General features: G+C 41.6%; 6 protein-coding genes and 1 long non-coding RNA gene across 12 annotated transcripts in view; 3 read left to right on the top strand and 4 right to left on the bottom strand.

Moving 5' to 3' along the window:
- Positions 1 to 33,066: 33,066 nt before the first annotated feature.
- On the bottom strand, positions 33,067 to 37,813 carry lsm3 (LSM3 homolog, U6 small nuclear RNA and mRNA degradation associated). The gene is made up of 4 exons (XM_080728655.1): positions 37,783 to 37,813; positions 36,723 to 36,833; positions 35,484 to 35,579; positions 33,067 to 33,766 (listed from the first exon to the last, which is right to left on the bottom strand). The coding sequence occupies exons 1-4, from the start codon at positions 37,801 to 37,803 to the stop codon at positions 33,686 to 33,688; spliced, it is 309 nt and encodes a 102-aa protein (XP_080584781.1). The 5' UTR covers positions 37,804 to 37,813; the 3' UTR covers positions 33,067 to 33,685.
- Positions 37,814 to 42,571: 4,758 nt separating this feature from the next.
- On the bottom strand, positions 42,572 to 46,093 carry LOC308286781 (uncharacterized protein). Its single transcript, XM_080727908.1, has 2 exons — positions 45,786 to 46,093; positions 42,572 to 44,078 (listed from the first exon to the last, which is right to left on the bottom strand). The coding sequence occupies exons 1-2, from the start codon at positions 46,000 to 46,002 to the stop codon at positions 43,357 to 43,359; spliced, it is 939 nt and encodes a 312-aa protein (XP_080584034.1). The 5' UTR covers positions 46,003 to 46,093; the 3' UTR covers positions 42,572 to 43,356.
- A 5,349-nt stretch (positions 46,094 to 51,442) lies between these two features.
- On the top strand, positions 51,443 to 66,956 carry LOC308287415 (uncharacterized protein). Its single transcript, XM_080728574.1, has 16 exons — positions 51,443 to 51,472; positions 54,954 to 54,996; positions 55,275 to 55,340; positions 56,115 to 56,189; positions 56,295 to 56,405; positions 57,752 to 57,898; positions 58,342 to 58,488; positions 59,284 to 59,430; positions 59,619 to 59,765; positions 60,412 to 60,558; positions 60,735 to 60,881; positions 61,335 to 61,539; positions 62,205 to 62,341; positions 62,817 to 64,148; positions 64,715 to 64,932; positions 65,424 to 66,956. Exons 2-16 carry the CDS (start codon positions 54,964 to 54,966, stop codon positions 65,491 to 65,493), a joined length of 3,129 nt encoding a protein of 1,042 aa, XP_080584700.1. The 5' UTR covers positions 51,443 to 51,472; positions 54,954 to 54,963; the 3' UTR covers positions 65,494 to 66,956.
- Positions 66,957 to 69,660: 2,704 nt separating this feature from the next.
- Positions 69,661 to 91,315, top strand: LOC308286786 (uncharacterized protein). The gene is made up of 4 exons (XM_080727912.1): positions 69,661 to 69,679; positions 70,930 to 73,118; positions 73,213 to 73,421; positions 91,049 to 91,315. The coding sequence occupies exons 2-4, from the start codon at positions 70,932 to 70,934 to the stop codon at positions 91,116 to 91,118; spliced, it is 2,466 nt and encodes an 821-aa protein (XP_080584038.1). The 5' UTR covers positions 69,661 to 69,679; positions 70,930 to 70,931; the 3' UTR covers positions 91,119 to 91,315.
- Positions 88,147 to 90,158, top strand: LOC308286787. The gene is made up of 3 exons (XR_013962120.1): positions 88,147 to 88,263; positions 88,941 to 89,145; positions 89,930 to 90,158. It is a non-coding gene; the product is annotated as an uncharacterized lncRNA (long non-coding RNA).
- Positions 91,316 to 97,092: 5,777 nt separating the features above from the next.
- Positions 97,093 to 128,380, bottom strand: ikbke (inhibitor of nuclear factor kappa B kinase subunit epsilon). 3 transcript variants are annotated; one of them, XM_080727857.1, is made up of 22 exons: positions 128,241 to 128,380; positions 124,289 to 124,339; positions 123,748 to 123,915; positions 121,594 to 121,731; positions 121,236 to 121,365; positions 120,350 to 120,531; positions 115,877 to 116,037; positions 115,428 to 115,538; positions 114,827 to 115,006; positions 111,879 to 112,078; positions 110,977 to 111,035; positions 109,012 to 109,103; positions 108,228 to 108,329; positions 107,688 to 107,745; positions 106,630 to 106,742; positions 105,986 to 106,062; positions 105,716 to 105,755; positions 105,046 to 105,147; positions 102,337 to 102,433; positions 101,779 to 101,879; positions 100,916 to 100,987; positions 97,093 to 100,549 (listed from the first exon to the last, which is right to left on the bottom strand). In XM_080727857.1, the coding sequence occupies exons 3-22, from the start codon at positions 123,838 to 123,840 to the stop codon at positions 100,483 to 100,485; spliced, it is 2,175 nt and encodes a 724-aa protein (XP_080583983.1). In that variant the 5' UTR covers positions 123,841 to 123,915; positions 124,289 to 124,339; positions 128,241 to 128,380; the 3' UTR covers positions 97,093 to 100,482. The 3 variants fall into 3 exon arrangements, with proteins under 3 accessions (XP_080583983.1, XP_080583984.1, XP_080583985.1); XM_080727858.1 differs by having other exon boundaries at positions 123,748 to 124,339; XM_080727859.1 differs by lacking the exon at positions 100,916 to 100,987.
- Positions 128,381 to 134,012: 5,632 nt separating this feature from the next.
- Positions 134,013 to 144,179, bottom strand: part of srgap2 (SLIT-ROBO Rho GTPase activating protein 2) — a gene marked incomplete at both ends in the record, with an annotated part of 145,310 nt that continues 135,143 nt past the window's right edge. For 2 of the 4 annotated variants that reach the window (XM_080727255.1, XM_080727256.1), the window contains 6 exons: positions 134,013 to 134,612; positions 135,599 to 135,709; positions 135,996 to 136,209; positions 138,271 to 138,399; positions 138,585 to 138,783; positions 139,619 to 139,698. In XM_080727255.1, the coding sequence (XP_080583381.1) occupies positions 134,013 to 134,612; positions 135,599 to 135,709; positions 135,996 to 136,209; positions 138,271 to 138,399; positions 138,585 to 138,783; positions 139,619 to 139,698 (1,333 nt within the window). Of the gene's footprint in view, positions 134,613 to 135,598; positions 135,710 to 135,995; positions 136,228 to 138,270; positions 138,400 to 138,584; positions 138,784 to 139,618; positions 139,699 to 144,179 lie in introns of all 4 variants that reach the window. The other 2 variants (XM_080727258.1, XM_080727257.1) reach the window with 2 other exon arrangements.

Raw genomic sequence — 144,179 nt, 5'->3', positions numbered from 1 at the left:
ACGTGCAAATCCACCGCCTCCATGGCTATCTGAAACCCTCAGATCTGAGCGAACACCTCTCAGGGCGGCAGAGAGGAAGTGGCACAAGACGAAGCAACCAGAGGACCTATCTCATTTTCACACACTCCTGTCAGGTTTCTCACTCTCACTTTCCACTGCAAAATCATCATTCTACCACACAAAGATTCAATCATGTACCTCAAACCCTAGGAAACTGTTTAGCACGTTCTCAACCCTCCTCAAACCCCCTCCTCCCCCCCCTCCGTCATCCCTCTCAGCGGATGATTTTGTCGCCTACTTTGAAAAGAAGGTTGATGATATCAGTAGTTCATTCTCCCATCTCCCCCAGAATACAGTGTCTAATACACGGAATTGCATCCCCAACTTAACATGTCTGTCCTCCTTCTCCCCTCTCTCTACAGATGACGTCATAAAACTAGTGACTTCCTCTAGACCTACCACCTGTGCCCTGGATCCAATCCCTTCTCCACTCTTCCAGACGATCGCACCTGACCTACTCCCCTACATAACCGCCATCATCAACAGTTCTGTAACCTCAGGCTGTGTCCCAGCTGCCTTCAAGGCAGCCAGAGTATCACCACTCCTCAAAAAACCAACTCTTGACCCCTCGGACGTCAAGAACTACAGACCGGTATCCCTCCTCTCATTTCTTTCAAAAACCCTTGAACGTGTGGTCTCTAACCAGCTTTCTCTCCATCTCTCACAGAACAACCTGCTGGATCCCAACCAGTCAGGTTTTAAACCGGCCCATTCTACAGAAACGGCACTCCTAGCAGTCACAGAAGCACTCCATGTTGCCCAGGCTGCATCCCACTCTGCAGTCCTGATTCTTCTGGATCTATCAGCGGCATTCGACACAGTGAATCACCAGCTACTCCTGGACACCCTTGCTGACCTAGGCATCACCGGGACGGCACTAAAGTGGTTCTCCTCCTACCTGTCGGACCGGACCTATCAGGTCTCATGGAAAGGTTTGCTTTCATCCCCCCGAACCCTCCAAACGGGAGTCCCCCAGGGATCCGTACTTGGCCCTCTGCTTTTCTCCCTGTACACCAAATCCCTTGGTGCTGTAATCTCTGCTCACAATCTATCCTATCACTGCTATGCTGATGACACTCAACTGTTTTTGTCCTTCCCCCCTTCTGCCACCCAGGTGGAAGAACGCATTGCTGCATGTCTGGCCGACATCTCACAGTGGATGTCAGCCCACCACCTTAAGCTGAACCCGGACAAGACGGAGCTACTCTTCTTCCCAGCTAAGTCTTGCCCCATGCAAGATCTCACTATTTCCATAGATAATGCATTTGTGACTTCAGTTCCTACTGCTAGAAACCTTGGTGTGGTCCTGGACAGCCAGCTATCATTCAAGGCACACATTGCATCAGTCACCCGGTCATGTAGGTTCACACTCTATAACATCCGTAAAATCAGACCCTTCCTCACCCAGGAGGCAGCCCAGCTCCTCATTCAGACATCTGTCATATCAAAGCTTGACTATTGTAACTCTCTCCTCACTGGTCTCCCGGCATGTGCACTTAAACCTCTCCAACTGATCCAAAATGCCGCGGCACGACTGTTCTTCAACCAGCCTAAGTTCTCACATGTCTCTCCCCTTCTCCGCAGCCTCCACTGGCTCCCGGTTGCGGCCCGCACTGAATACAAAACACTGATGCTGACCTTCAAAACAGCCAAAGGTATGGCTCCTCCATACCTCCAGAAGCTGATCAACCCCTACACCCCCACCCGGTCACTTAGATCAGCCAACACAGGGATGCTGACAGAACCCTCGCTAAAAACTCCAGGGCAAAAATCCACTCGTCCGAGACAGTTTGCCCTCCTGGCCCCCAAGTTGTGGAATAAACTCCCTGTCGGACATTGGAACAACGGACTCACTCGCTAGCTTTCGCCGTGGACTGAAGACTCACCTTTTCAGACTCCACCTAAACCCTTAGCACTACAGAAAAATCAATGAATACATGAAGCTAGTTAGCATTTGTTTTGTTTTTTATGTTTTTTTAGAACTTTGATTATATGGTGTTTTTCTAGATAGATATCCTTTTGCATTTGTTATATTGTTGATGATGTACTGACATATTATCTTGTTTATTATTGTGATGTTATCTGCTGATTGTAAGTCGCTTTGGATTAAAAGCGTCTGCTAAATGCCTAAACTGTAAACTGTAAACTGTCGTAAGCGGATGCCATGTCGTTTACATATATACTGCTCAAAGAAATGAAGGGAACAAAATGTTGAGTATAGTATTCTGTAGTACTGCTCAAAGAAAGCTCAAAGAATTAAGGGAACATTTTGTTCCCTTCATTGTGTATTAGGAACAACAGAGGCCCCAGTATGCTACCTTGAGGAACACCACAGCTTACCGGGAGGGGGAGGGACAGGGTACCGTTCACCTCCACCACCTGTTCCCTCCCCACCAGGTAAGATTGCATCCAGCTCACTGCTGCACTGTCAAGACCGATAGCTTTTAATTTCTCAATCAGAATAGAGTGATTTACGGTGTCAAATGCCTTCTGGAGGTCCAGCATGACCATGCAGCTATATTTGCTCGAATCCACCTTGCGTTCAATTTGGTCAGTCAAATAGCAAAGGCATGTGTCCGTGGAATGGGATTCTCTGAAGCCAGATTGGAACTCATAAATTAGTCTTTTCTCTTCAAGATATCTTGCAACCTGTTAGTAGACTATTTTTTCCATGACTTTGGAGATGGAACTAAGAATTGAAATGGGGTGGTAGTTGCCAGGGTCTAGTTTGCTATCTTTTTTTGTGCAGGGGCGTTACTTTTGCTAGTCCTGGGGGACATGACCCTGTTTTGCCCCTTTTCGACTGCAGTTTTAGCACCACACCACACCACACCACACTACACCACACCACACCACACCGCACCACATCAAAATATCTACATTTTCCATTACAAAAAAGCACCCCTCTCGGTAAGAAACAAATTGACCCTTTTAACTGTGATTATAATACAATATAAATTTGTATTACAACTATCCTAATTATAATGCACTGTAATGGATTATAACTGTGATTATAATACATTATAAAGTATTAATGTATTACTATGATAATTAAAATACACTATAATAGATTATAATAGTGGTTATAACACAATAGAATCTATTATCATGTATTACAACTATATCATGGTGGTCTAAATGAAAAGTCAGTGAGTGATCAGTCATTATGAAGTGTTTGGCCCTGTTTGGCCTAGCTCAGACCTACTCTAGAGTGGATACCTTTTAGTACCCTGTTTAGTACCACTTTCACACCACTCTACCCAGGTCCTTGTAGTGGAAAACCTGGCACAAGTGGGCGGTGTGGTGTGGAGTGGTGTGGATTTGGGCCAGTGGAAAATGGGCTTTTGATAGATAGGTTAATTGTGTGGGTAATGATTGGAGCAATGGAGACGGCTGAGTCTCCAAGGCCAATGGCCTTGTGTTGAGGTAGGGCGCTCAATTTTTTAAACACTTCGTAAGTTGTCACCGTGGCGAGTTTAAAATCTTTGCTAACCCCTAGATTTCTGTAGTATTTATTGACATACTTTTCATCATACTGCCCGGATAGGGTGAATAGTTTTTTAACCAGTGATGTGGCTATGGTGGTAAAGTGGGTGTTAAGATAGATTGCCACTTCAAGTTTGTCAGAAATGAAAGCGATGGCCGTGTTGATGTTTATGTTGTGGCATATAGTTTTCAGTTTAGAACTGCAGCATAGTTGATTGATTGTTAAGTAACTTCCGCAGCTCACGTGGTTTGTTTTTGTTTTCGTCAATTTTGTCATCGATCTAGGTTTTTTGGGCAGATCGGTTGTCTGGTTTCTATGTTTTTTTCCTGAGCAGTAAGATACTTGAGGTGAGTTTTGAGGTCTGCGTTGAAGCGTTTGTTGAGCTTAGCCCTGCACTTACATTTTCAGCATTCATAGTGTTGTTACCTAACATTTATAGGCCTACAGTCATTAGTGGAGGTATAATTGCATCAGCCAACAGATAGAGGGTTGGTCATGTTTGTGTAGCTTTGATGCCTTTGATTTAAATGTGCATGTGACAGCCCCAGAACATAATGTAAACACTGTACCTTAAATGTACTGTACACACTGTATCTTACCTGGGTGGAGGGCGGGGTTTCTGAACAGCTAGTTCCGTGCAAAGACCAGGACTATCTTAATTAACCAATTAAGAGTTGAGGTTGGCCCGGACCGCTTGCCTTGGTCCCCGTCTCTCTCTCCCCATGTCTTATCTACAATCCTTTATCATGCAGGATCATGCAGGGTTAATTTTGGCAGTTGATTCAGTTTTTTAGTCATAATCTTTTGAATACATTTTAATGTAGTTTTAGTCATATTTTAGTTATCTGAAATATTTTAGTTTTAGCCTAGTCCACCATAATATTTTAGTTGACAATCTGGAGCTGATTTTCTCAACAACAAAAATATTTCTGCAGGCCTTTTTGGTGTTGTAAACTCGTAATGGCTGATTTTACAAGTGATTGCATGCCGAAAATAGCCAATCTACAAGTTCAGAGTGCAACAGTCGAGTGCAACCAAACATAAAATGACTTGTATTTTAGTTCTACTGGATCTCTTCTCCACTAGTTTAGCAGTTTAGTTGCGTCCATAGGTCGCAGTTTAGTATGTGAACGGTCACGGCTTGTCCGTATGTATCTCTGTCTATAACGCCTGACACTGTGGTTCTATGGGTTTGTCGCTCTGACATCATGCTCTGACATCACTGTGATGTCAGGGGAACCACTCTTAACAGAATGGGTTTGCCGCTCTGACATCACACTTTGGCTTCACTGTGATGTCACACTAACAGAATCCCTTTTATGCCCATATATGGAGATCCCTAATGTCATCAATATTAAGCCCATATCTAACAGGACTTTATATGGGAATGCCCATATATGTGTGGCTGGTTCAGACAGGGATCTCCATGTATGGGCATAAAAGGGATTGTATGTATGATGTGATAGATGGGATAGATTTTCACATAACGAATAACTGAGTAAGCAAGTTTGGGGTCTTACAGCATATCTCCATATACAGTACATGGATCTCCCTATACTGTATGGGTACCATGGGTCTCCATATATGGGTAACTGGTCTGATATACATCACTGGCCAGACAGCCAAGACATGGCACAACCTTGCTTGTCGCCCTGAGGCATCTCACTAGTTTTAGTCATCATACAGTAGCTTAGTTTTATGTAGTTTTTTCGTCAGTGAAAAAAGGTTCTGTAGAGTACATTTTTTGTCATAGCTTTAGTCGACTAAATCAGTGGTTCTCAACCTGTGCGTCGGGACCCCCAGAGGGGTCCCCAAATTATTTTGGGGGGTCCCCAAATGTTTAGCTAAATGTTAACATTGTTTTCTCACTCAACAGTAAACAGACCAACATACAGACAGTACAGGGTATCTGCACATTTCTAAAGTGACAATTTAAGGACTTTCAAGACTTTTTTACTACCTCTGGTCAAACATTGGTCAAATTGTCAAATATTAAAAGCAGAAATTGTGAAAATAGCAGCTCTACAGCTCTCACAACGCCTCACAACGCTATTTTCACAATGGAATAGATCGAGTCAAACTAAATGAAATGCCAACTCCGACAATTCCAAATGCTTGTGCAGGGTGGGGGGGTCCCCAGTTCAAATATGATTATTTTGGGGGTTGCAGCCTGAAAAGGTTGAGGACCACTGGACTATATCAACACTGATCAGATGTACTCAAAGGTTATTAAACTGTCTTGTTTGTTGCAACGCAGCCTCTCCAGATGTACAGAATATCACTGATATCACTGTTACAAACTCATTAAGCCATCTAGTAATCTAGTAATCTATAGTTTTTTGAATAATTAGGCTCAGAAAGGTGAGTTCATTTGTCTCTGGACGTACACATCATCATCCAGGGGAGGGTGTGGTTGTAGGGGAGGGTGTATCGCCTTTGCAGTTACTTTGTGTTTGCATTGGTCCAATGCACCATTTACTATTTACCATTCACCAGTTTGATTGTTGAGTTCACCCTCCCCTACAACCACACCCTCCCCTGGATGATGATGCGTACGTCCAGAGGCAAATGAACTCACTTTTCTGAGCCTAGTAATTCCAAAAACTACAGATTACAAGAAAACCACTGAATGTTGAAAGTTATTTTTTTTTCCTTTTTTTTTTTGGTGTACTTGAGGTCAGGAAACATAAAAATGTAAATTAAAAAATTAAATTTGATGTGATTAGACCTTTCAGGCTTCCCCAAAAAAACAAATGCGTTTGGACATACGAGGGCTGCATGCGGATGGTGTTCTGTCCAACAATGTGTCATAGATTAGCTTGGACGGTGTCTGGACGCAAAAAACAAGTGTGTCACGTGTGAGGTTTTCCTGTTTACACTGCAATTATAAACTCATATCTATGATGTAGAGGTGGAGACAGAAGGACTGTGGTTTTACAGCATCTGGACAAGACGCAGACCGCACCGACACTCACACCCTGTCTCTCGCACGCACGCACGCACGCACGCACGCAGTGACGGCCCCAGCTCAACGTGATGTCCTATAGGCCCGTTTGCAAATATTTGAGATAATGAGAGGAAGTCTATGATGAAGTGAAGAAAATGTGTACTTGAATTAATGATCACATCACCACCCCACCCTTTTCGGCACAAACATGGCGCAAACTTCACCAATCGGTGAAGCCGACGGGTCGGATTGGATCAATCAGGAAAGCCGTTGGGACTCTAGAATTGCAGAGACATACGGTATATCTAAAAGCTCACAACGCATCGCAAGCTTTTAGATTTGCCATTCAACCTATTGAATGGCACACACGCACGCACGCACACACGCACGCACGCACGCACACACACACACACACACACACACACACACACACACAGTGTGTGGGACAGAAGTTATCTTTTTCCATGTCGGATGGGGTCTTTTCTGTCTTTTGCTCTGCTGTTTTGTCTCTACGTGTCGTGTCTCCATGTGCCTATGTATTACTTTATATTTTAGAGAATGGTTGTTGTATTTCCTCCAGTGAGAGAGAGAGGGGACAGTGTGGAACAGTGAGAATGCAAGGAGTAGAGGTGGTGAGAAAGGTGAAGGAGTTTAGTCAACTATCCAAATTAATGGGGAGTGAGGAGGAGAGGCGAAGAAGAAATTCCAGGCAGGGTGGAACAAATGGAGGAATAGAAAGTGTCAGAGGTATCTGTGACAGCTGGGTTACCAGAAAGAGTGAGAGGGAATATAAAATGGTAAATGGTGAATTTATATAGCACATTTATCCAAGGCACTTTACATAGTTTATGCACATTCACCCATTGCTCTGCATTGAGTCTGCATTGAGTCTTGCTCAAGGACTCTTTGACGTTAACTCAGGGGGAGCCCGGATTCGAACTGGGAACCCTTCGTGCGCTAATGACGGTTTCTCTACCCCTGAGCTATGCCGCCCTCCCAGGGAATATTTATAACAAGCACGCACAGTTTAACCATTTACAGTATTTATGTCCACACACCGGGACACATATTTTAGGTGCAGTAAATGCATTCACAAACTCATGGATATGTCCTCATGATACAACATGCATGTCACTCAGCACTCCATGGGCTCAAGTAGCAGCGGCTCTGCCCTGCCATACATGATGGCAGCAGAGACGTCACAATACTTTGCCAGCCTTTCTGCCCCGTCTTTTGGCATCCCAAGTTGTGAAGTTGTCCCAGACCAACGCACAGACCGTTGTGCCAATAGGGCTGAGCCCGATTGGCAGGGCTGTTGTGGGCTGGTTCATGGCTGTACTAACTGTGGGGGCTACACAAGCTACATTCTGTAGTCTACAGAAGTTGCAAATGCATCCGCTGCGAATCTACTACATTGACGATGGTAGTTACAACGCACGCACGCACGCACGCACGCACGCACGCACGCACGCACGCACGCACGCACGCACGCACGCACACACACACACACACACACACAGTGAAAGGGAAGATGTTGGTGTAGTATGGCGTTGAAATGGTGGCACTGACAAAAAGACAGGAGACAGAGCTGGAGCTGGAGCTGAAGGTGGCACAATTGAGGATACAAGAGTCTTTACGAATCTCCCGATTCTCGTACGCACGCACGCACCCACACACAGAGCGAGAGAGAGCAGCAGACCCAAGCTGAGATGAACGGCCAGTTGACTGCTTTCAGCTTGCTGCACTAATTGTTTAGTGGCTGGATGAGTTGTGCAACGAGCTCTCCCACACAGACAGCAGCCCATACCGACCACAACTTCTGTCTTGCTGAAGCTAATAAGTACAGGAATGTCAGCCCACCACCCCACACGGAGCGACACCCACCAGAAATACACACACAAACCCAACGCCGGCATAACAGCCGGCACTAATTGTCTGCGGCTCAAACCGTTTTGTGAAAACGTCCACCAAACCGCCGTTACCAAACCAAACATCATGTTGAGATTCCTCGCTTTGTCCCACACATAGAGACACAAAGTAAAAACTCAGTTCTTTCAATCGGTTCTAACCAAAATGGCTATTATCTCAATATTTTCCTCGCAACATAATCGCTAAAATATGCCATGAATATAAGGTGCTGGGAATGACAATTATGAATATAATTCAGGAGTGGTCGGATGAAAAAAATATATTTATAGGTGTGCCCAGAGCCAAAAAGGTTTGGGAACCCCTGGCATAGAGACACAACAGCAGACCCCAGAGACACAAAAGACCCCAACCGACATGAAAAAGCAAACTGCTGTCCCACGTGTGTGTGTCTGCACGCGTGTCTGCCCCACACAGTGTGTTAATTATGAGTGGTGTGTGGTGGTGTCCACTCCACACAGACCCAAATCGAGCAGTCACGACAAGTGATGTAAGAAGCACCCAGAACTCGTACTTAAAGGGGCACTCCACCACTTTTCAACCTATGTTCATATAATTGGTCCTCACTCAAAAATAGCTTTTCTTTTTTTTTTTTTCCTCAGAGGAGGGCTGTGGGCTGGTCAGAAACCCATAGTCTTGTGACATCATCGATTACCAATCCAGCTTATAGAAACTGCAGGCTTTCTATTCCTGAAAAGTTGCAATTTTAAAGTGGAAGCCATTGTTCTCGCGATATTAAAAATCTAAATATTTTTTTCAAAAATATTGATTACATTTTTTTTTGTAAAATGATGATGTCACAAGACGATGGATTCTGAACTTCCCACAGCTCTCCTAGGAGACTTGGACTGAGTAGAAAAAAATTGTGATATTTTATCATGAACATTAGTGAGGACCTATTATATGAAGACAGGTTGAAAAGTGGTGAACTACTCCTTTAAGTAAAAAAAAAACGCTCCTCTGAGCTCATGTCTCCTCCAGTCCGGGTTGACATATCCAGGTCCCGCTAACTTTGTTTGGGAAGGCATAGCCAATTGGAATGCAATCTGAAAAAAAAAGGTGTAACATGTATCTCTTGACCCCAGAGATAATGTGTACCGTTTGGTGTACCGAAGAAAAAGCTAAATGGCGGAATGTTTCTTCTAGCACCACCATGAGATCCATCTCAAACATGCTTCCGGCTTACAAGGGAGTATGTGTGCAAAGTTTCATGCCGATCGGTCCAGGTGCAGAAGATATTTTTGTTCACTGTCAGGCGGACACACACACACACACCGACACACACAACACACACACACACACACAGACGGTTGAACATGGGCGAAAAAACATAGTCTCCGGCCTTTGGGAGACTGTTGTAGGGGAGTATAAACGATTGAAAAATGTAAATACTTAAATGTACCTGTATGAATACTGAAAAAAGACCCATCACAGGAGAACCCCCAAACACACACACAAGCACACACACAGTCACAAACACATTCAGCAGTAATTGCTAATTGTCTATGATGTGATGGCTTCTCCTCAACAAACAAAGACACTTTTTCAGAATGCACCAGGACCCAATAAACGCTCCAGGCTCTTGCCAACAGAAAACACCCTGACAGCCGAGCGTCTGTGACAACGTCCAGAACCATTAAACCAGTTGGTTTCAACAGGGCCTCCATAATTGTGTCTGATGTGATTGGATGTGATTTGAATTTGATCAGGTCTCCCCAAAGTCAAATTGTTGGACCCAGAAAGGCCATGTCATTTCGACTTTTGCCTTCCTCAGAGTCAAAAGAAACTTTTAATTTAGATATCTTTTGGAGCTTTTTGTTGATAGTGTGCAGTATTCAAACAGAAAAGGGGGAGAGAGAGACAGGGAGTGACATGCAGCAGAGGTCGTCAGGATCGGGACTCGAACCCACGACCCGCTGTCAGGCTACACTGAGCCTAGGTGCCGCTACGCCGGCGGTCCAGGCACAAAAAAAAGAAGCCTTTTGACCTTCTGCTGGCTGAAACGTGCAGACTTCTCTTTACCGTCATTATCATGATGTGATAAATGACGTGGTATCGGAATGGAACAGACTGGCATATTCGCCGATACCGATACCAGCATTTTATGGTCATGGTCAGCTTTTCCGACACTGGTATCTGTATCAGAACAACAGCTGACTTGCCACTTGTGCTTTTTGGCTGTGAAAAGCTCCATTTGACTGCGATCATCTTCCTCTTTCTCTCAGATCTGTTACCTCTCTTGGCCACTTCAGGACCTCCCTGTATTCACAACTTAAAAAAAAACAAAAAAACAACAACTACCTGTTCATGCTTGTATTTACGTTTATTTCTGACTTTGATACAGGTCATAGTACTGTATTCTCCATTTCTTTGTTTAAAATGAGTTAACTGTATCTGTATGTGTGTGTATTGTGTATTTGTATTGTATTGTATTGTATTGTATTGTATTGTACTTATGTGTATAGGACCCCCTCTAAAATGAGTTGCTGCATCTCAAGGGAATATTCTCTCAATAGATTCTTACCGAAATCTCCTGATCCTCATCCGTCTCATCATTCTAACAGCTTTGAGCACGTCACTGCAGTGTCTCCTCATTATGGTTAAATTCACAAAATGATGCTACTACTGTATACAGATTCGGTGCATTTTCTATCTACGCCGTAGATAGAAAATCCATCCATCTGACATTTTTTCCACTCCGTAGATTCTACGGAGTGGAAAAAATGTCAGTCGGCACAATGTAAAGAAATCAACTTGAAGAAACTGTATCGCGGAGTGTGGTTTTTTAAAATCTGTCCCACCCAAACTACACCATCAGCTGGTGCTAATTGTGCTTGGTCGGATCAACTTTGCACGACACACACACACACACACACACACACACACACACACACAGGCGCACACACACACGCACGCACACACACACGCGCACACACACACACACACCGTTCTCTTTTCATTTCCCGTAAACGAGGGCCAGTGTGCGACCTCAGACCCTCATTACGGAGACCATTTTGTTACATAATCCACATTCCTTGGCGCCGCGCAGCGCCGCTGACCAGCAGCATGCCATGTGCTACTTTTCTAGAATACCTTAGCATACACTTTGTGTCCCTGGCGGACACACAACCTCGTATCTCCATGTCTCAGTGCTACCCACAATGCTTCCAAGCCAGTGGTTCTCAAACTTTGAAATTTGAAGGTCTCCCCCATTGGATCCTATCCTAAATGGACCCTATCGGGTCCATTTGGTTCCATTTGTACACTGTCAAAGTTACAGACTTGTATAGGTCAATTTAGACCCCCATAAAGGAACCTAGAGAGTCCCTGAAATCCACTTTGATAACCACTGTTCTAAGCAGTGTTCTTTTTGACAGTACATTTTTATTACGTTTTAGTCATAGTCTTTTGAATATATTTAGTTTATTATTTAGTCATATTTTAGTCATCCAAAATGTTTTAGTTTTAGTCTAGTTTTAGTCGACTAAATAATACATTTTTGAGTAGCGATACCTGCCGGCGCTCCGTTGTCGAAATGATGTGCGTTCTAAAAAGCGAGATTTCCCCCAATTGCTTGTGCAAGTGCTTGCCAGGGTGGTGGGGTCCCCACTTCATATAGGATTATTTGGAGGGGTGAAAAGGTTATTATCACTATTATTTCTACTATTTCTTCTTTTTTTTTACCCATTACCTTATTGATTATACATTGCCCTTCAAATCCAAACAGTTTTATGAAAAATGTATAGCTATATAATATAGCTAAAATTACACAGATGCCTTCCATGCATGTGCGATTGTGCGTGCATGTGTGCATGCGTGTGTGTTTACATAATGACACAATGGAAAATGACTATTGGAGCACAGATTTTTGTGTTTAGTCTTAGTCTTTTAGTCCTAGTCTTAGACACTGCTGGACATACAGGGTTTCCACACAGCAGCACTGGGCTTGTTATTGTGTCATTTCCCTGCTCCTGAATACATCAGTAAACATGTTTGTAGCCCAGCAGTCAGTTTCATAACATTACTGTCGTCTGCAGGACTGGAACAAAACACGGGGGGAAATTCCTTTGGGGGAAAAAGGGAACTGCAGTGATTTCAAGCATGTAATCCAATGTAGAGGAAGTCTAATTCTATGCAGTGGTAATAGAAGGACTCACTTACTGTATCATCTTCTTCTTTTTTACATTACGCATTGGAATGAAGCAATATAAAATCTCATGACTGAAATATTTTGCCAGGCCCAAGACCTAATTATCTGTGATTGGTAAAAAAAAAAAAAGTGTGCAGATCAGCTATGTTCAAATAGGGCTAGTAAAGGGCTTAAATATATATATTTTTAAATAATAATCAGAATCGTCAAAGTAACTGAAACTGTGAAATAATGAAAATAAATTGTATCAATGAGTACAATACAGTATAGTGTCTCTGAGATGTAGTGGAGTAGAGATGGTGTATAAGTATTGGCAAATGAAAATATGTAGCCTACAGTAAAGGTACTCTCACAATTGTATGTACCCGAGTACATGTACCTATAGTTACTTTACACATCTGTTTAATTATATACATTTAATGCACTGATAAACACCTGGATGAGCATCGCTGATGTCAGCCAGAAACCTCGTACCTCCATATTTCAACTTTGTATCTTTTTTTCTTTTTTCATAAATGATTGCCTCCTTCATCATACAAGATTGTCACACAAATGCATCGCCATGAGTCACGTTGTGAGCTTGTAGATCGGCTATTTTCACTACTTTCTTTTTTCTTTCTAAAAAAACAACAGTTTTGGACATACAAGGTTTCCGCCTGACAATGACATGCGGTTACACATGCATACACCATGCATAATGCTACAGGATTTATAGTGTTTATATGCGTGCACTGAGAGCGCACGCACACACGTATAGCATAAATGTTATGACACACACACGTGACGTGACCCCCCTCTCCCCCAGGGAATGATGTCATAACGCAATTTGATGACGTCTGTCCTAACGGCTCAGGACACACACACGCGCGCACGCACGCACACACACGCACAAACACAGTACAGTATTTTCTGGACTATAAGGCGCACCTGACTATAAGGCGCACTGTCAATGAATGGTCTATTTTCAAACTGTTTTCATATATAAGGCGCACCTGACTATAAGGCGCACATACTGTAATAGACGCTACCGTTGCGTTATGCATCCAACAGATGGAGCTGTGCTAAAGGGAATGTCAATGTCAATGAATGATCCATATATAAGGCGCACTGGACTATAAGGCGCACTGTAGTTTTTTGAGAAAATTAAAGGCTTTTAAGTGCGCCTTAAAGTCCGGAAAATACGGTAAATGTCACATGGAGGTGTCAGACACACAAAAAGACGCCTCCAGGTCTTTTGACCAGTGGTCACACCGTCTCCATAGCGTGGCCGTGTGTGTATCCGTCCGTGTGTGTCTGTATTTAGCCTGCAATACCGTTGAGTGACCAGAGAGCTGTTGAGCAGCCTTGAAATGTACATGGATGGACACACACACACACACACACACACACACACACACACACACACACACACACACACACACACACACACACACACACACACACCCCAATGCCCAGTACTGTGCAAGTTGGGGGGTTGGAATCCATCGCGGTGCATCCTCCAATACACAGACACAATTGGCTCATGTTGGGTAGAGGGAAGCCAGGTGGGGAGGGTGATATTTGTCACCGTACGTACGGGCTGGGGGCGGAGCCTGTCAGCAGGGAGTGTTGTGCGGGAGGAGTAGGACGAAGGCTCTACTACGTCCTCCTGGTGGGGGCTCCTCACTGGCAGGTGAGTCAGTAGGATACAACAGCGGTCCTGGGTTCGATTCCCGCTGGGGACGCAGTGGGCACTGGGGGCGTGTTCCCTCCTCCGCGTCATCAGTGCCCATACCCTAGGTGGGGTTGTCGAAAGGGCCTTTCTGTGTGGAGTTTGCATGTTCCCCGGGCCCTCCATGTCTACTAGGGTAGGTACCCTCACAAAATGGAGGGGAAAGGAACTGGTTGGAATAACGTGTTCCTTCCACTTGCTAGTTGCTACGTCCAACCGGGGAAACTCCCCTGTCAGGTGAAAAGAAGCACCTGACTCCTCATGCATAGAAGGAAGCATGAGGTCAGTCCATTGCTCTCCCCTGGTTGGCAGAGGGAGTGTAGCACCCAGGATTACATTAGATAATTGACATCGGGTGAGAAATGGGTTACAACATCGTGGGATAAAAGAAATGTAGAGAAAAAGAGGGATACAACAGCAGTGGCAACACACAGACATGTGTGGGGAGGAATTAATTGGCAATGACTAAATTGAGGACATGCTCACATACAGTACACCATATTGCAGGTATAAGTAGAAAACTACAAAAACACTGTAACCAAAATGTACCAAAAAGTAGGCCTACAACTCTTTTTATTTATCTTTTCATCTTGAAGATTTCAGAGTTTGTCGAAATGTTACTAAAATAGCAGATCTGCAACCTCACAACGTGTCACATCATAAAGGTTCAGACAGTAGGACAGCTAAGAGGGAGACAGTGTAGGAGAGACAAGACAAGACAAGCAAGACAGCAGAGAGGGAGACAGTGAGAGAGCTGAGAGGGAGACAGTGTTGGAGAGACAGACAGTAGGACAGCCAAAAGAGAGACAGTAGGAGAGACAGAGAGGGAGACGGGTGAAGGATTAAGTACTGTTTCTGTTTACAACATCAGTGAAGGACAGAGATTCAAATGGAGATGCAAATCAAATCAGCTGATGACAAGAGCAGATTGGATGTGGTTGGATGTGGTTGGATGGTTCCATGTCGCATACAAATCAGACCTGTGCAAATAGCACATTTACTCCAAGTTATTACTGTACTCAAGTACAACTTACGTACTTTTACTTTACTTGAGTATTTAAATTTGTCAATCCTTTATACTTCTACTACATCTCAGGGGCAAATATTTTACTCCTCTATTTGAAAACTTAACTAGTATAATTTATGGATATTTATTATTAATACAAACCCCACATTCTATTACTTAAGCTGATGTGTGTGACACGTTGTGAGAGTGTTGAAGGCTTCATCTGCTATTTTTGAAAAGTATTTGAGACATTTTGAATTATCTTCTACGTATTTCTACATTAGTATTGCTACTTTTACTGAAGTAGACAAATCTGAGTACTTCTTCCGCCACTGGTGTGACTGTCACGTGATCGAACTATGGGACCTCTCACTTTGTTTACATGTAAATGAATGAATGTTGTTTTGTCTGAAGTCGAATGCACAAAAAATACCCTTTAATTTTCCTTCCCCCGTTCTGTCTGTCTGCCTCTCTGTCTGTCTCAGACTCTAATACTCTATGTAGCATTCAGGAGGTGTAGTTCCAGATTCTATATAGCATTCAGGAGGTGTAGTTCCAGACTCTATGTAGCATTCAGGAGGTGTAGTTCCAGACTCTATTTAGCATTCAGGAGGTGTAGTTCCAGACTCTATATTCAAAGATTTGCACACATTTGCACGACTTTTCAAAATAGCAGATCTACAAGCTCGCAGCGCGGCACTTGGTGCCGCGCTGTGAGCTTGTATATCTGCTATTTTTCAATAGCTAAAGTATAAAATAATTAAGGCCCCTCCACCACCTTGGGCCCTAGTAACTGAGTCCCACTTTCCTACCCTTTGTGACGCCCCTGGTTGTAGTTGTGTAATAATCCAGTAAAAGTCATGTTCCAGTTAAGCAGTGCCACAAGTCGCGTGTCTCCCAACAACCCAGACTCACATATTTGCGGCATTGTTGCCAGATGTTGCGAGAGATATAAGCAACCAGGTCTATGAAAACAAGCCCAGAAGAAGCTGCTATTAGGCCACATGAACACTTTGATCTACAAGCTCACACAGCTTGTAGATCTGCTAGAAAAATCTTGAAAAGTAAATGTTTTTGAAACAGTTGAAGTACACAAATCTTGTATGTGAGGTGCCTGGCACAAAATATTTTCAGATCTCTGGCCAAGTACATGTTAAATTGGGGGGGGGGGGGGGGGGGTCCTTGACATAAAAAAAGTTTGCGAACTGATTTAAAGTTGTACCATGTAACTTTTTTTATAAAACAAATCTTAAAATTGTCCTAACTGTTAAATCACTAAAGTTTTAGAACACCCACTCCGTGAATTTCAGCCTGTAAAGCCTTCTCTATATATGTAAACTGCGATCCTTGCCGGGGACCGGATCTCGCGCCAAAATTGCGTCATCACACTACCGGCCAATCACAGCGAGGGTTACACAACTGCCGGCCAATCACAGCGCATCTTGAAGTGGGGTCGTTATGGCAGCCATATTTGTTGTCGCCCGTTTGTACCATCCCTTCTCTAGGTAATTTCGCCTACCAGGCAGGGTGAAGGAGTCCGTATCTCTGGAATTACTGAACGCACAGGAACAAGGGACCCCTCAAAAGATAGATCTCAGCGAGGTGGAGGCAGACGCGGGGGTCTGAAGGTACGAAAAACGGCCGAAAGACGCGGACGCGACCGCGGTTTGCTATAGGGCTAATGACCACTAGTTGGGCATCTTACACAGTATAGCTTTAAATGACATTTAGGAAAGAAACAACAAAATAAACGCAACCCGCAAAAAACAATATATGTACAAGACATTTAGTCTGAGAAAAAACAAGCCCAAAGTTGCTTATAATAAACAAACTTGGCAACACTGATTTGAGAAGGAAAGCCAATTATCCTGCTGTTTTATTTTGAAAACATGTTACACATAATTAACAGTGGTGGAAGAACTATTCAAATGTATTATTTATTTAAATAAAAGTAGCAATACCCCATACTGTGTTGTAAGTAAATGTTTCAAAAGTTCGAAATTGTACTTGTTCAAAAGTACAAAAGTATTGGCATTAACATATACTTACAGTGCCAAAGTAAAAGTACTCCTTACAACGCATTAGGCACATTTAACTTTTTTTCTCTTTCCAATATAATGTCAAAAAGTATCAAACCTTTTAAAAAATTGCAGATCTACAACCTGTGATTTTGTAGATCAGCTATTTTTGTATAGGGAAAGTATGGTTTGATTGGATAATGTATGTTTTGAATGAATAATCTAAATCTACAAAGTGATGTGAAGTGGAGTAAATTTAATTCTGAGATGTTTAAATTCTTTTTTAGAAATGTAAATAAGTAAAAATAGGACGGACTACGACAACATTGTACTTAAGTAAGGTACAGTACCTGAGTAAAAGTACATTTTTTCCTCACCACTGCAGATAATTAAGGTGTCAAGTCAATGATCCAGTTAACATTTCTGTCTGTGTCTGTGAATGATTATTGCTGAACTGTGTGTCTGCTTCTCTTTGTCTTAATTGGTCTAATTAGCTCTAATTATGGTTCATTAGGGACGCAGAACACAAAAGGCTTCAACACTCGTGAGAGCAGAGAGCCAGTTGACCAAACAAGTCTAAAAATAGAATCACGTGATGTGAAGGAATGGATTTGTGGATTTGCTGAATTTGTCGAGGACTGCAATAGAAATAAATCCTTGCCAAAACAGGGTAAAATCTCTAATATCACCTGAGAAAGAGTCGAGCATTGTGAAAATAGCTGATCTACACGCTCACAACGCCTTGTGTTCATAATGTTTATCTGTGGAACACTGGAACATACATATTGTCATTATAATATTTGTCTCTGAGATCCTAGTGGAGAGGTTCAATTAGCCTAGAAAATTGGAGATACTCCAGTAAAGTAAAACTATCTAAAAAAAAGTACAGTACTTGCATAAATGTAGGTCTACTTAGTTACTTTCCACCACTGGCTTTAAAATTAATTCTGGGTTGGAGTAGGCCTATATGACATGTGAAACGTGAACAGCATTGGCAGCAGCAGGTGTCACGTTGAACTGTCCGGTTTCCAAAACATGTTTTCTGCCAACATAACGGTCATCCACCCAGCCGACATAATGAGTCTGTACATACTGTACTGACTGCATTGTCCACGTCCAAGACCCCCGAACGCACAACACAATGCTACTGGTGGGGGGCTAGCCTAGCGGCGTCTATCTAACACATACACACACTAATGCACACGTGCGCACATGCACAAACATGCACGCACGCAGGAACACAAGCGGCAGCGCATAGAGTACAGTTGGTACAAAACACAACATAACACGTGGTGGAAAGTGACAAACGTCCATTTACTCAAGTACTGCATGTACTACTCAAGACAATTTTGAGGTACTTTTACTTTACCGGAGGTTGATTATTTAAAATATGTTTTGAATACGTCATAGGCTACTTTTACTCAACTACCAGTTACTTTACATGAAAGGTGTGGATGTAGTCATTATACCAATAAATTGTGTGATCGATCAAAATTCAATTAGCAAATTATGAAATTAGTCTCATGATATTGAGACATTCACCATCCTATATGACACTGAATGGAGAGAGAAAACAAAACAGATTTCCCCATCTTCACTCAACAAAACACAACAGCAAATGATGCTACTGTAGCTCAACAATCCAATATTCTGCCAAAGTTCAACAATACCTTCTAAGTGTTGCCATGAGAGAAAAGGACAATAAAATGGTGTATAGTATGGTATTGTTACTCCTCTACTTGGAGGCTGGGGGCATGCACACACGCAGACACACCCGCTTATATGAGACAATTTTAAGATTATCCATAGAGATAAACTTCCGCGAGCCAGGGGATGAACGAGTGACGTCAGGACTTCGGTACTCCATAAAAACAAGCTTGTACTTTTTTATCTTCTTCCATCACCGCCCTCACGTTGATGGAAAACACGACCTTTTCGCCTGGAATATGAATTATATGCATGATTATAACCTTTTCCCCGGGCGCACTCATAAACACACACACACACACACACACACACACACACACACACACACACACACACACACACACACACACACACAAACACACACACAAACACACACACACACACACACACACACACACACACACACACACACACACACACACACACACACACACACACATACATACATTGAGGGCATATATTCAGGTCTAGTTTAGAACATGGAACATTGAGTCAGTGCTGCCCTTCAGCTGGGGGGGTGCTTGTGCCTGCTGATTACATCACACACACACACACACACACACACACACACACACACACACACACACACACACACACACACACACAGACACGGACACACAAAACAGGGAGTCAAGTAATCCTAATACACAACATTACTTTTTATCTAAGGTTCACAGTTGCTCAAACATCTTTACTCTCAGTGTCACAAGTGAACATACAAATAATAATTGCGAGCGAAGGTCGCATATACCCTGAAAAACCGTGTCGCTTGAGTGACCTTCCTTCCATAACCTTCCTTCTGTAACCTTCCTTCTGTACGGGAGTGATGTCAGTGTGATGTCAGCGAGTTGTGACATCACTTCCTGTACGGGGAGAAATGGAGCGAACCTGTTTGGCCTAAACATGGAGATGTGGTACAGAATGACTCATATATGGGCATAAAAAGTATGTCATGTGACATCACTTCCTGTACAGACAGTCAGACAGACAGCCATTGACTCCGGCCTAACAATGGCTACTGTCTATGACGGTAGTCCCATATGACATGATGGACTGGACTATCTCCATATATAGTGTTCTCCACATCTCCATGTTTAGGCCCTATCGCTCACACCCTAGGTGGGGTTGGCGATAGGGCCTTTCTGTGTGGAGTTTGCATGTTCTCCCCGTGTCTCCTAGGGTTGATACCCTCACAGAAACATGAACAAACTCCCCCCAGAATGACAACTAGAATCGTCAGAGAAACGCTGTGGTTGGCCAGATAGTCAAGAATTGTCGCGACCTCGCCCTTTAGGGCGAGGTCGCATGTCACCCTGAGGTCGCATTCCACCCTCAGGTGTCTTACTAGTATTACACAGTATAAAAAGTGTCTTATTGTCGGTATCAGCCAAGACCCTAGGAACAAGACACAAGGAAAAGGCGCAAAGTGACCACAGCGATGCGCCATGACACTTTCGGTGGCAAAACTCGCACCTGAAGTTCGATGAATACATGGCTGTGAATGGAGCCAGCTGGATCAGCTCATGAACAAACACTATTTATGAACGACTGAGACCTTTGTCATATAATTGGTTCAGGAATATAAAAGAATACATATCACACAGGTATTTTTACAATCACTTGCTTTTCGATGTGCACACTCAGTCTAGGAGGAATCGCGAGATTTCCAGACAGGACATGGTGGACAGTCTTGCGATAGTTCAGAAACGTACTTTGTGCTCTTTAGATACCTCTATAAAAGTATACATTGTACACACGAAAAGCAACACAGCAGAAAACAATGTGTGACATGTTTTCTTTTATTTTCCAAGGCCGAGTATTTTATTGAGGTCTCTATCGTTCAGAATCAGAAATAGTGTTTATTCATAAGCTGTCCAGCCGGCTCTCATAGACTCCAATGTTATTCACCGAACTTCTGGTGTTAGTTTGCCACCGAGTTTGACGAGAATCTGCAGACTGGAATTGCAGGGTAGAGAAAATTACGTTTGTGACTTTTCCTTCTGAGACGTTCATTGCCAAGACCAAGAGTGTCCATCCCCTTTACAATTCTCCATGTCTAGAGACCCATCTCAGATGGAGAGCAACACCTACCATCAGCTACCAGTACCAGTACTTACCCTATTATTTTGTTAGCTGTGCTACTCATACGCTGAGTTGGCGGTGCCTGGGATCTAACCAATGGCCTTGTGTAAGTGGTGTAAGTTATTCTTTTGGAAAGTAAGTGTTAAAGAGCTCTATATGGGAACTCCTACAGTAGGCTATAGAGCTCCACCACCACTGTGGAGTCTAGAAGTTCGAATCCACGGTGGTGCATCCTTTCTTCTTTCTTTGTCTAGAGTCTGAATGAGCACAATTAGCCCGGGCTGGGGGTGGAGCCTGTAAGCAGGGAGTCTTGGGAGGGAGGAGTATAGGGCGAAAACTCTACATCCTCCCGGTGGGGGCTCCTCACTGGCAGGTGAGCCAGTAGGATATAACACCAGTGACACACACAGGAATGTTTGTGGGGAGGAATTATATGGCATAACAACTAGATTGGGGAGAAAAAAAGGGGTAAACAGAAAAATAATTGCAATACTGTAGATTGTTTTTCAATAACAGGAGTCTCCCTGTCTCTCCAGCTCTTTAATAATCCGAAAATACGTTTTCAGGTCGGGATGCCATTTTCATCCAATGCCTTTTTGGAGTGAGAATTCCTGCTCTGTGTGAACAGCAACGACAAAAGGGGTCACCTTCACCCAGTCAGGATAAATGTCAGAACATTCTTAAGATCAAAACTTCACAGTTTGATTGAAATCTTAATCCTCTGTACCGTAGACCCAGACAGCTGTCCTTGTTTTTACCAGACTGCATGTCCGGAGTGGGACCCAATTACATTATCTGTACTAAAAACGGTCAAAGCTAAGAGCCAACCTACGTACGCACGTATCACACGCGCACGCACGCACGCACGCACGCACGCACGCACGCACGCACGCACACACACACACACACACACACGCGCACACCATGTAGTTGGCATGTCTTTAGTAGATTAATAAAACGATTGCGACATCTTGGAATGTTGTTAGTAGAACAGAACCATGCAGGGATTCATCAGTTGACGCGGTAGTCTTTGGTAAATGGTGCATTTACATAACTGTACTTCACACAGTATAGCACCTTTGATTTGATTCGATTTTGGTAAAATAAATATGTTTCATCACAATATAACTTAACTCAGTATAATACACATAAAAGTGTAAAGAGACACTCATTTCCAATGTGGTCTTGAAAAACCTGCTCTCCCCAGGTTGGCAGAGGGAGAGTAGTGTCCAGGATTACAGCTTAGGCAATTGGCATTTGATGAAAAAGGGGTTACAAAAGAAACACATGTTGAGGACCACTGGACTAGTGGAATGAACTAAGGTGTGTTATTGTTTGTACCAGTCCACGAAAGTGTGGCTTAATTTCAGCTGGGTATTAGCCTCTTACTAGTGCCTCATGATAATTGTCTTCCGATCTATTGCAACAGTAATATTCTCTTCACATTTTGTGAGAAGGTGTTGGTTTGAGCAATGAGTATGAATGATGCATGTGGACAATTGGACGTATAACTGCATATGGGCAGTTGTTGGTGGAAATGAGATAGCATTTGTTGTTAGATGTCATGGTTTATTGAAGTCCAATGAAGGTGAAGAGAAGCTCATCACCTCTGTCTGTGTTGTGGTATTCTTGTGAGCAGGCACGTGCAGACATAGACATCAAAGGGTGCTTGAGCACCTGCCCTTTTGGCCGTCAGAGAAAAAGTGCTGCACATTGACAACTGTCATGAACAATAAAATATGGATAAATTAATATGAGTCAGAGATGTAAACAGAGGTAACAGTGCCTCCTGTTGGTGAACCATTTCATTACATCATGTTTCTCACTGTTTGGCCTTCTTGCATGCAGCCATGAGCCATCTGTCAGGTCAGGGTGAAAGCATGCTGCATGCATGCGCACACTTCCCAGCACACTTCCCATGCTATATCATTCACTAAAGTTAGGCCACCCAACTTTTCTTAATTGATTGGCTGGAGTAATTGCAGAGTATTGCTGAATCATAACTAAGATGATACATTACTTGTTGACACGTCACATTGGAGTTGGACATGTTGACTGGGAAGATTGTTAGTGCCCCCTAGAGGTCACAACCTGCATGTTTTAGATAGACTCACCAGACAGACAGACAGACAGACAATCCAAGCTAATAGATGACTATGTATGAATAATGTTACGTGTTTAATATTGTCTATTTATGGATCTGTGCAAAATGATGATTATGACCACGACAACGACGACGATGTGAAGCCTTCCTCTTCCTGGAAAGTTAAAATGCTGAAAGAGAAGCCATTTTTCTGGCATCAATCAAATAAAAATAAAAACAAAGTTACAAATCTTGTTTGAAATGACCAAACCTGCCTACCGTTGTTGTCACTGCTGGGTAGGTTTCTGAACTGTCCACAGCCCTCCTCTGAGATGATTGAGTATAAACATTTTAAGCACCCCGGTAACTCTGAGAATGTTAAACGTTTGAACCACTGGTATAATGGAGATCCGGTTATCCAGGACGCCCATCCAACCGATATGGCCATACTATATGCGTATACCCTTATACAGTATGGGACCAATAGAGTTCAAACTGCGCCTCGCCATGTGGTCGGATCGATGGACCTCCAGAAGATATCGATACATTAGCTGATTAGCATATCCCCATATAATGTATTATGACACAGATTGACCTGGACTCCAGATTTCATTTCAATTCATTATTTACATTTTTACAATTTAGGCATTTACTGTAGCATGGCTGACAGTGCTGACACAGTACTCCATATATGGGCATACAAGGGACACAGACAGACAGACAAAAGGGTGCAACAGTTTGGCTACTCTGACGTGTACAGCGGTTATTTCATAACCAGTAGGGGTGTGCATCTCTCTGAAAAACATGGTCAAAAAAACATATTTATGTGTAATGGGTATTGTGAACATTGTACCAGTCAACTGAAAAACAGTTACACTTTATCACTTTAATGGTTAGAACATCAGGTCTCTGGTTGCATTCCCATAACAACCATGGGCTCTCTGCACAAACCCCTAAATAAAGAGTGTGGTCTATTCTTCTGCTCACACAAACATGCACACAAACTGTACTGTACAAACATGTACAAAAGAAAACATACACACGTGCAAGAAACACACACACACACACACACACACACACACACACACACACACACAGAGAGAGAGAGAGAGAGACAGAGCCAGAGAGATATTAAGATCTGACATTGAGGTCACATGTTTTGTGTTCTGCTATACAGATGTGATTTGATGTTATGTAATATACACACTGTACACATACACACACGCATGTATGTGTGTATGTGTACGTGTGTATGTGCACGCACATACAGAATGTATGGTTTAAATACTACGTACAGTCGTACACGAGAGAGAGACAGACAGACAGACAGACAGACAGAGAGCCAGAAACAGAAAGAGGCAGAAGGCTATTATCTTATATAATTAGTAATGCAAACATGTGTGTGTGTGTAATTCATCCATACTGTTGCACTAATCCCTAAAGTGTTAGTTAGTATGCATGGACCCTATAGGACCCACACTTCATAGGCCTACTGTAGCTATAAACTGCTATAATAGGACTACTGTAGCTTAAACAGCTGCTAGCTAGCTAAGCTTGATAGTTGAGCTAAATATTTGTTGTTTGGGATATGCACTGTAATTAACAGTTAAGCATTGCTTATTGTATTATTTCGTCGTTACACCAATTATTTACTCCCACACATGTACTGTAGGCCTATGTGTGTTGTCAACGTGTCACTGCTGTTGTATCCTACTGCCGCACTTGCCAGTGAGGAGCCCCCACCGGGAGGATGTAGAGCCTCCGTCCTACTCCTCCCGTTCAACAAAAGATATTATGACAACATGTTAGCCAATCAGGAGAGAGAAACCAATTATCAGCTTACATTTTATAGTGTTCGCAAATGCTCCCGTCATACACTCTGAGTTTGTGGAATAGTTGTCTGGCTACGCAAGACTAACGTGTGTCTGCTCATTTCTTTGCGACGTCACTTCCGATTTAACTTTTGCATTTTCTGTTTAATAAAGAGCATGGAGAGACATGGAGACTCCCGTTACAGAACTAACACTATAGCAGCAATGTGAGTACTATCAGAATATAGAGCTATTTAACACTCGGTTACTTTCCTGGCAGTGGTATTATGTAAGTGTAATTGTTTGATACTTGTCCTTGGCTCTATATTTAGTCCACTCCACAGGCTTCAACCACGTGACCATATCTGCACACATTAACATGTTTGATACAACCGTCTTCTGTGTGTGTGTGTGTGTGTGTGTGTGTGTGTGTGTGTGTGTGTGTGTGTGTTACATGCCTCTACTGTCTGTAGCTATTCTTGTCACTCGTGTGTGACAAACCTAAAGGTTTATTTTTAGTTGTCTTTGTTGTCTCCTGATGGACAGAAAGTGCATTGGTGTGTGTGTGTGTGTGTGTGTGTGTGTGTGTGTGTGTGTGTGTGAGTGCGTAAGAGTGTGTGTGTGTGTGTGTGTGTGTGTGTGTGTGTGTGTGAGAGAGAGAGAGAGAGAGATTTAAATGTTATAACTATCCAAATGAAAGTGACCCAGACATGCTCCATAACAAGGCCCTCACCTACAGTGAAACCCTTGCGAGATGTCCATGTCCCCTCGGCCAGATGGTTCTGGGACTAACGCAACAATCCAGACAGAAAATCTACACCAAATTATAGGAAAACAAAAAAATAACTATCTGACACACTGGGGATAAAATCTACACAAACCCAGTATTTTTCTTTATGCTATTTGACCTTAAACAGAGAATACACATTGATTGATTGATTGATTGATTGAAGAATTTATTAGAAGTTTGCAATAGAAAAAAGTACAGTTTCATGACAGTACAAATCACTGGTACAAGGTCAACTAAAAGGAGATCCTAGAAAGCCGAGGCTTATTTCCACAGGAACCACACTTAAAGTATCTCATATAACATTGAAAGACAGACGAATAGAACATAGTACTGAGGGGCAGAATACCTGAGCACTTTGACTAAGGAAAATGTTGACCATCGGTATGTACAGTAAACACAGTGAACACAGTCTTGTGATGGAGAAAGGCAGCCACAGGCCGACCTGGCTCCCAAGAGAAGACAGAAATGCGCTACACTTCCTAACCACTTGCCCATTGTAGCAAGACATCACAGACATACTTACTACAGATTACCAGTAAGACTCCCTAATAGGGAGATAAGCGACCGTCAGGTCAAAATGTTTAGGAGCAGTGTCCAAAAATGTGTTTGAAGAAATTGGCCTGTTGGTGGCGCTATATGGGACAGATCCATATTGATGAGATGAGTGTAGACATACTGTGTACCGAGTTGCGTGATTTTAGGGCAAAATCTGTAGGAGCAGTGCCCAAAAATGTGTTTTAAAAATTCGGCCTGAAGGTGGCGCTATATGGGACAGATCCATATTGATGGCATGAGTGTAGACATACTGTGTACCGATTTGCGTGATTTTAGGGCAAAATGTGTAGGAGCAATGTCCAAAAATGTGTTTGAAAAAATCGGCCTGATGGTGGCGCTATATGAGACAGATCCATGTTGATGAAATGAGTGTAGACATACTGTGTACCGATTTGCGTGATTTTTGGGCAAAATCTGTAGGAGCAGTGTCCAAAAATGTGTTTTAAAAAATCGGCCTGAAGGTGGCGCTATATGGGACAGATCCATGTTGATGACATGAGTGTAGACATACTGTGTACCGATTTGCGTGATTTTAGGGCAACAATAGGAACCTGGATGGCTTGATTCTAGGCTTAAAATGTATATAAATATCTATGAAAAATTAATGTCTGTTTTTTTATTAGCACTGTAAACCACACCCACTGCTGTGCCCTGGCCTATAGTCTATAGCAGTGTTTCTCAAATGGGGGTACGTGTACCCCTGGGGGTACGTGGAGGTACTGCAGGGGGTACTCAAAAATGCCCCCAAAAAATTGAAATAGAAGTTTAAATCATGCTAATATAGTTCATAGTTAAGGAATTAACTCAAATTGAATTAGGAGGGGGAAAACCTGTACTGTTATGTTTAATGATGACACATGGAGAAACTTGAGTTGCCCAAATTACATGGTACCAAGAAACTGGATGAAGTTATTGACATGAAAACTTCTTATTTATATATTTTATATTCTTGAAATGGGGGTTATCACAGCATCATATACCATCATTTATGTATATTTCAATTGCAGTTTTATAAGCAAAATGTTGTTGTCGGGTAAAGGGGGTACTTGGATTCAGAAATCAGGGAAAGGGGGTACTCAAGCCAAAAAAGATTGAGAAACACTGGTCTATAGCAATGATTACTGATCACAATATAGAGCTATTTAACACTGTTACTGAACAATAACTCTATAGCAATGATTACTATCACAATATAGAGCTATTCAACACTGTTACTGAACAAACACTCTATATACTATAGACGAGTATGCTACATTTACCTGGTGTCCTATAGTTTATAGGACACAGATAATTATTACAGATTATTTTGATATTTTATTGTTTTATAGCAAAGATTACTATCACAATAGCGCTATTTAACACTTTTACTAATCAACACTCAATAGCATGGTTATTATCACAATATAGATATATTTATGATATTTCTTTAGATACTAAACATATTTTAGTCCAGTCATTATATGAAAAAACCTAAAACAAATTGCAATAGTAGCGAACTCAACTGATTCTGTATCCTCATTAGGTCCTTAGTGAGGGAAAAAAAGTCCCAAGGAATCCCATCGGGGCAAAGTTTTGAAAACGACCTACCTACCTTCACTTACTACACACTACACTATAAAGGAAAAATAACTCCCAAAAAAAATCTGCTTTAAGTGGGATGTGAGGGGTCAAACTAGGGGTTTTTAATTATTCCGAATCCATTGCAAGCATTTGTTTTGCATGAAAAACATTCCTTGGGCTAACAACGGACCCCAAAAGACTGTGAAAATTGATGACTCATCACTAAACCATCATTTTGAGGGGCCATTTCTTGCCCAAGGAATGTTTTTCATGCAAAACAAATGCTTGCAATGGATTCAGAATAATTAAAAACCCCTAGTTTGACCCATCACATCCCACTTAAAGCAGATTTTTTTGGGAGTCATTTTTCCTTTATAGTGTAGTGTATAGTAAGTGAAGGTAGGTAGGTCGTTTTCAAAACTTTGCCCCGATGGGATTCCTTGGGACTTTTTTCCCTCACTAAGGACATAATGAGGATACAGAATCAGTTGAGTTTGCTACTATTGCAATTTGTTTTAGGTTTAGCCTAATTTTGGCCTAAAATTACTGGACTATTTGGTTTTGTTAGATTTCGGGGGGTTTTGTGCTGCAAGTACATTATATAAAGTGCTGCTGTTTGTTCCAAAAGCTTTAGGCTATCATCCTTGCCTGAATGTATACACGTCAACAGTACTTCTAACAGCAATGCATGCTGTGGTTTTGTAAGCTGGCTTTTCAAAGTTGCAATGTGACCCAAATCTGTTTACAATTACCATATTCTCTTTTAATAGTATTCTGTATACAATTGAGTTTTGACAGCATTTACTTCACATTTGCCTTGGCAATTCAATGTTTTCTCATGCCAACTTGACAAAAGCTCCTTTGAATTGAGAGAGAGAGGATCTGCTGACTGATCACTTCATCAAATACCACGAGTCTGTTCAGTTAATGTCTGTAAATTGTATTTGCTTTAAGTTTTACCCTCTCACACAGTATGTTTTTTGTATGTATTATCTTATCTTTGAAAACATGCTTATTTTTACTTCCTGAGCTGTTCTCTGACAGAGAGGTTATAGTAAGAGGAAAACTGCATTTAAAAGAACATCATGTTCTATTCATGCTGCTATGAAGAGAATGTGTATTTCAATTTGTGGGGGGAATGAATCAGTTCTAAATGAGGACAGAGACAGTCAGTGACGTGGGAGCCTGTACCATGACTACATATCTTTAAGCTAGGTCTTTTCCATCATTGATAAGAACAGCTGAATGGACCTCCAAAGCTCACAATGAGGTTGGAGGGAGGTCAAAAGGGTGTGGAGCCTGAAGTTTAGCAGACAGTTTCGGTGGTCCAATATTGTTCTAACACACACACACACACACACACACACACACACACACACGCGCGTTCAACACGCCTAACCAGCGACGATAAATAGGGTAGATGTTTAACCATTCCTAATCTGTTCCATGATTGCTTACAGTATGTGTACATAGGGTTCATATTTAACCACATGAACCCTACCATCCCTAATTGGTACCATAATTACAAAAGTGTAAATAGGATACATAATAGTACACCCTAGCATCCCTAATCCGAGGAAAAACATTCAGCAAAAACAGCAAATCTGTTTGTAAAAATAAATAAATATATATATATATATATATATATATATATATATATACATAGCAACATTGCACATTAAGATTGCCTATAGTAACCGCCCCATCTCTATAAGACATGACCATATACAGTATATATAATTCACTATGACTCAGACAATAACCATTATAGACTATAGAGTTCCTACCTCAGCTACACTCAAATACGGCATGTGTCATGCTGACTGTGACAACTTGATATCAGACTCTAACAACCCATACAAACCGCCTGGGATGAACTAACGGGAGCAGAGACTTCCTTTGATGTGGAAAGCAGCATTTCAGGTCAGGACAGTTACCTTCCAATACTTCTGACTATACCGAAGCAGGTTCTAATCAGGTCCTCATGTGATGAGGGCTGAAATCACTGACCTGTGATCCGTGTGTAAAACATTAGCACAGGTTGTTTTCATGTAATGAGGGTTAAATCACTGACCTGGGATCTGTGTGTAAAACAATTTGTAAAGAAAGGTCGTGTGCAGGGCCGGACTTACCATTGGGCTAGGGTGGGCACGAGCCCAGGGGCCTCAGGGGAGGGGGGCCTCAAAAAAAAAAAAAAAAAATCAAAAAAGATTTTTTGGACCCCAAAAAATTTAGTAGGCATGATCGCAATCACGAAATTCCATGTTTAACCCCCATACCAACAAACATGGCAGCCATGTTTGTTTACATTTCAAGAAAACATAATGGCTGCTAGCTCATGAATGCCTGAACGGATTTCCATTCGGATTTTTTTGTTTGAAAGCTGTGAACAGTGTGGACACACGTGGTGCATGATCTAGGCATGGGCGTGCATGATCCGTGCACTATGAATTACATGGAAGTCTATGGAGAGGGAGGCGTTGTGGAACTTGGAAGCCATTTTGAAAAGACCCTGAATGAGTAAATTTAATGATGACATTTTAAAGTATTGCAATCCAAATAAAGTGATATTTGTGTTTAGTTACAGTACATTTTGTTTTATTATTGAGAGCTTCTGCTCTGCTGGCCGCACTGCATGTAGCTGCTCTGAAAGCTTAGTGCAGTCTAAAGCCCGCCCACTCTATGTATCCGGTACTTTCCACACACATAGGCTACACACATGCACGCAAACTCCAATTCTGTATCCGCTTTAGACCCTTCCAACGAGCCAATGAGGATACACAGTCATGGGCCGGTCCGAAGGTGAGGTCACGGTGTGGTCAGGTGGACCGGAGGTGGAATATTTGCGCGCGCACGAGGGCCTCTTTATTTCCCCTTGCCCAGGGGCCTCATGTCATATAAATCCGGGCCTGGTCGTGTGAACCTGTCATTCTATTCAGAAGTAATTCTTTGTCTGCAGGGAGTTAGAGAATGGGATGGCAGCCCAAAAACATAGTATACATACTGTACATTATGGTGTGTGTGTGTGTGTGTGTGTGTGTGTGTGTGTGTGTGTGTGTGTGTGTGTGTGTACTCATGCATTATCAAGAAACATGCTGAAGCGATCAAAGAAAGCACGACAGAGACAGGCAGGCAGCACTGTGACACATTGTGAACTTGTAGAGCTATTTTTGTTTTTGAAACTTTTGTAGAACATATTTGACTTTTTTCTTTAACAATATTATATGGGATCAGATCCATCCAAAAAGTCATAACTGTAAATGATGAGGGGTGTGTGTGTTTGTCTAATCATCCAGAGATGATGGGATTGGGTCAAAGACATGCGCCCCACACACACACACACACACACACACACACACACACACACACACACACACACACACACACACACACACACACACACACACACACACACACACACACACACACACACACACACACACACACACACACACACACACACACACACACACACACACACACACACACACACACACACACACACACACACACACACACACACACACACACACGGCAGCAGTACCACCTTGTGGTCAAAAGTGATTGGTGCATCTATCAACTAGAGTTCTAAATTAATCATCTTTGCTTGTAGGTGTGGAGTGTGTGACAGGCAGCCGGTGGAGGAGGACTGGAGTGGGTACTTTTTCGACTTTTTCTGCTTTTTCGAGCAGACGGGTAGCTGAGTCACCTTGGGTTTTGGAGGTGACGCCATGGAGCATTGGTTCCCAAACCTTTTAGCTCGACTCGACGCCAAAGAGAAATTAGACCCTTCCCTTACCAAAACTAGTGAAAATAGCAGATCTAAAAGCTCACAATGTGTTGCCGCACTGTGAGCTTTTAGATCTGGTATTTTCACAACTTAAGTGATTAGATTTTATTTATGAAAAAAAAAATGTTAATTGATGAAAAGTAGTGATATTCTTTCTACTTTAACTTTAAATCTTAAAAAAAAAATATGTCTGAAACATTACGTTAAGTGAAACACATTTACTGAGATTAGGATTTGTCCTGATAAAATCTGTGATTTGTGAAACCGTGTGAAAAGTACAATTGTAACTCAAGTCCAGTTCTCTAACACAGTGTTTCTGTGTGCTTGTAAATTAGCTATTTTCACAATATTTATCTGTGGAACAGAGTAAAACTAAATGTAATGCCTCAACTCCTACAATTCCAAGTTGGGGGTCCCCAGTTCAAATATTAATTTTGGGGGTCACGGCCTGAAAAGGTTGAGAACCACTGCTCTAACCAGGGTTCCCACACATTTTTACCAATTAATTTCCAAAACTTTTCCAGAATATTTAACCCAATTTCCAGGGCTATATAACAATAATTCAGCTCAATGACAAGTCGCTTACTCCTATGCGCAATGCTCAAAGACAGGTAGTGTATGCCAGTGGTTCTCAACCTTTTCAGGCTGTGACCCCCGAAATAATCATATTTTAACTGGGGACCCGGCACCCTGACGAGCACTAAGAGTTGAAGAATTTTGTATAACACGTTTCTATTGTGAAAATAGCAGATCTACATGCTCAGTTGTGAGCATGTAGATCGGCTATTTTCACAATTTCTGCCTCTAATATTTGACAATTTGGCCAATGTTTAATTTGTCATTTCAGAGGTATTAACAAAATCAATAACCAAAGACAATGCATAGCTATTTTCCAGGACCTTTCAGGACCCTTGATCAATTCCAAAACTTTTCCAGTACTGGAAAAATATTTTTCTAATTTCAAAATATTTCCAGGAATTTCATGACCGTGGGAACCCTGTCTAACACACCGTTTCCCAAACAGTGGATCAGGACCCATTTGTGGGTTTGCGATTGAATATCCCTTTATGTTTGGTTTCCTAAATTTTGACAATATGCTCTAAAGGAAAAAAAGAGAAAATCACAAACATTCAAGAGCAAATTCAAACATTTTTCAAAAATAATTTCAGGAATGAAATAAAAAAAATAAAAAATAAACAATCTAAGAAATTCCCTAAATTAGAAAACCTGTTTGGGTCCCAGGCAAACATCTTCTCTTTTGGGTCTTGAGCTAAAATGTTTGGGAACCACTACTCTAACACTACAGGGTTTACCGGTAAGTGGTTAAATATCGTTTAACATCAACTAACACTCAAGACTCACTCATTACAAAATTATCTTGTTTTTATTTCAAGTGCATCATAACTGAATAAACACAAATATTCAGAACAGAGTGGCCAAAATGAAATAAAAGATTCTCAAATGTTACTCCCCTTGCATTATGGGTAGCTCCGGTAACTGACAAACCAAGGGAAATATTATCAATATCCACATCACGCATTAGACAAATTATATTTGACAAATTATTGAAGCCCAAACTATTCCAGACATCGATTTAAAAAACTGAAGCATTGAAACACAGCTCGGCAACATTGTAGCCAGTGTTTTAGAGGCAAAAACAACTCTTGATTAAATTCACATCGATTCCGATTGAATTCAACTAAAACAACGGGTGTAAACAAACCCGCGATCTATCTTTAAAAAAAAAAGAAAAAAAAAGTACAAAATACAAACAATATAAACTGACAAACCAAACGCTGCTCTCAACTGTCAACAAAACAGACGACATCCAATCACAAAATAATCAGTGCCTGATTTACGCTTGGGTCACTCGACGCATGGCACACCGCACATAGCCAATCTACAAGCTGAATACGGCTATAGATGGTGCGCCACACAAGTGCGAAACTGACTATAAAAGGTTGTGGGAGGTTGTCGATTTCAAACCAGGAAGTGGGTGTGGCTAGCCCACCCGGAGGGGCGGAGCTACAAGGACGACGCCGTCCCCTCGGACAAACAGCATGGGAATGTTCCTCTTAGTGGACTAGAGAGAGATAGGCAGAGAGAGAGAGAGAGAGAGAGAGAGAGAGATAAAAGGGAGGAAGAGAATAAATGTCTGTACATCTTCTATTTAACAATTTACAAATGTAGGCATTTAGCAGACGCTCTTCATCCAGGGTGAGTTACAATAAGCAAGGTAAACACAAACAGAGAATAAAGAGAGAGTGTGTAGTGCCTCTGTATACTAGGATACTACGTAAACAAAGAACCTAGCGTTAGTCTAAACAATATACTGTCAAAATAATCTGTACACTGAAACTGTATGATATGGGGTGCCCGCTGGCCTACTGGTCCGGCCACATACCACTTAGGCATTGCCACATAGGCATGGATGCCTAGTGGCGTCCCCGGTTCGATTCCCGATCCGGACGACCTTTGCCGCATGTTGCTGTGTCCAAACAGTCGATGTTAGTCAGTGCTACACAAGTATCTCACCGCCATGTCAAACACATGCAATAATACTCAATACTACCAACAACCCAATAGTGCAGAGCCAAACCAAAAGTGTCCATTGGTCAGTGCTAACGCCACATGAACCCTCCATGGAAAGGTCCTAGTGGTCAGGCAGTATAGTCTAGTAAATCTAAGAAAAAGAAATACACTCAGGATGGACAAAATTGTATTATTTCGTTTTTCAACTGATTCTGACAGGAAATTAGGTCTACTAGCCAGGATAAAAAAATCTTTAAGTAGGATGTGAGGGGTCTAACTAGGGGTTTGTCATGATGCTGAATCCATTGCAAGCATTTGCTTTGCACAAAAAACATTCCTTGGGCTAAAAATTGCCCCAGAAAACGATGGTTTAGGGATGAAAAGTGATGAGTCATCACCTTTTAGGGGGGTTTTCTGGGGCCAATGAATGTATTTTGTGCAAAACAAATGCTTGCAATGGATTCAGCCATCATGACAAACCCCTAGTTAGACCCCTCACATCCTACTTAAAGCAGATTTCTTTCCTGGGTATTTTCCTCCTGTATAGAAAGTCGATGGGAGCCCAACTTGATTTGGCCGCTGTGGGTATTTGCCATGAGCAGATCAGGGTAGATTTTTTATCCTGGCTAGGAGACCTAATTTCCTGACAGAATCAGTTGAAAACCTAAATAATACAATTTTGTCCAACCTCTGCCTTATATTTATCAGACTAGTACAACTATTGTTCCAACCCCCATTGTACCAACCCCAACAGTCCAACACTACATGTTTTATAAAATTGTGTTGCAGATTAACTCAGTCGGTGCCGTATGTAAAGTGGGACCTCTTATATTGCCGTTTCGCCAACAAAGGGTTAAAAAAATAGTGTGCACGCTGGTGCACACATTCGTGCACAGATCATGCACTATGCATGTGGATGCTTTTCACAGCTTTCAAACAAAAAAATTCGCTTGGAAATCCGTTGCAGCCCTTATGTTTTCTTCAAATGTAAACAAACATGGCTGCCATGTTTGAAAGATGGGGTTGGTATGGGGGTTAAAATAAACATGCAATTTCGCGATCGCGATCATGACACTAGTACATTGTTAGAGGTCCAATTTTTTTTTATTATTATTTTTTTTTAAAAGACGTCCAGAAGACGTCTGGCAGGGAAGGCCATAGTGAAAAAGACGTTTTTATTATAGAAAACGTTTTTTTTGGCAGGGTATGAGTTAAAACTTCATAGACATGTTTGTAGTGATTAGGGTTAATAATGGTGGACATTGTACCTTGTAGAGTTCTTCATAAGTCTCCTCATCGATCTCTACGGTGGTCACTGTCTCTTCCACATCTCCTAGGATCATGTTGAGATGCTGATCATATGCCTGTGGGGGAGGGGCAACACTTTAGACAATTATCAGACGCTCTTGTCCAGAGTGACTTACAGAAGGCAAGGTAAACGCATAGCGCCTCAGTACACAAGGATCACAGTTAACCAAGAATCTAGCAGCAGTCTAAACAAAATAATATCAAAAAGAATAATCTGTACATACAACTACTGTACATAGTATTATCTGTACCGACACATGTAGCATTGATTAAATCTGAAAAGATTGTGGAAGCATTGATCACAATGCGTTGTGATCTTGTAGATCGGCTATACCCACAATGCATTTCGGTGGAACAGAGTCAAAATGAACCAACTCCTACAATTCCAAAGTGCTTGTGTGGGTGTGTGTGTCTATCAACTATGATGTTTTAGAGGGTATCCATTGGTGTAGCCTACTGGCAACATTGCAATACAAAATATGGTCCCTGATCGCTACAGTACAGTTTGTGAGATTCTCTCACAAATGCACACAACATACTTGTCATATACTGTACATGTATGTGTTGTTTATCATGTGTAACACCTCCATCCACAATTATTGTTGTGAAATAATTTGTACTGTATATGATCTTATAATGCTGTTCCTTCATGTACATTTATAGCCTACAACCTAAAACTCAGTGCAAAAAAGGAACCAAATTGACCAATTTGTACACTCTCAGAGTTAAAGCCCTTTGCACACAGGACAGTTGCGTTTTTTTCGTTTGCGGCATGAATAAAACGCATTGGATTTGGTGTGCAAGGCTGTGCGGAATCGGCGCTGCGGATCCAAAAAGGAGTCATAAAAGGAGTGATGAGTTTTTTACCGCATGCGACAAGACGCACGAATCGAACTGGGTTCGATCGAGAAAAAAACGCACAGCGGCAGCCACTCGTCGCACGGCTAATTCGGAGCCGGTGTGCATGAGGTCATAGAGAATCATTGTTTTCTTTTCAAAAAATGATATTGTCCGTTTTATCCGTGCGGTTAAACGCGCCTGTGTGCAAAGGGCTTAAATGGTGGTCCCATGGTAATTGCATGGCAGACGTAAAGCCCACATACCAGCTCTGACAGTGTTCCTCCTGAACACTATTCAGGAGGAGAGAGACAGACAGTCTTACATGCATGCAGACAGACAGACAGACAGACAGGTCTTACATGCAGTCTACCCCTCAGTTCTCGGTCGTTCCTCATCTTGACGTAGATCCTCTCGTCTAGACTGAGTCTGATGAGATCCAACGGCTCCTCCACCGTGTTGGTGGTCTGTTGCTGCGCGCGCACACACACACACACACACACACACACACACACACACACACACACACACACACACACACACACACACACACACACACAGGATGGGTTTTAAACTAAGTATTGACAGAGACAGAGTATAACCCAAGCTGTCCATACAGGTGTAATATCAGTGAATGTATACCTCCTTACATGAAATTACTGACTCCATTCTTGAAAATAAAAGGTTTCACTTTGAGAACCACTGTCCTAGTGGACTTCTAATGTGCCATACATATTCTGAAGAAAACCTGGAGACTGTCTGACATCTAGAATCTAGAAAGTTAAAACAGGAACACCATAGGCCTACTGTGTAAAAAGCTCAATCTAAAATAAAATTGCCACGGACAAGGACAAGTCTTTACCACGGAAACATGTGTCTGTATATGGACATAAATAACTGTATTGATGAAATTCATTCATTCATTCATCCATAAGGGGTCCACCCTATGTTCTCCAGGTTCTATCATGTTCCCCTCTCTATGTTTCCCACCTCACAGCAGCATTAGTTTTAGTGAGGTTAGGGTTAGGGGTAGGTTTAGGTGGTAAGAAAGTGGGGAACATAGAAACTGGGGAACATAGGTACGGTCCCATCCATAACACAACGAGCGCCCAGCGTTTTTAGCCACGAAGCTAACGCTAGGCTGAAGACGCGCACACTGAAAACAAAACAGCCGATCTACAAGCTCACCACGCGTTGCATCCGCCACGAGTGGTGAGCTTGCAGATCTGCCGTTTTCTCCTTCCAGCGTGCATTAAGCTAGCGCCGGACAGGGTCATTATAAACATTGTAAAAACACGTCCCAAACAAACACACATAAACCGTGACGCAGACTTATACCATATGCAATATGCATGTGAGGTTGTGCATTAAAACGTTACTACTAGTTTATGTTTACATAAAGTTGAGTAGTTTTTAACCAACCTGCTCCACTTCATCCGCCATCTTGGGTGTCCTTTTTTATGTTCGGAACGTGTGGCGCATGCGCTGATGACGTTATGAGTGGAAGAGTGGGGTTGCCAGCTCTGTCCGTCTGTTGGAAATAAAATATTAGTCTATAAAATAATTATTAAAAATGATTCATAATTGAAAGAACTGTAAAGCCTATTTTTTTTCTTACAAAAAACCTTATCTTTTATTTGTGTGTGAAATGGGACATTGTGTTGTCTTGCTGTGTCTATTTGCCATGCTATTTTCTAAATAATAATAATAGTGATACATTTCATTCATACCTTGTGAAACAGGACGTTCTGCATAAGCCATAGACATAGAGTATTTCCACATTGCACTATTGATACTTTTACTCTTGAATACTATCCACCACTACTGCTGATAGTAATAAACAAGTGAGTGTGCTAGAATGCTGGTTTCCAGCATCCAACCTGGCAACCAGAGTGTGTATATTTGTACAGTGAACATACAGTCAGTCTCTTTCCAGAACCTTCCAGACCAGCTGGACGTGCTATTGCTGCACCGAACGAGCATGTGAGTTATGATCAAATTACTAACTATTATTTATACTTTTATTCAATTTTTTTATGCACAAATAATATACAACGTATAGCTTGTAGTAGAAATATGCATTTGTTTTAGGAATATAGTAGCCTAACGTTTAGATAACGTTTAAATATGATGTAGGCCCTAGGCCTATGCAGGCTAGGTTATGTATGACACGTTTGTCGATAATAATGTAGGCCTATATTCTATATGATATCGTTATGGATAGGCCTATAGCCTAAAGCCTATGTCATTTTGGATTATAAAGTCAGTCAAATAGCAGCTACTAGTAGGCTACCTACCACTTAAAACTATTATTATTGTATTTGTGAAATGGACCATACTGTTGGAGGACCGCTTTTGTTTTTTTCTGTCTAGTGTCTAGACTGTCTACACCGAATCTCTTAACCAAAAAAATAAAATAGCAGATCCACAAGATCTTTTCAATTGGCTATTTATTTCTATTTTATTCTAAATGTTTTATTATTATTTTGATTTGATTTTTCGCGAATGTTTCCCCCAGAATTGTGACATGTGAGCTTGTGCTGTGGTAGGTGAACCTTGAACCCCCAGGTCCCAGTGCAGCCAGTAACACAGTACTGTGTGTCAGTGGATCAAGGAGGCAGATCACAGATCAGTGGCTAAACTCATTCCACCCTAAGCTTTGTCCGTAGCTCTGAGGTGGAAGAGAACCCTGATACAAATAATAATTATAATTATATAGTAGCCTACTAGGATATATTATCAGGACACAAATAACAGCAATTAACAATTTAATTGTGTTTTTGGTGTGTGTTGGGCATAGGAACATATGGATACAAAAATCTGTTTGCCTTTTAGGCTTCGTAAACAAAAATGGCAAATTGGCAGATATGACACATAACTGAAATATATAAAGAAATGACTGACATGTTTAATAGCTTCTCACTTTCCAAATGTATATATATTTTTACAGACAGCTACAAGTTCACTGTGATCTCGTACTTCGGCAATCTTTTGCTACTTTTATGTAACACTGTAGTAAGTAGTAGGGCATTAATTTACAAAACATTGTATCTGTGCGAAGTGCGCATGGTATCAAACATGACACACATGCATATATATCTCCTTGTATGGGCCGTTCTGTACGTGACATTAGTTATCTCCATATATGGAGTTCCGTGCTCATATGGACACTCATAAGGACAATCAAAGACAGACGTGGGAGCGGTTAGCACCACTCAAAAAATATAAGAAGATGAGATATGGACATTAGATGTAATCATTTATCATATGTAATATTTATTTCTTTGCTTCTCTTTCAGGGCTGTGCAGACATCAACCGCCAGCAAGGACAAAAGTCATCCTCTTCATCATCATGACTGTATTACTATCACTTTGATAAAAATGTAATTAGGGGGATATTCCTACTCAGGCAGGTGTTTTGTGAACACCCTGGACAGTTTTTAATTTGCTTTATTCAATATTTAGATATTTGATATCCATTTTATCAGTCTCCAGGGCCCATTCCTAAACAAACCCATTTTAACCATGATAGATTCATCAAAAACACCCGTCTTTTTTCTAGTGACTCATACTACCCTCCTAATATGTGAGCTGGCCATGTTTTTTTTTTCTATACTTTTTTCATTTATTTCTAAGATTTTTTTATTGAATAAATTCTTTCCCTTTTCCCAAAAGAATAAAAAATAAATGAAAACAGTTATCGAAAAAATATGTCCATCTCGCGTATTAGGAGGGTAGTATGAGTCACCAGAAAAAAAGACGGGTGTTGAAAGTGGAATATCCCTTTAATTAATATCATATCGCTGCTGTCGGACAAGAAACCTTGTATCCCCATATTTCTATTTTTATGTTTTCTTTTCCTTCATATTGTTGTTGGGTGGAAAGCGTGTATGTCCAAAACCTTCCCTTTTTTGTTATTTAAAAAAAGAGTGCGAGGCATTGTGTGCTTGTAGATCAGCTATATTCACTGGTTTTGTGCGACAGTCTTGTATGATTAAGCAGTTCTTTACTTTACGAAACTTGAAGATACAAGGTTTCTGCCGACAGTGAGGATATTGACCTAATTCATCATACAATAGCCACGGTTCACATGCCGGTCGACCGAAAGAGGAAAACTGTATATTTATCATGTAATTCTCACAGTATCAATATTGTTTCTTGTATAATAAACCTTTATACTGAACCACTTGAACCCCGGGTTCCCCAGGGTTCTGTAATTGTTCCCCTGATTTTCCGACCACCTCTACACTAGATCTCTTGGGTGAAAAAGGCAGATCTACAAGTTATCTAATAGCTAAGATCAACACAACAAAGTGACACATTGTTAGATTTCTTTAAATTTTAACAGCACATTTTTGTCATATTTTAGTCTTATTTTATTTGTATTTGTATAGCACTTTTCAAGGTGCTTTACAACAGGGAAAACAGCAAGAAACATACAAATTATAAGAAATAAAACAGCAAAAACAAAGTACAATGCATCTTTTGTGATGGTAAGAAAAGGGGAAAAAAATACTTCATTTCATCTTGGACTTTGTCAATCACAACTCAAATCATTCATTGTTTATATATTGATTAATTATTAGTTCCTCTCTCATACCATTGTTGTTTCATTGCATATCCATTTGATTTTATTCTCATTCTTCACGTTATTGCATGGTCATGTGTAGAACTAATAATTGTTTAATAAACAAGTTCTTGACAGTCTGTCGTTGTTCCTGTGTATTGATATTCATGGTGTAGTCATGACAACATGGCCACAGCTCATTGGTCATGTATAACTACGTTGGATCCGTTGGAACAAAGGTTATTTTATTTTTACATTTCGTGAAAAGGCATCTCTGCTGAAGACCTGCATTAGACCAGTTAATAGCAGTATCCTACTAGGGAGGCTTACTACCAACTGCAAAGTGGTCACACTGATGGATACAGAAGCACACATAAGAGTTGTCTAAAATTATAACTTATTCAGAAATCCTTAGTTACTCTGTGCTATTTAGAATAGATACCTCATTAAAATGATACGCTGTGCACAATAATCAGAAAAACAATACATGTTACGATGAAAAGCTCCACTGGCTGTTATGATGAAAAGCTCCACCGGATGTATGTCCGTCCGTCCGTCTCACTACGATTGCCTTCTAAAGTTTGTGTATGTGACGTGACCGTCGCTTATCTCCCGATTATGGAGTCTTACTGGTTTAATTTTTCCTGGTCACTATCGTTCAAAGATAATGTTTATACAGTATATAAACTAAAGCCAGCTCCCATTCCACTTCAGTGCATTCTATCAAACTAGACCACGGTTTCCCAAAGTGGGTGCTGTGGCACCCCTAGGGTTCCGTGATGCCAGTCATGGGGTGCCTCAGAATAATTTGATAATATTTTGAATTCAACAATATCACTTCAGTAAGTTTAACCACTTGAACCCTCAATGCTTAGTAAAACAGACCTGATCTGCACTGTACTTGAGGAGTTCTTTTTCCATCTACCCCAAATCTCTTCACCGGCTATGTTTGGTGAACCTCCTTCCAGAATAGGGATGCTGGGGTTCATACAAATGAGGAACCGTGGATAGATATAGAAAATCACTAGTTACAACCATATAGTTTACTCTTAGCTCTTTTCCCCAAGATCACATCACATTTTGTAAGTTAACTGGGAGACATGGATTCATAGTGTGATTCAGAATAAAGAATTTTGCTTACTTTCCTTTCAGGAATTAAAAGACTAATATGAACTAAAAAACAGGAACATTTTTTTAAGTACTTGTAGTTGAAAAATTGTGTAATAGAAAATTTGGATCTCAGGGAAAAAATACAAACTAAATGATATTTAGTTGGTAAGTGATATGATAAAAAAAAGATAAAAAAAAGAGACCTCTTATATAGGCGCCGTATACAATATCCTTAGCAACGCTGAGGACAATGAAGAGCTGCTTCAAATTATATAGCCTATAATAAATGTAATAATGATCTCTGTACAGATGATGCTAAACACAAATGGATGGTTTACAACGCACATATAAAATTACCACTATTGAAAATCTAAGACTACACCAGTATAATGACACAGTCTCTACTATACTAGAGACAAGATTAACACATTTGATCCCACATCATCTGACAGATGTTTAAAATGTTGAACACAAAAGGACTGACTCATGCATGCCTTCTGGCATTGTGAGAAAGTAAGAAAGACTTGAGAGAATGTTGAGACAATTTTACTTATAAATTGTAAATGTACAGTGGTCTTTACACCTATGATTTGTCTCTTTCAAAATATTAAGGAAATTAGACATCCAACTGGCAGGCAAATTCCTTTCTCGTCTTGTAAAAAACTGTTACTGCAAAACTGGAAAAGCAATAAGAAGCACCTCCCTTCAATATTGGTCCGTAGCTTTGTCCGTAGCTCTGAGGTGGAAGAGAACCACTAATGAAATATTATCCAGAGTATTGAGAGAACTATGGCAAAGGACAGTAATAAAGTAGAACAATTTAATGAGCTGTCGAGTCAAAAGTATGAGGAACTGTAGGTGAAGTGGAACCTCCGAGTCACCCGGCACTTGAAACCCCAAGGAACCGAGTGTGTGTGTGAGTTTGTATTCCCTTGTATGTCCCTTGTTATATGTTATATGTTGGCCTGTGCCTCTTATCACAATGTGTACACTGGAAAGGTTTTTTTCTCCACTGTGGAATGTGGATACGCTCAGTGCTGTGTTCTACCTGTCACGCAGGTATACAGTGTATGCTGTGAAGAATTTTTTTTTTGTTGAAAAAATGCCCTCGTGAACCTTTCAAAGTAGCGTATCCGATAGGAATCATGCACTGGCGTATGCCCTGGCCACACGAATATCCGCGGATCATAGATTATAGTATGCACTCAAAAAAAGTCTAGAACACACCACTGGATACGCTGGTGTGCCTTCAGACTATTCGGACTATGTATATACACACTGAAACACTTGTTACACTGGTGACATCAATAAGGTTTTTCTCAAGTGTGGACACGCTGGTGGCTCTTCAGGTTAGAGGAGTCACTGAAACTCTTGTCACAATGTTTACAGTGAAAACGTTTTTCTCCAGTGTGGATACGCTCGTGTCTCCTCAGGTTAGATGACTCAGTGAAACTCTTGTCACAATGTTTACAGTGAAAAGGCTTTTCTCCCGTGTGAATAAGCTGGTGGCTCTTAAGGTGAGATGAGTTGCTGAAACTCTTGTCACAATGTTTACAGGGATAAGGTTTTACTCCAGTGTGAATATGCTGGTGGCTCTTAAGGTTACATGACTTATTGAAACTCTTGTCACAATATTTACAGTGAAAAGGTTTTTCTCCAGTGTGAACAAGCTCGTGTTTCTTATGGCTAGATGAGTCACTGAAGCTCTTGTCACAATATTTACAGTGAAAAGGTTTTTCTCCAGTGTGGACACGCTGGTGCCTATTCATGTCAGCTGACTGACTGAAACCCTTGTCACAAAATTTACAGTGAAAAGGTTTTTCTCCAGTGTGGACACGCTGGTGGTTCTTCAGGCCAGATGAATGATTGAAACTCTTACCACAATGTTCACATTGGAAACGTTTTTCTCCAGTGTGAGTGCGCTGGTGGTTCTTCAGGCCAGATGCCCGATTGAAACTCTTGACACAATGTTCACATTGGAAAAGTTTTTCTCCAGTGGGAACAGGCTGTTGGCTCTCAAGTGAGACCTCTTCGGTGTCTCCTGAGAGAGAGGGGGGGGGGGGCAGAAGGGAGAGAGAGAGGAGAGAAGGGGAGAGGCAGGTTAAAACTGGTGAGTACTAAAGCCCCTTTTCCACTGACATGGCCCAACACCACACCACTCCACACCGCCCACTTGTGCCAGGTTTTCCTCTACAAGGACCTGGGTAGAGTGGTGTGAAAGTGGTACTAAACGTGGCACTAAAAAGTATCCAATCTAGAGTAGGTCTGAGCTTGGTCAAACAGGGCCAAAAAACTTCATGATGACTGATCACTCACTGACTTTTCATCTAGACATAGGATACAGTTGCAATACATGATAATAGATTCTATTGTGTATTATAATTATCATAGTAATAAATTAATACTTTATAGTTTATTATAATCACAGGTATAATCCATTATAGTGTATTATAATTTAGGATAGTTGTAATACAAATTTATATTGTATTATAATCACAGTTAAAAAAGGTAAATTTGTTTCTTACCGATAGGGGTTCTTTTGTGCAATGGAAATAGATATCTTTATGTGGTGCGGTGTGGTACGGTGTGGTGTCGTGTAGTGTGGTGCTAAAGCTGCAATCGAAAAGGGGCTTAAGTGAGGAGCAATTATGGCTTCCCTGTTAATATTTATGATTTAATTGTATTTTTTATCAACCTCTTTAATTCCAACTCCCTGTTTCTTTCCTTAAGTCATGTCCCTGTAGTAGGGCGGCGTGTCTATAAAATCGTTCAATTTTGCGATACAAGCGCCAAACTTGGTAGATATGTTGATTGATATATTAGAAACAAATCTGGATATCGGGCCATCATAAATTTAGATTTTTCAAAATGGCCACTAGCGGTTTGTTAAACCTTCCTAAATCACCCTCTAGGAGCGACAGTTTTAGTGATAGGAAGCAGAAATGTTGCATGCTGTGTGTGCATGTTCATGTCAATTGGTTAAAAGGGGGTGTGGCAATGGGAGTGGCCTATCATAAAAAGGTGCATAACTTTGATATAGAGGATATAGAGGATATAATGAGGATACTGCCTCTCACCATGCGCTGCCTGGACTCTCTGCACCCTCTCCATCAGTTCCTCCCCCTTGATGTTATCATAGGTACTGAAGAGAAGCTGTTTGGCCTCGTTCAGTATCCCACGTCTCTCCACCGTAGGCTCACATGCAAAGCCAAGCCATGCTTCCTCCACCCTGCCCCGTGCCGCTACGACCTCTGGGTGTTTGGACCACAGGGAGCTTCTGGTTTTGTACTGGTACTACACTGGTATTACACTGGTCCTAATGACAAACCCCTTTTTTGGAAGATGGTGTGAACAGTTACTCAGATGTTATTTGGGTCGTGACCAACCTTTCTACAACATTTTGTGCAAATCTGTGCATCTATATCAAAGTTATGCACCTTTTTATGATAGGCCACTCCCATTGCCACACCCCCTTTTAACCAATTTACATGAACATGCACACACAGCATGCAACATTTCAGCTTCCTATCACTAAAACTGTCGCTCCTAGAGGGTGATTTAGGAAGGTTTAACAAACCGCCAGTGGCCATTTTGAAAAATCAAAATTTTTGATGGCCCGATATCCAGATTTGTTTCTAATATATCAATCAACATATCTACCAAGTTTGGCGCTTGTATCGCAAAATTGAACGATTTGACATGTTTCAAGAGCTACGCCGCTCCACTACTGTGTTTAACACCGACTGACCTCCACTGGTCTCCTCCCAAATTTCATCACTGTCTTCAGAGACTTCAGTGTCAGAGATGTCTTCATCGTCGTCTTTACTTTTCACTGCAGGCAATGTCAACGCTGACCCATCAGGCTCCTCTGATCTTTGAAGTGGCTCCTCCTGTTCCTCAGGCTCTGGTTCCTCCCGGAGTAGACTCTCCTGTTCAGGAGAAGCCTCCTCTTTACACACACCCATGTGCAGGATGTCTAGGAGCACAAAAACAACATGATAGCTAACACTGGATTCCTTAAGTGTAAATAAAGATTGCCAACCTCCATGTACAAAATGAGGTATCGTCTGCTTAACTCATTTACTGCCGAGAATATTCAACCAAACCACAAACCACTGGCAGCTATTTTAAAAATGTTCTTTAACTTTTTCATATTTATCTCCTGTATGATCGATCCCCCGAATGACAGTAACGACGGAGGTTATTTCCGCGCTTCCATGAAGAAAAAATAAGCTGGTCATTTTTCTAGCTACAGTATGTCGAGTTGAAACAGGTCACTGTCGCATGCACTGCAAATACAGGAGCGGAAATAAGGGTCGTTTCCGCAGATGAAAACAGACAGGGATCGGATCCGGATCTCATTTTTTGATGGCGTCATTTCCGGTGATACTGTGATAAAAAAAGATTTACACCAGATGGGGCTGCTAACGTGTGAAAAGTGCAAAATGCAAAAGAAAAGTAAAAAAGAAAAGCACATTTAAGAAACAGGAGTTAATTACTAATATTACGGAGGCGACGGCGCTGCTCTGTGTTCAGGCGCCGCTGCTCGGCGGCGGCCTCCTGGGAGAGACTCTGGCGACGGCGCCGCTGGCGTTCCCTGTCCAGACGCCGGCGGCGCTCATCGGCTGTCTCCTCCGGCACATCGGCACACGTCTCCTCCGGCACATCGGCACGCGTGCGCATCCGCCTGCCGGCATCCTCCGTGAGACTCGGGCGGCGGCGGCGCTGCTGCTGCTCTCTGTTCACACGCCGCTGTTTGGCGGCGCCCTCCTGCGTGAGACTCTGGCGGCGGCGCTGCTGCCGTTCCCTGGCCAGACGCCGGCACCGCTCGTCGGCAGTCTCCTCCGGCACATGGGCGTGTGCACGCATCCGCCTGGGTGACGGCAGACTGCTGGTCGGCTGACGTGGGATCAACATGGGATCAAGTTTGACCAAAAGAACGTGTGGTTGATCTTCAAGTTCCTCCTGTTTAATAGAAATGGCCCTGGCTGAGTCTGGAGAGTTCATCTTCACCTGCAGTCTGGATTCCACACACTGGTCTAAAAGGAAGCAATTCAAGGACATTAAAAAGTACAGACCTAGTGGTGTCAAGAATATGCACATAATGGTCTAAACTCTAAACTCTAAAGTGAATAAGGTGAAAGTAGCAAATCTGCTTTTAATGTTTCTACAACCATGCTTCCTTATATGCCCACCCCACCAACAATTATACGCCCTACCCTTTTCTGTTGGGCCGCAAAGTTGATGTGTCACATGTTTTATAAATGGTTTAATGTAAAACAGAGGAAGCATAGGATGCAAGTAATTGTTGTTCAAAAACTGGGCTGTGATCCAAATTATATCCCCAAACTGACAAGTGAGGATTAGAGATGGTATGTGATCAAATACTGTAAGCAGCCGTTTTTTACCTGGGTGAGGGGAGTGATCAAAGTAGGGCTGAAAAGATCATTATTTCCTGTGCACTTTCACTCACTAAAAACCTAAAAAGCCAAACTCCATCTAAGTTAGACTGTGAGATGTTTAGTTATGATCTGAGCCAAGGTGATGGAAACAGAGCCTTATGGTCAACAAGAAAGATATAAAACCAGTCCATGTGTTTGTTAACACTTTGGTTTCAAGGAGTAAATACTAAATAGTCATATTAACCAAAACAACTTTATTTTGACCTGATGGTGGCTGATTAAGATCATTGGAACACTTGGTTAGGGTTCATCTCCCAGGAAGCATGAATGCGCTGATCAATTTTCATGACAATCCATCCATGACATTTTGACACATTATGTCCAAGTGGAGAGTTTGGCCAAAAGATGGCGCCAGAGGACATTTAATCTAGGACAGGGGTCTTCAACGTTTTCAAGCCAAGGACCCCTTAGTTAAGACAGAGATGAAGCAGGGACCCCCCCGATTCCATATAGACAGCACAATCATCAGTGTATTTTGGATTCATGTCAATTTGTGTTTTCAGATATTTAACCACTTGAACCGTCAATACTTACTGTAATAAACTTGACCTTTCACTATGTACTTAGTCTGCTCTTTTTCCCCTCTACACCAAACCTCTTTGCCGAAAATAGCCGATCTACAAGCTCACAAAGCCTCGCAGCGCCTCTCAGGATATGGACATAGGGTTCAAGTGCATGCATTTAAAAAAAGGAAAACATTTTTTGCTATCACACAAAGATTTGGAGGACCCCCTGCAGTAACTCTGAGGAGCCCCTAGGGTTCCCGGACCCCCTGTTGAAGACCCTTGATCTAGGATTAATCTCTGCAGAATTAAAGTAGTTTCATTGTTGTATTAATAGCTCTCTATTCAGATAGTAACTGCCTTCATGTCTCACGTCTTCCTCCATAAACACATTGCTACAGAAAGACAAGATTTTGGTTTTAACTGAAAGTATGCAATTATAATGAATAACCTTTAAGGTATTTTTTCCACTTCATTGTGTTTTGCAGTATTTAATATTACAGTATGTGGGAAATTATGACGGAAATATGATTAATATCATAATGTTGTTCTCGCTCTGGATTAAGAGTGTCTGCTAATTGTCTAAATTGTAAATTGTGGTAGAAAATGTTCCTAATTGATTATTTTCTTTTTAGAAAAATAACTAAATTATTTATGATATATTATGAGATATTTATTTTAACAAGGTTAAAAAGCCTTTATTAAATTATGTTTCAACCAGTGAATGAAGACCAGTGAATGAAGACCCGTGTGGTCGAAACATGTCGGCAGTTACCTTTTTAATTTAATAAAGCCTCTCATTTTAACCTAGTGCCGCAGCGCATCCGGTTTTTTCATAGGTCTTGATTCCATTATCCGTGAGTACCAGCTACTCTTTTTAACCTCTTTTACGTCCTGCGATATAGACATAGATATTGACATAGAGAAAGAACTTGCGGTTAGCAGACTATAATCTCCGCGGCAGAAATATAATCTGCGCTACTTGTGTACTCTACTCACCCAATAATTAATTCTTAAGACTTGGAGTCAGATATTGTCCTTCGGTTTCATAACAACAACAACAAAAAGAAACATAGACCTACCTTCTCCAAGAATGTCTCCTGGTAGAAAATACACTTCAACACCTCTAGGATTCTAGTCTCCACTGCTTTGGTAGCTTATGTGAACAATTGCCGTGTACAGTAAATTATAATAAAATATATTATAATAATAATACAATAAAATCGTTTTCACAAGTAGCCAGCCTAGCTGCCACGTCAAATTGCTTTGTGATGCATGGTGGCTGAATGTGGTTGAGTTGAGGATCTGCTAATGATGCTAATGATCATTTGTTAAGAGACTAAAACAGTCTTACTAGTTGACATAGAGAAAGAAGACAGTGGATTCACTGCGACAAACGTGGAGATTTTGGCCAAAGTCGCTGTTTGCTATGAGAACTAGGTGTCAACCCGGACGAGAGAGAGGGACGGAAACGGTCCGCGTCCGTCTCCCTATCTTCTTCTTCTTCTATTCGGGTTTATTGGCGGATGGCAAACAAACATGTGCATTACCGCCACCTACTGATTTCTTCGGACTACTAGTCCAATGTCCCGATTTTGTGCATCTCTGTACAAATTATAAACAGTGTCCACCCATAGTGATCTCACTCAATATATACATTGTCCACTCAGCGACCCAGACCTTGAGTCTGAGCCTCCATGAATTCTTCTCTCAACACACTATCAAGATCCTCTCCAGTGACGTCCACAACATTTAGGAATCGTTTTGCTGCTGTCAACACCATTTTTATCCTCTCGGATTTTCCCTTTATTTCCACCGCACAATTGATTACCATCGCTATGAAAGCAAGGAATCTTGTCTTTTCCATACTGATATTGTTGTTCACTTTTTCCTCCTGTTCTCGTTTTCCCTCCTCCTTCTTTTCTTTGTGTCCCTCAACTCTTTTTACTGCTTCAGCGTATGACACTCCTCTCTCTGTTCTCATCTTGTGTATCTTCACTTCCTTGACGGTCTTAGGGCACTTCGCTGATCCTGCATAATGTTCTCCTCCACAATGCAAACACTGTGCTGCTTGTTCATTCTCCTTACATTCTTCTTTACAATTCTCTTTCCCACACCTCCCACATATTTTGTTTCCCCTACATACGGCTGCGACATGCCCCCGTACTGTTGACAGCAATAGCATCTCAAAGGTGCTCTCTCGTAAGGCCTGACACGGTAACTCATATACTCCACATATATTCGTTCTGGCATCTCCCCATCAAATGTCACACACACTGACTTACTCAACTCCGGTTTTCCATCATTAAACCTTGTCAACCTCCTTACTTCACAGACTCCCTCCACTTCTAGCAGTTGCTCAGGTTTCACTGATAGTGGCACGCCACTTATCACCCCCCTCGTTCGCTTTCCCTCTAGAACGAAAACATCCACTGGGCACTTATTAAAGGACATAATCCTCATTGCTTTATTAGCCTGCTCTCTGTCTTCACACTCCACAATCACAAGTCCACTCCTGGTGATCCTTACTGATTTTACCTTGCCCACTTTTCTTTCCACAAACTTTCCTACCGCTTGAGCGTCACTAAAAATCCTGTCCGTTTGCTTCTCCGCTCTTATCCCGATCACAATAGACTCCTTTTCTTCTTCACTTTCTGACGTCTCGGTCTGTTCATCTTTCTTTCTTTTCTTTTCATTTCCATGCCCTCTCAAATTCAAATCCTCCAAATCATTTCTCTCCTTTTCCTTTTCCTCCTCCGACTCTACCATCTCTTCCTCACTGCTCCACGCCTTCGGGATCTTGCCTACAGCTGCCATGGCTCCACTCCGCCTCCACGGACACCGACACACAAACAATCCACCATCGGCCGTCTCCCTATCTTGTCCGGGTTGAAACACAGTACACTACTCCGAGTTCCGGGCCCGCAGAAGTACCAAAAAGGCTGGTATTGAATGATTGATTGATTGATTGATTGATTGATTGAATAATAATGTATTAGCCGTTTGCATTGGAAAAGCACAGCACAGTAGTTCAGATTCAAGGTCTATAATAGGATTTAAACCCAAGAAAGCAATATGGCTTGTTTACATTGGGGTCCTTTTGTACTCAATTCATAGACACATTACATGACAGACAACAGAACTATGAAAACAAAAAACTTTAGGTCATAAACAGGAAACATTATTATAAAGGGGGAAAAAAAGAGTTATAGCCTAGTGTAATAGGCCTACCATGAATTTCACAGTGTAGTAGGCGCTGTTAAAAACGCTGTTTTATAAACAAACAATAAAATATAAGTAATAGAGTTATAAAGTGCAGCAACTGTTGTTTCTCCTGTGTGGTAGACGGTAGTGCTCCCCTAGTGGACTGCATTCATTCCTGCACGGATAATCATCCATACCTCAAAGCAAGACTGACTGACAGACGCTTTCACTTTCATTTATCAGGAAGTTGGAACACCACGAACAGGGTGAGTAGAGGGGTGAGTGAGTCAGTCTACATTATATTATAGACCTATCGATATTTTCAGACTCTAGACGAAACTATAGACGGGGACAGATCTTAACTATATACTATAATGTCGTGATAATGTCGTGATATTGTTTCATGGCTGGCTCTCTGGCTGGCATAATCGAAAGTAGAACTGAGCGAGTTGTTTGGCAGGCTAAATTGGCTAAAAACAAGTGCATTCATAACCGTTTATACAATGTATTGGAAAGTCTATTCCTGAATATTTGTTTACCTTATTTTTGCAGATCCGCCGTGTTAGTAAACATGGGTCTTGCTCCTCTCTTAAACTACTTAGGACTTTTTGGTCGGTCTTACGTTAGCCATAGTTCACATGATTTTCCACCTGGCTCAACCCTTACTTCTACATAAACGTTCAGATTTCAATTTTAAAGTGCTTACCCCATGGCGACGGATGTTATAATTAACTTCGAGTGGGTATGAGTACCCGTATTTTCTGCCGATGGTTAATATTAATGTATCAGAGTGTAGTACACCACCCAACCCATAGGGTCGCATAGCTGAAAGCTTATGGAAATGCAGAGAAAATGGCCACTGATTGGATAAAAATACCTTTTATTGAACAATATGGAAGATACGGGTACTTATACCCTCCCGAGAAGAATTGTAACATCCGTGGCCATGGGGTAAGCTTTATATTTGGAATCTGAACGTCTCTGTAGATGTACGGGCTGTAAATGGAGAAACTGCAAATACCAGGTTGAAGTTCATTCACGACCAGTGTTGCCAGACGTACGATAATTATCGTATTTGTACGATAATTTGACCCTCTGTACGATGTACGATCAATAATTCCACAAATGCCCAAATGTACGATAATTTCGGCATATCATCAAAAAGAGCGTGAATTCACTATTTTCCCTGGCTGCTGATCTGGGATCTGGTTTGGCTTCTCAAAATAAACCAGGAAATCAGTCAATCTGACCCTAGATCTGTACTTGGAGGCATTAAAAACACTGGTTGCATCTTTCCAGACCAGTTTCAGGCTTTTATTTGTGTAAGCTCCAAGAAGTTGCCTGCCTCCACACAGCATATCTGATGCGTTTTTGTCACGCAGGAGTCTAAAACGAGGTCGTTTCTTACACTAAAGACGCATTTTTTGGTGAAATTACGTTTTTACGCGAGTGATTTCTCTTTTTTGGCCGTGTACGATAGTTTCATGTCAAATACGATAATTCTGAGCCTCCGGTACGATAATTCAACATTTCCCATCTGGTAACACTGTTCACGACAGTCATGTTTCAGGGCTAGCCTCTTGTAAAGTTGTAGACACTATGGTCAAAACATCTAGCATTCTTGCTATTTATACATGTTTATGTTAACTGGGACATAATTAAAGGGATTCTAAAAAAATGTATGTATATATATATATATATATATATATATATATATATATATATATATATATATATATATAGTAGGCCTAGTCTAGCCTACTCAGGCTTTTGTGAACACATCAGACAGTTTTTAAGTTGATCGATTCAGTATTTAGATATTGATATTCATTTTATCAGACACACCCCAATCGAAAGCAGTTCCGGTGACTCATACTGCCCTCCTAATACGTGACAGATGAGCGTGTCCAGATCCTCACTGTAAATATAAATGGACCGATTTAACATCTGACATTTGATAGCCTAAGTATAAGCATTTCCTGCAGACATAATACAAATCATTTCATAACAATATACACAACAGTTTATTTTTATATTTATCCGTATTCCACAATCTTTTGTCCAATATAGATAGATAGAATAAAAATAAAAAACTTCTTGAGTGTGTCATCTGTGAGTGTGAAGTCAGTGATCTGCGGCAGGGTTTCTCGAAGTGGGAGCTGTGACAAGTCTTGGGGTGCTGCAGAATCACTTCAGTTTAACCACTACCCTCTATATACTTAGTAAAACGGACCAGACTTGTACTGTACTTGCTGTGTTCTTTTTCTATCTACATCAAAACTGTTTGCCAAATAACAGAGCTACAAGCTCTAAGCTTACGCGCATACATGTAGGAGGAAAGCAATCTTTCTCTCAGATTTCCCTTGTGTTATACCTTATCTTGGGGGGGAAGATTTACAATTTTAAGTACCGTAATAATATGACGTGAGTGTAAAGTGTATAAAGTAGGCTAACAATGTAATTCAGGGGAGCTGTGCCTGTGGATGAGGAAGTTATTTACTGGGCTGACCTGAAGATCTACAAGCTCACAACATGCCAAAATGTATAGTGAGTGAGCCAGCCAAACCTGGTCAACTAGTTCTCTTAAAGTCAAAGTAGTATTCTGCGCTGTACGTTTTCGGCATTTCGGGTGATCTATGTTTCTTTGTAGTAAAGCACTTTTACAACTGTCCGTTAATTCACACTGCTGGAGTGATCACCATTCCAACACCATTTTGCTGACATAATGTCATGAACTAAGTTTTTTCAATGTCAAACTGTACTTTATAGGTGGCATATATCGAGTTAGGTGTAGCTCAGAATGGCCACATTGTTAAGTTTTGATAATGCAGTGCAATTACATCATTTTCTAATCGCAATTATTTTGTCATAATAAATAGTCATAATCGTTTCCATGTTGATTTTTTTTAATACTTTTTTAAATATTAAAAATCAACAAAGCTTCTAGATCAGCTATGTCTGCTATTTTGACATGGTTTTGAACATATAAAATTGTAAAATATGTCAGTAATGTCTTTGTGTATTTACATTATTTGACATATCTGCCCTGTGCCCAAGATTTTATTGCGAAGCTTAAAAGGCAAGCAGAAATGTATTCATATATAAGGCCAAAAACACAATACAATTATTTGTATGACAATTAATCCTCAACCTACATTTTGTAATTGCGACAGCCCTACTACACACAGTAGTACTGGCTCCAAAGACCTTATAGCCTATACTCTCCCCCTCTAGTCGTAGCCACAGATCCTCAGGCAAAGCACTGCTAGTCATTCCAAAGTCCAGGACTCGCTGAAACTGGATAAACTGGTCTATAGAGACATTTATTGTACTGCTTGAAGATGCATTATACAAGGACTGATTTGTCCTGTTCCTGTCCCTGCTTACCCATTAAGAGAGACCGATTCTACAAATGCCTTCTAAATGCCGCCTTCTCTGTAGTTCTCACACGTCCAAGATCTTTCAAAAAATAATGTTCAAAAATTGCAGATTTGCAAGCTCGCAGCGCTGAGAAGTGACACGCTGTGAGCTTGTATGTCTGCTACTTTTTTGAATGGCCAACGCAAAAAGTCAAAAAATGCTTCCCTGGTTTTAATTAAACAAATGCTTTCAATGTTTTATCGTGCCAGTTTTAACTGTTTTGTTTGTATTTCATTTTTGTGTAATTACTTTGGAAAAGTGCTATACAAATAAAAATATATTATTATTACTAATGACTAATTGTCACTAATTGTGTCTTTCTGAAAGGATTATCAATATGACGAGCACTGATGAGCAGCCCATGGAAACGGTGAGCCGTTTATTTGTTTTGTGTTCATTCCTGCGACGCAAGTATAATGGTCCAAAAGAGATTTAATTTAATCATTTGAATAATATTATATTGAAACATATTCATTCAGTTAACCATACTGTGCATGTTAAATATTACTAGTCTTCAGAACAGAACACTTATTTGATGTTCACATCAACACGATGGCTGCTCCATATCCGCAAAACATTCAAGGCCTATTTGTTTTATTTGTTTCCTTATTTGTTTCCTTCTTTTGCATTTGTTTGTGGTCGGTGCAGGAGGATGAAGGCCAACGGACTCAGGCTGCAGGAGGGATGCAACACCAGAATGCTGCTGCTCTCAGGGTAGAGAGCACATTTCCCTTGTGGATTATAAAGACATCTAATCTAGATTCTGTATCTAATCTAATCTTTATTATACGCTCTCTGTTCAAAATCATGGTAAACCTTGACCATGAAGTACATTTCAGTTTACCATTTAGTAGGCCCTGCAGCTGTGGTTTTCAACCTGTTGTCAACCTTTTTTGAAAAACGGACACTAAAATAAAAAGAATGTTTCGAAAATATTAAAAAACAAAATGACCACAAAAAGCGTAAAATAATGATAAAATAATCATTTTGGCCATTGTCAGACTGACTTTGTTTATATCCCTCTTCTATTCTTTTATATGGATTGATAAGGGATATAAACAAAGTCGGTCTGACAATGGCCAAAATGATTATTTTATCATTATTTTACGCTTTTTGTGGTCATTTTTTAATAGAAACACATATATGAAGCTTAATCTTTTTTTATAAAATATTTTCGAAACATTTTATTTTAGCGTCCGTTTTTCTAGAAAAAATTGACTATAGCTCCTTTAAGTGACTTTTAAGAAAGTGTGTGTGTGGGGGGGGGGGGGGGGGGAATGAACATAGCCCTTCTACAACCTCACGTTGTGAAAATCATTTCATATTTACAGTTCAAATATGGTTATTTTGGGGAGTCCCAAGTTCAAATATAATTATTTTCGCGAGTCCACAGTGAAAATATGATTATTTTGGGGGGTCGCAGCCTGAAAAGGTTGAGAACCACTGCCCTACAGTACCACAGTGCAAACCTCTACTGTCTTTTTTTAGACTGCAGGTTCAAGTATGGATCCTCCTCCCATTGCCTCCCAACCCCAGGCCCAGCCGCATTCAGCCAATACAGAGGTAAGGCATCAGGCACGGTATGGAAATGTTTTTCTTTGGTCAAATTAAGTGAGTGTTTGTTCAGTGACTTGAGTCTCCATGTCTCTCCCTCCTTTTATTATACAGAATCGTTATAGGACGGGATGGCAATTGAAAGTGGAATCGGCACCGATGTCACATAGAAATGAGCAGACACAATTGAAACTGGAACACAATGTAAAAGAAGCTGATAAAATGGTACTCTCTCCTGATTGGCAGAAAATGTGTCACCTGTACCTGAAAACATATTATTTTCTGTTTATTAAAGAGCTGGAGAGATGGGTAGTTAGTTTTACCTGAGGTAATTCCAGCTCTTCATTGTCTCCTCATCTCCGTTAATAACACAACCTTCTGAGGGTGAACGAGACAGATTAGTTCTCAGATCAGAAAGTCCTTTTGATTGAGTTTGAATGGCTTTCAATGTTTCTATTCTTACTAAAATCGCTCTGACAATAATGGAGAGCGTTGGAATATTTATTGTGATGCATGTCTATAGGTCTGTACAGACTGGCGAATGCGACGTGAATAAGCGAACCAAAAAAGTGAAGTATTCGCGGTTCGCCTTTTTCCATACACACCAAAAAGCGACGCGAATATGCGTATAATATTCGCTTAATTCGCCTAAAAACTAGTGGGTGATATCTGCCTGTAGCCACAGGAGAAAGGAGAAGAAAGGAGAGAGAGGAGAACGGACGGGGAAACAAATAAAACAATGGAAACTACATCCTCAAGTGATGATGACCTGGCCGTGGTTGTTAGCCTATTAAATAATAAAAAGAAAAAGAAGAATAGAAGTCTTCACCGGCACACACAACCCATCACATCACAGGAGAGACGACAACACACGTTCACCGTTCCCCCACAGACAGGCAGCTTGCAGCAGCAGTGGTGTAAAGTAACTAAAAGTACATTTACTTGAGTAGCCTGTACTTGTAGGTATTTGTACTTGAGTCCAATTCCCAGTACTTTCCTTCTACTCCACTACATTTCGGATCCTATTGTATTTAATACCCAGCGTCTTTTTGCAGATATAAATTAACAATAAAACATTCTTTACATCCATGCTTTTACCAATAGACATTCGAGTACTTTTTCCAAGCAGCCACACAGACGAGAGACACGGGGGAAAAAAACACTGTTCCCCTCGGCCTCAATGCAAAGGCCTCTCTTTAAGTAGGATAGAGTGAGCTTGATTTAATATAGAGAGAGAGAGAGAAGTTCACCAGGGAATGTTCGCTAAATTCGACACAAGGGCGAATAAAACGCCTTTTCGCTTTTTCGAAATTCGCGTTTGGTGTGGACGCTTCCATTGACGTTATAAGGTTTTTAAAAAAAAAGCAAATTATACGCTAATTCGCCAATTCGCCGGCGGTGTGTACGGACCTTATGTGTGCTGTCGTGCTCGCATATTTTTACCTTGGTCGGACTTACCTGTTGTATACTGTAATTAGGCTGAGACTTGGCTAAGGATGATTTAAAAAAAGAAAAAAAGCATGTGTGTGGTGACATTAATGCTTCTCACTGTGTTTTGCTTTCCGTCTCAGACTGGAGGAGGAAGTATGAATGTAGAAGATCCTGGATGGAATCCTGGTTCTGATAGCGGAACGACCTCCCTGACCGCTCTGAATTCTGATGCACAAACAGGGATGCCTTCTCAGTCACCTGCCGCCATGCCAGGGGCGTTTAATGTGGTAAAATTAATGTTTATATTGTTCATAAAATTGCTATATTATATATAGACTATAATGTAGACCTTCCAGATAAACACGAGCAAAACATCATTGATTTTGCAGGCTAAAATCCTTGGTTTTGTGGGCTAAAATCCTTGATTATGCGATGAAATATGCAGAAACACAACTCTTGTATGTAGAGACAAAATAATTTTGTCTGCCTTTCATTATTTTCAAGGCAAAAAAAAAACTATCTCTCTGCCTTTCAATTACCTTATTAAAGGCATAAATAATTACCCTATGACCTATGGCATTGCTAAGGAGTAAGGATAGCCTACTCTGCTAATGCAAAACCTGGTTTATTTATGTGGTTTTGCTCGTTGGAAAGAAATGTTTGCTGTGCATTATGCAATCGTGTGGTGACATTAATGCTTCTCACTGTGTTTTGCTTTCTGTCTCTGGAGACTGGAGGAGGAAGGATGGATGTAGAATATCCTGGATGGAAGCCTGGTTCTGACAGCGGACCGACCTCCCTGACAGCTCGGAATTCTGATGCACATACAGGGAGGCCTCCTCAGTCACCTGCCGCTACACAAGGGGTGTTTAATGTGGTAAAATGTTTAATGTTTATATTGTTCATAAAATCGCTATATTATATATAGACTATAATGTAGACCCTCCATAAAAACACAAGCAAAAATCCTTGATTATGCGATGAAATATGCAGGGTTCTATGTGAATTTATGCGGTGAAATCGCCTAATAATTTGCGAAAAGATTCCTAAATGCAAAATATGTGTGAATCTTTAAACAAGAATCTTAAAAAAAGGTAGCGTCCCCAGCAAGAATTATGAAAATCATAAAAATCTATAACTATTTAACCACTTGTCTTTAATCATATATACTGTTCAGTACAGTACACTGGCTATTTGAAAATAGCCGATCTACACACATACAACATGTCACTTTAGTGATATGTTGTGAGCTTTTTTTTATTTTCAAAGGAATCTAGAAAATAGTTGTACAATTTGGAATTATTACAACACAACTCTTGAATATAGAGACATCATAATTTTGTCTGCCTTTCATTATTTTCAAGGCAAAAAAATACTTTGTCAACTATCTCTCTGCCTTTCAATTACCAGGCAAAAATAATTACCCTATGACCTATGGCATTGCTAAAGAGTAAGGATAGCCTACTGCTAATGCAAAACCTGGTTTATTTATGTGGTTTTGCTCTTTGTAAAGATATGTTTGCTGTGAATTATGCACTCGCAGGGTCTGGAGGGTCTACTAATGGAGAGCATTGGAATATCTATTGTGATGCATTTTTAGTCTTTCAGCACATTTACGTGTGCTGTCGTGATCGTGCTCGCATGACTGGATCTATTTTACTTTCCGTCTCAGACTGGAGGAGGAAGGATGGATGTAGAATATCCTGGATGGAAGCCTGGTTCTGACAGCGGACCGACCTCCCTGACCGCTCTGAATTCTGATGCACAAACAGGGAGGCCTCCTCAGTCACCTGCCGCTACACAAGGGGCGTTTAATGTGGTAAAATGTTTAATGTTTCTATTGTTCATAAAATCGCTCTGACTTGCCTGTTGTATAATTAGGCTGAGACTTAGCTGTGTGTGTGTGTGTGTGTGTGTGTGTGTGTGTGTGTGTGTGTGTGTGTGTGCGCGCGCGCGTGCGTGTGTGTGACATTAATGCTTCTCACTGTGTTTTGCTTTCCGTCTCAGACTGGAGGAGGAAGGATGGATGTAGAAGATCCTGGAAGGAAGCCTGGTTCTGACAGCGGACCGACCTCCCTGACAGCTCTGAATTCTGATGCACAAACAAGGAGGCCTCCTCAGTCACCTGCCGCTACACAAGGGGCGTTTAATGTGGTAAAATGTTTAATGTTTATATTGTTCATAAAATCGCTATATTATACAGTATATCATCGTTGTCGGGTGGAAACCTTGTATGTCCAAAACGGTTCGTTTTGTATTTATCATCTATAAAATGTACTAAACTAGTGAAAACAGCAGATCTACAAGCACAGATCGGCTGTTTTCACTAGTTTTGTGCGACAGTCTTGTATGATGAAGTAGGGCTTCGCTTTACCAAAAGACGATCACATTTGAAACTTGGAGATACGAGGTTTCTGCCCGACAGCGACGATATAGACTTTAATGTAGACCCTTTAGATAAACACGAGCAAAAATCATTGATTTTGCAGGCTAAAATCCTTGGTTTTGTGGGCTAAAACCCTTGATTATGCGATGAAATATGCAGAAACACAACTCTTGTATGTAGAATACTGTAAAATACTTTGTCAACTATCTCTCTGCCTTTCAATTACCTTATTAAAGGCAAAAATAATTACCCTATGACCTATGGCATTGCTAGGGAGTAAGGATAGCCCACTCTGCTAATGCAAAACCTGGTTTATTTATGTGGTTTTGCTCTTTGTAAAGAAATGTTTGCTGTGCATTATGCAATTGTGTGGTGACATTAATGCTTCTCACTGTGTTTTGCTTTCCGTCTCAGACTGGAGGAGGAAGGATGAATGTAGAAGATCCTGGATTGAAGCCTGGTTCTGACAGCGGAACGACCTCCCTGACCGCTCTGAATTCTGATTCACAAACAGGGGGGCCTCCTCAGTCACCTGCCGCTACACAAGGGGCGTTTAATGTGGTAAAATGTTTAATGTTTCTATTGTTCATAAAATGGCTCTGACTTGCCTGTTGTATAATTAGGCTGAGACTTGGCTGTGTGTGTGTGTGTGTGTGTGTGTGTGTGTGCGCGTGTGCGTGCGCACGTGCGTGCGTGCGTCATTAATGCTTCTCACTGTCTTTTGCTTTCCGTCTCAGACTGTAGGAGGAAGTATGGATGTGGAAGATCCTGGATTGAAGCCTGGTTCTGACAGCAGAACGACCTCCCTGACCGCTCTGAATTCTGATGCACAAACAGGGAGGCCTCCTCAGTCACCTGCCGCCATGCCAGTGCCGTCTAATGTGGTAAAATATTTATCCTAAAATAAAGCATGGCCCATTAGGTGGTCCCATCTTTGTGTGATAGTGTCTTATCACAGGTTTATTTTTCAACCACTTGAACCCTAGCATCCAAACTCTGTAGTAGGGAAACATTAACCAAAAATAGCAGATCTACAAGCTCAGAACACCTCGTTCTGTGGGCTTGTAGTCTTCAAAGTATTGAGGGTTTAAATGGTTAACTGTCTGGAAATACACTTTAACATGAATCCAACACAAAGCTACACATTGACAGTGCTGTCAAAAAAGTCTATGAAGCCATCTATGAAATCTATGAAAAAGTTGAATCTGCATCATAGTTCTACATAATATCTAGTGGGGGGTCCCTGCTTCATCTCTCTCTCAGCTAGGGGGTCCTTGGCCTGAAAAACGTTGAAGACCCCTGCTATAAAGTAGATGTGTTTACAATGTTTCTTTCAGGGTGAAGGGACTTCCAATGAAAACTCAGGAAGAGCCCAGTGTTTGGTTCTGGATTGGCCAAAGGATGAACCATTACGCAAACAGCACCTGGAAAAAGCTCTGCAGTCTTGGTTCAACAAAAACGAAAAGATGTCAAACGCAAGTTGCTCCATTGAGGGTTTCTCAGATACTAGATGTGCTGAGGTCACCATTACACCTGCTTCAGGTACAGTATGTATATTATTATCAAGTTACTAAGATTAGGAATGGAACGATAATCACCATTATCATTTATCATTTATCAAATTATCGCATAGCGGAGATTTAAATGTATCGTGACATTTTCCTCTGTCATACATCATCAATCTAGTACCACTTAAACCCTCTATAATTTGGTAAAACGCACCAGTTAAGAACATACATCATAATATACATATATACATTTATACATTTATTTATTTATCCATCAAGTATGATATTGTCGCTGTCGGGCAGAAACTACCAACCATCTCCACTTTTTCAACTTTTTTATTTCCTTTAATAGACATCTGTGTGTGGGTTTTAGAAATATAGAACCAATGAAAATGGGACTAAACCTCCTAACTCCTCAAACGTTCAAATCAACTTATTTTCTTTTTTTCCCTCCATCTGACTTAGTCATTCTAATCAATGATGGACAAAACAACTATCTCCACTTGAGCTGTATTTGTGTAAAGTGATGATAATAATTATAATGACCATACCAACCTTGATGATGCAGTATTTTTTTCTTTTTTTACTGAAACGTTACTAATTTGGACATAGTTGGTTTCTGCCTGACAGCAGAGCTATATCTTTTTTCCCAGTCTTTCTTTGGATTCATTAATCATGTGGGTTTTTCTTACTTCAAAGCTCTGGATCTTCTGATGTCACAAGAAATATCTCTGCCAAGAAAAGGCAAGAAAACAGCGACAATAAAGTTCCGGCCAACAACAGATTCTCAGTCACAGCCGGCTGTTCACTCCCCATTACCATCAGCCGCACAAGAGGTACGTAGGCCTACTCATGGATTAAAGTTCTCAGTCGCCACAACTGATTTCAGCCATCTGGATTCCATAGAAGCATGTCGCGCACCAAAAATAACCAATCTAGAAGCTCACAACACGTTGCAGCGCAACATGTTGTGAGCTTGCAGATCAGCTATTTTCGGTTATTTGGTTATTTTAAGATTAAAGAGTATTTGAAGTGTTCGAACTAGTAATAGAATTATGTTCAGTATCATATTCTATGAACATGAATGGTCTCGGAAATGTCATAAAAGCAAAGAACTGGTTGGCTGTATGTAGAACAGCAGCAACATGGGTTTAGAATGATAATACCTGAACATAATCTTTACATTTTCTGTCATGAGATGTTATTTTTGCTTTATTCCATGTGTAGCTGTGCAGCAACAGTAACTGGTTTGAAATGAATACATACAAATGGGTGAAAAGTTTATGAATAACAGATTACATTTCATTCCAGGTGAAAACCCACATGGAGCCATCGAGTGCTGCTGCTGACCCAACAGGTCAGGAGACAGAGTTCAGCATCCCCTTCCCTCTGAACCACTTTGTGTATCTGAACCAGGCCTACTGGGATGAAATGACACGCATCCAACAAGAGAACGGGGTCACAATCAGAGCCGAGGCGAAGGTGTCCTTTGAAGTTGACCAGAAAAATAACGGAAATTCACCAAATCCTCAACGTGCTTGCGCGGAGTTCGCAAATCTGGCTCAGAAGCACTTGGGTGATTTCGACAGCGTCAACGTTCCTCTGAAGCTTGCGGATCAGGGAGAGTGGAAGCGCATGCTTCACAACATCCAGCGAGAAGAGTCCAAGCTGGTGCTCTCTGCATCCTGCAGAGAGATGACCGTGATCGGGCCGTGCAAGAGTGTGGCCAACGTCCGCGAGTCCTTACAAATAACACTGAGTGCCTTAAAAAATGCCAGCTTTTCAGCTGCAGCCTCTGAACAACCAAGACGACAAACGACGACAAAGGAGATCGGCATGGTCTTTAAGGACCCTTCGGTCTCTGGCGGGCTGCCCATGGATACGAGCCACTGGAAGGTAATGGCTTCAACATTTAAAAAGACACTAGTGGACATCCAAACAAAGTATAGCGTGTCATTAGAGCCAGAGCAGCTCTCTCCGGATAAAGTCATGGTTCGGGTGAAACCTGTCAACAGCAGCGCTATAGCCAACTCCCTGGAGAGCCACGCGTTCAGAGCTCTGCTGCGTCTCTACCAGAAGGTTGTGACATCCACCATGAGCTGCTCCCTACAGCTCCCCGACCAGGCCAAGGCGGTAGCACACAAGCTTCAAGACATGTACACTCTCCATCCTGGTGTTGGCATTCAAGACCATCATGGCTCCTGGACCCTCTTTGGGTTACCACAGAACCTGGGCCCCGCACTCAATGCCTTTGAGCGTGAGCTGGGTAAGCCCATGTTTAAAGACCACGACAAGAACAAGATCAGATTCTCGAGCTACGACAACAAGCCCAGTGCTGGAGCAGCCACGGCGTCCGGAGCTACAGCTGCAGGAGAGACCAAAGAAGATTGTCCTATATGTATGGAGAATTGTCCCCAAATGGAAAAACTAAAATGCGGCCACGAGGTTTGCAAGGTCTGTATGATACGGCTCTTGGAAACCACAGGGCCCATCTGTCCTTTGTGTAAAGACGTCTTTGGGAAGATGGAGGGAGATCAGCCACACGGATCCATGAGATGGCATTCTTCTAACCTCTCCCTGCCTGGATTCCCTCACTGTGGCACGATAACCATCGACTATAACATTCCAGGTGGAACACAGATGGTAAAAACCTGTAGTTAAGAAATGTATAATCACTAGAAGTTCGCCCGGCTTCGCCGGGCTCACGTCTAAGTCGTCGTGTTGCGTCTATAGGATTATATATTCCTCCAAAACATGTCACATTTGGCAACTTGAAATGTGCTAAAAGTAAACAGCATTGGCTGTAATGAGGTAGAGCATTAATTAAGGTTGTACTTACTACTTACCAGAATGAAATGACTCAAATGAAACACAATTAAAGTTATAATTATTCCATGGTTGCATCTTGAACAAAGCAGGGCTCCTCTCTCTCTCTCTCTCTCTCTCTCGCTCTCTCGCTCGCTCACTCGCTCTCACTGTCTCTCTCTCGCGCATGCGCATTTGTTTAGCGAATCGGCATAGAGGTGGGCGGTATTTTTCCGTACGTTCTACCTACCGTTGAGTTGAAGTTGAGTTGGAGTGGATGCAGAGTGGGCGTGAATGGGCTTGGAAGTGGGATGCGGCTTTTGCTCAATTGTATAATAAAGATACAGTCTGCTGTATGGCCATTGTGGGTATATTAATGCATTTTAAACACTCGCCCTGTACAGAAGAAACATCCCAACCCTGGAAGGTACTATCACGGCACTCAAAGAACAGCTTATCTACCGAACAACAAGGAGGGCAACGAGGTGGTCATGCTGTTGAGGAAAGCGTTTGACCAGAAGCTGATCTTCACCATTGGGACCTCCAGGACCACCGGGTCTGACGATCAGGTGACCTGGAATGACATCCATCACAAGACCAACATGAGTGGAGGACCAGAAAGGTATGCAGTACTTGTGTTAAACATTGTTTTTATGAAGTGTTTCTGTAGGCGGGTCCACACATGATTTATTATTATATTATATTATATTATATTATATTATATATCGCATTACTAATGTGACAATTTGAAGACCTTTGTAATACCTCTGAAATCAAATAGATCAATAAAAATAAGCTGCATCAAAATATACAATACAAAACAGTCATACATTGACCAAATATCATTGCTTCAAATAATATACGAAAGCGGCAAACATTTTGAAAATAGACAATCTATTAAAAGCTCACAACAAACTTGTAGATCAGCTATTTTCCACAATATTTATCTATGGAGCCGAGTCAAACTAAATGTAATGCCTAAACTCCTACAATTCCAAGTGATTGTCAGGGTGGACGTCCCCAGTTCAAATTTGATTCCCGGTGCTGTAGGACTAGTGTGATCTCATGTGACCTGAAATGGATACTCAGCCATGTTGTGTGTTGTTCCCTCAGGTTTGGTTATCCTGACGACAACTACCTGAGCAGAGTGAAGGCTGAGCTGAAGGCTAAAGGCGTTGAATGATTATTACTTAAAAACCTTCATCCTGGTGTCCCTATTCTGGACATGCCGAAATAAATCCTAAAAATGTAAATGTTTGAAAATGGCAGATCTACAAGGTCACAGTGCATCATGTTGCGACATATTCTATGTAACCTAGTAGATCTGCTATTTTAGCTAATATGACAAAGTATATCGTGCTTAAGTGGCTAATGAGAATTTAGCATGGCATTTTACTCTTTACTGGGGGACAAAATGGGAGTGTGATCATCACAATGTTTGTTGAAATAATACTATAATATAATAATGCTATGATACTGAATTCTTCTGATTGGTGCATCGTATATGTTGTTGTATCGTACAGCAAAGAGTAGATTTCTAAGGTGCATTGACAACACAAAAACATACTTAACAGTATACAAAGCATGATAGTATTTAACTATATAAATGTTAATTTTGTTACATTATTATTGTGTATGATATGAGCCGCTGTAAGTGATTATTTTTTTTCTTTTCTTAACTAGTTCTTTATTCTGATGGCTATAAACTAAGTGTTTGTGCCGTAACAGGGATCTCACCATCCTTCCAGCTCTTTAGTAAACAAAATAAATTTTCAGGTCAGGATACCAATTGCATCCAATCAAGAGAACTCGTACAGGATACAGGATAAGCAAGTTAAATAATTGATGAAACTGGAACACTAACAAAAATAAAAGCTTGGGTACTGAGGTGCTAACTCCTGATTTTAACCCAACTGAAATTGTATTTTCTGTTACTATTTTAAGAGCTGCAGAAAGCTCTTACTGAACAAACACTCTATATAGCATGCTATGTCATGACTATCATCTATAATAGCTATTATTGTAATGTAGAGCTTTAACATTGTTACTATTTGATTTAACAAAGCAATATCACTTGCAGCACCTTTCATTTCCTTGCTCAGTAATGTTTTGGTTGGTGACTTTGGTTTGCTAGTGTGGTTGCCCTAGCAACAAGACTATATTCTTTACTATATAGTAGGCCTAGACTTTATTCTTGTAACCACAAAAGTTTGCCGGACTACTTGTCACACTCAAGTCATATGTCAAATTGACCGTCTTCATCGGTGTGTGCTTCCATTTTGTGATACGTTGTTGTTCAGATCATTTATTAGTGAATTAATGTTCCCCATTACCTTGAATGGTAAAATGCAAAAATGGCAACCACACATGCAATTTCCCAGAATGTCATCTTTCTAATTAATAGTTTCTAAGTTGCTCTGGACTACAGCACATCAGCTCATTATCAAAGATTTAGTAGCTCTTTGTTGACAGGGACATTATTTGTGAATTGTGAGTACACTAAATAAGGGAGTGGGGAGGCCTAAAATGACATCACAACAATCTTCATTATGTTGGACTTGGCTTTGTTGAACTCTTGATTCTTAATTAATTTGTTAATAAAAGGATTTCTGTTCTGCCTCCTGTCTACCTTGCTGTGGAAGGCAATAAAATATTTTTCAAGGCAATATTTTGTGTCAAACTGTTTATTTCTTTGTTTAAATGTTATGCTGTGAAATGAGCAGGACCTATACGAGAATGTATAATAATATCTATTCAGATAATGTCTATTCTCCCCACTTTCCTGTGTAACAGACAGCACTTCTGTTAGTTAGCGGAGAGCAATCTATGTGATGAGAGTGAGACAGCTCTGTTTACACTCTATTCTATTAAATTTATTCTATTTTATTTTAATGATTTGTGTACATACAATTAGTCTTGATTTATGTTTGTTGCTTCATGTTAGCTTTGGCAATGTAAACATATGTTTCCACTTGCCAATAAAGCCCTTTGAGATGAAAGAGGGGTGTGGGCCTTTGCCTCCTTGAAGACAAGGCCAATATACAGTGGATGTCTTGTGTCATAATGACGTTGGATAACATTTGGCCTGCAATTGACACATGTTTGGAAGTAGGCTGCCAGGCTCTAGTCTTCTTTTTTAAGATATTTTTTGGGGCTTTTTCTGCCTTTATTGATAGGTGCACAGTAGGTTGACAGGAAACGGGGAGAGAGATTGGGGGGGTGACATGCAGCAAAGGTCGTCAGGATCGGGACTCAAACCCGTGACACACTGACACTCCAAGGGTTAGATTACCAGCCTAGGAGCCTGGACCACTACCCTGTGGCCCAGGCCTTCTAGGCTCTAGTCTTGTGGAGTGCCCATATATTACCCGTTTGTCACATACTGTATATAATAGGCCTGTCACTGCAGCTGGTGGAGAACAGCTGTGCAGAGAGTGAAATGCACAATCTCCATGATTTTGTATGCAACCTTTTCAGTTTTTTGCACATTTGTCTGCAAAAAATAAATACAATATGTTTCAAAAGTAGCATAACACTACATACATTCAGTGTATGTAGTGGTTCATTTCCTTTAAATAAAATGTAGGCTACATATCTTAGATTTGATTGTTTTATTTTACATGCTTCTAAAGCCGGATGCAGTCTCTTCTGTACACTGCAAATGCTGTGTGGTCAGGCAGAGATTTTTTTTAAACTGACTCTCCGACTCTCATCAAACTTTGTGCTTCATGAGACCTGGAGACATCAGCTGATTATGATAAATCAATATCCTTCACCACCACCTTATAGCCTACCTTGTGTCCGGATCAAATCAGGTCACGTGTCTTGTTCATCACAGAGTTCACTCACTGGAAATGTAAAATGTTGATAACGCTACTTTGATCAAAAAAGGTGGCAAAAAGAAGGCGGCAAAAAGAACAATCATTGTTGAAGGGTAATGAGAGATAAAACATTGTTGGAAAACCTTTCAGCTCTTCTCAGATAACATTCTATCCAGACCATGAGGTCGTTAATTCTTGGTTCCAACATGGCTTATGTGATTTATATTAACAAAAATCCTCCCTTTTGCCTATTTCATCATTCCTTAATTATGTGTGAATCAATTAGCCTACACAATTCATCATACCATTTATCGATTTTTTTAAAATGTTATTAAAACTTTATTTTTTACCCAGAAACGTAATTTGCATTATGTTCGTTTAAATCAGGGGTCTCAAACTGGCGGCCCGGGGGCCATTTGCGGCCCGCAAGACGATATTTTGTGGCCCCCACCTTAATATGAAAGTTTAATGTTATTGCGGCCCGCGAGTTTTATATGAACCTCAAAACAGTTAACCCTTTAAGTGCCTATCCCGAACATGTTCGGGATATTCGGGATCAAAAACAATTTTTTATTTGCTATTTTACTTACCCCGAGCTGCTTGGAGCAACGTGGGTGGTCCCGGCTCGCCCAGCGCTCACCAACGAGAGACGCTAGATGCTCCGACGATTTATTCCATTGAAAATGGTTTAAAATAAAGTTTAGACCCCCCCCAATGTTCACCGAATGTTCATTGTAGGCGGCGCGACGTATTCCAGGGTGCCTATCCCGAACATGTCCGGGATATTTAATAAAATGAATTATTTTATCGGAGGCCTCAACGAAGCCCCGGTCTAGACGTCCATCCTTGGCCGGGACTTAGACTCGGCCATCCACGGGCGAAAAAAACAAAGAGAAAGTTTTTTGCGGCTGAAATAGCTTTAGATCGGGCTTCTAAATGGGTTAGCATTTTGGCTACGTGTCAGCTAGCTTCCTCCTCTCGACACCCATAGGATTGACTGGAGTGAAAACACAAGCCAGTTGGGAGAGGGTCGACGAAAGCTATAAAGAAGGTCAATGGAGAAATTTCTGGCACTCTAGCACCCCTTGTGGCCGGATGGCACTGTATGAGTTAATAATACAGTACAGTTAACAGTACAGTACATGTTCCATAAGTTGAACACAACTTGTTTACACCAGGGTCCAAATTAGTGCACATGCACTAATTTGTTTTATAAGTGCATGTGCACGCACGCGTGCATGTGCGCTGAGGCTGCGGCCCAGTCTCAGCCAGACTCTGCCTCCAGCGGCCCCAAGGCAAATTGAGTTTGAGACCCCTGGTTTAAATGCTTAATCTATATTTTAACGTGCATTATATCATATTAATTGTTTTTCAACGCTTTTCAATTGCCTAAGGTATACTCTTATTCTGAAGAGACTACCACCGGGAAGTCTTATATTCGCCAGCTTATATTTGCCCAACCCTTCGCCAAGTGTCGTAAGAAGGAACTTGTAACAGGTGCTTTCACTTTCATTTATTTCGAAGTTGGAACACCACGGCACAGAGTGAGTGAGTCTCCTACGTTTATTACAGTAAATTGGCTACTCAATGTATAATTATTTTCAGACTATAATTGGTCTAGTAGAGGAAACAGACAGGGCAATCGTCAAATGGCATTAGAATTTGTTTAAATGCATACTAGGCCTATGGCTATGGATCCTCCAAACAGTCTGCAAATTGCAATATAGGACAAAGACCTTTAGGCTGGCATAATCGAAAATATCTGAGCAAAAGTTGAGTACTGTAACTTAAAGGTGGTTGCACACTGCACTGCGTGTTTCATTTGCGTTTTGGAAATCCGAAAGCCGTAGGCCAGGGAGAGAGAGGAAAGAGAGAGAGCAAGGGACTCTAGGCCAACTGTTAATCGGGCCATATTTGTTTTCTTCTTTGATGACTTTTTTTTGTGCTATTGATGAAATCCTCTGCATAGTAGGCCTACTGTGATATGATAGATGACAGAGTACAGCAACTTGCAATGGGCCTGGTGTACAAGATAGCCTACACTACACCACTATGATACCCAAGTACCTGTCAAAATACTTTATAAACATTAAGGATGTCCATAATTATAACACCAGAGGCAGCGCCACAGATCACTTCCAACCCAGAGTAAAAACCAACAAAGGGTCAAACTCGTTTTTCTGCTATAGGCCTACCACCAAAATGTGGAAAGCCTTACCGAAGGCCATAAAGGAGTGTGGATCACTAGCATCCTTTAAAATTGCCCTGAAAAACCACTTACAGGCAGCAGCCGTTCGCAACTGGTAAAAAAATGAACCTAGCCCAACCCTACCCTCCCCTGCCCCTTACTGTTTGTTTAGACTTACTGTTTTCTTTTTTCTTTTTCTTTACATATCTACTGCATAGTAGGCTACTGTGTTCTATTTGTCTGTCAATCAATGTTATATGAGATACTTCAATGGTTTCCAGTGGAAATAAGCTTAGTCTTTTCATGGATCTCCTTTTAGTAGACCTTGTACCAGTGAACTGTACCGTCATGAAACTGTACCTTTTCCTATGCAAACTTCTAATAAAGTCTTCAATCAATCAATGAATATATCCGTCTGTCATTCAATGTTGTTTGGTGTAATTGTATTCAACACAGAACAACACATCAACATTTTAAGTCCATAATTAATTTCTATTTATCTGAATGAAGTATGTTAGTGATGTATTTTAGTCAATACAAGGGGTATTGTATACACTATTGTATGAATTAACCTTTTCTTTTTTCTTTTTTCTTTTTTTCCATTGTGTAGAAATGGCATCCAGCAGCTGTCGCTTGTCTGAAGATCAGTTCCTGTGTTCTATCTGTCTGGATGTGTTCACTGATCCAATCACCACTCCATGTGGGCACAACTACTGCAAAACCTGTATCACACAATACTGGGACAGCAGTGTTGTGTGTCAGTGTCCTCTATGCAAAGAAAGCTTCGATAGGAGACCAAAATCCTCTGTTAATAAAGTCCTCTCAGAGATGGCTGATCAGTTCAGGAATTCTAAACATTCCAGCACAAACCTGGAACCTGCTAAACCAGATGAAGTATCCTGTGCCTTCTGTACTGAGCCAAAGCTCAAGGCCGTGAGGTCCTGCCTGGTGTGTTTAGCCTCCTACTGTGAGGCTCACCTGGAGCCTCATCACAGAGACACAGTGTTTAAACGACACAAACTAATCGACCCTGTTAATAACCTGGAAGACATTATGTGTAAGAAACATGATAGACCTCTGGAGCTGTTCTGTAAGACTGACCACACGTGTGTTTGTCAGTTCTGTACTGAGGGAGACCACAAGTTACATCAAACTGTATCTCTGAAGGAGGCATATGAAGGAAAGAAGGCTGAGCTGGGAAGGATGGAGGCTGAAGTTCAGCAGATGATCCAGGAGAGACAAGTGAAGATTCACGAGGTCAAACACTCAGTAGAGCTCAGCAATAAAGCTGCAGACAGAGAGATAGCAGACAGTGTGAAGGTCTTCACTGCTCTGATCAGCTGTATTGAGAGAAGCAAGGCTGAGCTCAGGAATGTGATTGAAGTGAAGCAGAAAACAACAGAGAGACAGGCTGAAGGCTTTATTAAAGAGCTGCAACAGGAAATCACTCAGTTAGAGAAGAGAAGCTCTGAGCTGAAGCAGCTCTCACACACTGAAGACCACCTCAAACTTCTTCAGAACTTTACATTCATCAACACCGCTCCATCCATCAAGGACTGGACGAAGGTCAGTGTACGTCCATCTTCATATGTGGGGACTGCGAGGACAGCTGTGGATCTGCTGAAGAAGACACTCGGTAAAGAGATGGAGAAGCTGAGTTGCATGCAGACTGAGATGAACATGAGAAGGCCATCCAAGAGTGTGGCCGAAGTCCGCAAGCCCAGTGCTGGAGCAGCCACGGCGTCCGGAGCTACAGCTGCAGGAGAGACCAAAGAAGATTGTCCTATATGTATGGAGAATTGTCCCCAAATGGAAAAACTAAAATGCGGCCACGAGCTTTGCAAGGACTGTATGATACGGCTGTTGGAAACCACAGGGCCCACTTGTCCTTTGTGTAAAGACGTCTTTGGGAAGCTCGAGGGAGATCAGCCACACGGAACCATGACATGGCATTCTGCTAACTTCCCCCTGCCTGGATTCCCTCGCTGTGGCACGGCGTCCGGAGCTACAGCTGCAGGAGAGACCAAAGAAGATTGTCCTATATGTATGGAGAATTGTCCCCAAATGGAAAAACTAAAATGCGGCCACGAGCTTTGCAAGGACTGTATGATACGGCTGTTGGAAACCACAGGGCCCACTTGTCCTTTGTGTAAAGACGTCTTTGGGAAGCTCGAGGGAGATCAGCCACACGGAACCATGACATGGCATTCTGCTAACTTCCCCCTGCCTGGATTCCCTCGCTGTGGCACGGCGTCCGGAGCTACAGCTGCAGGAGAGACCAAAGAAGATTGTCCTATATGTATGGAGAATTGTCCCCAAATGGAAAAACTAAAATGCGGCCACGAGCTTTGCAAGGACTGTATGATACGGCTGTTGGAAACCACAGGGCCCACTTGTCCTTTGTGTAAAGACGTCTTTGGGAAGCTCGAGGGAGATCAGCCACACGGAACCATGACATGGCATTCTGCTAACTTCCCCCTGCCTGGATTCCCTCGCTGTGGCACGGCGTCCGGAGCTACAGCTGCAGGAGAGACCAAAGAAGATTGTCCTATATGTATGGAGAATTGTCCCCAAATGGAAAAACTAAAATGCGGCCACGAGCTTTGCAAGGACTGTATGATACGGCTGTTGGAAACCACAGGGCCCACTTGTCCTTTGTGTAAAGACGTCTTTGGGAAGCTCGAGGGAGATCAGCCACACGGAACCATGACATGGCATTCTGCTAACTTCCCCCTGCCTGGATTCCCTCGCTGTGGCACGATAACCATCGACTATAACATTCCAGGTGGAACACAGACGGTAAAAACCTGTAGTTGAGAAATTTATAATCATACAGTCTGCTGTATGGTCATTGTGGGTATATTAATGCATTTTAAACACTCGCCCTGTACAGGAGAAACATCCCAACCCTGGAAGGTACTATCACAGCACTCAAAGAACAGCTTATCTACCGAACAACAAGGAGGGCAACGAGGTGGTCAGGCTGTTGAGGAAAGCGTTTGACCAGAAGCTGATCTTCACCGTGGGGACCATCGGGTCTGATGACCAGGTGACCTGGAATGGCATCCCCCACAAGACCAGCATGAGTGGAGGACCAGAAAGGTATGCAGTACTTGTGTTAAACATTGTTTTTATGAAGTGTTTCTGTGGGCGGGTCCACACATGATTTATTATTATATTATATTATATATTACTTAATTTGCAACATTGTTTTCTCACTCAACAGTAAACAAACCAACTTAAGTGTGTACAGGGTATATGCACATTACTAAAGTGACAAACCTTTTTAATACCTCTGAAATCAAATAGATCAAAAGAAATAAGCTGCATCAAAATATACAATAAAAAACAGTCATACATTCCCCAAATATCATTGCCTCAAATAAGCTGCAAAAATGTTGAAAACAGACAATCTATCTACAAGCTCAAAACAAACTTGTAGATCAGCTATTTTCACAATATTTATCTATGGAGCCGAGTCAAACTAAATGTAATGCCTAAACTCCTACAATTCCAAGTGATTGTCAGGGTGGGCGTCCCTAATTCAAATTTGATTCCCGCTGCTGTAAGACTACTGTGATTTCATGTGATCTGAAATTACTTAAAAACCTTCATCCTGGTGTCCCTATTCTGGACATGCCGAAATAAATCCTAAAAATGTTAATGTTTGAAAATGGCAGATCTACAAGGTCACAGTGCATCATGTTGCGACATATTCTATGTAACCTAGTAGATCTGCTATTTTAGCTATATGACAAAGTATATCATGCTTAAGTGGGTGCTTAAATGAGAATTTAGCATGGCATTTTACTCTTTACTGGGGAAGAAACATGGGAGTGTGATCATCACAATGTTTGTTGAAATAATACTATAATATAATAATGCTATGATACTGAATTCTTCTGATTGGTGCATCGTATATGTTGTTGTATCGTACAGCAAAGAGTAGATTTCTAAGGTGCATTGACAACACAAAAACATACTTAACAGACAAAGTATGAAAGTATGAAAAAGTATAGTATTTAACTATATAAATGTTAATTTTGTTACATTATTATTGTGTATGATATGAGCCGCTGTAAGTGATTACTCTTTTTCTTTTCTTAAGTAGTTCTTTATTCTGATTGCTATAAAGTGTTTGTGCAGTAACGGTGATCTCACCATCCTTCCAGCTCTTTAGTAAACAAAATACATTTTCAGGTCAGGATACCAATTTCATCCAATCAAGAGAACTCGTACAGGATAAACAAGTTAAATAATTGATGGAACTGGAACACTAACAAAAATAAAAGCTTGGGTACCGAGGTGCTAACTCCTGATTTTAACCCAACTGAAATTGTATTTTCTGTTACTATTTTAAGAGCTGCAGAAAGCTCTTACTGAACAAACACTCTATATAGCATGCTATGTCATGAATATCATCTATAATAGCTATTATTGGAACGTAGAGCTTTAACATTTTGACTATTTGATTTAACAAAGCAATATCACTTGCAGCACCTTTCATTTCCTTGCTCAGTAATGTTTTGGTTGGTGACTTTGGTTTGTTTCAATGCTGCACTAGTGTGGTTGCCCTAGTAACAAGACTATATAGTAGGCCTAGACTTTATTCTTGTAACCACAAAAGTTTGCCAGATTACTTGTCACACTCGAGTCATATGTCAAATTGACCGTCTTAATCGGTGTGCTTCCAAGTGATACGTTGTTGTTGAGATAATGTATTAGTGAATTCATTTTCCCCATTACCTTGAAGTGGAAAATGCAAAAATGGCAACCACACATGCAATTTCCCAGAATGTCATCTTTCTGATTTCTAGTTTCTAAGTTGCTCTGGACTACAGCACATCAGCTCATTATCAAAGATTTAGTTGCTCTTTGTTGACAGGGACATTATTTGTGAATTGTGAGTACACTAAATAAGGGAGTGGGGAGGCCTAAAATGACATCACAACAATCTTCATTATGTTGGACTTGGCTTTGTTGAACTCTTGATTCTTAATTAATTTGTTAATAAAAGGATTTCTGTTCTGCCTCCTGTCTACCTTTCTGTTGAAGGCAATAAAATCTTTTTCAAGGCAATAATTTGTGTCAAATTGTTTATTTCTTTGTTTAAATGTTATGCTGTTAAATGAGCAGGACCAATAAGAGAATGTATAATATCTATTCAGATAATAGGTGTCACTGTTATCTCCCCACTTGTGTAACAGACAGCACTTCTGTTAGTTAGCAGAGAGCAATCTATGTGATGAGAGTGAGACACAGCTCTGTTAACACTCTATTCGATTTAATTTATTCTATTTTATTTTAATGATTTGTGTACATAGGCCTACATTTAGTCTTGATTTATGTTTGTTGCTTCATGTTTGCTTTGGCAATGTAAACATATGTTTCCACACCAATAAAGCCCTTTGAGTTGAAAGAGGGGTGTGTGTGCCTTTGCCTCCTTGAAGACAAGGCCACACAATATAGTGGATGTCTTGTGTCATACTGACATTGGATAACATTTGGCCTGCAATTGACACAGGTTTGGAAGTAGGCTGCTAGGCTCTAGTCTTCTTTTTTTTTAAAGATATTTTTGGGGCTTTTTCTGCCTTTATTGATAGGTGCACAGTAGGCTGACAGGAAACGGGGAGAGAGATTGGGGGGGTGACATGCAGCAAAGGTCGTCAGGATCGGGACTCGAACCCGTGACACTCCAAGGGTTAAATTACCAGCCTAGGTGCCTGGACCACTACCTTGTGGCCCAGGCCTTCTAGGCTCTAGTCTTGTGGAGTGCCCATATATTACCCGTTTGTCACATACTGTATATAATAGGCCTGTCACTGCAGCTGGTGGAGAACAGCTGTGCAGAGAGTGAAATGCACAATTTGCTCTCACCCTTCCTGTTCACTCTCTATACATCGGACTTCCTCTTCAATTCCAAGACCTGTCATCTGCAGAAGTTCTCAGATGATACCGTGGTGGTCAGCAAGATCTCGGGTGACAACACGGCTGAGCACGATGGTGTGGTTAGGGACTTTGTGCAATGGAGCGAGGCTAACCATCTCAGGCTCAACGCAAGCAAGACCAAGGAGATGGTGGTGGACTTCCGCACCTCCAAGAGAGTCCCCCCGGTGCCAAGCACCATTAACAGTGAGGTGGTTGAGCTTGTGGATAACTACAAATTCCTCGGAGTACACCTGAATAGTTCACTGGACTGGTCGGACAATGCACAGGCGATTCACAGCAAGGGGAAAAGCAGGCTGTTCCTCCTGAGAAGACTGAGATCGTTTGGGGTGTGCAATAGGATGCTACAGATGTTCTATCAGTCTGTCATGGCAAGTGTCCTCTTTTTTGGTATAACATGTTGGGGTGGCAACAACAGAGCAGGTGACACGTTTAACCTAAACAGACTGGTGAAGAAAGCAGGCTCTGTCGTCGGGTCCTCTCTGCAGGGGGTGGAGGAAGTAACCAGTGTGCGCACAGCGAGGAAGCTGGATTCCATCTTGGAGAACTCCTCCCACCCCCTCCATCTAGAGATCACCAGTTACTGGAGTAAGAGAGGAAACGACCGCTTTACCTACCCAGGACGGAGATGTGAGAGATTAGGAAAATCTTTTGTACCGGCTGCCCTTAAGCTGTACAACGAGACACATAACGGACGCTTGAAAAGGTCTCCCTTCCTAACTTAGACTGACGGAACCTTTGCTGTATTGACATTGACCTCTAAGGAACTATTGCTGTATTGACTTTGACCCAAAAGGACCGTCCAGGAAGAGTGCTCATGTGCGTCTTGCGGTGACACGCTTCCTAGTTTCTTCTTTTTTCGCACTGATTTTTTTTTGACTTTGCACTATTAGTTTGTGTTGGTAGTTTCTGAGTATTTTTGCTTTGTTTAACAATGACAGTGAGATACTTGTTTGCACTAACTAGCATTGACTGCTATGGTCTTTTTTGCAAGACACTTTATGTATATATACTTATATATTATTCGCCCCCTCTATTGATGCACCTTCTCTTTATTGGTACTGTACTGCTCTTTTTTTTGTTCTCTTGTTTCTTTCCCTCTTATCTATTTTTTCTTACGTCTCTGTAACTTTGTAAATAACTGTATACTGCTGTGCTACTACTGGACAACTGAATTTCCCCCATGGGATAATAAAGGTATCTATCTATCTATCTATCTATCTATCTATCTATAATTTCCATGATTTTGTATGCAACCTTTTCAGTTTTTTGCATATTTGTCTGCAAAAAATAAATACAATATGTTTCAAAAGTAGCATACCAAGTTATCCTTCCTTTAGGCTATACATTTCCTTTTAATAAAATGTACATTTCTTAGATTTGATTGTTTTATTTTACATGCTTCTCATGCCAATAAAGCCCCTTTGAATTTAATGTAATTGAGCCGGATGCAGTCTCTTCTGTACACTGCAAATGCTGTGTGGGAAGGCAGAGATGTATAACCTTTTATTTATTTATTTTTTTAAACTGACTCTCCGACTCTCATCAAACTTTGTGCTTCATGAGACCTGGAGACATCAGCTGATTATGATAAATCAATATCCTTTCACCACCACCTTATAGCCTACCTTGTGTCTGGAATCAGGTCACTTGTCTTGTTTATCACAGAGTTCACTCACTGGCAATGTAAAATGTTGATAACGCTATAAAACGGATGGACTTTGATCAAAAAAGGTGGCATGCAGCGGCAAAAAGAACAATCAATGTTGAAGGGTAATGAGAGATAAAACATTGTTGGAAAACCTTTCATGGGGTCGGCGATAGGGCCTTTCTGTGTGGATTTTGCATGTTCTCCCCGTGTCTCCTATAGGGTTGATACCCTCACAAAAACATGCAGTAATCCTGGTCTCAATAATGCCTCCCCCTGGCCAGCCGGGGCGCTTGATGGAGGGGAAAGGAACTGGTTGGAATAACGTGTTCCTTCCACGCGCTACGTCCATCCCGGGGGAAATCCCCCCTGTCAGGTGAAAAGAAACGACTTGGACAACTCATGCATTGAAGGAAGCATGAGGTCAGTCTGTTGTCTCCCCAGGCGCGGCATAGGGAGAGCAGAGCCCAGGATTACATAGGCAATTGGCACTGGGTGAAAATGGGTTGCAAAATCGTGGGGGAAAAAAAAGGAAAACCTTTCAGCTCTTCTCAGATAACATTCTATCCAGACCAGGCCTAAGGTCCCTAATTCTTCGTTCCAACATGGCTTAGGGGAGAACCGGGGTAAGATGAACCACTTTTTGCTTATGTTGCCCTGGAAGCAAGAAAAAGTGAGATGGCAGTAAGTTCAAAATATCTAGAAATATCTCTGAAATTATAAGTAAGTGTCTATGACAAAGGACCATAAAAATATGACAAAGTAGTCATGTGGTTCAACTTGCCCCAGGTGAGGGGTAAGTTGATCCAAGTAAAGGGGTAAGTTGAACCACGTGATATTCTAAGCTTTAACAGTTTAAACTTGAACAAAGAATGTATTTACTTATCAGAAATATTTTAATATAAACACATTTCCCTTTTGCAAAGGGATTTTTTCTTATTTCCTTTCCGTAAGAAAAACTATAAAGTTTGTTATTCAGAACCTTTTAATATTTGCAATTATTAATATAATATTAAAAACTTCTCTTAAATTAGTGTATTCATCAAAATGAAAGATCATTCACTCATAATTTGAGTATAGCAAAGACCTAATAAAAAATATGAATGGTGATTCACATAGTTCAATTTACCCCAAGGCATGTGGTTCATCTTGCCCCAAGGCCACCATTTTGACAAAACCTGCCTAGCTTAATGCTTAAGGCTCATCTTTAGCTAAATGATTCACATGGTTTCATACATTGGGATATCACCAACATGCATGATATATACGTTTAGACCTGGGTACATTTGTTTTAACATAAAAATCATTTTACCATAAAAGTCAAAAATGCAAACCTGCAAAAAAGCACTTTTTGGGGTAGAAATATGCTTTCCACTTTGCCCATGTGTCTGTCAACTCTACAGCCAGGTGGAAATGATGTTTGTGTTCTTATTTTAAGGTCAAATGACAACTCATGTGTATAGTTTTAAAGATAAAGGGGGTGGTTCATCTTACCCAGCGGTTCATCTCACTCTGTTCTCCCCTATATGTGATTTACATAGCTTAACGACAAAAATTCTCCCTTTTTCCTATTTCATCATTCCTTAATTATGTGTAAATCAATGTACACAATTCATCATACCATTTATCGAATTATTTTAGCTTTTGTGCAGAAACTTTTTTTTTTACACTTCTCCCGGTTATGCCTTATCTTATCAGGCATTTGTTTTACCACCTAATCTCAGTCGCCGTAGGCCCGGTCGCTGCCAAAATGAGCACACACTCCCTGGATGCCAATTCAGAACCTCTGACCCCCATTTTTCAAATGGGCCAGTTCTAGCGCCACCATGAGGCCGGTATTCGCAAAACACATTTCTTACAGATTTTGTCTCCTGGATGCCAATTCAGAACGTCTGACCCCCATTTTTCAAATGGGCCTGTTCTAGCGCCACCATGAGGCCGATGTTCGCAAAACACATTTCTGTACACTACTCTTACAGATTTTGTCCAAAAATCCTACAAATCGGTAGGCAGTATCTCAACAGTCATGTGATCGACATGGTCTGGAAGAACATATGCCACCCTTTTTATATGCCTATTATACAGTAGCACCACCAGGACGCCTGGCCTGGTGGAGAGTAGACCTGTGCTCGGAAGAGCACTGCTTCTAGTTAAAACTTTTTTTTAACCCAGAAACGTAATTTGCATTGTATATGTTCGTTTAGATGCTTAATCTATATTTTTAATGTGCATATCATGCGCAAATTAATTGTTTTCAACGTTATCCAATTGCCTTAGGGATACTCTTATTCTGAAGAGATTGACCACCGGAAGTCTTATATTCGCCAGTTTATATTCGCCAAAAGAAAATAGCTTGGAGTGAGTGTCGTAACTGATTGATTGATTGATTGATTGATTGATTGAAGAATTTATTAGAAGTTTGCAATAGAAAAAAGTACAGTTTCATGACAGTACAGATCACTGGTACAAGGTCAACTAAAAGGAGATCCTAGAAAGCCGAGGCTTATTTCCACAGGAACCACACTTTAAGTATCTCATATAACATTGAAAGACAGACGGATAGAACATAGTACTTTATCTAGGATAATATCAGTTTCAAAAGCATAACATCAAATACAAAAGGCAGAATACAAAGAAAAAGGGGGGGGGAGCATGGGGGCTTAGTCTATTTACAAGTCACGGGTAGCTGCTGTCTGAAGGTGACTTTTCATACCAATTTTGAAGGAGGCTAGGGATTTGCTCTCCTTTAGGGCTTGTGGAAGGGCGTTCCACATGTTGATGGTATAGCAGGAGAACGAGTTAGCGCCTTGTTTAGTGTTAAATCTACGCTGATGATGATTAGTGGAGCTGCCTCTGGTGTTATGATCGTGAACATCCTTGACCTTTAAGAAGTAGTTTGTCAGGTACATGGGAATCTTGGAGGTGTAGTGTATCTTGTACACCAGGCCCATTGCAAGATGCTGTACTCTGTCAGCTACTTTGAGCCACCCCACGCTTTCGTGGTGATGCTCGGTAAGGTGGGTCAGAGGAGGGAGACCAAGCACAACCCTAATTAGTTTGTTTTGGGCTGTTTGGAGCTTTAGCTTTAAGGCAGCTGGGGCGTCGCGATACCAGACAAGGACTCCGTAATCAATGAGGGGCCCAATAAGAGCACCTCCTAGTGTCTTTCGGGATTTAATATTGATCAGTGGGGCAACTCTTTGCAAGAAGCGAATTCGTTGATTGACTTTATTGATTACCTTGGTGGTCATTTTTTCACTGGATAGGTTAGCCTCCAGGATGCAACCCAGGTAGCAGATGTGGTTTTTTCTTTCTATCACAGTGTCACCTACTTTAATTGTGAAGTTCTCAACTAGGCTAAGTAATGATGCTTTCACTTTCATTATTTGGAATTGGAAGTTGGAACACCACGGAGTGAGTGAGTCTCCTACGTTTATTACAATAATAGTCATATAAATAGGCTACTCAATTAGATATTTTCAGACTATAGGCCTAGTAGTGGGCTAGGTATAGTAGACGAAATACTGACATTTGTTTCAAAAGTATTATACCAAGTTATCCTTGCTGATAAGTAGATTTATAGGACCTTATAACCTTATAATTAAAAGCTCTGATAGTCAGAGTTATTTTTGAAAAGTAAAAGACGCGAAGCCAAATATGAGATGAGAAAACGGGAGTACAATAAAGTTGGTTTATTCAGAGAATGCATTCCGAGAGATACAGAGAAAATCAACAGTTTACATACAGGAATTAAGTCACTCCCCTCAAAGGGGAGAAAGTGAGACATCAAAGAAAAGGGTCCTGTGTACTATCTTTCTGTACCAGGCACCAGGTAGCACAGGGCTGCAAGTTGATGAACACAGTTCAGGTTTAAGGTCAAACTGACACAGTTTCAGCCAGTTTATGCTAGTGGAAACTCAAATAATATAATGAGCTATCTTTAATGACAAGACAAATGTAAACACTTTAAACATACAAATGTTTAAAATAGAAGCAAACTTTAAAACATTCTTTTCACTTGCTTACATACATTTCCTTTGTATAAAATGTAAATGTCTTTGTTTCATACATTTAATTGTTTTATTTCACACTTACTTTGGCAATGTAAACCTTTGCTTCTGATACCTATTCCCATTTGAATTTAATTGAGCAGTCTCTGTTCTGTGACGTGCACAACACATGATGTGTGGGCAAGCAGAGATGGAAAAACTCACCGTGCTTGATGATACCTTTGGAGACATCAGCTGATTATAATAAAATCAATGTCCTTCACCACGACACCTTGTACATTGTATAGCCCCCAGGCAGCATTCCCTTCTCCATTGGCTCTGCCCCCTCCATTGACTCTTTTAAGTCCAGGATCAAAATTCAGTTTTTACTTGCAAGCTTTTGAATTCTCCTGATATGTTGTTTTGGCTTTTACCAGTATGTGTCTTTGTTTTCTCATTCTTGCATGATTCAGCCAATCAAACGCAGGCAGGGCGGGCCCATTTCACACCAACAGCGGTGTGTGTGTCAGCAGAGATAAATCTCTACAGAAATATCAGATCAACACTACAGACAGGTGGGTTATTTTCAGTCCTCGACACAGAAAACAGTCTACTACATTTTAAGTGCATGGCAGTGTTAAGTTTGACAGCAAATTTTGATTTAAAGAGTTTTCTTTTAATTTAGTTTTAGTCATATTTTAGTCATCTGAACATTTTTTGTCGACTAAATATAAGATTTTCGTCAATGAAACGTAGGCTACAGTTTTGATTTAACCCTGGTGCATGGTATATAATATTTCAATGCATCTTAATGAAGTATTTAAATGAGGTAGAGCCAAGCATGTCTGCATTAGGTTTCTCAACATAATACATGTGCTGTATACTATATTATGGTATGAATTAAACATAGTATCCGTCAATAAATTCCCTTTTGCTTTTATTCTCAGTGAATAGGAATGGCGTCAGCCAGCAGTCTCCTGTCTGAAGAGCAGTTCCTGTGTTCTATCTGTCTGGATGTGTTCATCGATCCAATCACCACTCCATGTGGACACAACTACTGCAAAACCTGTATCACACAATACTGGGACAGCAGTGGTGTGTGTCAGTGTCCTCTATGTAAAGAAAGCTTCGATAGGAGACCAAAATCCTCTGTTAATAAAGTCCTCTCAGAGATGGCTGATCAGTTCAGGAATTCTAAACATTCCAGCACAAACCTGGAACCTGCTAAACCAGATGAAGTCCCCTGTGACTTATGTACTGAGCCAAAGCTCAAGGCCGTGAGGTCCTGCCTAGTGTGTCTGGCCTCCTACTGTGAGGCTCACCTGGAGCCTCATCACAGAGTCACAGCGTTTAAACGACACAAACTAATCGACCCTGTTAATAACCTGGAAGACATTATGTGTAAGAAACATGACAGACCTCTGGAGTTGTTCTGTAAGACTGACCACACGTGTGTTTGTCAGTTCTGTACTGAGGCAGACCACAAGTTACATCAAACTGTATCTCTGAAGGAGGCATATGAAGGAAAGAAGGCTGAGCTGGGAAAAATGGAGGCTGAAGTTCAGCAGATGATCCAGTTGAGACAAGTGAGGATTCACGATGTCAAACACTCAGTAGAGCTCAGCAATAAAGCTGCAGAAAGAGAGATAACAGACAGTGTGAAGGTCTTCACTGCTCTGATCAGCTGTATTGAGAGAAGCCAGTTTGAGCTCATGAATGTGATTGAAGAGAAGAAGAAAACAACAGAGAGACAGGCTGAAGGCTTCATTAAAGAGCTGCAACAGGAAATCACACAGTTAGAGAAGAGAAGCTCTGAGTTGAAGCAACTCTCACACACTGAAGACCACCTCAAACTTCTTCAGAACTTTACATTTATCAATACCGCTCCACCCATGAGGGACTGGACAAAGGTCAGTGTACATCCATCTTCATATGTGGGAACTACGAGGACAGCTGTGGATCAGTTGAAGAAGACACTCAGTAAAGAGATGGAGAAGCAGAGTCGCATAAAAACACAGGCACACACTGCAACCTGCGGAGAGATGACTGTGAAAACCCACATGGAGCCACAGAGTGCCGCTGCTGACCCAAGAGGTCAGGAGACAGAGTTCAGCATCCCGTTCCCTCTGAACCACTTTGTGTATCTGAACCAGGCCTACTGGGAGGAAATGACACGCATCCAACAAGAGAACAGGGTTACAATCAGAGCCGAGGCGAAGGTGTCCTTTGAAGTTGACCAGAAAAACTATGGAAGTTCACCAAATCCTCAACGTGCTTGCGCGGAGTTCGCAAATCTGGCTATGAAGCACTTGGGTGATTTTGACAGCATCAACGTTCCTCTGAAGCTCGCGGATCAGGGAGAGTGGAAGCGCATGCTTCACAACATCCAGCGAGAAGAGTCCAAGCTGGTGCTCTCTGCATTCTGCAGAGAGATGACCGTGATCGGGCCGTGCAAAAATGTGGCCGAAGTCCGCGAGTCCTTACAAATAACACTGAGTGCCTTAAAAAATGCCAGCTTTTCAGCTGCAGCCTCTCAACAACCTCGTCACAAGACGACAAAGGAAACCGGCAAGGGCCCTCCGGTCTCTGGCGGGCTGACCATGGATACGATCCACTGGAAGGTAATGGCTACAAGATTTCAAAAGACCCTAGCGGACATCCAAACATGAGCGTCCACCACACTGGAAACCATGACCAAAACTGTTTCAACTGATTCAAAAAGTAGCAGATCCACTAGCAAAAGTAGCTTGTAGATCTGCTACTTTTGATTTTTTTGTGACGCTGTAGTATGCTCAAGTAGGGGTGTTAATTTACACACAAAATAAAACACACTAAAAATGTAGAATATGGAGAGTTTTTTTCCCCCAACAACAGTGAAACACAAAACAGTACTAATAAGATACCTAAGGGCGAAGTATCAGAGAACAGTAGCACCAGACACTTTATGGTCCAGTTGTTTAAGAGGCTGGGTCATTGCCCACATTATATCCTCATATTCGAGGAATATTAGAAATTCAAATATTAATTTACCAGCCTGGCCCACATGGAGGGAGAGAGATCTCTGTCTCAGTGGTGCTGAAAGACGCCAGCACTATGATGAATATTCTGACTCTAATCTGAAATGATTATTAAAACTCTCTGGCGTCTGGCATTTTGTTTTACAATACAAAATTACTACCCTTATTTCGTCCGGGCTGGTATGGTGTCGACATTAAGGCATTCATTGTGAGGATACAGTTAGTTTTACCTGAGCTAGTGCCAGCTGGTAATTGTGTGTGTGTTTGGTGACAATAATGCTTCTCACTGTGTTTTGCTTTCCGTCTCAGACTGGAGGAAGAAGGATGGATGTAGAAGTTCCTGGATGGAATCCTGGTTCTGACAGCAGACCGACCTCCCTGACCGCTCTGAATTCTGATGCACAAACAGGGAGGCCTCTTCAGTCACCTGCCGCTACACAAGGGGCGTTTAATGTGGTAAAATGTTTAATGTTTCTATTGTTCATAAAATCGCTCTGACTATAATGTAGACCCTCCTGAAAAATACAGGCAAAAATCCTTGATTTTGCAGGCTAAAATCCTTGTGAATCGATGACTTTATAAACTTTCTGCTAAAACATGCGGAGATTGTGAAATCAAGAAGTGTCTAATAATGGAGAGCGTTGGATTGTGATGTCTAGACAGAGTAACTCTCAACGTTTTATGCATGTACCAGAACTACTGAAGTGAAATAATACAGAGGAATTACAGAACAAGTAGACACAGAGACATCAGGCGTGATCTCAACTCATTCAACACGGAACTGAGTGTGTTTAACGAGCACAAGCACTTCCGGTCGAGCACTTCAGAATAAGGGCACAATGCATACAATTGAGATCACAATATGTTAACATGATGATGTATAATTAGGCTGAGACTTGGCTAAGGATGAAAAAAGTGTGTGCGTGTGTGGTGACATTAATGCTTCTCACTGTGTTTTGCTTTCCATCTCAGACTGGACTCACTGGAGGAGGAAGGATAGATGTAAAAGTTCCTGGATGGAAGCCTAGTTCTGACAGTGGACCGACCTCCCTGACCGCTCTGAATTCTGATGCACAAACAAGGAGGCCTCCTCAGTCACCTGCCACTACACAAGGGGCGTTTAATGTGGTAAAATGTTTAATGTTTCTATTGTTCATAAAATCGCTCTGACTATAATGTAGACACAGACAGATCCCTGTGAAGCGGTGACTTTATAAACTTTCTGCTAAAAAAATGCGGAGATTGTGAAATCAAGGAGTGTCTAATAATGGAGAGGGTTGGATTGTGATGTCTAGACAGAGTAACTCGCAACGTTCTATGCGTGTACCAGAACTACTGAAGTGAAATAATACAGAGGAATTCAGGTGTCATCTCAACTCATTTCACACAGAACTGAGTGTGTTTGATTGATTGATTGATTGATTGATTGAAGACTTTATTAGAAGTTTGCATAGGAAAAGGTACAGCTTCATGACGGTACAGTTCACTGGTACAAGGTCTACTAAAAGGAGATCCATGAAAAGACTAAGCTTATTTCCACTGGAAACCAGTGAAGTATCTCATATAACATTGAATGACAGACAAATAGAACACAGTACTATGCAGTAGATATGTAAAGAAAAAAGAAAAAAGAAAACAGTAAGTCTAAACAAACAGTATATACAAAGAAGGGGCAGGGGAGGGTAGGGTTGGGCTAGGTTAGTTTTTTACCAGTTGTTTTTTTTACCAGTTTTACCAGTGTTTATTAAGACAGCTCTTAAATACAATTAAAATGTCAATTAGATCTCTTGGTCAGACTTAAAGGAGTAGTTCACCCCCAACATGACATTTATTTCTATTGATTACTCATGCCATGGAGAGTAGAGTTTAATAATATATTTTTGGTTTTTGACACATTCCTAAGACACAAATGTGATAACAATAAATGTACCCCCATTGATTCCGGATGGGGACCCGTTTCGAAACATTGATTCCCATCCGGAATCAATGGGGGTAAATTTACTCGAATCAAATTTTTGTCTTAGGAATGTGACAAAAACCAAAAAATATTATTGAACTCTACTCTCCATGGCATGAGTAATCAATAGGAAAAAAAAAGTCATGTTGGGGTGAACTACTCCTTTAACTGTTGTATAATTAGACTGAGACTTGGCTAAGGATGATTAAAAAAAAAGAAAAAAGCATAATGCTTCTCACTGTGTTTTGCTTTCCATCTCAGACTGGAGGAGGAAGGATAGATGTAAAGGTTCCTGGATGGAAGCCTAGTTCTGTCAAAGGACCGACCTCCCTGACCGCTCTGAATTCTGATGCACAAACAAGGAGGCCTCCTCAGTCACCTGCTACACAAGGGGTGTTTAATGTGGTAAAATGTTTAATGTTTCTATTGTTAAAAAAATGTGGAGATTGTGAAATCAAGGAGTGTCTAATAATGGAGAGCGTTGGATTGTCATGTCTTGACAGAGTAACTCGCAACGTTCTATGCGTGTACCAGAACTACTGAAGTGAAATAATACAGAGGAATTACTGAATAAGTAGTCACAGAGACATCAGGTGTCATCTCAACTCATTTCACACAGAACTGAGTGTGTTTATTAAGACAGCTCTTAAATACAAAAAGTAACAAGCACTTCCAGTCGAGCACTTCAGAATGAGGGCATAATGCACAATGCATACAATTGAGATCACAATATGTTAATGATGATGTATAATTAGGCTGAGAGACTTGGCTAAGTGTGTGCGTGTGTGGTGACAATAATGCTTCTCACTGTGTTTTGCTTTTCATCTCAGACTGGAGGAGGAAGTATGGACGAAGAGCCTATGGACATAGAGGATTGGCCTGGTTCTGACAGCGGCCCGATCTCCCTGACCGCTCTGAATTCTGATGCACAAACAGGGAGGCCTCCTCAGTCACCTGCCGCTACACAAGGGGTGTTTAATGTGGTAAAATATATAATTTATTTTAACCAAAAAAGGGTTGTTCATACCAAGCATAATTATGTGAGGAATATTTATTGTGATGCATTTTTTGTTTTTCAGCACAGCTACGTGCTCACATGACTGGATCTATTTTGACCAATTAGATTGCTTGGTCGGACTTACCTGTTGTATAATTAGACTGAGACTTGGCTAAGGATGATTAAAAAAAAGAAAAAAGCATGTGTGTGGTGACATTAATGTTTCTCACTGTGTTTTGCTTTCCGTCTCAGACTGGAGGAGTAAGGATGGCTGTAGAAGTTCCTGGATGGAAGCCTGGTTCTGTCAAAGGACCGACCTCCCTGACCGCTCTGAATTCTGATGCACAAACAAGGAGGCCTCCTCAGTCACCTGCCGCTACGTTTAATGTGGTAAAATGTTTAATGTTTCTATTGTTCATAAAATCGCTCTGACTATACTGCTCTACAAAGGCAGAGTGCAGTAACTACGTACAAGAATTTAAAAAAAAGAATGCGTTTAAATATGTGATTATTGCAGTGAATGTGCTCCCTTTTTGAAAAAGTGGGACACAAAGTACAAGTTATAAAAAACATATAGCGCTGGTATCCTGTTTTAATGAGAAATTATGTTTTAAGTCATTTTCTAAGAGGAAGATTTTTATAATAATATTTTGCTTGTTTTTATAACTTTTTTCTAAATTGTCCCTGTCAAATAAACATAACAACAAAAAAAGAAAGAATATATTAATTCAATATTAATTATTATATTTGAATTTATATTTTTTCCTACAAGCTCACAACACCTCGCGCTGTGGGCTTTTATTTCGGCTATTTTTTTTTTGTGTACAAGTTTTCAAAGTATTGAGGGTTTAAGTGGTTAACTGTCTGAAAATATACTTTAACATGAATCCAACACAAAGCTACACATTGACGGTGCTGTCAAACAAGTCTAAAAAAGTTGAATCTGCATCATACAATGTGTAGTGGGGGGTCCCTGCTTCAGCTCTCTCTCAGCTAGGGGGTTCTTGGCCTGAAAAACTTTTAAGACCCCTGCTATAAAGTAGATGTGTTTACAATGTTTCTTTCAGGGTGAAGGGACTTCTAATGAAAACACAGCAAGAGCCCAATGTTTGGTTCTGGATTGGCCAAAGGATGAACCATTACGCAAACATCACCTGGAAAAGGCTCTGCAGTTTTGGTTCAACAAAAATGAAAAGATGTCAAACACAACTTGCTCCATTGAGAGTCTCTCAGATACCAGATGTGCTGAGGTCACCATTACACCTGCTTCTGGTACAGTATGTCTATTATTACCAAGTTACTAAGATTAGGGATGGGACGATAATCGCCATTATCGTTTATCGTGATAAAAAATAATCGTATCCACAACTTTCCAACGTCCCATTGTGCATCCCGCAGAAAGTGTGCGGCAGCTTCCGGCGCCGCAGCCGAGTGTGATCTACAAGCTCACAGCGGTTGCATCTGCGACGCGACGTGAGCTTGTATGTCTGCTGTTAACTGGAAGTGTCCCGCAGTTAATGCTACAGTGAATTCTTGCGGAAACAGGTGCATAGAGATTTAAATGTATGGTGAAATTTTCCTCTGTCTGGGATCAATTCACCTTTGCCGAACTACATTCCGGATATCGCGTGTATAATTTGGTAAAATGCACCTGTTATACTTTTTATTGATACTTTTTTTTTAATCTCTACCAAATCTCTTTGGCAAAAACAGCCGGTCTACAAGCTGAGCTTGTAGATCTTTTATCACGGTAATATATTTAGATTATCGCAGTGGGTAATATAGTCCTATGACGTCTATCATATCTGACATCATATTTACAAAGTTATGACAATATAATGACACATGCAAGTGTCTGACAATGTATGAAGTCACCATACTAAGGGCTCGAACACACTGTGCCTTTGATGAGGCAGTATTTTGTTGTTTTTTTTGTCTTGTTTTTTTTGTTACATTAATAATTTGGACATAGTTGGTTTCTGTCTGCAGAGATTTATCTTTTTCTCCCAGTCTTTCTTTGGATTCATTAATCATGTGGGTTTTTCTTTCTTCAAAGCTCTGGAACATCTTCTGATGTCACAAGAAATATCTCTGCCAGTAAAAGGCAAGAAAACAGCGACAATAAAGTTTCGGCCAACAACAGATTCTCCGTCTCAGCCGGCTGTTCACTCCCCATTACCATCAGCCGCACAAGATGTACGTACTCGTGGATCAAAGTTGTCAGTAGATGTTCTGCGGCTGCCGGCTGCAGCACGTAAAGACGTCTTTGGGAAGATGGAGGGAGATCAGCCACACGGATACATGACATGGCATTCTGCTAACTTCTCCCTGCCTGGATTCCCTCGCTGTGGCACGATAACCATCAACTATAACATTCCAGGTGGAACACAGACGGTAAAAACCTGTAGTTAAGAAATGTATAATCATACAGTCTGCTGTATGGTCATTGTGGGTATATTAATGTATTTTAAACACTCGCCCTGTACAGGAGAAACATCCCAACCCTGGAAGGTACTATTACGGCACTCAAAGAACAGCTTATCTACCGAACAACAAGGAGGGCAACGAGGTGGTCATGCTGTTGAGGAAAGCGTTTGACCAGAAGCTGATCTTCACCATTGGGACCTCCAGGACCACCGGGTCTGATGACCAGGTGACCTGGAATGACATCCACCACAAGACCAACATGAGTGGAGGACCAGAAGGGTATATTATATTATATATTACTTAATTTGCAACATTGTTTTCTCACTCAACAGTAAACAAACCAACTTAAGTGTGTACAGGGTATCTGCACAAGTGCACATTACTAAAGTGACAAACCTTTTTAATACCTCTGAAATCAAATCGATCAATAAGAATAAACTGCATCAAAATATACAATAAAAAACATTCATACATTCCCCAAATATCATTGCCTCAAATAATATAAGAAAGCGGCAAAAATGTTGAAAATAGAAAATCTATCTACAAGCTCAAAACAAACTTGTAGATCAGCTATTTTCACAATATTTATCTATGGAGCCGAGTCAAACTAAATGTAATGCCTACTCCTACAATTCCAAGTGATTGTCAGGGTGGGCGTCCCCAATTCAAATTTGATTCCCGTTGCTACTACTGTGATTTCATGTGACCTGAAATGGATACTCAGCCATGATGTGTGTTGTTCCCTCAGGTTTGGTTATCCTGACGACAACTACCTGAGCAGAGTGAAGGCTGAGCTGAAGGCTAAAGGCGTTGAATGATTATTACTTAAAAACCTTCATCCTGGTGTCCCTATTCTGGACATGCCGAAATAAATCCTATAAATATAAATGTTTGAACATCGTGTTGCGACATATTGTCAGTAGATCTGCTATTTTAGCTATATGACAAAGTGTATCTTGCTTAAAGTGGGTAATGAGGATTTAGCATGGCATTTTACTCTTTACTGGGGAAAAAATCGGAGTGATCATCAAAATGTTTGTTGAAATAATAATGCTACTGAATTCTTCTGATTGGTGCATCGTATGTTGTTGTATCGTACAGCAAAGAGTCGATTTCTAAGGTGCATTGATGACACAAAAACATACTTAATAGTATCCACCTGTTTCCGCGAGACTTAGCATTATTTGCGGGACACTTCCGGTTAACAGCAGACATACAAGCTTGCGTCGCAGATGCAACCGTTGTGAGCTTGTAGATCACTCTCGGCTGCGGCGCCGGAAGCTGCCTGCACATTCTGCGCAATGCACGATGGGATGTTGGATACAAAGTTGTGGATACAAAGTATGATCGTATTTAACAAAATGTTATATACATTTTTATTTTTACATTATCATTGTGTATGATATGATGATTTAAGCTGCTGCAAGTCATGATTCTTTTTCTTTTTTTAAGTAGTTCTTTATTCTGATGGCTATAAAACTAAGTGTTTGTGCAGTAACAGTGATCTCACTGTCCTTCCAGCTCAAAATACATTTTCAGGTCAGGATACCAATTGCATCCAATCAAGAGAACTCATACAGGATAAACAAGTTAAATAATTGATGAAACTGGAACACTAACAAAAATAAAAGCCTGTGTACCGAAGCGCTAACTCCTGATTTTAAACCATTTGAAAATGTATTTTCTGTTAGCCTACAATTTTAAGAGCTGCAGAAAGCTCTTACTGAACAAACACTCTATATAGCATGCTATGTCATGAATATCATCTATAATAGCTATTATTGTAATGTAGAGCTTTAACATTTTGACGATTTGATTTAACAAAGCAATATTAATGTAATGTTTTGGTTGGTGACTTGGTTTGTTTCAATGCTGCTCTAGTGTGGTTGCCCTAGCAACCAGACTTTCTTTTTCATCTTTATTCTTCATAGAGAAACCCCAAACGTTTACCGGACTACTTGTCACACTCGAGTCATATGTCAATCTACCGGCTTCATTGGGAATCGTGTGCTTGCTTTTTGCTAAGAGATACGTTTTTGTTGAGATCATTTATTAGTGAATACATTTTCCCCATTAACTTGAATGGGAAAATGCAAAAATGGCAACCACACATGCAATTTCCCAGAACTTCATCTTTCTAATTTATAGTTTTTAAGTTGCCCTGGACTACAGCACATCAGCTCATTATCAAAGATTTAGTCGCTCTTTTTGTTGACAGGGACATTATTTGTGAATTGTGAGTACACTAAATAAAGGAGTGTGGAGGGCTAAAATGACATCACAACAATCTTCATTATGTTGGACTTGGCTTTGTTGAACTCTTGATTCTTAATTAATTTGTTAATAAAAGGATTTCTGTTCTGCCTCCTGTCTACCTTGCTGTGGAAGGCAATACAATATTTTTCAAGGCAATATATTGTGTCAAACTGTTTATTTCTTTGTTTAAATAGCTCTGTTTACACTCTATTCTATTTAATTTATTCTATTTTATTTTAATGATTTGTGTACATACAATTAGTCTTGATTTATGTTTGTTGCTTCATGTTTGCTTTGGCAATGTAAACATATGTTTCCACTTGCCAATAAAGCCCTTTGAGTTGAAAGAGGGGTGTGAGCCTTTGCCTCCTTGAAGACAAGGCCACACAATATACAGAGTCTTGTGTCATAATAACGTTGGATAACATTTGGCCTGCAATTGACACAGGTTTGGAAATAGCGCTAGTCTTTTTTTTTAGATTTTTGGGGGCTTTTTCTGCCTTTATTGATAGGTGCACAGTAAAGGTTATCTGGATCGGGACTCGAACCCGCGACACTCCAAGGGTTGGATAGCCTAGGTGCCTGGACCATTTTTTTTTTAATCTTTTTATTTATCTTCAGGTGCCTGGACCATTAGGCTACCTTGTGGCCCAGGCCTACTAGACTCTGGTCTTGTGGAGTGCCCATATTCCCCGTTTGTCACATACTGATACTATATAGGCCTGTTACTGCAGCTGGTGGAGCGCTCCATATTACACTACATAGGCCTACATTTCCTTTTAATAAAATGTAGGCTACATATCTTAGATTTGATTGTTTTATTTTACATGCTTCTCAATCTCATGCCAATAAAGCCCCTTGTAATTGAGCCGGATGCAGTCTCTTCTGTACACTGCAAATGCTGTGTGGTCAGGCAGAGATTTTTTAAACTGACTCTCCGACTCTCATCAAGCTTCATGAGACCTGGAGTGGAGACATCAGCTGATTATGATAAATCAATATCCTTCACCACCACCTATAGCCTACCTTGTGTCCGGATCAAATCAGGTCACTTGTCTTGTTTATCACAGAGACAGAGTTCACTCTCTGGAAATGTAAAATGTTGATAACGCTGTAAAACGGATGGACTTTGATCAAAAAAGGTGGCAAAAAGAAGGCGGCAAAAAGAACAAAAGGGTAATGAGAGATAAAACATTGTTGGAAAACCTTTCAGCTCTTCTCAGATAACATTCTATCCATTCCAGACCATGAGGTCGTTAATTCTTGGTTCCAACATGGCTTATGTGATTTATATTAAGCAAAAATCCTCCCTTTTGCCTATTTCATCATTCCTTAATTATGTGTGAATCAATGTAGCCTACACAATTCATCAAACCATTTATCGATTTTTTAAAATGTTATTAAAACTTTATTTTTTACCCAGAAACGTAATTTGCATTTTGTTCGTTTAAATGCTTAATCTATATTTTAACGTGCATTAGGTAGCTATATATCATATTAATTGTTTTTCAACGCTTTTCAATTGCCTAAGGTATACTCTTATTCTGAAGAGACTACCACCGGGATGTCTTATATTCGCCAGCTTATATTTGCCCAACCCTTCGCCAAAAGAACATAGCTTGGAGTAACCTCGCATCACCAGGCTTTCCGCTGGGGGAAAGCCTGGTCTTCGTTTACTAAACGGGCCGTTTGATCCGGTCGGGAGCGGAAGATCTCCTACGTTTTTCTGTAGTCCAAAACGGACTACACTTTGGCCGGAAACAACGACCGGAAACAGTTTCAACCCAGTTAGCGCATGCGCAAGTCGTTAGCCATGTAGTTAGCGCATGCGCAAGTACGGGTTAAAACTGTTTCCGGTCGTAGTTTCCGGCCAAAGTGTAGTCCGTTTTGGACTACAGAAAAACGTAGGAGATCTTCCGCTCCCGACCGGATCAAAAGCCCGAAATTGGAAGCCAGCCCAGGCTAAGCTTGGAGTGTGAGTGTCGCAGGCCCGACACTCAGTGTCGTAAGAAGGAACTTGTAACTGGTGCTTTCACTTTCATTTATTTGGAAGTTGGAACACCGCGGCACGGAGTGAGTGAGTGAGTCTCCTATTATTTACAGTAAGTTGGCTACTCAATTAGATATTTTCAGACTATATAGGCCTAGTAGAGGAAACAGACAGGGCAATCGTCAAATGGCATTAGAATTTGTTAAACTTTAAATGCATACTAGGCCTATGGCTATGGATCCTCCAAACAGTCTGCAAATTGCAATATAGGACAAAGACCTTTAGGCTGGCATAATCGAAAATATCTGAGCAAAAGTTACGGATATATAACACAATACTGTGTTTTATCCGTCTGTCATTCAATGTTGTTTGGTGTAATTGTATTCAACACAGAACAACACATCAACATTTTAAGTCCATTATTCATTTCTATTTATCTGAATGAAGTATGTTAGTGATGTATTTTAGTCAATACAAGGGGTATTGTAATGTATACACTATTGTATGAATTAAAACTTTTTTTTTTTTTTTTTTTTTTTTTCATTGTGTAGAAATGGCATCCTGCAGCAGTCGCTTGTCTGAAGATCAGTTCCTGTGTTCTATCTGTCTGGATGTGTTCACCGATCCAATCACCACTCCATGTGGACACAACTACTGCAAAACATGTATCACACATTACTGGGACAGCAGTGTTGTGTGTCAGTGTCCTCTATGCAAAGAAAGCTTCGATAGGAGACCAACATCCTCTGTTAATAAAGTCCTCTCAGAGATGGCTGATCAGTTCAGGAATTCTAAACATTCCAGCACAAACCTGGAACCTGCTAAACCAGATGAAGTCCCCTGTGACTTCTGTACTGAGCCAAAGCTCAAGGCCGTGAGGTCCTGCCTAGTGTGTCTGGCCTCCTACTGTGAGGCTCACCTGGAGCCTCATCACAGAGTCACAGCGTTTAAACGACACAAACTAATCGACCCTGTTAATAACCTGGAAGACATTATGTGTAAGAAACATGACAGACCTCTGGAGTTGTTCTGTAAGTCTGACCACATGTGTGTTTGTCAGTTCTGTACTGAGGGAGACCACAAGTTACATCAAACTGTATCTCTGAAGGAGGGATATGAAGGAAAGAAGGCTGAGCTGGGAAAGATGCAGGCTGAAGTTCAGCAGATGATCCAGGAGAGACAAGTGAAGATTCACGAGGTCAAACACTCAGTAGAGCTCAGCAATAAAGCTGCAGACAGAGAGATAACAGACAGTGTGAAGGTCTTCACTGCTCTGATTAGCTGTATTGAGAGAAGCCAGGCTGAGCTCAGGAATGTGATTGAAAAGAAGCAGAAAATAACAGAGAAACAGGCTGAAGGCTTCATTAAAGAGCTGCAACAAGAAATCACTCAGTTAGAGAAGAGAAGCTCTGATCTGAAGCAACTCTCACACACTGAAGACCACCTCCAACTTCTTCAGAACTTTACATTCATCAACACCGCTCCATCCATCAAGGACTGGACAAAGGTAAGCGTCCTTTCATCTTCATTTGGGGGGACTGTGAGGACAGCTGTGGATCAGCTGAAGAAGACACTCAGTAAAGAGATGGAGATGCAACCTCACATTACGACAAAGGAGATCGGCTTGGTCTTTAAGGACCCTTCGGTCTCTGGCGGGCTGACCATGGATAAGAGCCACTGGGAGGTAATAGCTACAACATTTAAGAAGACGCTAGTGGACATCCAAACCAAGTATAGCGTGTCATTAGAGCCAGAGCAGCTCTCTTTGGATAAAGTCACGGTTCGGGTGAAACCTGCCGGCAGCAGCGCTGTAGCCAACTGCCTGGAGAGCCATGCGTTCAGAGCTCTGCTGCGTCTCTACCAGAAGGTTGTGACATCCACCATGAGCTGCTCCATACAGCTCCCCGACCAGGCCAAGGCAGTAGCAGACAAGCTTCAAGACATGTACACTCTCCATCCTGGTGTTGGCCTTAAAGACAATCATGATGGCTCCTGGACCCTCTTTGGGTTACCACAGAACCTGGGCCCCGCACTCAATGCCTTGGAGCGTGAGCTGGGTAAGCCCATGTTTAAAGACCACGACAAGAGCAAGATCGGATACGTGAGCCCAGTGCTGGAACTGCCATGATGGCTAAAATCAAACATTTTGAAAGAATGGTAGTAGAAATATTCTTACTATGATAATTATGACACTAAATGCGTCTAAATTGCTGTTGTTGAACACAACATGTAGAGAATCAGTTAATATAGTAGATTTCTTATTTGTACCACAAATGTTAACCGTTTCCTGTGCAAGTGCTGCAATTTTACACTGTTGAGCTTATAGAACCTGCCTGCTCACTCGGGATAAATGGAATATTGACCATCAGGTCAAAATTGGTGTCAGATTCTGTGTCTAGGTGAGACATGACCTTTGGACACAATGTAAAAATGTTCAATAGAAGAGCAGGGAGACAAAAGACAAAATACTACCCCAATTGTGTAAGTTGTATTGTATTTCATTCAAATAAAAATATAATTGGTACATTTTTCATCATTCTCCTCACTAGAATGTGTGCTGACCATATAAGGACTTCCACCATAGCCCGTGTTACGAGCATAGCTAGATTCAGTTTTCAGAGGTGGCCAGCCAGTCCTCGACCAATCAGGTTAGAGTATGTCCGTAGTTATGTTATGATGTTTAGTTATTTTGATGGTCAAAATAAAAGTTTTGAGTACCACAGTCGCTCTGAATTAAGAACGTCTGCTAAATGCCTAGATTGTAAACTACTGAACTCATAAAATGCCCAGTCTCATATTAAATCAGTATCATACATATCCTGAAGCTGGAGACGTATGTCTACCGATATTCAGTGATTGGGTCTAATGATTAAAATGAGAACATTATAATGGTGTAAAAAATCTATAAAAAACGAAACATTTCCACGTTGGGACAAGATGACCCCCGGCCACTTTCATTATCACTGAATAGTGAATACCCCTTTAACATAGAGATACAAAACAGATAAGTGCTGCTTTACGTCCATAATTAGAGTCTGAAGCCCAATTGAAATTCAAGGAATTATTATAATAAATACAGTGTAGAAAAGGAAACAAATCACATTTAATTGGTCTCAAAAAGGGCTGTAACCTAATGGCTCAATAGGGCCCCCAACAACATTTCAAAGTTGAAGAATACGGTTTCATGTACATAATTGGTATACCATGTACCGACGTACAAATAAGTCTCTTGGAGCCATGACCTAAACCCAACAGGAAGTCAGACATTTTGAATTTATTGTGGCATTTTAGTGTATTTTATGCCATTTCACAAGTATGTCTTTATCAAACTCCTCGTAGGAGGATGGTGAGATGCAATGTAAACATCACAGATACAGTACACATTCTTTGCTTTGATTGCAGATGTATGTTATGTGGTTTCATTTGAATATCGACTATTACAAAGAGAACACAGTTTTGTTCCTCTGTAGAGGATTATGGCTTACTTAAACCTCCCTAGTGGCGAAAAAAAGAACCTCTGGGAACTCAGATTGACTTAAACCCTATATGACCGGGGTCTACTCTATACTAAGACCCCTCTACGTTACATCTTGTAGTTTTCATTCAGTGAGGAACTCTACAGTCGACCTTACAAATTAACATTGGATGTGTAGTTCTACAGGTCCACAGTTTGTAGTCCTCCCTATTAAGGTGTCTACACACCAAACAGCCTACAGGAGACTCCTTCTGACTGTACACAGACTGCAAAGAACTGCAAAAAACTAAGCACTTATTTTTTATTTTATTTTTTTCAGACGACGCCGACTGTAGTTACTGTATGGCAGTGGTGCCAGGTCTGCTCCTTATAAGCAACGTTGATCCTGTTTTCCTATAATGTTGCTAGATGTGGGTTGCTTTTGTTTGGGCTTGTTTCTGAAGTGTAGTTGCTTATTTGGCCTTGCTTTCAACATTACTTTATAAAATAACTAATGTAATAGAGTTCAGAGGTGAAACTGGTCGCGCTTTTGGGCTTATTTTCATAGACCTGGTCGCGTATTTCACTCACAGAATCTGGCAACCCTAACCCGGCCGGAGGCAGCTCTGTTCTCCGTGCAGAGGAGGAAAAAAAAGAAAACAACAACAAGGGCACTTGATGGACTATTACTAGCCTACTACTAGCTTTGCTTTGGATCCGATTGGAATAGGAATTGAGAGTTGAGATTAAGAATATGGTATTTAGTAAAAATATGCGACGGGAAAATGTCTCTGGCTTGTTTTGGCTTGGTTTTGGAGCAGTAGTAAACTATTCTACAACTCCCTCAATCTTACCGACGGCGAGGGGCGACTGAACAAAACTGAGCAAGTCCAGTTTTCCAGTTTTCGGTCGATAAGGTTCCCGACCCGCTGCCGAAAACCTGACGATGAGCTCCCGTTCGGCAACAGACGCTTTCCGCCGCCTTCCGCCGCCGAATCGTCGCCGAATCTGTGCGGTTAAAAGTGGCCTTTAGTCCACACCCATCAAGTATACTGTATTAAAACTGGACTGGATATGAGTAGTACTATTATTCAAATTGTATCAAAACATGAATTTTGCATAATGTGAAAACAGACAATTGCAAACAATCAAACATTTAGAAAATAAAGCAAGAATGTACAGGGATAAAGGAACTGGCATAACAAAGTGCAGCTATGAAAGCCCTAGTACAACTAAACTACCGGTATATATAAAAAAACAAAACACAGGTTTCCTAAACACAGGTTTGTTTTTTATGGCTTTCAAGTAAATGCCATGATTTTCATCTTTAAATAGCTGACCAACAAGCGTTGTGAGCTAGGATTGTCTTTTCTATTAATTCTTTCGGCATCTATATGACGAGAGAAACAATGAATCATGTTTTCTAATGAGTCCCTTACACAGGGGATGTAGCTCAGTGGTAGAGCGCATGCTTTGCATGTATGAGGTCCTGACCTGGGTTCAATCCCCAGCATCTCCAGTCTTTATAGACAATTAAATAGTGTACCATGTAGACGAGGGGGTTCTAGGGGGGTCCCCGGCAAACATATATAATCATTTCAAAAGAACTTAAACCCTGTTTGTACATTGGATCTTCAAAAAAAAAAAAAAAAAACGAATAATCGCATATTTCGACTATGGGTTCTGAGGAGACACCACATTGCTCTTCATATTCTTGAGCTGTAAAGGTTCGGGAACCCCTGGGTTACAGAGCCTGATGTGTGAAGCGTTGTGAAGTGTTCTCTTTGGCAATGTCTTTTCACTAGTCTATGTCCCCAGCTTTCTTGCCAGTTGCACTTGTTCAATGCCCTGGAAACTAGGTTGATAATGGCGTGAGAGCAAGCTGTAATGAGACGTTTTAATGTTCAGTAATCTGTTTTAGACATGTGGTTACACCACCATAGACCTCATCACAATCATTTATGCAAACAGCATTCTTAATATACTCTATATAGCAAGGTCCTTGCATTTATTATTGGTGGTGGGTCATTAGAATTAGTTTATTAATCATACAGGCCTAAAGAGTATATGTAGGTAGGTGGGTAAATAGTCAGATAGTGATGATGAATAATGTAAGATCATCAACACACTCAACACGCTAGGGGAAGAGTAGCGCCTATAGCTGGGAGCTGGAAAGCATTGTTTTATTATGATAGGCCAAACTGGATGTGGCAAAAAGAGTTAGAGTTCATTCATATGCTAACTACTGCTGTACTACCGTATGGCAATACTTTGATACAACTGAAAGTGAACCGACCGGTTTAATCCAGAATGTGAGGCCATTTTCTCATGATACTGGTATGTGAGGTACTGCTTATTCAGTGTGTGGCACAGGACCCGATTTGTAGTTTTCAGGTGTGTGTGTGTGTGTGTGTGTGTGTGTGTGTGTGTGTGTGTGTGTGTGTGTGTGTGTGTGTGATAAGTTATTGTTGCCCTCTGATGGTCAGAGTGTGGAAGGACTGGATACATCTGGTTTCAGTGCTGTAGCTGTAGGGTTCACTGCTCCCAAACTAGAGGACATGAAGAAATAGGAAGGTTTTAGTACTTAGACCAGTGGTTCTTAATGTAGTCAACAAACTATACTATACAAACTGGTGAAACATTGGCCAAATAATATAAGAAAGAGGCAAAAAAAAAAAAAAAAATAGCTGAACTACAAGCTCACAACGCCTCGCAACGATCTTCTATTTTCAAAACATTTATCTGTGGAACAGTTTCAAACTAAACGTAATGCCTCAACTCCTACAACTCCAAGTGCTTGTCAGGGTGGGGGGTCCTCAGTTCAAATCATGATTATTTTGGGGGTCACGGCCTGAAAAGGTTGAGGACCACTGCTGTATACTGTATATAAAGTGAGACTGATCAATACAACTGACCTCTCTATGATGCTGTTGTTACACTGAAGCTCCCGGACCAGGATCTCCATTTCATCCTTCAGGTGGTGCATCCTGGATGAGAGGAATGCCTATTAGTAATGCCTCTCTTTGGTTTATTGGTTATAAAGCATTTTACTACAAAATACTAATGCTACTATTCTGCCACCAAAATGTATTATTATTGTGTAATAGGGCATTCACCAAATATTCGAATATTCGAATATCAAAGTAACTATTCGATGTTGTTTACCGAAGTAGAATATTCGCTCATTTATTATTATTATTATTTTTTTACTGTTTTCTCTTTAAAAAATATATAGTCTAGTTTATAAAGCTTGGCTAGATAGGAAGTCATAAGAATGAGTTTCAATGCCCCTGGTGGATGAATTTGTTAATGCTCTATACCAGGGGTTCTCAAACTTTTTTAGGTCGTGACCCCCAAAATAAACATATTTGAACTGGGGACCCCACCCTGACAAGCACTTGGAAATGTAGGTGTTACATTTAATGTGACTTGGTTCAGCAGATAAATATTGTGAAAATAGCAGATCTACATGCTCACAACGCCTCGCGTGACCCCCAAAATAAACATATTTGAACTGGGGACCCCACCCTGACAAGCACTTGGAAATGTAGGTGTTACATTTAATGTGACTTGGTTCCGCAGATAAATATTAGATCTATTAATAATCTATTAAATATTAGATCTACATGCTCACAATGCCTCGCGTTGCGAGGCGTTGTGAGCATGTAGATCGCGCACACACACACACACACACACACACACACACACACACACACACACACACACACACACACACACACACACACACACACACACACACACACACACACACACACACCTGGAGACCATGGGGTCCTTGTCCCTGGGCGTGTCTGCTGCCACCAGCTGACATGCTGCTGCTGTCTTGGAATGCAGGGAGTGGAGGACTCCATCCAGAGCCTGAGGATCCAAGGGGTTTTCGTTTATGTCAGTCATACCAGTAGCGCTGAGTTCCATAAACAATCAGCTATGTGTAGAATTACAATCTGGGAAGTTCAAACCCATCGAAAAAAGAAAAAAGATTGAACCTTTTGCTTTTATGAAATATCTGAGATCATTGGAAGATTGAACATGCATTATTTTGCTGGATTGACCACTTCAAATAGGCCTACTCAAAATACAATTTCATTGTTGAAAATACCGGTAAGCTTACAATGCGTCGTGCTGTAAGACATGCCCCATCCAAATGACTGAAATCAGTCGTGGCGAGTGAGATGTGTGTGTGTGTGTGTGTGTGTGTGTGTGTGTGTGTGTGTGTGTGTGTGTGTGTGAGTGTGAGTGTGAGTGTGTGTGTGTGTGTGTGTGTGTGTGTGTGTGTGTGTGTGTGTGTGTGTGTGTGTGTGTGAGTGAGGCTGACCTTAGTGAGCTGATCATCACATATCTCCAGGTCAGCCATCAGACCTCTGGAGAAAGAAGTGAAGTCATCCAGTCGACACTGCATGTCCAGCAGGACTCTGTCAACACGCACACAGGCACACGCACACCACACAGATGGGTTAAAATAACTTTTTATTCATTAAAATAATACGATTTCAATTAGTCACAGTGACTTATATGTCCATTTATATACAGTGTATTTATAGGAAATGTAGCTCAGTGGTAGAGCGCATGCTAGCGCATGCTATGCATGTATGAGGTCCTGGGTTCAATATCCAGCATCTCCAGTCTTTATACAATAGCTCAAGGGTTCCCAAACTTTCCAGGCCAAAACCCCCAAAAATAATCAGTTGAACTGAAGACACCCCCACCACCCTGACAAGCACTTGGAAATGTAGGGGTGGAAGACATTATTTAGTTTGACTCAGTTCGCAGAGCGAGATATTGTGAGCTTGTAGATACCTTATTTGCATGATGTTTGCCTCTTTCTTACATAACATTTGACAACTTGGCCAATTTCTTATTAAAAAGGTCTTAAAGGTCTTTAAATTTTCACTATAGAAATGTGCAGGTACCCTGTATACACTTATACTGTTGGTTTGTTTACTGTTGAGTGAGAATACAATGTTGCACATTAAGCTAATCATCTGGGGACCCCCCCAAATCATGTAGTGACCCCCCTGTAGGTCCTGACTGCCAATTTGGGAACCACTGCCCTATATAACAGGAGAAACAATATATTATGTTTTCTAATGCATCACATCCATAGGGGATGTAGCTCAGTGGTAGAGCGCATGCTTCGCATGTATGAGGTCCTGGGTTCAATCCCCAGCATCTCCAGTCTTTATAGATGATTAAATAGTGTATCATCTACCCTGTGTGGATAAACAATCCTTCCTGTTCTGTGGAGCTGAATGTGCTCGTGTGCATCTATTTATAACTCTTTAGTTGCCCTTGACACGACAATGAAACTCTTGCAGAGGTACAGCATGTATTCTGCATTCTAACCGCTGTTGTGAAATGAGCACAGGGAGGTTTATGTCTGAGGAATATTTCAATACAACAATTCCTAGTGTGCATAATATAAGAGACACAATGAAATGCTTTAAAATATATATATGTTTTAGTTCCAGTTGCAGTACAGCGCCCTCTGCTGAAATATACATCATAGTAAGACTGTTTTGCATACAGTCATACTGTTGCTTAGACAACAGAGCTATTGTATATTTTTATATGTATATATATTTTTTTAATTGTATATTTTGTCGGGCAAATAAATTGTTGACTGTATCTTAATCAATAATAATTCTCAAATACAACTTCAGAGGTTCTGCTGAAAATGCCTGGCGTCCTTCAGTAATGCCTATTGCCTAGTTCAAGGGTGCCCAAATTATTTGGGGGTCCCCAGAGGATTAGCTTAATGTGCAACATTGTCTTCTCACGCAAGAGTAAATAAAGTAAACCAACATATTGTATAAGTGTATGCAGGGTATCTGCACATTCCTAAAGTTACCATTTAATTACCTTTTAATAACAATTTGGCCAACGTTGTGAAAATCTCACAGTCTATGGGTTAGCCGCTCTGACGTCACTGTGATGTCAGGGGAACCACTCTAACAGAATGGGTTTTTGCCGCTTTGACATCACACTCTGATTTCACTGTGATGTCAGGGGAACCACGCTAACAGAATCCCTTTTATCCCCATACATGGAGATCCCTGATGTCATCAATATTAAGCCCATATCTAACAGGACTTCATATGGGAATGTGAGGAGGCCACATCGGCCACATAGCACACTAACAGAATCTGGCCAAGGCAGCCATTATCTGTGTAGCTGGTTCTACAGACAGGGATCTCCATGTATGGGCATAAAAGGGATTGTATGTATGATGTCAGATGTCATAGATGTCATAGGACTTTCACATGCATGTTTGGACTCTCACAGCATATCTCCATATACAGTACATGTATCTCCATATATGGATACCACGGGTCTCCATATATAACTAGTCCAATATACATCACTGGCCAGATGGCCAAGACATGTCGCCCTGAGGCGTCTTACTAGTACAACTAGGGTGGTTGTATTTTGTCTCCCTGCTCTTCTATTGAGACATTTAGATCGTGTCAAAGGTCATGTCTCACCTAGACACAGGATCTGACAATATTTACGTATTTCTTTATTTCCGGATGCATCACAGAAACAGGGACAACTGTAGGAGAGAGATGACACTGGAGCAGCGTCGGACAGTTGAAGCCTTTTTATTCAGGTGCTAATATAAGAAATCTTGCGAAATAAAATGTCGTCAGCCAATCATCAAGGACGATGATACACGAAAGAAGAAGAAGAATAACAAAGAATGACTGACGTTTGGATCTTTCATTCTTCCTCAGAGTCATGATCCGACTCTGAGGCTTCAACTGTCCCAGCTGCTCCAGTGTCATCCCTCTCCTACAAGGAAAGTTACATAAATGTTTTAACCACTTATACGTGCTATAGTGTATAATGTCATATGACAAATTGCAAAACAAGCCGATCTACAGCTCATAAAGCATCTGTGGATTATGAATCTCTGGACTCCTGGGCACAGACTTGTACAGTATGACCTGAACTGGATCTTGAAAAGAATAAGAATCGGCCAAGGTCTTAAGGCGGTTAAACGGGTTTGGAGAGTTTGGCCTCTGACCTGTTCCATGTCTTTGCTGTGGCCAGTAGCTCCCTGTATCTCTGGACACAGTCCTCTCTGAACAGACACTTCATGCGCTTCACATGGGACGACAGGTGGATCCTGGGAGGAGAGAGAGAGTGGAAATCTAATCAAAGGCAGACGTCTCAGAGTGAATGAAACGTTCACTCACACAGCCAAACACTGCTGTCGGGCAGAAACCAACTATGTCCAAAATATTAACTTCCTCAGAAGGTTTTTAAAACAACACAGTACTGCCTCATCAAAGTTGGTATGGTGACTTATTTATTGTCAGATACTTGAACGTGTCCTATATTAACATCACTTTATCCAAATACAGCTCAAGTGGAGTTAGGAGGTTTTTGACCATTAATGTGGAGATAGTTGTTTTGTCCATCATTAGAATGACGAAGTCAGACGAGGAAATACATCTAAGTTGGAGTTAGTTGGCTTGACTGACAGTTTGAAGATCCAGTGGCGTTAGGAGGATTATAGTCAGAAGCACTTTTTAATACTTTTAATATGTAAAGGGTGTTCCGCAAAGCTTGGCCAATGAGCCAAATGTGGGACATACAAACAGACAAAGCCAGATGTAGGAGCAGTTAGCACTCCTCAAAAAAGGTAGGAGGTTTGCGCCAACAGCGTACAACATACAGTACTGTATACTCACTTCTCAAACTTGTGGATTTGCTCATCGTTGTACAGCAGTTCTGTGGTCAAAATACAAACAGTATGAACATGCTTTTGCATTAAAGTATGAATGGTGGGTGCAAGCAAGTATTGCCAATCATACTGTTCTTCACTCACGCACACATGCGCGCGCACACACACGCACGCACGCACGCATGCACGCATGCACACACACACACACACACACACACACACACGCCCACACACACACACACACACACACACACACACACACACACACACTACGTACTGCCAATGATCCTGTCCTTGCGGTACTGCTGGTGTATAATAATCATCTTCTCTTGGAGGACCTCCATCTTCTCCTGGCTGTGGGAGAGAGAGGTGAGCGTTCAGTGTTCTGATCATCACCACCAAACAGACATGATGCCCAGTTGTCCCGATACCGATACCAGTATGGAAAAAGCCAATACTGCCTAAAATGCTGGCATTGGTATCGGTGAGTATGCCAGTCTATTCCCATACCACACCATTTATCACATGGTGGTATTTCATTTACAGTACAGTAATCAATTATTTTGTAGTATTTCGAATGCTTCCGTTGCTGTTGCACCGCTGTTTTATATTTATTCCTAGATCAGTGGTTCTCAAAACTTTTCATTTCAAGGACCTTCAACTCTGAGATGAAGGTACAAATGGAACCAGTCCATTTGGGACCCCCTCAAGGAGCCCTGAGAGTCCCTGGACCCCACTTTGAGAACCACTGTCCTAGATCTGTTTTTTTAAATTATACACTGTTATCGGATCAGTACTCGGTATCGAACAATATGCAAGTTGTGGTTATCGGAATCGGGAAGGAAAAACACGGTATCTCTAATGACGTCATGGGCTGTTACTCCCAGGCAGCTCCACCGACCACCCCCATCATCATCATACCTCTTGTCGTCGGCCAGACTCTCTGAGAGTTTGGCCTGCTCTATGAGCAGATGTTCCAGTCGGTTCTGGAACTCCTGGATCCCAGCGGTATACATCGGCACGTGGTCTCGGAGCTGAAAGGACAGCAGTGTCAGTCGCTCTGATCACCTGATCTTCCACAAATACATACAATACAGTTACTCCTCCATAGCTACAGGGGGATGTAGCTCAGTGGTAGAGCGCATGCTTCGCATGTATGAGGTCCTGGGTTCAATCCCCAGCATCTCCACTCTTTATAGATGATTAAACACTGTAATGCATATGTTGGAGGAGTTCTAGGAATCCTCCAATGCTTGAGATTTTCTGATGAGCTTTTGCAATAGCTGTGTTTGCTGCTTCAAGAGCACTTCAAGATAAAACTGCAGATCAAGTAAGATTGTCCGGCCTCTATACCAAGGTAGACACAATACATCAAGTTTTCTAATGCAGTGGTTCTCAACCTGTGGGTCGTGACCCCCAGTGGGGTCCAAACATGATTTTGGAGGGGTCCCCAGATAAAGAAGGATTTTTAAGACCTTTATAACCCTACAAAAGGAGGCAATCACTCGGTTCGCAGTACGAGGCCACTACCACCTATTTTTCGTTTTTCCTTACCTTTTCAAGTAGTCACAGAATATTATCTCCAGTACGATTGATCCCACGATCAACAGAGATTATAAGTGCAGGAAAAAAGGGAGTGATTTCGACCAGTGGTTCTCGAGTTATGTCAAATTGAAACAATGTGTGTTGCTCTTACATGCACCTCAAACACAGGTCGTCCCCAATAATTTAGGGACCACCCCAATAATTTGGGGACCACTGTGCTATATAAAGAGAGGAACAACTCTAGTTGATTATGTTTTCTAATGCAATATCCATAGGGGATATAGCTCAGAGTCAGTGGTAGAGCGTGTGCTTTGCATGTATGAGGTCCTGGGTTCAATCTCCAGGCTTTATTAACAATGGTGTAAATGTGTCTTTGACTAGTAAATTGCCTACTACTCCCATCCCCCGTTATGTTGATATCTGATGGCTCTCACCAACTGCAGCTTCCTGCCGTTATCAGTTGAGTCTGGGCTTTCTGGAGGGTAATGGCCTCTGGGAGGGAGACAGAGAGAGAGAGAGAGAGAGAATAGGTGAGAGTGGGAGGAAGAGAAGAAGACACTCAATCATTTGAGATTGTTTGATCATCCACACAAAACACATTCAAAGCACCTTCAGACTGGAACAATTTACCTATCTACAGTACTTCAGATTAATTACTTTCTTTGCTTGATTCACTCAAATCTACTTGTTTTTGATTGTTGCTTGTTTTATAATAATTGATTGTATTTTGATTTAGATTTTTGTTTTTGTTTTTGTATGTTGTTCAGATGACATTCATTATGCATAGCAGATGTTGAATGGTCTGGGATGGAGTGAGAGCCCTCATGTGTGTGTTTTGTAGATGTTACTGTTGATTGTACAGCTATTGCTTCTTGTCATTGTTTGTTTGTTGTGCCCGAGGACCCCCTCAAAAACAAGATGGTGCATCTCAAGGGGTGTATCCATTTTGGAGAAAGAAAACTGAGTCAACTCACAACGTGCGCAGCGTGTGCTCTGAGCGCAGGCAGGCCTTCAGCTTCATGCCGATCATGGTGATGCTGAGCATGGCTTCTCCACACTCCCTACGCATCTTCATCCTGGCCAACAGAGGATGAGGAAGAGGGAGAAATAGAGGGGGGTTGGGGGGTTCCAGACCAAAGGACAGGTGGCAATTTACAATTTAGGCATTTAGCAGACGCTCTTAAAACAGATCGACTTACCAAAATAAGCAAGGTAAACACTTAACCTGACTTGCGCCAGATGATAGCAGCAGTGCGTATACCGCTCTGCTTACTATCCATCTGGGATTGCTCCGGCAGACTCGATGTAAGGGGCGGGCCATTTTTTGAAATTATTTAGCAGGTGATTGGATGGGGCCGTCTGTCTATCACAGTCTGGGAGTGCCAACTCCAACCACTCATATTGGCCTGTCTGCGTGACGTTCCACCCAGAATCCGCCTCCTGGGTTTCCACGTGGTCTGCAATCAGACTCTATTGGCTCAGAGCCGCTCAGAGCCCGCCCGTAGCTGCCGCTGATTGGTCCGGCCCGGGGCTTTACGAGCGTTATCAACTCTCACCGAGAGAGCTCAGATGGTAAAGTAGGGCGGTAGCGCACTACTGCCACCATCTGACGCAAGTCAGGTTAGTAAACACTAGGTAATACATCAAATACATAGATAGTAATCTAGTCATCAGTTCAAACAGTATAGTATAAAAATATATGCGTGTGTGTGTGTGTGTGTGTGTGTGCGTGCGTGTGTGCGCGTGTGTGTGTCTTACATGTAGCTGTAGTATCCTTGTAGCAGCAGTTCTCTGTGTGTGTGCAGGGAGCGCACTATCCTCAAATACTGGTGAACAACGCCTACCACCACCTGTACATAGTATAAGTGACAGAACCAGCAATAACCCATGAAACCCATGAAAACCAGGAAAGCATCTGTATCATTCAAGATGAGCAAAGTAAGCAAAGGGCCACACATTGGACAATTTGATACTATGATACACTGTGCAGTGTTAGACGTCCAGTCACAATAACATACAGTACTGTAGGATCGAATCCCATTCTCTACAATACCTTTTTGTTTCTTTTTCTTTTTTTGTGAGGTTAAGCGTGTTATCCAAAAACTCACTGACTGCTCTCACTGATTGCACGGGCGGGAGAACTAATTAAACTAGAAATACTGTTCCTTCGAAACAGTGTGGGCTCGGTTCCAACCCAACAAATAGGATAAGGTACTGTAAGGTACAGTACCTTACAGTATTGTACTGTACCTTACTATACTGTACTGCACCTTACTGTACTGTACTGTACTGTACTGTACTGTACTGTACTGTAACTTACTGTACTTTACTGTACTCTACTGTACTGTACTTTACTGTATTCTACTGTAACTTACTGTACTTTACTGTACTCTACTGTACCTTACTGTACTGTACTCTACTGTACCTTACTGTACTGTACTGTACCTTACTGTACTATACTATACTGTACTCTACTGTACCGTACTGTACCTTACTGTACTGTACTCTACTGTACCTTACTATACTGTACTTTACTGTACTCTACTGTACTTTACTGTACTCCACTGTACCTTACTGTACTTTATTCTACTTTACTGTACTTTATTGTACTTTACTGTACCTTACTGTACTGTATTGTACTTTACTGTACCTTACTGTACTGTACTCTACTGTACCTTTCTGTACTGTACCTTTCTGTACCTTACTGTACTTTACTGTACTCTACTGAACCTTACTGTACTTTTACTGTACTCTACTGAACCTTACTGTACTGTACATATTCTATGTGTTCTAGATCTACATTTTTGATTCTGTGTTTGGGAACCAGCAACTGTCAAATGGACTCCAACTGTAGTGGAGTATATTGAGTGCATATACTGTAGGCTAACAATCCCAGATCACATATGTCCTCCACTATGTCTATAACCAAGGCGTTCTTCTATGTGGCCACTCCAGACTGAGGAGTGGAGCATGGCTTTTATTGTGTTTGTGGATCTGACTTGGAAATGCATTGGTTTTGATATCTCCCTGACAACCAACAACAACCACTAATATGGCTGACTGTCCCTGCGGGCTCTAGGATATATGGCTATGGGATTTACATCCCATCGCCCGGACTTGATTCTTGATCACAGCTGTGTAATCAGTAGAGTGGAGAGGGACATTTATTTATAGTTTTAACTATAACTATAGTTTTATACATCACACAGCTTAGACATTTGGATCAAATCAGAGAGCAGACCTGTGTGAACGCAATGATATAGATAGCATATCTGAAGTGTGAACACTGCAGCCACAGCGCCTTAACATAAACATGGGTCTATTATCCTTCTCTCCACTCACCACTCCACTGTCCCCACTCACTAAACCCATTGGAAATGCATTGGGTGCTTAAAGTTAAACATTTTTATTTTTTTATATTTATACTACAAAACATTTCAAAACCAAAAATACAAGCACACTTGTCCTCAGTAAGCTGAACACATAAAAATTTGAATGGTGTTGAAAGGTGTAAGCGTTTAAGAGATGAAGCGCGCCAAAGTTTTGAGGAGATACACATATAGCTATAAATAATGAAGATAACATACGTGTGCTCGCCTTCCAGGCGAGCCCACAATTAAATACCCAGTCTAACGTGTAAATAAGGATTGTACTACTATATGTACAGTATGTGGCACTCTTGTGTAGCATGGCTGGAAGAGAAAGAAACAAAAACAGTGATACCTTGGAGAAATTGTAGTCGGCCATGACATCAAACTTAGGCGGGATCACAGGGGTCTCCGCTACGAGGAAGAGAAAGAATACAGCAAACAAGCCAACAGAAATATAATTGTCAACGACAAAAACACAATTACATTATTAATCGCAATTCTTTGGGTGACAATTAATCGTCATGTAAAATGTCACAATCGTGACAGCCCTACCAACATTTCTCGTTATAATTTTAGAAGACTACATACATAGGCGATTCTAGCCTCTTCTATCAGGGGGTGCAAGACAGACCGAGTACTTCTATCACCTCATGCACGCGCGCACCAGCGCGCGTGCGGAAAAAAATGTGTTTTTTAGCAGTTTGTCCTGTTGTTTTAACGGGTTTCTGTGGTTTATTTTTTACCCAAATGTAACACAACAAACTAAAAAAAGTGCAAAACAAGTGCTTCTTTTTCTAGACACCATGAGCAAATTCATTTACTTATATTTTGCAGGTAGAGGCAGCACAGGACATATAAATCCAAACATCAAGTTAATCATCCTTATTACACAATGAACTGCAGCCTCCGGTTTTTGGCACTTGCATACTGATCAATTATTTGCTGCAGTTTAATTTCGTGTTCTTTCTCAATCTGTAAAATGCCTATATGGTGTTAATCTCACAGACCACCCATAGTGCCTGCCAAATCTGCCAAGTTAACAACAGAAATACTTGCCCCTCCTCTCTTTTTGCGCACATTTTACAAACCACGATCACTGTTTTATTTAATAATTATAAAATAAAGTTACATTACAAAAAAAAAGTAAAAAGAAAAAGAAAAAATGGCCGACTGGTGGCCAGGGGGTGCAAGTGCACCCAAGGACACCCCTTAAAATCGCCTATGACTACATATACAGTGGACTGGGTATCTTACGTTCCCTGCAGGGCAGCGTAGCGGCGGTGGCTTCAGGCCCCTGGCTGAGCAGCAGCAGAGGACAGTGGAAGGAGGTGGGGGGCAGGTTGACCACCTTCATGCTGCCCTCCAGGTGCAACTCGTGGCCCAGGTAGAGGAAGTGCTGCTGCTGGACCCCCACCCCGGTCTGAGACGCCACCTCCTCCATGAACACACTCACCCTGCAGGGGTGGAGGGAGGGAGGGAGGGAGGTGAGTGAGGGCAGGGGTCTTCAACAGGGGGTTTGGGACCCCTAGGGGTCCTCAGAGTTACTACAGGGGGTCCTCCAAATCTTCCAATCCTTTTTATATAAACAACTTGAACCCTAGTGTCCATACTCTGAGGACTGTAACCAAAAACAGTAGATCTACAAGCTCACAACGCCTTGCAGCGCGTTGCGTTGTGAGCTTGTAGATCTGCTATTTTCGGCAGAGAGGTTTGGTGTAGAGGGGAAAAAGAGAATCATGAATCCAAAATACACTGATGATTGTGCTGTCAAACGATGAAACTATATGGAATGAAAAGGTTGTGGGGGTCCCTGCTTCATCTCTCTCTCAACTAAGGGGTCCTTGGCCTGAAAACGTTGAAGACCCCTGCGATATGGAATGTACAAGCTCGCAGTGCAGAACAAAGTGATGTGCTGTGAGCTTGTAGAGCTGTTATTTTGAATAGCCAAACGTATAAATGGATAAAATGGTTGCAATGATTGTGATGCTGCATTAACGACTTTTGCTGGGGACCCCCGGACCCCACTTTGAGATGCAATGAGTTTAAGGTCCACTCTCAATCATTCAGAATGGTTGAACAGAGATTACCAATAGATTACAAAGGTATTTTTCCATTCATTTCAACTGCTGATCCTCCACAAAGCATGAAAACGTATCTATCCACAGGGGAGATGATACACTATTTAATCATCTACACAGCATATTGACTGGAGATGCTGGGGATTGAACCCAAGACCTCATACATGCGAAGCATGCGCTCTACCACTGAGCTACATCCCCTGTAGATATAAGGTATCAGAATACATAATTTATTGTTTCTTTCATATAGGTCAGATGTTTTTGCAAGAGCTTCATGTTTTATCTTTGTAAACATCTGCTCTTGAAGCACCAAACACAGCTACACTGTAGGGACCAAGCGGTCTTAAAAGGATCTGTGTGGGGCGTCTGTATGTGTGTCCGTCTGTCTGGCCAAAGAAATACATCCACAAATATATTTCTCCACGTTTATGGTTTTTGAAATATTAACGGAATGGTGTGCCGTAAGTGATATTCTATGTTGAAATAAATATTACATACATATTACAAGCGCTCTATATTCCCATAGCAATCGTTGTTATACAGTGTTGGTAGACGAGATAACAATTCTGTCCAATCAGGAGGGAGAATTCGCAGGATATAGGATACAGGAGCAGAGTTGCCATAGGTGAATGGGTAGTGAGGCAACCTGGGAAACTTAAAGGTCCCCGGTTCTCATCCCAGCACTGGTCAATGTGTAGAAGTGCCCCTGAGCACGACACTTAACCGCTACCTTACTGCGCTGGCCCTGTATCGCCCACTGTTCCTAGCATCTGTGTCATTTTAGCATTGCCTATTCCAAAATAGCAATACCCCAAAGTGGTTCTTGAAATTCCAAGAAACGTTTCAATCTTCAGAATGTGACTGATGGGTCAAACGTATCCTCCTATCTCCATGGGGCTTTTAAGCTGTGACATCATTTTATAGGCAGAGGAGAACTCTGCCCCCAGAGCATTTTCTGTCCCTCGCTATTTCAACAGATCCGAGACAAAAATAACGACTAAAGTGTAATTCTAACACTTTCCTTTCAACAACAAAGAGAAGAAAAATGTGTAAATAGTAAAAATAGTAAAAAGATTCACAGAAACTGGGGGCAGAAATTCTCCTCTGCCTACAAAATGATGTCATACTTAACAGCCCCATACCTGCCACATCTCTGACACCTTCGAGAAAGGCATGAGTATCAATCAATCAGCTGTGTCTCACTAATTGTGCAACTAAACTACAGCATAGACAGGGCTCGTTGGTCTAGGGGTATGATTCTCGCTTCGGGTGCGAGAGGTCCCGGGTTCAAATCCCGGACGAGCCCTTCAAAAGATCTTCCACTTTACTCTCAAGTTCCTTGCCTGGAATGCTTGAGAGATCCTTTGATTATAGATCTACAGGAATTGAACTCGCAACATTTCAATCTTCAGAATGTGTCTAAATCTAGCCTCCTACAGTATCTTGAGTAACGGCTGCAAGAAAGCCACATGTGCATCAAACAAACCGTGTAAGACTTGCAGAAAGGTGCAAGATGTCCTGGGTTCAACTGCCAAGTATTACAATTAAGACATAATTATATTTTAAATATATTAGATAACATAAAAGCATTTGCTAAACAGTGACAGTGTGCAGTTCAGTGTGATGGCGATGATCTTTTTTACATGTTATAGTGGTGCATTTAGACAGAGTGAGGACTACAGTACTTTATGTGTTATAGTGGTGCATGTAGAGTAGACTGAGTGAGTGATATTTTACGTGTTATAGTGGTGTTAAAGTGAAACGGTGCTGAGTCAAGCAGCAGCAGAAAGGAGAGCATGGCGAAAGGCACCTCAATCATTATCGTCAGCAGGCGACAGCAGCACATTCAAGTGCAATCACTGCCAGAGAGACTGTCATTCGCAAGTGGGATTGTACAGCCACACTAAGAAATGCTCCCTCAGTATCACCTGATCTAATCAAGTGCGCTTGTGCCATGGTCTCTCGAGACTGACGGCCGCTACTACTACTACTGTAGAGTAGACAGAGTGAGTGATATTTTACGTGTTATAGTGGACTAGTGGTGCATTTAGACAGAGTGAGGACTACAGTACTTTATGTGTTATAGTGGTGCATGTAGAGTAGACGGAGTGAGTGATATTTTACGTGTTATAGTGGTGCATGTAGACGGAGTGAGCGCTGGCCTGCTGCAGGGAGAAGACGTGCACGGGCCTCCGCTGCAGGATGTCTGTGGTGGCCGAGAAGAACTGGTCAAAGCCCCAACACCTGTCCTGGTCAGCCTCCAGGATGCCGGCCAGGACTGGGACCAGCTGCACCTTCAGACCCCTGGTGGAGAGACAGGAGATGGATGGATTCTCAGGGATTACTGCACTGATAATGATGGCAATAACACATTCTACACTGCTAACAAAATGTGGAATGACCTGCCCACTCCCTACCCAAACTAAAAACTACCTAAAATAATTCCTGTCCTTAAAATACAAGTGAACATACAGTAGCTTAACTCCTTGAACACCTTGATGGTGGAACCCACCCCCCATCCATTTCAGTGTAAATATACCTTTTACATTTTGGTTGTGCTTGTGTTATCCTTTTAGCATAACCTTTGACCGTACTATCGGTACTGTTAACACTCTTGTTAATTAAGTATTCGATCAATCAATCAATATGTGTTATGGCTGAGTCACACATGCACGCACGCACATGCACGCACGTCGCACACACACGTACACACACACAAACATACTGTGAAAGCTGGCAGCTGTGAGGTAGATGGTAGCTCCACTCAATAGGTCCGTCATCTGTGCGCTGGATTCCAGCTATCGCCCCCATGGGTTTACCTGTAGTGATTTTGTACCTACACCAAAAAAGAACATTGGATGTCAAAAATAGCAGATGTATCTAGGTGCTCGGGTGGTGAATCCACTGTGGTGCATCCAGCTTTGTCCAGCGTCTGCACAAACACAATTGGCCTGTATTCTGGGGAGGTAAGCCGGGTGGAGAGGGTGATATCGGTCATTGCATGTAAGCGGCACCTGTCAGCAGGGAGTGTTGGGCGGGAGGAGTAAGAAAGCTCTCTTTGGGGGTTCTTGGCACAAAAAAAGTTTGAGAACAACTGATTGAGAAGGCATTTGTAGAATCAGCATGAACACTGCAGTGTGATGATTCCAGACTCTAACGTCTGACTGTACTCACATGGTGGGCTTGTTCCTGCGGGGTCCTCCGTAGGGCGTGAAGGGCAGGCTCCCGGTGGCGGCGTGGTAAAAGGTCACGCCGATGCTCCACAGGTCGACGCTCACGCCGTACGCCTTCTGCTGGGGCTTACGGAGCACTGCGCGCTCGTACATGTCTGGATGCTACACACACATAAACAGAGCTCATATCTCTGCTGTCGGAAACCAACTATGTAAGAAATCATTAATGTGGAGATAGTTGTTTTGTCCATCATTGAATAGATGTCCATCATTGAAGAGAATGACAAAGTCAGACGGGAAAACAACCTGAGTTAGGTGCTTTGACCGACAGTTTGAGGATCCAATGGAGGTTTTGTCAGAAATGCTTTTTAATACTTTTCATTGGTTCAATATTTGTAAAACCCACACACTGTTCAATAGCACTGATTTATGAAAAAATAAAAAAGGTTAAAAAAGTTAGATAGACAGTTTCTGCCCAACAGCGACAATATAATCTGTGTCGTATATATGTATGACTAATTTGTGCTGTCACTGCTGTGTCTCTTTTTCTCTCCCAAGTACGAGTGTACATCACCCTGAATCACACTTGGTAATTTGGGTTATTTATCAAATTTGTTACACCGTAAAACTCATGGGTGCCTACAGTACCTCACATTATATTACACAAGCCCACATAATAGGCAGATAATAGATAGACGACATAATACAATAACATAATAATAACATACACGTGACATAGCTCTGCTGAGCTTGTCTAGAGCTACATGGTAATAATAATAAATGGAAAAGGTTATATAGTTATATATTTATTCATTCTGTCATTGATCTCTGGTTAACCGCAGTAGAATCATAGCTTGGAAATATATAATGTAACTATAATTGTGGGAGACGTGAACAGTCATTAAGCTGTCAACTGAGGCCTACTCCTCCAACTCATTTTGTTCCCTGTGGTTCAGATTGTAACCTGAACGTTCGCCCCAAAACACTCGTTCTTGTATTCATGTATTTGTTTTATTAAGGTTAAGGTTAGGAATATGTTTAGGTTTAGACATAGTTTTACTGATGTTACGTTTAGGAATATGGTTAGTTTTAGGCAATTGTTTTACACAAGTTAAGGTTAGGAATAAGCAAGGTTATGTTTAGGCATAGTTTTACTGAGGTTCAGAGTTTAGGAATACGGTTAGGTTTAGTTTTCCAGAGATTACGTTCAGGAATATCGTTCTGAGGCGAACGTGTTTTGGGGGCAAGCGCTCTTGTATTCGTTCAAATGATGCAATGTCTAAAGCAAATGCATAACAGCAATGCAACAGATGCACCATCTGTTGAGAATTGTATCAGAACTAGAAGTTCGCGGCCCTTCGGGCCGCTCACGTCTAGAGATCGCGCCCGCTTTGCGGGCGCTCACAGCTAAATTGCAGCAGTGTTCAGTCCTTTCACACTGCCAGAGAAACATAAGCATATACAGTATTATATATATGCTAATGGAGAAACATAAGCATATACAGTGTACAGTATATGCTTATGTGAGAAATATGTTTGCGTCAGCAAAATAAGCAAACTTTCATGATTGCTCCCCCAAAAATCATGTTTTGGTATGAAACGGTTACATTTTGTGCATTTGTGGCGCTCCCTATTTCTGGGAATTCGTTGAGCATACAACCCTTGAATTTAGTCTTGACTGGATGTTTTGTTTGTGTTTTTTGGCCTTTTTTGATAATTAGGCCCCTCCCACTAACTTTGGAAGCATATGTGTGTATATATATAAACGATATGGACTATGAAGATTGTCGCTTGAATATGTTTATTGCTTGGGTCCAGAGAACATGTGTACCAATTTTGGTGAGATTTGGAGGAAATATGTAGAAAAGGAGCAAAAAGTGTGTTTTGAAGAAAATTCTAAATGGCGGAAAATCTATCCAGATGCAAATGGGCATGGCCTATATGGGAACATGTGTCATTACCCAAGGAATCCTGGGGAAAATACATTTAGATTTTCCGGCCTACGGTTCAAGAGTTATAGGGCAAAATGTAAAGTGGGCTGTTATAGCACCACCATGAGGCTGACCGTAATTATTATGAATCTCCGCTCTAAGTTGAAAACTGTAGCCCTTACGGTTTCCGAGATAAAAATACTTGAATCTGATTTTATGCATTTTCGCTCTACAGAGGGATTGCACAAATTGCGAAATAAGCATACAAATACAAACTGTAAATATGCATTTTGAAAACATGACATTTACTTTATTACTTTACAAACCCCTCAGTTACAGGAAAGCTTGCTCTGTGTTGGCTTGGTGCATGTGTTAAAATAAGGTATGATGTTAATGCGCAAGAGTGACAGGTAAATGCCACTAATGTAGTTATTGAAGCGAACCACACCGCTAGAGTTCTATATCTATGTATCTATGTGTCTGTCTGTCTATCTATGTATGTATCTCTCTAGATACAATTTTAGGCTATACACTACCATTAAGACGGCCTACGGGCGAGTATATATGATTATTCATCATTAACCTATTATTTATTTTATTTTAATTGATTGTTTTATTTTATTTTAATGTAATTTAATAGGAGCTGGTGGAATTGGCTTGACTCGGTCTGTGTGTCATAGCTATATAAGCATTTTGTGAAACATTTTATTATAATCAATTTACCCCCATTGGTTCCGAATGGGGACCCAAGGAATCAATGTGGGTAAAATGAACTGAATAAGAATTGGATGAATACCAAAACATATTATTGAACTCAAGTGTCCATGGCGTCAATTTGGAAAAAGTCATTTTGGGGGTGAACTACTCCTTTAAGTCTTATTGTGACTTCACTGTCACCTGGGGACCCGGCAGAAATATTTTGGGGACCTCTCTGCGGGTCTCGACCCACAGATTGACACCATTAACCCTCCGTCAATGTGGGTAAAATGAACTGAATAAGAATTGGATGAATACCAAAACATATTATTGAACTCAAGTGTCCATGGCGTCAATTTGGAAAAAGTCATTTTGGGGGTGAACTACTCCTTTAAGTCTTATTGTGACTTCACTGTCACCTGGGGACCCGGCAGAAATATTTTGGGGACCTCTCTGCGGGTCTCGACCCACAGATTGACACCATTAACCCTCCGTGGAAGGGGGAAGAGAAATAGAATATATGGAACAGAGATATTTTGGATGACTTTTTAACACACCATTTCACCAGTTTATATATTGACATGTGTCAATTCTTGTTGGCCGTGGCTCGCTCCGCACTGACATGACACAGGTGGGGCTCTCTCTCTCTCTCTCTCTCTCTCTGTCGCTGCATTCTCTTGCTGTCCTCTCTCTCTCTCTCTCCTGCCAAGTCGTTGCTTCGCGTCGCTGCATTCTCTTGCTGCCTCCCCCTCTCTCTCTCATCGCTGCTTGAAGCAAACTGTAACCTGAGACTTTCGTGCTCCACACGGACATGACACACGCGCGGTCTCTCTCTCTCTCTCTTTTTCGCTGTCTCCCCCTGCCCCCTCCCCTCCATTTGTGATGTAAATCGCGTCGCACTAGTTTGGTGACGCCCATTTGTGATGTAAATCGCGTCGGAGGGCAAAATGGATGATGCAATTGCGAATTGTGCAATAAGCATAAAAACACAAACTATACGGTCCTGCAGAGAGACTAAATGTATAAAATGTTGACAGCGCAAAGCGTCCAGGTTAGTCTGTCCTGGTGTGTGTGTTTATGAGAGGTGTTGTCAGATATTGTAAATGTAGATACAGTTTGAAGTGTGTGGAAGTGTGTCTCACCATTGGAATGTTGGTTGCTCGAATGTAGGGATTTGATTCAGTGCAGAGGCTCTGTTCTTTTGTCCACTAGAGGCCTCTCTAGTCTCTTCAGAAGGTGGTTTGGTTTAAAGTGTCAATGGGTTGGGACTTAAAATCTATGAGCTACGCAGCGAGTTTAAACATGTCTTTGCAGTAGAAGTATAAATTATACTACCCGTGCAAATGGAAATGGAAACTCTAAATGCTTCGGTCTCTTTTCTTTTTTTTCTAAATGTTTTTTATCCCACGTTTTTTGTAACCCATTTTTCTCACCCGGTGACTACCTAACCTGTAGTCCTGGATTCCGCTCTCCCCCTGCCACGCCAGGGGACATTGGGGAGCACCCGGCTGGCTAGGGGGAGGTAGTAGCTTCGGTCTCTTTTCAATTGCAACACCGATCTCATCATTACATCGTGACTTTTACTCTGACTTTGAGTACATAACATCAAGAGGTCAGTGAAATTAAATTGAAAAGCTAAATTCTCCATGATGTATGAGGTGATACTGATGAGATGGAATCATATGTGGGCATTCAGTGAGTTGAGCCGTGAGCGTGGGCTAACCAAACAGTGTCAACAGAACAAACAGTAGTTACAGTGGTACAGAAAAGAGGCAGTGGAAAACAAGGAAGGACAGGTTAAATATCAACATGATAGTGGCGGCGCCTAACAGTAAATGGGATCTTACCAGATACTCTTCGGTCCCGTAGATGGACAGGAACTTCTCGTCATCCTCCAGCTCTCTAGCAGCACCGAAATCAGTCAGTTTATAAATGGACCTTCTGTCGTCGCCGACCTGCCGCATGATGTTGCCAGGCTTGATGTCACGGTGCACCACCCCGTTGTCACGCAGGTGGTTCATCCCTTGCACTGGAAGACAGGAGGAGGAGAAAGGAGCAGTTGTTTATGTCAGGGAGTAAGGGGCCTTCCATGACTGTGAAGTTAACAATAACTACTATAACACAGAAAGGGCAGAAATCAAGTATGAGATTTAGTCAGAAGCCCTTTTTAATACTTTTCATTGGTTCAATATATGATGTGAAGGGTGTTGAATAGCACCGATTATACAAAGAAACATAATTAAAAAGTAGAAGAATTTAGATAGTTGGTTTCTGCCTGAAAGTGACAATAAGTAGAATGAGCATTCACACTTGTCTGTCTGTGTCTATTTTATGCCCATAAATGGAGATCCCATTCGTTCTGGACAACCGGATCTCCATACAGTATAACTACTGGAGTGATTGATGGTAAACTGTTCTTTCCAAGTAACATGTCCCTGATGGTCTAGTAGTAACTGGGATTCGGTGCTCTCACTGCCGTTACGGTTCCTCGTGTACAGAGCTCTCCGAACTACTGGCATAGAATTGATCATTCCCATAACGTGTGGAACTCTTCAAGGATTGTTAACGTATTTAACATGCCACTTGCAATTGGAATGAATTTGGCAGACATAAAATCTATGTTATCAGCCTATGTTATCAGCCTATATTGAGCTATACAAAATGCACACACACACACACACACACACACACACACACACACACACACACACACACGCACACACACACACCTACCGACACACTGTAACACAACAAGGAACTCGGTCTCTTGAAGACCAAAGGCGTTGGTTGGCTCCTCCAGCAAGCTGAGCAGACTGCCACCCGAGCAGTACTCCATCACTAATACCTTCTTTTTGGGTGGTAGCTAGAGAGAGAGAGGGGGGGGGATTATTTTATGAAATAATTTTTGAAATTGTAGGAGGAAAAGAAAGAAAATTAAAGAAAAATGGTCCGGTGACCGACAAATGGGCCCTGACCCACTGTTTGGGTACCAGTGTACTATGCTGTAAAGACTGGTGTCAATTTAACTGAAGAGAGCCGAATGGACCAGAGTTAAATTGACACTGAGGATCATTATGTTGTGGGTCTTTACCTCCTCCACGGCATACAGCCTGACGATGTTGTTGTGGTTGAGTTTCCTCAGCATCTCAAACTCCCTCATCTGCACCTCGTACGGACGACTGTAACTCTGCATGTTGAACACCTTCACTGCTACCTGCTCACCTGTTCTCTGGAGAACACACACACACACACACACACACGCACGCACGCACGCACGCACATTGGAATTACTATACTTGTGAGGGCATCAAGGCTGCAATTTTAGGGATGACATTTAAAGGCCGGTCAGTGCATATGCGGAATGGAAAGGTTCTATTTTGTGCGCGCTCGTATGCGTTTTGTACACAGACTCTCTGGTCTCCTGCACAAATACTCCCTCCTTGGTGTAGCCAGGGGCTTTTCACACACACACAGACAGCGCACACATGCGCACACGTATTCTGGTGTAGCCCGGCCGTAAAGGAATACTTCACTTTAGAAAAATAAAATGTAAATTTTACTTTATTTTACTACGCTTTTGTGAAGACCCCGGACAGTTTTTAAGTTACTTGATTCAGTATTTAGATTGTTGACATTCATTTTATCAGACACACCCCCTTCCTATACAAACCCATTGTAACTTCAAACTCCATTTTAACCACGTTAGATTCATCGCTGTGTTTTTTCAATTACTTCCGATTTTTATAGCCCCTTGAGATGCAGCATCTCATTTTCAAGAGGGACCCATAAAAACATGAAAAACAAAAGAACATGAACAGCAGCATACGTACAAGACAAGAATACAGATACATTCATACACAGATAGCCTGCCCTGCTCACCCTCTCCCACCCACCCACCAACCACCACACCATCAGCTGATAAGCAATAGAAGAGGCACATTACAAATACATCAGCGTGAATGTCCATGTACTTGACTCCTGTCACTGAACAAACACTAATACCACAATATAGAGCTATTTAACATGTCTTTTAATCAAAGAGAAATCACTTCCTCGACTGCTTTGACTTAGTTTTGTTTTGCGCCATTTTAAACCTGAACGCGAAGCCTGGGGTATTTAGTTGCGTGCCAGTGTAACCAGCTGCTCAACAAGTTCACATGAATCTGGGGCCCACTCATCACCTGTCTGTGAACATTGCTTTAGCACTTTCTCACAGATGACAGTGAGTCTCTCACCCACACACATCCTCAACGCAGATCAAAGCCACGCTGTGGGCAGGACACTAACCACTTTAAACCCCAGCATCTGGATTGTGGGGGGAAAGCTATGGTACGCTTTTTCTGGAAAAAAAAGCAGATAGACTGAACAGCTTATCGATCGTATATTTCAGAAAACTGCAAATACAACAGTATAGAGCCCTGAGGGACTCCGCCCAACCATTATGGGGTTCAAGTTGTTGAGGGGATATTTCACTTTCAAAAAGATTTTGGGTTTTACTCAGGCTTTTGTGAGCAAACCAGACAGTTGCTCGAGTCAGTATTTAGATATTTGACATTTATTTGATCAGAAACGCCCCCTTCCTATTAGGGATGGGACGATATGAAAACGTCATATCACGATTATTGTGACCAAAGAAATCGCGATTTACGATATTATCGTGATAATCAAAATCCATTATTCGGGGGCGGAACATTTGCCAAAAAATAGCAGATCTACAAGCTCACAACGCTTTTACCAATTATAGAGGGTTCAAGTGATACCGGATATGCAGCTCGGCAAATAAAAGGTGAATTGATCCCAGAGCATGACAGAGGACGATATCACGATAAATTAAATCTCCACGATACGATTATCGTGAGTGTTTTTATCACGATATACAAAAATATTGTATATCGTCCCATCCCTACTTCCTATACAAACCCATTGTAACTTCAAACTCCCAATTTAACCATGTTAGATTTGTCGAAAACACCTGGTGACTCATACTTCCCTTCTAACACATGAGGGGTTTTTTAATACTTGTTTTCATTTATTTTATTACTTCCCCATTGTATTTATTTATTTATTTCCCCAAAAATATATAAAAATAAATTAAAAAAATATCCGGGGTGCTAACAAAAGCCTGAGTAGACGAGACAATGACCCAAAATGTTTTTGAAGGTGAGATATATATCCCTTTACTGTAAGTTAGCTCAGATGACTGGTGGTGATCTGCTTGTATGAGGAAAAAAGGGAACATGGCTACCTTGTTGCGTGCTTTGTAGACGCTGGCAGTGGCACCTTGACCCAGGACATCCTCTACGGACCACAGGTAGTTGGCTGTACTGGCTGTCGTCATCTCTTTCTCCCTCTCCCACGCTCTCTCTCTCACACACACACACACTCACACGCACACACACACACACACACCCCACTGTAAACACACGCCCATTAACCCATTAAGACCGGAGGCTGATTCAACAAAATTACTTCAAAGAATCTGTGTTTCTCTTTCGTGTCAAGGACCCCCAAATTGATATGTATTTGGCCATAGGACCCTCCATCTAAAAATGTTTTGTGCCAGGGAGGGACCCCCAGAAGAGAAGAAAAAAAGAAGAGATTTTTCAACCAAAAATATATTTATTTTTGAGAACACTGTTCTAAACCACAATTGAATTGGTAATATAAAGAATTATAAATGAATAATCAATCCCTATTTTGGGCATGTCATTATAAGTGAAAGGTTGTATTTATTTATTTCACATATATATTGAAAATAGCCGATCGGACATCATTTAAGACTTTACCTGCTGGTAGCTGTTATCTTGGATCAAAATCCCAGATGATCTGCAGCATAACTGTAAATGAGGATGGGCAGAAAATAATACATAGAAAATGTGTCTGAAATGTCTTTAGTTGAAAAATAAAAATATTAATGAATGCCTTTTTTACTTAGTGTAAGTAAAAATATCAATAGGCCTACCTTATTGTAGAAATAGTCTGTATAAATTTGGTATTCAACATTTAAAGTAAATAGATTAATATAGTTATTAATATAGTTACAAGGATAACACAACAACTGGCTTGTTCCCATTGCGGTCCTGGCTGGGTATTCAATTCATCCAGTAACCAGGTGTTGTGCCAAGGTAGGCCTTGCAGTGATGTTACTAGGTTTTCAATGTAATGGGTTCCGGGACCCACAGGTGGTCATTCAAATGGGTCCCAGAAAAGTTTTATGAGTCCTGAATACAATGTTTTTGAGCGCTGTGAGCTTGTAGATCGGCTATTTTCAAAATGTTTGCCTATTTCTTATATTTATTTTACAATTTGGCTAATGTTTGAACTTAGAACTACTAAAACTACTAAAACATGTGCCCCTAATGAATTCGGGCGCGCAAAATGGCGTCGGACGCCTGTGGAATCAAAACATTGACGTTTCTATCGCCTGTTTAAGACTTTCTACGTGGATTTTATTTGTGTTAACGTAGGGTAAAGTAGGATGCTTTCACCCATGAACAATGGTGGTGTCTGTGGAATTTTAAAATGTTGTTTTTTTACCGCGACCCGGTAAATTATTTTAACATGGACTCCAATGGAGGCACATCCCCGGGACCCCAGGACCATGACATGAATGAGTCCCTGGGCGACTTGAATGAGTTTTTGATGCGGGATGCGCACGTAATGACATCACTGCCTTGTGAGGAGAATGATGCACTTTTACCTATGGCAATGGTTCTCAACCTGTGGGCTGGGACCTTGTGAAAATAGCAGGTCTACATGCTCACAAGGACCCCAATTTGAAAAGATATGCCAGGGACCCGCCATAAGAGACATTTTTAACTCTGATTCTCAACCATTTTAATTTCAATGACCCCAAGTTTGACATGCATTAGTCTGCAGACACCCATTTAATGGCATTTCCATCTCTGAGACCAACATTTATATTGTAAAATCTATGATATTTTAACTCGAGAGAGAGTGTACAAATGGAACCAAATGGTCCATTTGGTTCCATTTGTACACTCTCTGAGTTAGCTACATACTAACTATCATTTAGCTGGGGACCCCCTGGAACTCCCTCCCTCCTCAAGGACCCCTGGGGGTCCCCGGACCCCACTTTCAGAACCAATGCTTTATTGCACAACAAAGGTGCCTTTATATTACTAGAAGCAAGCGTCTAGTCGGCGACCTGGCCAACTCGGGAACGATGTAAATAGGGAATGAATGCCCCGCCCTTTAATGCAAACCCCATTATACCTGTTGTCATAGGACCCGTTTTGACCATCTGTTTGCCTGTGTCCATTTATGCCCATATATGGAGATATCTGTTATCTGTCTGTCTGTCAGTGTCCATTTTATGTCCATATATGGAGATCACTGCAGATATAGTTCTGGGTCCATTTTATGCCCATATATGGAGATATCTGTCTAATTGCGTCCATTTCACGCCCATATATGGAGATCTCTGAATCTGTCTGTCTGTGTCCCTTTATGCCCGTATATGGAGATCTTTGTGATTCTGCGTAAATTTTATGCCCATATATGCCATTTGCGTCCATTTTATGCCCATTTATGGAGATCTCTGTATCCGTCTGTCTGTGTCCCTTTATGCCCGTATATGGAGATCTTTGTGATTCTGCGTCCATTTTATGCCCATATATGCTATGTATGGAGATATTCAGAGATTTTTTGTTGACTCATGTGACGTACGTGATGTCAGAGCCTTTTATGAGTGATGTCACAATGAGTCAGCGCTTGCGCCGATTTCCTCCGGAACAGCCTGATGTCAACAATCAGCTCCGCATAAGGATATTCCGAACAGCCTGATGTCAACAATCAACCCCGCATAAGGAGATTCCGAACGTTTCGCGCCGGTTCGGGAAAACCGCGCGTCGGGTCGGGTCGAGACCCGGCACTGCACTCCGTGCCGCGGCGGGGAACGCGCGTGCCGAATCTGAAGCTGGTGGGAAGAACGGTTCTCGAGATACGCGGATTACAGACACACACACAGACAGACAGACAGACAGACAGACACACACGCAGAGACTTCTCGCATTTATAGATAGATAATAATAGCAGACCTAAAAATGAAGTTGTCCCAAAAGTGTCTGGAACGCACTTTTTCGACTATTTGTCTCAAAAATCCCTACCCTGTATAACATAAAGGCTATAAGTGATATAGCTCCGTTTAATCATGCTGTACCCCCTCCAACTGTATGTTTTCTTAAATTGTTCTTATGTTTTGACACTTTGGCAATGTAACCAATCTTTTCTCATGGCAATACCTACATATTTTGGTTAAGTGCAGGGCCGTGCTTAGCGATTTGGAGGCCCCAGGCAAACCCCAGTTTGAGGCCCCTGGGTCGGGAGCCATATGCGGGTCGCAGACCAATTTCAAGGGGTCGCGAATAAATACTCCCTTATGTTTTGTTTCCTATATTTTGGGGCACCAAATGAATTTGGGGGGCCTCAAAACGTTAAATATAAATATATACAGTATAAATCTTGTTTATATTTTTAAGGAGACTAAAGTAACTTGTGACATTAAAGCTCTTTTCAGATAATCAGAGCCCATTGTTGCAGCGACAGGCCAACTTCTTTCAGGTGGTAATTAGCTGCATGTCTGTGGCAGAAATGTCATCTAAGGATGGTTGCTTCATGTTAAATAACACACTTCAGCTCAAGTTTCATACACTATTAAACCTATGAATTGAATCAGTGTTATTACTTATAGTGTTTTAAAAAAACGTAATTATAATAAGAATAAGAATAACTTTTAAGTGCATGTTTTGCAGTGGTTTTCAAAGACAAAGTTTGTCTCACAGGACAGTCAGTGGGTTAAGGCTATACATATATATTCGAAGTTAAACACATACATTACATGACTATGTTAAGGGCCTTTTTACTGTTTATTTATATTTGACGATAACTCATGGAGCCCCCTGGGTGTTTCTGTTTGAGAGATTGAGAGGCCCCAAATGGATATATTTGGGCCCCTCAAAATGTTAAATATAAATAAACAGTATACAAACTATGCGTGCCATCTTTAAGAAGCCCCAGTAAACCCTGTGAAAGTATTTCAAGTTAAACATCACATTTCATGTTAAGGCCCTTTTTACCCTTCTTTTATATTGATCTCATCCCGGGCCCCACTTCAAACTATCTGGGGCCCCCAAAATGAAATGGAATTGATACACATATATTATATGTAGGCTATATATAAATATGGGGGCCCTCAAAACTTTTTTTAAATATAAATATATACACACACTTTAGAAATAATGTATCCATTCCCTGCATCGATCCTTCTTAAAGTTAAAGTAATGTACGTGACATCACAGAACAGACACAAAAGAACCGCTTGGGTAATCAGGACCATTGTTCTCTGGTCACACCTTTGAGAGCCACGCTCTTTTCAGATTCTAATGAGCTAATGTTAACCCTCACCCTCACTTCAACTGTTCTCTGTCTCACAGTTGAGGGGCCCCCTGATGGCCATGTTGGTTAAAAAATAAAATAATAATAATAATCTCATGAGGCCCCCAGGCTGTGAGGGGGCCCCAGGCGGCTGCCTATTTTGCCTGTATGGTAAGCACGGCCCTGGTTAAGTGCACTACAATAATATCGATATAACCGTTGACATTAGTGTGTAAAGTGTGACAACATTGTTTTTACGTTCTGTATTGTTTTAAGCATGAAAAGTCTGCAACGATACTTTGCATGACAAATAGCCTCTACTGTACCATTCGACAAGCTTACCTGTGTAGAAGCAGCATCGCGGGTATAAACAGGTCCAGACCGTCCAGTAAACGTGTTATTACTAGAAGTTAATATAAGTTGTAATTATGCAGGTTGGCACTGTCTGGCAGCTGGGTACAGTTACAGTGTGGCTGCCACCAGTTGCCACTGATGTGAGGAGGAGGAATTCAGATGTTGTTGGCGGAAATATAAAAGAAACTTCTGACGTTCGTTACTTCCTCTTTCAGTGTAGACTGACATGTTTATTCACTTTGCATTTGGCACATCCGGCACATACAGGATACGGAAATAGTCCCTGGGGCCTATGTTGTGTTGGAGTTGAAATGACCGGATACAGATGTGGTGTAGGCGGGGGTCTAGAAACACCCGATGCTTGTTATCGATGGAATCAAGGGCTTTACAGTTTCGCTTTCCATACGTAACTGCGGAAAGCCTAGTGACGTCCAAGGCTTTTAAACCAATGGTATAAAGTAACCATTCAGCATAATGCTGAGTGAGGATGGAACAGACAGTCGATATGATATATTGCCAAAATGCCATATTAGGCCTACCGTAGTTTAAAACGGACGAGTGATCTTCAAAATGAATATATGAGATAGCCTGCATAAAGGTTTCCTATGTAAATACGCCGAGGAGCTTACTAGGATCTCCTTTTAGTTGACCTTGTACTATTGAACTGTACTGTCATGAAACTGTACATTTTCCTATGTAAACTTCTAATAAAGTCGTCATCAACCAATCAATCAATGTTGACTCATAGATGCAATCACCGCAGTCACGCCATCTGCACTTCAGGAAAAGCTGGTCGCGCTTGCAGTGCATTGATGACCCCTAGTGGTAGGCTAAATTATCTCAACATGTTATACACATGACGTACAGTAAGTGTAGGCCTAATAACACTGTATCCATTTTAATAGGCCTATCAATATTCCATCACCAACGCCTTCTTAAATACATTTGTATTTAATTGTTTGGCTTTTATCATACATAATCAGACCAAAGCAAGTATGATTTGTTTGTATAGCAAGCAATATTTATTAAAAAAAGAAATCTACTACAATAACTACACATTGAATTATATAAGGCCTTGATTAAAGTACTATTGCTATTACTGTACAATATTGTACCAAAAAAAAGAGTGTACCTCTGTAATGTACAACATTGTATATACAAAGTAACATTTTGAACACAGGATTATCCAATAATACAGAGACAACTATAAATAGATTTGACATTACAGTCCATTTTTCTTTTCTTTTCTTTTTTAGTTCTGCTGTTTTCAAATGGTCACACAAACAAAAAAGCATATTTAACAATAAGTCAGTTCCAACCAAAACAAGTCATCATACCCATTCGCACACCGGGTTGCTTCAAGTGCACAATGATTGATATGCATTTGGAAAAACTGACAGGGTTGACATTATGGTGACAGGAAATCTCCCAGCTTTCTTCACAGCGCAGCCATGGGCCCAAGCAAACCAAACACTCACTGGCATACTGTACGTGTGTGGGTAAAAACGACTTAGATCAAGGGTCTTCAATGTTTTCAGGCCAAGGACCTTAGCTGAGAGAGATGAAGCAGGGAACCCACCACATATTGGATTTATTAAATGCGTTTTGTTTTCAGACATTCAACCACTTAAACCCTCAATACTTTGTAAACTTGAACTTTGGCTCTGTATTTGGTCTACTCACTTCATCTAGTGTGAAGTGAGTGGTGAGTTTATGAGTTAACTTCACCAAGCATCCCGCTAGCCAATCACAGCGTGTCCTGCGAAACTTGGCCAATCGGACGCTGGGCATACAACAAACTTTGAACCGATTGTGCCAAGATATAGGCCATATCTAGGCCAGATGTAGCCCATGCTTCAGTTTACTTAAGCCCCGGACAAGCCTGGAATTTGTTTGACTATTTAGGGTTCATGCGGTTGATGTCACTTCCCATGTCCACACCCACTCTCTTCACACATACCCACACATACATTAACACACTATCCCTCCAGTTGTCATGGTGAGGTAATAACACAAATACATCAGGTAATACGCACACAGGAATCCCAACCTGACGGAGAGAATAAAGGAATAAAGTACATACTGTATACCTGGGGGGGAGAAGGGGAAGAGAGAATGGAGAGAATGAGAGCAAAAGAGGAAGCATCAGGACAATGGAGAACTGAGCAGTACAAGGTCCATAGAAGGGAATGTGATGAGGTCAGACCTGGTAAAAAAAGAAAAGAAAAAGACTGTCCTTTTGAAAACATGAAGTCTTCATTTAGTTCAACTTTACAAGGCGTAAGTCCACTTCTTATATGGTATAATAGGATAAAGTCAAATGAATACTTCATCTTCAAACAGAAAAAAACAAAAACAAAGTAAAAGCCATAAGAAACTATATTTTAAAAACGTGTCTTTGCCTCATGTCTGAATGAGCAAGAAATATTTAAAAAAGACAGTGATAGCTCTTGGTAAACTAATATATTCTCCTTCCTGGGTTCCTACTGTGTGGAGTCCAACGTTGTTTCGAACATGTACTTAACCACTTTTGCCCCATTTTCAAATTGTTTTGGAGAAGAAAAAAATCTAACATTTAAAGCAATGTTTCGAAGATTATAATGATCTGCCACAAATAGGGATGAAAGGGTTCAAGTGGTTAAAAGCTGGGACAGAGACACACGTCCCACATCCTTTGTGCAGTGGTGTTATGGAGCTCCACACAAACTCCACAGATGTAGAGGCACTGAATTAACCTGTGATGTCCTCCAGCCATTGGTTTGTTCCCTTTGTGATGAGAGGTATACCCTAACCAAAGGGTCTTCAACATTTTTTCACGCCATGGACACCTTGAAATGTAGCAGGGCAGATTAAACCTTTTTGACTTGTTTGACAGCAATATCATGTTGGAATCATGTTAATGTATTTAAGACATTTAACCACTTAAACCATCAATACTTCATAACCTTGCTTGACTCTTTCTGCTCTTCTTTCGCTCTACACCAAACCTCTTTGCAGGGAATGGCCGATCTACAAGCTCACAACACCTCGCGCTGACGTTCTCCTCAGAATAGGAATGCTAGGGTTTAAGTTGTCACACAAAGATTTGGTGCCCCCCCTGTGGTAACTTTGAGGACCCCCAAGGAGTCCCAGACCCCCTGTTGAAGACCCCTGCCCTAATCTGTTAGCTATGAGTTAGTCTTGCATAGCCAGACAACTATTCCACAATCTCCGGATGCTACATAAGAGCCTCTCGAAAGCCGAGACAGGAAGCGGTCATCTGTTTGTCATTTACGTTCACAAAAATATATCTTAATTTATCTTTACATAATTAATTTATTTCGATTTCCATTTCCACTAAACAGCAAGCTATATATGCTTAGATGATTTAGATTTATATACAAGTACATTTGCTTGACTGTTAAGACGAATTGGAAGCGGCGAGGAGGCATCACATCCACTTTATCGCTTGATCATTTTCAGAGCTTCCTTTGCTACAGACTGTATGACGGAAGCATTTGGACATTGTGGGACTGCAACAGTCTGGATGCAGAGACTAGTTATGAGGGGGCTGGGCATGTGTGCGCACATTCTCTCTCTCACACACACACACACACACACACACAGACATACACCCAGCACATGTAGACACACCCAGACGGCAACAACGGTTCCAACATTTTTACCATTTATATATTCTGAGCATTAATAAACAAGAAAGGAAATTATTTAAAAAAAAAGCATCTTAAATTGTTTTAAGAATGCATCGGATGAGGCGGGGTCGGTTGTGCTTCTAATCCAGAACACGCACACACACACACCCAGGAAGACCATCAATAATCTCCATTCCTCAGCTATTATACTTCCAGTTATCATCGTTGATTATTAAATATACATCATACACACCATTAGAATAATAAAAAGAAACCCTTTCCGCTGTTATACTGATAGAGGAGCAAGCTATAATTTTGTTCTAAGTGTCCTATAGGTGTAAGAGACTCTTGATAGATAGCTATATATATATATATATACTGATGCAGTCAACCAGCTTTGCCACTATGGCTGCCAGCTGTGGCCCCAGCATGCAAGGAGCCCCTTAAATGGGGCATATAGCTGCCACAGAACACACACACACACACAGCTTTGGTAAAAGGCATGTGCACGCGTGTGTACATTTCCACAACATTCCCTATTATCAAAATGCTGGGTTTTCAAATGGTCCCCCCCTTACACACAACAAGTCATGCTGCAAAGGAGACGCATGGAGCCTCCCAGATGCCTCAAAAACTGCCAGCTTTTGTTTTGTTGTATCATTATTATTATTGCTACAGATTCACTTGTATGCGTGTGGGGAGAACATCTTTGTTATGCTGATGATGGCGTGCTATACTGATGATCAGCGCGGGAGCGGGAGGAATCACTGCTGGGTTTTAGTTTGGCCAGAGAGGACAACAGAGGAGAGGAGATAAAAAAGGCTTTTAAACCTGATTGTATCAATCACACACGATTTTGATAGAGATATTTTTTGGCCCCGGCTTCCATAGCCTCTTAATTCAATTCAATTCAAAGGAGCTTTATTGGCATGAGAAAACATACCAATTCATTCACTGCATCTTCTCTGCATCTGTCCGTCCGTCCGTCCGTCCGTCCGTAGGTCCATCTTTCTCCCTTGCGGTTCTCCTTTCTTTCAAAGCATTGAGTGTTGAGTTTGTACAAAAGAGAAATATATTTTTTGTGTGTGTGTGTGTGTTTTCCATCATTTCACAGTCTATTCTCAGGAGTCAAACAGCCTCCCCTAGAGTCAAACAGTGCTTCTTGTCCGTCACTCAAAGCGTGTGGGTAATATAATTAACACTCTCGCACACCCACCACACAAACAAACACACTCTCAAGCATCACAAAGTAGTGAATGTTACTGTTAGGCTGTAGGTCTGCCCTGAGTCCAGTTCGCTTGTGCACGGTAAACATCCTCAGTGTTCACTTCACTCAAAGATGTTTTTTCAATCTCAATCTCAAGAGTTTCATGAACACTGGGGATTTTCATCGTGATATTCATGTTTCAATGAAGAGTCGAGAGGGGGAGGAGACTTTTTGTTTTGTTTTTTGCTACTTAGGGGTTTTGTGGTTAGCTGAGCTGCAATGTCCAGAGCTACCAGCATGGGTTGGCGGAGAGAAGAGACGTGCGTGTAACAGTCCAGGGGCCAGAGAGTTACAGTATAGACTAATAGAGCATAGCAGTGGCAGCCATTTTGTGGTTCCACAGATGGAAAGCCGATGCCATTTTTCCCATAGGTGATTTCCGAAAATATTTATCTAAATGATTTAAAGCCTGGAACCATTCAGGCTCCTGTTGAATGGTGACCATAAAACATTTGATTCTGTGTCAAAAAATATTTGAAAACGGCAAAAAAGGGTATTTGTTAAATATATGGTTCATGATTCACCAGGAGCCTGGATGGCTTGGTTCTAGGCTTAAAATAATAATGTAAATATTTTCAGAATTCTCAATGGGAAGAATGTATGGGCTTCATCTGTGGAACCAAAAAATGGCCACCACTGCTATGCTCTATATGCGGAAGGTTATGAGCATAAATGCTACAGCTTAGCAGGGGGTTAGTTAGTCCGATGTGAAATACCTGAAGTGCTTTCCGCACCTAGGAGGTGAAGAGCTATTATAACGTTTTGAGGGGTCTGTTTTTTTTTTACTTCTTTTTCTTTTTGTGGGGGTGTGGGGGGAGGAGGATCATATCTCGCCGATTGGGGGGGGGGGGGGAGGGGGTCCTACGCCGGACAGGACTTGTCGTTGGCCTGTTGGGGCGGCGGGGGCGGGGGAGGGGGCACACCCTGCGTCGTCGGGGGCACGGTGGAGGTGGGCGAGCCCATGGCGGGGCTGCCGGGGGGCTCCCCCCGGCCCTTGGGGAAGACCACCGGCTTGGGCCGGGTGGCCGGCGGGCGCACCGCGCCGCCCCCCTCCACCCCCCGGAACAGCGGCCCCGAGCCGGACAGGGAGGGGCTGATGGGGGAGGAGCAGGGCAGCGGGCTCCGCTGGCCCTTGTTGGAGGAGGAGGAGGAGGGCCGGAAGGAGGAGGGCACGTCGCTGGCCGACGAGGCGCTGCGCTGCAGCGGGTGGCCGTGGCCCCCCAGGCCGCCGCCGCCTCCTTCGCCGCCGTCCCCTCCCCCCCGCAGCAGGCGCGAGTGGAGCGGGCTGGACGGCTCCGAGGCCCCGCCGCCCCCTCCTCCTCCCCCGCCGCCGGACATGCCCTTCAGCTGCTCCAGCGTGTCCAGCACCACGTCGGGCGTGGCGTGCGCGTGCTTGTTGGAGCCGGCGCTCTGCTGCCTCTCCAGCTCCCTGAGGGCCGAGCTCACCGTCGCCTCCATGTCCTGCAAGCACACAGGGGCAGAAACCTCTCAACTCCATGTCTTGACTTTTAGTGTTTTTACGCCCTACTTCAGTGTTTCTCAAAACTTTCAAATGTTAGGTCTCCCCTTAACTCTGACAGTGTACAAATGAAACCAAATGAACCCGGTAGGGTTCATTTGGTTCCATTTGTACTCTGTCAGAGTTACAGACTTGTATGGGCCAATTTAGACCCCCATAAAGGAACCCACAGAGTCCCTGGAATCCACTTTGAGAACCGAAGCGCCACACAAAAGCAGCAATAGTAGCATATCTGCAAGCTCGAAGCACGGTGTGAAGCGACACGTTTTGAGCTTGTAGATCTGCTACTTTTGAATTGCACACACACAACTATAATGTTGTCCTATAAGGAAGCAGGTATGTACAGTATGTATGTTTGAAGCAGGTATGTAGTGTTGTCCTATAAGGCAGTTCTCAACCTGTGGGTCGGGACCCCCCTTGGGGTCCCCAAATTATTTTAGGGTGTCCCCAGATGATTAACTTAATGTGCAACACTGTTTTCTCACTCAACAGTAAACAAAACCAACATAAAGTTTAAGTGTATAGAGGGTATATACACATTTCTAAAGTGACAATTTAAGGACTTTTTAATATCTCTCAAATTACAAATTAAAATTTTGCTAAATTGTCAAATATTAGAGGCAGAAATTGTGAAAATAGCCGATCTACATGCTCAAATCGCCTCGCAACACAAGGCATTGTGACCATGTAGATCTGCTATTTTCACAATAGAACCGGGTTATACAAAATGTAATGCCTCAACTCTTAGTGCTCGTCAGGGTGGGGGTCCCCAGTTGAAATATGGTCATTTTGGGGGTCGCGGCCTGAAAAGGATGAGAACCACTGCTATAAGGAAGCAGATATGTACAGTATGTGTGTTTGAAGAAGGTATGTAGTGTTGTCCTATAAGGAAGCAGGTCATGTACAGTATGTGTGTTGGAGCTGGTACCTGTGAGCTGTGCTCCACATGACCTATGACCTCAGGGTCCAGCGGCCTGTGGTTGCTGAAGCTCTTGGAGCGCCCCGCGGAGGTCGTCTTGCGCAACTGCGGGCTCTCCACCTGAGAATACATGAATGAAAAATGCTTGTAGCATGCTTGTAAAACTCTGTCAATGATTTGATTCTGTTATGGTTCTTAATTAAAATTTTCAAAACTTCATGACACCATTAAATTCCCCAGCCTGGCATAGCCAGACTAATCAATGATCTTGCTCAGCCTCATGTTAAGCCTCAACTCTTAGTACTCGTCAGGGTGGGGTTCCCCAGTTAAAATATGATTATTCTGGGGGTCGCGGCCTGAAAAGGTTGAGGACCAGTGGTGTAGCAGACAGTAGCAGTGTGAGTACCTTGGTCTTCAGTGAGGAGTGGCGTGTGACAGAGTTGAGGATGCTATGGGCGCTGACCGGCCTCTTCTCCCCGCCCTCCTTCACCAGGGCCCCGCCCACCGGGAGGGAGGCCGTCCTCACCCCAGCGCCGCCGGCCGGCCCGGGACCGCTGCTCTCGCTCTCCGAGCCGCGGAACGTCCTCCGGATGCTGCCCGACTCGGGACGCTTCCTCATCCTCAACAAAGAGAGAGAACTTCATTAAAAAAAAGAAAAAAAAAGAAAAAACATTAAGACCCAGATTAAACTCATTGATTGCCAGAGACATAATAAGACAAAAGTCACAACTATGCCCACACAATTTGACATAATTTCCTTTTTTTACGCTAGATGGCGTTGTTCGCTAACCTGAGTAACAACAACTGCTTCCTGGGTCCTCTCTAGAAACTAGAGGGAAGGAAATGACACTAATGACGACAATTGCTCTACCACTCGATTCCAGCCGGCAGATTTGTCGCACTCAGTGGCGAACTCACACCTGAAGTAGGATGAAATGCATGGCAGAGAATGGAGCCGGCTGGATCAGCTTGTGAACAAAAACTATTTAGGTAGGTAGGTAGGTAGGTACTTTATTGATCCCCAAGGGGAAATTCAAGCGTTACAGCAGCTCATAAAAACGTCAATGAAAACACATGATGATAATAAATATCTAAAAGAAATGCATCTAAGCAAGTTAAAATGTTAACTGACAAACCAAACCAAAACATTACTAATAGAGATCTGAAATAACTTGTATCCCACATCCCCCATCCTAACTAATTTATGAATGACTGAGACCTTTGTCATATAATCAGTTCAGGAATATAAAAGACGACATATCACAGGTATTTTTACAATCATTTGCTTTTCGATGTGCACAGTACGTAACTTTATTGAGGCAGCTAAACAGAGGCAGGTATAGTTTCTGTCTTGGAGCTATCGCGAGATTTGGTTTCCAGACAGGAAATGGTGGAGAGTCTCACGATACTAGCTAGTTCAGAAACGTACTTTGTGCTCTTTAGTTACTTACCTCTATAAAATTATACAGTGTACACACCGAAAAGCAACAGCAGAAAACAATGTGTGACATGTTTTATTTTATATTCTTGAGCTGGGTATTTTATAAAGGTCTCTATCATTTAGATTTTTTTGTTGTTGTTCATGAACTGTCCAGCCGGCTCTCATGTTATTCACCAAACTTCCGGTGTGAATTAGCCCTATTCATGGCCCGCCCACTCAGCATCCCCCTGGTGCTGAAGTCACGTTTTGAAGGGTAAAACCCTACTAAAAGCCCATAGAGAACTCACAGAAATCGCAAATTTAATGCAATTTCCGAATAGAACAGTATAAAATACGGCTAGCATGATCAAGAACACAAGATAGTAAAAGGCACAAAGCATTATAATTTACTGTACCGTTCGAAATAATGATTTGTTGGCTTTAAGTCCAGCTATTTCTGTATTAATTTCCCCTGCAAAACTGACGTCAGCACCAGGAAGTTGCTGAGAAATTTGCTGAGTGGGCGGGCCGTGAATAGGGCTAATTGATGAATCTGCAGGGCAAGGATTGCAGGGTAGAGCAGTGGTTCTCAACCGTTTCAGGCCGTGACCCCCAAAATAATCATATTTGAACTGGGGACCCCCCCCCCACCCTGACGAGCACTAAGAGTTGAGGAATTACATTTTGTATAACACTGTTCTATTGTGAAAATAGCAGATCTACATGCTCACAACGTTGTGAACATGTAGATCGGCTATTTTCACAATTTCTGCCTCCAATATTTGACAATTTGGCCAATGTTTAATTTGTCATTTTAGAGGTATTAAAAAGTCCTTACATTTTTCACTTTAGAAATGTGTAGATACCCTCATTGCACTTAAACTTTATGTCGGTTTGTTTACTGTTGAGTGAGAAACCAATGTTGCACATTACATTAATCATCTGGGGACCCCCCAAAATAATTTGGGGACCCCCCTGGGGGTCCTGACCTACAGGTTGAGAGACCACTGGGGTAGAGAACATTACATTGGTGTCATTTCCTTCCATCTTGTTTCTAGGGTCCTCTGCAACATGTGCAGCCTTGTCGATCACGTGACCGCACCAAATACTGTAAAAACTGTATGAAAATGATGTAGAATGTTGACCCTGTAAATGTGTGCGCATGTGACAAAATAAAAATTAAGTAAACAAAAATGGCAGGAAAACAGCCATTTCTCTGTTTGCTGAGTTTTGAGTAAAGTGAGTAAAGAGGAAGTCTCACTTGTTCAGGTTGGCCAGGTAGATGTCGGCCACGTGGGCTCCGGTAGGAGACGCAGCGCTGCCCCTAGTGGAGACTCTCTCCTCCAGCAGGTCCCTGTCAGGCTTGGGGCTCCCTCTGTCCCCATCAACCCTGGAACAACCAAGGTACAACCACAGCTATTATTAGAGTAAAGATAAAACTGACAGAGTGAAACTTAACCCATTTAGGCCTAGAATTATTGAACATTTCAAATGACCAAAAATGGAATTTTATTCAAAACGCTCTGACTAAAACTATATGAAAATGTGCAGACAGTGCAGTCAAACTGAACTTACAGGTCTTGCACCACAATGTACTGGTGCGGAACCAGGCCCACCAAGCCGTTGTGCCGGCCCTCCCACCAGTCCTCGGAGGCTCGCTGGTACAGGAGGAGGGAGGCGCCCTTCTTGAAGGACAGCTCCCGATTGGTCCGCCCGGAGTAGTCGAAGCGAGCGATGGCCTCCAGGGGGTCGGAGTCTGAAACGGCCAAGCAGCCTGTGATTCAGCACCGTAGTTGGCCACAAGATGGCGGTGCATAGCAGGAAGAGCAGAACGCAGAGAGAGGAGGGAGGAGGGGTGGGAGGGGTGTTGGGGGGGAGGGGGGTGAAGCTGGGTTAGTGCCATACAGGTTGAAGCATTGCCCTTTACACCAAATAGAGGCTTGTAGATCTGCTATTGTCACATAAACGTTTCCCCACCATGACAAAAAGGGACGGTTAAAGTGGTTAAAGGTGCTCGCAGCAGCGTAGTTATAACAGATTAGAGGGAGAGGCGAAGCTTTCAGTTGAACGCCCATATGTGAGCAAGGCAGAGTGAGGTTCTGAAATGAGGTTAGAGAGAGAAACTGGCTTAAATGCCACTCTATTAAAAGTGTTGACAGATTTTAGCGAGAGAAGCAACCAGGTCTATGAAAACACAAGGCCAAAAGATGCGACTTAATAGGCCACATGAGCACTTTAAACCTATAGCAGTGGGTGTGGTTTACTGGTACTAAAAAATTATCGGCCATTTCCTAATTCATACATGAATGGAGACAGAATAATGCTGTGACCATTTTGGTATGAAAATGTGTATTTTAGATGTAACCAAATATAAATCCTGGGTCCATACCTCTGTGTCTGGCATTGACACTTGCCTCGGCAATGTAAACATGCCAATAAAGCTCCTTTGAATTGAATTGTTTGAAGTCCCGGAAAAGACACGCTGTGATTGGTCAGTAGTCACTTAATCACTAGTTATTTAGTTAACTTTCAGTGGCAGCGTGCACTTCCACCTTTTACAATTCGCTCCAATGAATTGCAGCGGCGTATGAGGATGTTGTTTTACGTACCGTCGTCACTATTCTGGCAGACGGAGACCGTGTCAGGGGCTGGTTCGTCCACCAGGGGGGGCTCACAGTGGGGACTGTCACTGAGGGACGGAGGGGCAGAGAGAGGGAGAGAGACAGAGACAGTCAGACAGACAGACAGAGAGACCGAGAGACAGAGAGTTAGATCGCTGTCTCCCAAATAATGGGTTGGGTCCATAGTTATGATATACTGTATCTAGAGCAGTGGTTCTCAGATGATTAGCTTAATGTGCAACATTGTTTTCTCAGTTAACAATAAACAAACCAACATACAGTAGGCCTATAAGTGTAATAGTATATACAAGGTATCTGCACATTTCTAAAGTGACAAAGGACCTGACACGGTTCCAGACTGTGGAGGAACGTGTGAGTGACGATGTGGCATTCTGTGAGCTTGTGGATCGGTTATTTCCCTTTTTTTTAAGGGTTTGAGTGATTAATTCATTTAAAAATATATATATTTTGTCTTTTTTATGTTTGCGTCTCGGCAGAGGGACACCAAAAGATGTCTGGAGAGCCCTGGGTTAGAGAAGAGCAGTGCTGTGTGGAGACGTGCGTGTCAGGGGCTGAAAGGCAACATGTGTGCAAATGAGTCACTGCCTGACATCATATTTCTCTATTGATTGTGACAGCCACGATAAGCTCCCCCCCCCACCAGCACGGCCTGGTGTTGACATCATAACCTCATAACTAGCAAACGTTTGCAATCCTTTACAATAACATTCTTTATGTCGATAACGCAGTGCCTTTCTCAGCGAGCATCGAGAGAGTGACAGAGATACAGAGATACTCTGTGTGCGTGTGTGTGTGAGAGAGAGAGAGAGAGAGAGAGAGAGAGAGAGAGAGAGATGAGCCCTGCTTTGATGTGTTATGAGAACCAGAGTAGTGCTTTGCAGAATAAAAAAGCTCAGGCAGTGACAGTGGGATAGTAATCCATTCTGTCACACACAAGTCAGTCCAGGGGTCGGCCACCTTTTTGATATGAAGTGCCATGTTTTCATTTTATTGATAGACAGTGTCAACACTAAGTCTAATTATGACACCACATCAACATTAAATTATTCTTTATATTTAGAAATGTTTTGATGATATACAGTACACATGATCCTTATATTCAGAGCAATAACTCGGATTTTCAATGAATGTGTGCAGGATGTAATTTGCATACAGATGTAAGGGGACTTAACTCATACCCTGCCAAAAAAACGTTTCTATGATAAAAACGTCTTTAAAACGTCTTTTTCACTATGGACCTCCCTGCCAGACGTCTTCTGAACGTCTTTTTTTTTTAAATAATAAAATAAAATAAAAAGAAAATTTTGAAAACAAATTTTTTGAAAAAGAAAATTTTGGACCTCCAACAGTGTACTAGGCATGATCGCGATCGCGAAATTGCATGTTTAACCCCCATACCAACCCCATCTTTCAAACATGGCAGCCATGTTTGTTTACATTTGAAGAAAACATAAGGGCTCCTTTCTCCTGAATGCCTGAACGGATTTCCAAGTGGATTTTTTTGTTTGAAAGCTGTGAAAAGCATGCACATGCATAGTGCATGATCTGTGCATGAATGTGTGCACCAGCGTGCACACTATTTTTTTAACCCTTTGTTGGCGAACCGGCAATATAAGAGGTCATCCCACTTTAAATATGGCACCGACTGAGTTAATGTAACTGACTAAAACTATGATTATTATTTTATATACATTTTTAAATAAAAACCCTCTCCTGTGCCAATGTTGGCCTGTGCTATAAGGTTTGCCTAGTCTCTACAGCAGAGGAACAATACACCAGTAGAATCACCTAGCAGATCTACAAGCTCACGTGTTGTGACGCATTGTGAGCTTGAAACCAAAAAAAAGAAAGAAAAAATATATAAATTTATACCGTATATATATAATAATTATTTGTTTCTCTCCAAACACAGACTTCAAATGTAAAAACTCAATATCATAAACGAAAAATCGCGGGGGTGGTTTGTTTATTTTTGGAACACGATTCTTATATGACTCTGTTGGAAGTTGGTTGACGCAAGCATGGGAACAGGCGCGTGCACGTTCGTGCGTGTGTGCCTTCCCAGGCTTCCGTGGTCAGGCCATGCTTTAATCTTCTGTGTGAGTTGATCTATCCCCCCCCAGAACCAGAGCAGACCCAGACCAGAGCAGAACAGACATGCAGTGGCCCCATCACTCCGCAGCAGATCCCCTAAATCAACCCTCCCCCACCCCACCTAACCTCCTCCGGGAATCTTCCACACTTCCTGAACCCCCCACAGAATCTAGCTGTCTGCATCAGACATAAACCATAACCTCCTACTGCTTTGTTGCCCCTGTGCTGTGGCTGAGGTCCCCAGGTCACAATCACAACGGTTAAAACGTTCTGATTGCTACATATGGGGCTGACATGGAAGGAATTTGCTTTCGGGACTGCGTGGTGGTTGTGTCGTTGACAACCCCAACATAAAACAGCACTTAACCACACTTGGCTTTGTAGTGCACATGTGTTAGTGTCATGTGCATCGCTGTACATCCGGACTAGCAGATGTGAGGTGATCATCACACCGAGATGCGATGCTACAGGCGCAGCGGATGTGTCAAAAACACCTTGGCAAAAAGGTGTGGTGTGTCTGTGGAACCAAAGTGGAACCAAAGACTCACACGCACCACGACAAACTATTTAAGGATGACTACTTAGACAGAGACTAGTTGAAGCTCGCTCTCATCAAGCGTATAATTGCATTTACAACTAGACTGCACTCTGTTGAGGTGCCAACTTAGCATTTACAAAGACCAGCAAATCCAGTGTAAGATTCTACTCCATGATCATGACTGTTCTGGTCTACAGTTATGTGTGAGTGTAAGAAGCATATAGGCACCTACTTATGTGCATTAAATATGGCTCTGCCTTTGGGTTAACATACAGTAGGCAAACTAGTAAAAGGAATCTCCATTTATAGGCACAAAGGGAGACAGACAGACAGACATACAGACAGACCGTTAAAACGGGTGCTATGATAACGTATATAATATAACGCACGCTGAATGCATACCAGGCCAGGGTGGGGTATGCATTCCCGATTTTCATTGTTCCCAACTTGCATCATTCCCAAGTAGGCTGGTGCCCGACGGGCACAGGTCTAGTACATTTGGGGTTTCTTGAAAATGAAAATGTTTGAGAAACAAGCTGCTCGCAATGTATTTTAGGCCTACACGGCCTAAGATTCTCTTATTGAACAGATACGAGAATCATAAGTCTTCTATGGCATTGGTTCTTATAGTGGGGTCCGGGGACACCTAGGGGCCCTTGATGGAGTTCCAGGGGGTCCCCAGCTAAATGATAGTGAGGTACCAAATGGACCCTTATGGGTCTGTAACTCAGTGTACAAATGGAACAAAATTTGCGCAACCATTCTTACACCGTCAGAGTTAAATTAACATTGATTTTACAATATGGGGGTCCTTGAAAATAAAATGGTTGGAAATCACTGCTAGAGCCGTAAAGATCTTCTCTTATAGGGGTCCCATTCCCTGGCATAGCTTTTCAACTGGGGGTCCGCGGTCTAATAAGTGTCAACCCTTGGCATGAAGAAGTTTGAGAACCATTGTTCTATGGTACCGTGCGAGGTTATCAGTGATGTCAGAGCATCTGTTTCAGGTTTGCTGTGTGATGTTCTACAACGTTGTCCTCCACACATGTCCTCCAAGGACACATGAACGGCTTCTCCTCTGTCTGGAGCCTCGCTACTGTTGTTATTAGAGAGCACCGCGCTGACGTTATTGGACAGGAACATGCTGAAACTATATTAAGAGCCTTTGGAACTTTTGGGGGGGGAAGTGATGCCCCAAAGGGGTAGAATCCTCTATATTCATCTACAATTCATGGTTATGTTATTTATTATACTGTTTACTATACTATTATACTGGGCAGAAACCTCTTATCGACATATTCTAATTTTTTTTTTTCGTCTTTTTTTTGGTAAATGAATGAAAGCCCTAATCATACTACAGCGTCACACAAAACATCAAAAATAGCAAACTCGAAACGCGGCGAGAAGCGACATGTTTTGAGCTTCTAGATCTGCTGCTTTTGCTACTTTTGAATTGTAATCCTGGAAAAGTAACAGTTTTGGACATATGAGGTTTCCACCCAACAGAGACGATATGGAAGAAGATGGTCTATGGTTGTGTTGTTTTCCGTCCTCCTTTTGCATTTGATCAGAATGATCGCCGCTGTCTGGTTCTTGTTTTTGAGTTATGCATCATTCATTTCTGGAGGGTAACATTAAGTGTGTCGACTACATGAACCGAAAATAAAATGAAACAATTTAAAGATAGATCGTAAACCGCCTATGGGGCAAAAACAAAAAGCAATTGAAAACCTGGCGAGGGACCCCACTTGCGATGTTGCTTCCAGGTATTCGGTCTATAAACTGCATATACCCAATAAAAACAAACCAAACACACACAGTGAACAATTTAAGGGCCATCCCCTACAAGGTCGATAACTATAAATTATGTTGTGTTGTTTTAAAAATGATTCTTAA

This window comes from Nannobrachium achirus, assembly GCF_963921795.1.
Source record: "Nannobrachium achirus genome assembly, chromosome: 6".
NCBI classification, from domain to species: Eukaryota; Metazoa; Chordata; class Actinopteri; order Myctophiformes; family Myctophidae; genus Nannobrachium; species Nannobrachium achirus.
This window is presented reverse-complemented; position numbering and strand designations above follow the sequence as displayed.

Excerpts from the sequence above, each read along its gene's own strand:
- lsm3 (XM_080728655.1), bottom strand. The coding sequence starts at position 37,803 with ATGGCGGATGAAGTGGAGCAG. Across the intron at positions 36,834-37,782 it reads TGGCGGATGAAGTGGAGCAG|CAACAGACCACCAACACGGT; the intron begins GTTGGTTAAAAA and ends GTGCGCGCGCAG. Across the intron at positions 33,767-35,483 it reads CTTATGAAGAACTCTACAAG|TCCACTAAGAGGAACATTCC; the intron begins GTACAATGTCCA and ends ATCTCTCTCTAG.
- LOC308286781 (XM_080727908.1), bottom strand. The coding sequence starts at position 46,002 with ATGGGTGTGTGTAAAGAGGAGGCTTCTCCTGAACAGGAGAGTCTACTC. Across the intron at positions 44,079-45,785 it reads TTGGGAGGAGACCAGTGGAG|GAGACACCGAAGAGGTCTCA; the intron begins GTCAGTCGGTGT and ends CCTCTCTCTCAG.
- LOC308287415 (XM_080728574.1), top strand. The coding sequence starts at position 54,964 with ATGACGAGCACTGATGAGCAGCCCATGGAAACG. Across the intron at positions 60,882-61,334 it reads TGCCAGTGCCGTCTAATGTG|GGTGAAGGGACTTCCAATGA; the intron begins GTAAAATATTTA and ends TGTTTCTTTCAG. Across the intron at positions 62,342-62,816 it reads TACCATCAGCCGCACAAGAG|GTGAAAACCCACATGGAGCC; the intron begins GTACGTAGGCCT and ends ATTTCATTCCAG.
- LOC308286786 (XM_080727912.1), top strand. The coding sequence starts at position 70,932 with ATGGCATCCAGCAGCTGTCGCTTGTCTGAAGATCAGTTCCTGTGTTCT. Across the intron at positions 73,119-73,212 it reads TTCCAGGTGGAACACAGACG|GAGAAACATCCCAACCCTGG; the intron begins GTAAAAACCTGT and ends CGCCCTGTACAG. Across the intron at positions 73,422-91,048 it reads ATGAGTGGAGGACCAGAAAG|GTTTGGTTATCCTGACGACA; the intron begins GTATGCAGTACT and ends TTGTTCCCTCAG.
- ikbke (XM_080727858.1), bottom strand. The coding sequence starts at position 123,840 with ATGACGACAGCCAGTACAGCCAACTACCTGTGGTCCGTAGAGGATGTC. Across the intron at positions 112,079-114,826 it reads TACATGCACCACTATAACAC|GGTGAGTGTGTTCATGGAGG; the intron begins GTAAAATATCAC and ends CCACCCCTGCAG. Across the intron at positions 102,434-105,045 it reads ACAGCAAAGACATGGAACAG|AGTCCTGCTGGACATGCAGT; the intron begins GTCAGAGGCCAA and ends GCGTGTTGACAG.